Raw genomic sequence first — 144,179 nt, forward strand, 5'->3', positions numbered from 1 at the left:
GATCGCTTTGCTCTGCTCCCCGAAACTTATGCCTTCTTCGATTTGGTCCTGGGGGGCCTCCTGGAGCGGCCTTCGCTGATCTGGGCCTGCTGGTGCCTTCTTTGGGCCGCCCTCTTCCTCTACCATCTTCTTTTCTATGCTCTGGATAGGCGAGCTGGTTCAGGGTTGGCCGGGAACTTTGGATGCCTTGCAACCTTCCATCGTTCTCCATCTGTCTTAGGAACAACCATCCTTGGCCTGTGATCCTCCCGGTACTGTGTGGCCTCCCATCCTGAGTATTCAGAGCGTGAGTAGCCTAGCCCTCACTGTTCATATGTCAAGCGCCTCCTTACTAAAACCCTCCCAAGCCAGTCTTTGGCAGACGGCCTAGAAGTGTGTGTTGCCTGATGAGGAACCAGCCTTCTGTCTGCTGGATTAATCCCCTCTCGAACCCCAAGGGAGAGTTGTGTGCCCTGATCAAATGGCGCTCGGCCTGACCAAGCTGTGATTCTATTTCATCGTCCTTCCATTAGATGACTACAACTGGGACAGACTTCCTGATGGAGCCTTGTTGCTTCACTCAACCTAGGTGTGCCAGTCCCAAGTTCTTCCCCCCCCCCCCCCGCTTCTCCTCGTGGACTGAACTCATAGCGGAGATTCACCGTGGGCCGTCTACCCCTCCTTCGTCGCTTCTGGACCTTGACTTGTTCTTCAGACTGGGCTGGTACATTACTGGATTGGCCCATGACAGGCGCCCTAGGTCGCTCAGGTGGGGCCAGTCACGCCTACGTCGTTTCGCCCATTACATCCTCCAGATTGCTAGCTGCCCGACCACTGTTGGCTTGGGTGCAGAAGGGAGTGGCCCATGGGTTCAAACAGGATCTTGTCGACCGCGCCGTTGGATTTTACCTATGTGGATGGCTTTCCTGCCCGATCCTCACAGTCGGCACTACACCCTCTCTCGGTCGGACCATCCTTGAAAAGTCGGGGCTGACCATATTGACTGGGAAAGGGTCTTCATCGACCATCATGACCCCTTTTTCCTTTTCAGGGAACTCCAATTGTCCAATCGTAATCGCTTTCTGCAAGGCATTATGTAAAAACACAAAGTTAGTAGTAGCATGTGTGCATGTGTTATGCCATTTACAGTATTTCTGGTCTTTTAGCTCGTGACTGGGCGGTATCTGGTGCTCTGATGGTAACTTAATCTGCTTATCCTTGAGCAGCTGGTCAAAGATCAGTTCAGCCTTTGAAATGTCGAAGGAGTATGTCACCTTTGAATTAAAGGTCCTCTGAGGAGCGGCCTTGGACGGTTCGGCCTGCTTGGCCTGATCACTCGACCTGGCTAGAGCCTTACATACATAGGGCTTTCCCTCTGCGATTTCTGCAGCGTCTACATCAAAGTCCACATAGTCGACATATTTCTGCTCACTGTTTCCTAGCAACGCGAAGGCGTGACTAGCTGCATCCTTGTAATATGTTCCAATAGAAGCCGTTTTCCGCTGGCCCTCCTCCTTTAGGAGCTGTTCGTAGGGCACAGCCTGTAGCACCAACTGACCGAGGTCAGCAAAGTACTCACCAGCAAACCTTTTTCGGAGCTCAAAACTGAGTCCCCCCAAGGCCATCCTTGCGTATTCGGTCTCGGGCAAAGTGGTTGGGCATTTATACTTGGCCATCTTGAATTGGGTAATGAACCCCTCGACGGCCTCACCCGACTCCTAGGTCATTTTGGCCAGGTCCCCTATGGTAATCTTAGGCTCAGTCTAGTAGAACTAAGTGTGAAAGAGCTCCTCCATCTCCTGCCAGCTCTGGATCGAGTTGGAGGGTAGATTGAAGTACAAAGTGAAGGCCGATCCCATAAGGGAGTTGGGGAACAACCTGAGCTTGGTCGCTTCCAGTCCGCCCAAATTACCACACTGGACCGTAAAGCGGGCTAAGTGTTTGATAGTGGACACCTTATCCTCGCCCGTGAACTTGGTGAATTCCAAAATCTTAGGGTTCCTTCCGAGGTCCACTGCGTCAAAGTACTCAGGGTAAGGCTTCATGTCTGTAGGACATGGAGTCATCCTGTAAAAAGGGTTAATGCTGTCCTGAATGATCTTGGTCAGCTCGCCTCGGTCAATCACCAACGGTGCCCCTGGAGTAGCAGGATACCCCACCACGTCCGGTGGCCCTGGGTTGCCGTGGTAGGCCAAGTCGGACTGAGCGTTTGGGAATGCCTCCGGCCTTGGTTTGACTCCAGGCGCACTTTCCCTGATGTACACCCCTACGGGCCTATATCCAGACACTCCGGTGGTCGCATAACCGCGTCCCGAAGGGGGGTACCCTCCTAAGGGAACAACGTTTGCCCCGGTGGCAGTCGTGTTACTGGCCCCTGGGCTGGGCCTAACGCCCCCTGCCTGGGCAGTATGTATGGCAGCTGACCACTATAGTGCCACTGGGGTAGCTGCTACAGGTACATGGCCTGCCCTTAAGGTTGTTGCCTGATTAACGCCCCCTGGGACACCTATGGGAGGGTTGTTGACCACATAGCTCCCAACAGGGTTAGGGACGTTGGGTGAGGCGGCCTGATATAAGGGATTGGTAGAAATCGTCACTGGGAGACTAACCCTAGGTTGGTCCCCAACAACGGGATTTTGGCTCGAACTGTCGCCATACGTGGGCGGAGCCGGCAAGCCTACTAGGCCTACCTCAAGTCCTCTACCTTCGGCCCCCATAGTAGCCCCATCAGGTGGTGTAACCGCTGCGTTAGGTCTTGCCCCTGACGTGGCATGTTGCCTTAAGGCAACAAGGGTTTCACGAAACTCTTCAAATTGACTTTGCTGACTGGCCACAGACTTATCAACCGTAGCCATCATGTTGCATAAGTCATCGAAACTAGGTCTAAAGACGTCCACAAGCTATTGTATACTGCCCGCGAGGGGGTCTATAGCACCATGCACCATAACCGCCAGCTGATGTGCTGAGTCATGGCTGGCATTACTGCCATGTGAACCACATGGTTCGTCCTCGGCTTGGTCTGCAAATTCAGCCGCCATGGGATTCTCCATTTCTTCATCCACCATATTTTCCTTTTGAATACGAGGGCGTCCTGGTCCTTTCTTTTGCTTGACCATAGCAGTCGTTGGTTTATGAGGGTCCCATCGGGCTAGCCAAAAATGTGTTGGTGATAAAACTCCCAAACACTTACACATGGGGTACGCACGTGGTGCGAATAGTACGGGTGTGCCAGAACCTTTGTGCAGGTTCAAACGAGGCCAAGAGCAGCCTGATCTGACTCCTTACCAGGCTAGTAGGTTTCCTTCCTGCCTGACTAGCTCTAAGGTCTTTTGGGTTAAGCCAACAACTACGGGCTACAACCTAAATCGCTATCGCCCAATGAAAACAAGAAAAGGAATTGACACACAAACGATAATAAGCTGAAACTGTAAATGCATTAATCAATCATACCAGATACAAGTGTGAACACCCTGCGTGCACCACTGTCGCCTTTAGCATGTGACCCTGCATCTCTTTCAGCCTCAAACGAAAATAATAAATAGCAATAAAGAATGCAGAACAAGACAAAGAAAACGTAGATGAAAAGTAAATAACACGAAATGCCAATTGTCCATTGTGTTTGTGTGTGTCCTCTCACGGATACGCCCTCCCCCTTATATAAGATAAGCCTTGGCAGTTATCAGTCTGTGCAACTGCTCCCTCCAAGGACATCCTCTTCGGTCCATATCTCCCAAGCTCTAATCAGGTGCTGCCACGCAAGTCACCATCCCTGCTCTCACTCCAACTGCTGCAGCAGTGGAGGGCCCCACCAACGTATTTACCATCCTCGTTCCTTACGAGACGTAGACCTATGCCTGGTACTGCCTGTGTCTTTGACACGTGGGCCACCCCCCAACCGTCAGGAGCGCAGCCCCATTCCAGCGTCTTCCCTATTCCCGGTCCAATGATGATGGCCGAGCCTTGGTTCACGCCTGGCCCACCCTAACTAGAACTAGGTGGTTAGGGCCACAAACAGATACATCTTTTATTCAGCCAACCCACAATCTAGCAATTCTAACTAGAATTGCTAACATCAGGTATAACAATCGAGGGTTAATGTAAAGTTTTTTTTGTTAGTTTTCCAATAAAGTTTTTTATTTCACAAAAAAAAAAATCTATTAGAGTTGAAACATTACATGGGGATCTTTATCGCCCCTAGTACTGGGGGGTCTTGTGGGCATCGTGTGGCTGGGCACCACCCATGTGTGCACAGTGGGGCCCACTGTGCACACATGGGTAGTGCCCAGCCGCACGATGCGCACAGGACTGCCCCCAGTACTGGGGGCGATAATTTTCCGTGAGCATAGACTGTGAAACTTTGCTGTTTGACCTAAAGGTTCTTTCAAAAAGAGGGTCATAGACTTGAAACAACATTGTTTCTTTGTTATCAGACCTTAAAAAAATGAGCAAATTACTTAGAACACCTTTGACCTTTCTGACAACTACTCAGACCTCCCTTACCTTTCAAACTTGGTTTCACCTAGCCCAAGTCTGTTAACGGTGTTAGTAAAATACCTGTTGTGACCAAAATGCCCTTACACATTTTCCATTTTTCTTCTTCTTCTTCCTGCCACTGCCACTGCCAGTATTGCCGCCATAGCCACCACCCCACCATCTTCTCCCTGTCCCAACTCACCCCCTCCATTTGCAAACTCCATCCCACACGTTCTCTAGCCACTCCACCAGTATTTTTAATGCCGGCACTGCCATGAAAGAGATACTAGAACAGAGCAAGAGAGAGCGAAAGAACAGACTCTCACTAGAAAACCAAAATTTTCAGATGCTCTTGTTTTTCAATCTTGTATCTTTATGAGGATATCATAGAAGTGGGCAATATGCTGGAATCCTTCTCTGCCTCAAAGTTGAATACATAATTGTTATCTTATTGTCACTAGTTTTTGGAAATTAAGGGACATAATATGAATAAATTGATGATAACTCCAGGTGGGTTTTGTCTTCCTTTTGATCTGCATTTCAATTTTTCTCCTTAAAAAACAAATTACTTTCAAGTTTTACAATTTGGTTGAAGATCTTTGGTCATTACATTTTAGTCAAAGACTCAAAGTTCCTGAGTTTCAATGAGTTTAACTTTTCCTTGAATCTCATTCTATTAAATGTATAGGTAATGGGAAGAATCTAAAGATGAGATTCCAAGATGAATATTTGATTGCCATTATTTAAACTGTAGGTTTACTGTTGTGAGTACTTACTGTAAGTCTGTAACCCTGATGCTATGATTAATCAAGAATTTTCTTTGTTTCTATTGTGAAACTTTCTCCATACACCATAACCGAACCCATCCCTCCAGTGAACTTCAAAACCCATCTCCCTTTCTCTTCCATTAACCAAAATTCCATCATCATCCTAATCCACTCCCTTTCCAAAACCCCCCCAAAACAAAACCCATCTTCCTCACTTCATTCTTTTCCCCAACTCAAAACCCCTCCCACCACTTCTTTCCATTTCCCTTCTCTGTGACTACACAAGTTTATCCTTCAAAAAAGATCACAGCCGCAAATTTTCTCTGATGCTGTGATTAATCAAGATTTTTCTTTGTTTCTATTGTGAAACTTTCTCCATACACCATAACCGAACCCATCCCTCCAGTGAACTTCAAAACCCATCTCCCTTTCTCTTCCATTAACCAAAATTCCATCATCATCCTGATCCACTCCCTTTCCAAAACCCCCAAAAACAAAACCCATCTTCCTCACTTCATTCTTTTCCCCAACTCAAAACCCCTCCCACCACTTCTTTCCATTTCCCTTCTCTGTGACTGCACAAGTTGATCCTTCGAAAAAGATCACAGCCGCAGATTTTCGATGACAGGATGAGGTGGGAGATCGATTATATTTGCAGGTAAGGGCTTAGACTTGCAGCTTACAAATTTTTAGAAACGAAGAAGAAAAAGAAGAAAAGGGGGGAAAGAGAGGGTGGTTGGATGGCGGCTGTGAGTGAAGGCATCGCAAGTGCGATCACAATGGAAGCATAAACAAGATCACAGTATCGATGGAGAAGTCATTCAAATAACAGAATGAATCAAGGATCTATTATTACCCTAAGCCTCACAAGTGCAAGACCTCCAATCAATGATATCCCTTTCTCGCTCGTTCCACGCACCACGCAAGCTTTGCATTCCCACGGTCAAGCTGTGTATCTCCTCCACACCACCAAGGATCACACCACCAAGTGATCTTCTTCTAGGATCAAACACCAAAGAAGAGAGAGAGGGGATAACAGTTGTGGGAGAGGAGGGAGAGCTCAATGTTTTTGGGTTTTTGGTGTCCCTTATTTTGTGATTTTGCAATCCCACTAATTATATATTAGCATCTCACAAAATCCCAAAAACTAGCTCACATGGTTATGATATATTGAGTTTCCAAATATGGCTCAATTATCTACCCATGCAATCTTCCTCAATGAAGAAAGATTTACATTGCTAGAAGAATCCAATCTTGGGTGGAATATCCAATATTCTCCCATTGGCTTTCCTTTTCTAACAATCTCCTCCATCCTTCTGTAAGATCCAATCTTACAAGAGGATCATGAAAAGGAAACCATGATCAACCGTTACAGCGTAGATGAATGGAACAGAAAGGAAAGGGGTAGGATCGCAATGGGATTCCACTCAGCTTCTAAAATGTGCAACATCGAAGATGCTAAGCAGATGTTATAACCTACGTCCAAGGTAAGTAGTTAAAACACGCATCAATCCCCCACAAAAAAATGTTGCATGGTTCAATATAAGGCATGTGTACGAGACTGTCAATCCTCAATGAACCGATACACCGATCGAGAGATTCAATTACCTTGATTGGACAGAGAGAAAATATTTCAAACAAAATGTTCAAGAAAATAGATAATGTTTTATATGTATAGCTAAAAACATTTCCAAAAACATTTTGAAGATGCTACCGAATCCCGATTTGGGTCCAATCCTGTATAGAATACTCTCCTCAATATACTCCCAACGTATGGGTTGTGGGTTCCATGTTGGGCATCTCTTTCAAATACAGTCAGACATTGAGAATCCAGCTCACTAATATATAGTCAGAGAAAGACATCAACTATTGGTACACCAAAAATCTCAACATATGAATGCGTCGATAAGGACCTCTCAGGTCAGGGGATCAATCGTGAACTACTTAAGAGAATCTCATTTTCTTTATAAACTGACAGTACACCACATGTGAAATTTTCAAGTGATCCAGTCCAATGTACACACCAAATGTACACTCACATTTGTGTCTTGGAAAAATAACCATCCTAAGCACACACAATGTGACCACCATGCCGGATGGGATGTCCAATCCCATCCCCAGTGGTGAATAGTTTTAGGTATAAATACCTAAGGACAATAACTGAACTCAACAACTGATCATGCTAATAAAAAACAAAGTTTATTAATTCAAATAGAAGGAGTTTTGTACATCAGTGCCAGTCACCCATGGACCTCACCCCCATATTCCCAACATGTTTCTCAAAAACACTAGTAGGCAATGCCTTAGTCATGGGGTCAGATAGGTTATCTGCAGTGTCAACCTTAGCTTTAGCTATATCACCACGCTGAATAATCTCACAAATCAAGTGATATTTTCACTCCATATACTTGTTCCTCTGATGAGCTCTTGGTTCCTTCACTTGTTCTATAGCTCCCCTATTGTCACATAACAGTTGTATGGGTCGCTCCACTAGCTCAGGGACCACCCCCAAATCTGTCAAGAATTTCTTAAGCCAGACACCTTCCTTGGCTACCTCACTAGCTGCCAAGTACTCAGCTTCTGTTGTGGAATCAGCTGTTGAATTCTGTTTGGCACTCCTCCAAATCATTGCACCCCCACCAATCACAAAAATCATCCCAGAGGTAGACTTTCTGTCATCCTTGTCAGTTTGGAAATCTGAATCCGTATATCCAACCACTGACAACTGATCATAACCATATATAAGGAAGTAATCTTTGGTCCTCCTTAGATACTTTAGGATCCCCTTGACAGCTGTCCAGTGTTCCTGTCCTGGATTGGATTGATATCGATCACAATTCCTACAGTATAACAAATATCTGGCCTGGTACACAACATGGCATACATCAAACTTCCTACTGCCGAAGCATAAGGAACTCTCTTCATAGTCTCAATTTCCTCAGGAGTTTGAGGACATTGTGACTTGGATAAACCGATTCCATATCTGAGAGGCACATTACCTCTCTTCGAATCCTGCATGTTGAACCTCTCAAGAATTTTGTCAATGTAGGTGGATTATGACAATCCCAACATCCTCTTCTTGCGATTTCTCACAAGCTTAATTCCTAGGATGTATCTGGCTTCACCCAGATCTTTCATTGAGAATGTTTTGGATAACCACATCTTTACAGATGAAAGTAACTCCACATCATTCCCAATGAACAGTATATCATCCACATATAGGACAAGGAAACAGATGGCACCCCCACAGATTTTCTTATACACACACGGTTCATCAATGTTTTATTCAAACTCAAAATCCTTGATAGTCTGATCAAAACAGATTTTTCATGATCTAGAAGCTTGTTTTAGTCCATAAATGGACCTCAACAACCTGCATACCTTATTTTCCTCCCCTGGGGAGACAAAACCCTCTGGCTGATTCATGTATAGGACTCATCACGATAACCATTGAGGAAAGCGGTCTGTACATCCATCTACCAGATTTCATAGTTATAGTATGCAGCAATCGACAATAGAATCCGAATGGATTTAATCATCGCTACAAGTGAGAAGGTTTCATTATAGTCAACACCCTCTTTCTGAGTGTATACCTTTGCCACCAGTCTTGCCTTAAAACATTCCACCTTTCCATCCACACCTCTCTTCCTCTTGTAGATCCACTTACAGTCAATGGGTTTTACCCCTTCTGGCAGATCTTCAAGAGTCCAAACATGGTTAGAATCCATGGAATCTATTTCACTGCGCATAGCTTCCTGCCATTTCACCAAGTCAACATCCTTAAGAGCCTCGGCATAAGTATAAGGATCCGTGTCTGAACAATCAGACACCATATGGAATTCTTCCACCTTTTGATCCTCCTCTGTGAGAAGGTTCAAACGAGTTGGTGGCCTGATAGACCTCCCACTCCTCTTAGGCTCTTGAGGCTGTTACTCAACAGTAGGTACGTCAACTGGAACCTCTGTCGATGCAGAGGGTACTTGGTCATCAGTCATTTCTTTAATGACCACCGGATCTGATCTTGGTGAGATCATGTCATCCTTAAGAAATGTCGCATGCTTACGAACTATGACTTTCTGATTAACAAGGTCATAGAAGTAATAATCTATTGTGGTCTTAGGGTATCCCAAGAAATAGCATCTATCTGTTCGGGATTCCAACTTATCCATCTGTTGTTTCCTTACATGTGCTATGCAACCCCACACCTTAAGATGTTGAAGACTAGGCTTATGCCGATACCACAACTCAAAAGGTGTTCTGGTCACAGACTTTATTGGTACCCTATTTAGTATATAGATGGCAGTTTTCAGCGCGAAACCCCAAAAACTCAATGGCAGTTCTGAGTAACTCAACATGGACCGAACCATGTCCAACAAGGTTTGGTTTCTCCTTTCTGAAACTCCGTTCTATTGAGGTGTTCCTGGGGCATTCAACTGGGTTATGATCCAAGCTTCTTTCAGATAGTCCCTGAACTCATCTGATAAGTACTCTCCTCCTCGATCAGATCGAAGGCACTTGATGCAATTACCCAACTGTTTTTCAACTTCCGCTCAAAATTCCTTGAACTTGTCAAAGGTTTTCAACTTGCGGTGCATCAAGTAAATATAACCATAATGAGAGTAGTCATCAGTGAAGGTCATGAAGTATTCGTAACCATACCTCGCCTAAAACATTAATGGGTCCACATACATCTGAGTGTATCAATTCTAACACAGTTTCGGCTCTTCTTCCGTTGTTAGAGAAGGGTTTCTTGGTCATCTTTCCTTGTAGACATGACTCATAGGTTGGATAAGGTTCTACCTTCAATGATTCCACATGCCCATCCTTCACCAACCTGTTTATCCTTTCTACTCCAATATGACTTAACCTCAAGTGCCATAGATATGTTGAATTATCTTGGGCTGATTTTCTTTTTAAAGAATTATTGGAGATCTCATTAACCTCTAGTACCAGTTTTAAGAGATATAATCCGTTATCCAGTAGGCCAGAAGCAATAAATGAATTATTAAGCCGAATAGTTAACTTATTACCAAAAAGGAAAGTGTAACCATCCAAAACAAATCTACTAACAGAAACAATGTTCCTCCTGAAATGAGGAACATAAAAACAATCTCTCAAAACTAAAGTACTATTATCAAAACTAAAGAAAAATCTCCAACGGCCTCAGCACCCGTACCCATTCGTAAACGAACTTCATCCTTACTCAGTCTTCTTGTCAGCTTGAACCCCTGCAATAAGTTGAAAATATGGGCGGTAGACCCCGAGTCCACGAACCATGTGTTAGTAGGTTCCTCTGACAAATTAGACTCATAAAGGACCAAGGTTTCAGAAATATCTTCTTCCTATTTCTCTTGCTTCTTTTTCTGAGCAGCCAAGAAAACACGACATTCCTTCTTCCAATGTCCGTCCTTCCTACAATAGAAACAAGTCCCCTTGCCCTTGTTCTTCTGAATTTCCTTGTTGCCAACCTTAGGGTTTTTGCCCTTGTCAGCCTTCTTCTTCTTTTTCTTGCCCTTGGGTTTTGAGGAAGAAGACTTGTCCTCTGTCAAGACCTCCACTTTCTGCTTCTTAGATGCAACATCCACTTCTTACAACATGTTGCCCAGCTCAGGGTGTTCCACAGAAAGTTTATTCATGTTATAATTAATTATGAGCATATTTATGTGTGAAATCTTAGGGCATAAAGAATACATTTTACCACATTGGACAGAGTTACTCGGTGCTTTCTTGTGCTTTTCAGGTTTTAGGTGAATTCTTGTGAAAATGGAGAAGATGATGCTAAGAAAATGTTTTTAAGTTATTTAGAGGTGTTAATGGCTTGGATGCGTAGCCCATCGAGTCAGTTTTGCAACGGTTCAAATGGCACTTGATTCCGAGTTGAAACGAAGAAGTTATGGCCGTTTCCGTAATAAAGCACGAAAATGGTCTATAGGGGTTTATTTATAATTATTAACAGTCGACCGGGGACAAAGTGAAGCAAAAGTTTGGATTCTAGGGGTCTTAGCACAATAACCAGAAGTTATATTTCCTGTACCCGAAAGATTCCATTTGGAGGGCTCTGGACAGTCCAACTTCAACTTGAGATATCTTGGGCTCCAGAACTCCAAATTGGGCGAAATTTGGATCTATTTTGGGTGATTTTTCGCAAGGAACACAATGGTGAGGCCTATATAAGCACCCCATACTCCACATTTTCTGAAGGACAGAATGGATATTTTATTTATTCTTGAAGGAATCCTAGTCATCACCCTTACTCTCTCTCTCTCCTCCAACTTCTCAAGGGCACTCCTGAAATTCTACTTGGGATAGATTTATTTTGAAAGATATTCTCTCACCTATGGAAAGTTGAAAAGTCAAAGATGCTTTGATTTTATTGCTTGGAGAAGATATCTACAAAGAAAAGGAAGCACAAGTTAGAATTAGGAACTTACTTTTCTAGAAATAGAAGGTCTATGTAAACAATCTTCTCTTCTTCTTCTTTCTATTTTTTTCTTTTTTCTTAGGATTCAAGGCATTGTAAAAGAGGAAGGAGAAGAGAATATTCTCTTTTCTTAGGGAATTTTTCTCCTACACTTCCCTCTTCTATCTTCTCCTCTCTTCCTCCTATAAATACCCCTTGCCCTTTGGGTTGTAAGAAGTTAGTTTTTAGTTCAATTTTTAGTTAGTTTCTATTCAATTTTAATTCAGTTTTTAGTATAGTTTTTAGTTCATTCACTTAGTGAAATTTTCTCTTGTTCTCCTATTTTTGGCTTTAGCTCTTAGTTTGATTTCATAAGATTAGCTCTTTCAAGTTCTTAATTTTGCTTTCATAAGATTAGTTAATGGTTGTAATAGGATTAGTTTATGCTTTAATGCCTTCAATATGGTTGTAATAGTTTTAGTTTAAAACTTCCTAGTCTAAGCTCCTATGTTGATGACAAGACTTGGAGATTTAGAAGAGCCTGCCATGGTAAGTTCATGCAAGTATTCATTCAAGCTTCTTCAATTAATCTGGTTCAAGCACATCTAGGTTCGCATTCTCTAAACTCTCAATCTCATTCTCTTCTTCTCCTTCTTCTTCTTCTCCCTCTATTTCTTTTATTTTTCTTATGAGTTACTTTGTTTATGTGGTTATTTTGTTTCTGTGGATGTAGATGTGTGGCTGCATTTTTATTACTTTCAACTTGGTAGTATAGAATTTTATTTTTAATTACTCCCAATTTGCGTTAGTTTGATAGGTTAGATGTTCATGTGTTAGGACGTCAACTTAATCCCGTAGATGCGTAATTTGTTAGATGCTTGTGAGTTAGGATCTGTTAGTTTAATTACCATTAATTTAGTAATTTAAGTAATGTGGTTCACTTTGCATTACTTTTAAGATTAGTTAAATAGAGTGACGTATATCTCCTCGTGTTCGACCCGTAGCTACTATTGACCCGTACACTTGCGATAATTTTTAACTCAAACAAGTTTTTGGCGCTGTTGCCGGGGAGATTATTGACCACTTTATTTTTTTGATTTTTAAGTAATTCAAAGTGCTTTAGTTTCTTCTCTTTCTCCTCTTCCTAAAAATAAAAATAAAAATAAAAATAAAAATAAAAAAAAACAGTTTTTGAAAACCTCTTCTTGTTTCTCTTCTGTTTCAAATAGTGTGCGCCCAATCTAAAGTCCTTCATATGCTCAAACCTAGCCAATCTTGGTCCCCCTTGATTCGTTGGGTGGTTTGGATTGACATGTGACTTATCTTTGGAGGTGACCACGCTTGATAATAGGAAAGCGACATAGTCAGAGCGTTGGAAACATAAACGTATAGTAGTCCTCCACTTTACATCAGAATCCACTAGGAGTCGTCCGAAGGTGGCTCGTGAAGACTATACGGATTCTCTTGCTGTCAAGCTATATGGCAACCTTACAGCTTTAGAACCATTGTTTTGATTTTTTGAGGGATAGATGTACCATCTACCTTGGGCTCCCTCATGTATTTAGTGAATTTTTTATCTTTTATTTTTCTTTAATTTTTTCTAAGGGAGACCTCAATTTGGGATAGGTGGTTAATTTATAATAATGGGAGATACGCTTCCATATAAGACTTTGGGGGGAAAGATGGACTTATGCTAAGGCAACCATGATTTTGGAGAAAATGTTTAAACAGGTTAGGGAAGCCAAAAGTAGTGAGATAGAGAACAATTTTGCACCACCCCAGTACAATTTTGCTCCCCAACCCAACTATGGGTTTTCGAAAAATTTTGATTGGTCACATCCTCAGACAATCCATGTTATGGAAAGATGCCCTAATCTTTATGGGGGTAGCTATGGTGAAGAGAATGTGAGTCCTCAATTTCAATACAATTCTTTTGGCACTTACAATCAGGGGTGGGGTGATCATCCCTATTTCTCGTGGGATCAATGGAATAACCAAACTGGACCACCCAATTTCCAATATCATGGTCAGTTTGGTCCTCCAATGCCCAACCCTCCATTGAATTTCAATGGGCCACCTCTCCTTGAACCATACCACCAACCTCCTGAATTTCAAAACATGGACGAGGAGGCCAGACTGAGTGAGCTTGAGAGGAGCATAGCCCTTCTCATAACAAACCACAATACCATGGAGAAGCAACTCTCTCAACTGATCACCATGTTACAGGAGGAGAAAATGGGTACATTACCTAGTGAGCCTGAATCTAGTCTATGTTACCAGATTTCTGTTCAGAATGAACCACCCCATCCCCAATTTAATGATATTGAAAGTCCAACACCCCGGCTTGAGGTTAATGAGAGTCATTCCCAACAAGTTGCTTTTCATGATGATTTATTTGTTGAGATTGAGTCTCCTCAGGATATTAGTGAAGCGAGATTTGATGAGCTACCTGGGGAAGTCCAACTTTTTCCTGAAATTTCTGATTTTAGTGAGCCTAGTGTTTTTATTGATTTAGAATCAGATTTTTATGATTGCATAGAAGCCCAAGAAATTCGATCTCCCGCTCTCTCGTTGGAAAGCTTAGATAATTGTCATTTTGAGGATTCCATGGTCTCACATGTTGATTTGTCCAAACCTCCTAGGTTTGATGATTTTATTGAGGAGGACAATGTTAGTCATAATGCTTTTCAAGCATATTACCGTGATCCTTATTTGACAAACCAAGTTATGCAAAGGGCGGATAATTGTATTGCTAGGATTGATTTGAGTAAACCTCCAATTTTTTATGATTATTTAGATGAGGTTATTCATAATCCTTTTTATGCTTATTATGATCCGTTTTTGGTTGGTTTTTCAAAGAATGATAGGTGTTCTACATTGCAAATGGGAGAGAAGGGAAGGATTTATGGCCTAAGTTTTACTGCCTTCATTTTTCACTGTCCCATGAGGACAGATTTTCTATTGGATATTTCTCAGTTGTGCTTAACTTCCATATTATTTCTTGCTTTACTAAAATTCATGGTCAAGTGTTTTCTGGTTCTGAAGCTATTTCTCCATTTACTGGCCATGGATTGAGATTTCTATTGCTGCTCCTAGCACTTTTTGTAGAGCTCATGATTCTTCATGATCCTTTTTGTTGATTATATCTAGTAAGCCCCTTCATCTCCTCCCTTGTCCTTATTTTTTTTCTTTTATGCATGCATTGAGGACACTGCATGAATTAAGTGTGGGGGGGGATGTTGGGCTTAATTGGTGAATTTTGATTGTGGCAATAGTTTGATTTTGTGCATGTCTCTTTGATTGCGAAGCAAGAGAAAAAGAGAATTAGGTACCCTAGCATGCGGAATAATAAAGAAATTCATTTTCAAGGACGGTAATTGGTATGTATCCGGTGAGAGGGATTGAATTGAAAAATATGAGCATTATTTCATTTGATGGCTAGATTTTTCTATGTGTTTATGGATCCTTTGATCTTTTGGCTAGTAGTTGAGACCAATTTGTTTGTGGCAAGGCAAGGCAAGACATAAAAGTGAAAGTGAAAAAAAAGAAAAAAAAGAAAGGAAAGTGAAATTCCTTGGGACTAGACAGGGCACTGTGCCTCATAAAGTAGGGTGACTTGATCGAAATTCCTTGGAAGGAAACTCAAAAAACAAAAAAAAAAAAAAAAAACTCTTGCATTAATGTCTCAATGTCTCAATGTCTTATGGATATATGCAAAAAGCGAAGCTACTAAGTATTTGGGTATTGGTGTATGTTCCACCATGTCATTCAGAGAACAATAGTGGAGTACAAATAGAGTTTGTGGTTGAGAAAGAAAGGAAAAAAAAAAAAAAAAAGCTTTTGTCTTAATGCCTGAAAAAAAAAGTATGGTAAAAAATACTCAATGCCTAAGTCTTTGGTTCCATCGATGCTATGAGTGGTTTACTTGAAGGTGAGTAGTGTTTAGAAAATATGAGGAGATCCCTTGACCTTGATGTACGCTTGTTACTTGAATTGATGTGGGGTGATAAAATTCAAGTGTGGGGGAACCTTTGGCTCCTTGATCTTTAGTTGAGTATTTCTTTGAGATTATGTGCACTATCCTACTTACGCCATGATTAAAATTTGCAGCATTCATTTACAATTGAATTTTGGGTGTATATTCACTGCAAACACCCACGAGACACAACTCGTCCACTAGGGGTAACCTAGAGGTTTAAAGGCTTGTTGAACATGCTAAGTGCAATCGTGATTCCTACGAAAGTGAGTTAGGATTTTCTGCATTCTAGGTTAGTTTTTGTTTTTGTTTTACTTGAGGACAAGTAACGTTCAAGTGTGGGGGGATCTGATGAGCACATTTATGTGTGAAATCTTAGGGCATAAAGCATACATTTTACTGCATTGGACAGAGTTACTCAGTGTTTTCTTGTGCTTTTCAAGTTTTAGGTGAATTCTTATGAAAATGGAGGAGATGATGCTAAGAAAATGTTTTTAAGATGTTTAGAGGTGTTAATGGCTTGGATGGGTAGCCCATCGAGTCAGCTTCGCAACGGTTCAAACGGCACTTGATTCCGAGTTGAAACGAAGAGTTACAACTGTTTCCGTAACGAAGCACGAAAATGGTCTTTAAGGGTTTATTTATAATTATTGACAGTCGGCCAGGGACAAAGTGAAGCGAAAGTTTGGATTCTAGGGGCCTTAACACAATAACCAGAAGTTATAATTACTGTACCCGAAAGATTCCATTTGGAGGGCTCTGAACAGTCCAACTTCAACTTGAGATATCTTGGGCTCCCGAACTCCAAATTGGACGAAATTTGGGTCTATTTTGGGTGATTTTTCGCAAGGAACACAATGGTGAGGCCTATATAAGCACCCCATGCTCCACATTTTCTGAAGGACAGAATGAGTATTTTATTTATTCTTGAAGGAATCCTAGTCATCACCCTTACTCTCTCTCTCTCCTCCAACTTCTCAAGGGCACTCCTAGAATTCTACTTGAGATAGATTTATTTTAAAAGATATTCTCTCACCTATAGAAAGTTGAAAAGTCAAAGATGCTTTGATTTTATTGTTTGGAGAAGATATCTACAAAGAAAAGGAAGCTCAAGTTAGAATTAGGAACTTACTTTTCTAGAAATAGAAGGTCTATGTAAACAATCTTCTCTTCTTCTTCTTTCTATTTTTTTCTTTTTTCTTAGGATTCAAGGCATTGTACAAGAGGAAGGAGAAGAGAATATTCTCTTTTCTTAGGAAATATTTTTCCTAGATTTCCCTCTTCTCTCTTCTCCTCTCTTCCTCCTATAAATACCCCTTGCCCTTTGGGTTGTAAGAAGTTAGTTTTTAGTTCAGTTTTTAGTTAGTTTCTAGTTCAATTTTAATTCAATTTTTAGTGTAGTTTTTAGTTAATTCACTTAGTGAAATTTTCTCTTCTTCTCCTATTTTTGGCTTTAGTTCTTAGTTTGATTTCATAAGATTAGCTCTTTCAAGTTCTTAATTTTGCTTTCATAAGATTAGTTAATGGTTGTAATAGGATTAGTTTATGCTTTAATGTCTTCAATATGGTTGTAATAGTTTTAGTTTAAAGCTTTCTAGTCTAAGCTCCTATGTTAATGACAAGACTTGGAGATTTAGAAGAGGAGGCCATGGTAAGTTCATGCAAGTATTCATTCAAGCTTCTTTAATTAATCCGGTTCAAGCACGTCTAGGTTCGCATTCTCTAAACTCTCAATCTCATTCTCTTCTTCTCCTTCTTCTTCTTCTCCCTCTATTTCTTTTATTTTTGCTATGGGTTACTTTGTTTATGTGGTTATTTTGTTTATGTGGATGTGGATGTGTGGCTGCATTTTTATTACTTCCAATTTGGTAGTATAGGATTTTATTTTTAATTACTCCCAATTTGTGTTAGTTTGATAAGTTAGATGTTCATGTATTAGGACGCCAACTTAATCTCGTAGATGCGTAATTTGTTAGATGCTTGTGAGTTAGGATCCGTTAGTTTAATTATCATTAATTTAATAATTTAAGTAATTTGGTTTACTTTGCATTACTTTTAAGATTAGTTAAATAGAGTGACGTATATCTCCTCATGTTCGACCCGTAGCTACGATTGACCCGTACGCTTGCGGTAATTTTTAACTTAAACAATTAATAATAAACGATCCGTAGATCTCTTGAGGTAGAGAGTAGAAAATGACATCCGTTTTATAATTCAGCTTGAAGGATGTCCCTAGGTTTTCCAGATCTAGGAACAAGTTCCGCATTTTCATGACATGGTCAATAACCGGAGTACCTTGAACCATCTTCGTGCCATGGAGGAGTGTCATCAGTTGATGATGGACATGTCTTTCTTCTCTCCCATACATCTCCTTCAACTCCTCCATCATGTCCTTGGTCAAGTAAAGATCCTTGACTGAATCAGCAATGGTCTTTTCCAGAGAACTCAACACGAGGAGTTTTGCCTTAGAGTTCTTCTGTCGAAACAACTCATAGGCAGGCTTAGAATCGGGGTTCTCCTCATTAAGGAATTCAGGCTCATCTTCGTCCAGGACAGACATTAGACCTTCTGCAGACAGGAGTAACTTGATGCTCCTCCTCCAGTCAACATAGTTTGGGTTGGTCAAAATATGGTCTTTGATAAGGGCGGCATAGTTTATTTGGGTTGACATTTTTAAAATCTACATCATGTATAAAAATAATAATTAGCATGATTGACAACCATTGAAATAACCGGGGTAAAAACAATCAATGGTCAATCACACCCTAGGCTTCCCTCTAGTTTATAGGGCATAAATTGGAAACCACCAACCCTCATGCTCCTGACTTAGCCTATCGAAGTTCATCATTCACATCTTGGTTGGGTGGACCATTCTGTCTGTCACTTAGACTTCCAATATGATTTGGCCACCTGAGTGTCGTGCCCATTCCTTTCGGTTGACACACACTCAAGTCAAGTGTTTACCCTTAATTTCGGAGGGAACTATGGTGTTTGTGGGTTAATGTCTATTATCATAGTGCACATATCACTGACCACATTCTCTACCTATCACATGTGAGATGAGTGCAGACAATTTCACCAATTCACCCAAATATTATCCTATCGACATCTACAAGGGTGAATCAATGATATTTCTACACTCACCAACTAATGGAGGCCATGAGAATCCCACCAACCAGGGTTTCTCATATCACACTTGTATTAAACTGAGGAAAAACGGGAATGCATATAAACCACAAACATACATCCAATGTATAACCACAATAGCACATCCATCTAAGGAAAACTATAAACATATAAACACTAATGGTTATGGGATAGCATCTAAAAATCAACATGAGTTCATATCCAAGACAAACTCACTTTGATTAAAAGATGGGTGGGAGCAATCATAGCCTCATATGTTACTCCCACACATGATAAAATTAGTGTGATAATGCATATGCGGCTAACCATTACAAGAAATTTTCAAAACTATAATAAATTTGGACACTCCAAGTGAGCAAGTCTATCCTTCAATTTTTTTTCCAACGAACCGACAAGATCCCTAATCCACGATCCACAATGGCCTCCAAGTGGTTACAATGAATATTTTTAAACTAATTCAAAAATTATTACAATCCTTTCCAAATAAATAAAATTACATAACAGGAAACCAGTCCACCAAAATTGGATTGCCTAGAGGAAAGAAGAAAATTACATATAAAATCACATCCATGCTATGCCTAGCACACACATACATCTAATGCATGTAACTTTTTTAAATCCCATAATCATGGCCCTCATTACATATATGATGCTCAAAAATAATATTCTAATATTTTATGTGAAAATTGTCCAAAAACACATAAAATCATTATTACCATGACAATTCAAGTCATTATGATTATGTGCATCCAATGCATCCATCATGCAACTATTCCCATGACAACTTATGTCATAATGGTTATGTGCATTACCATGATGACCATTACCATGACAATCCAATGTCACTATGATCATTTACATCACATAACTATTACCATGACAACTTATGCCATAATGGTCATGATATTTACCCCCACATAAGCTACCACATACATGCTTAAAATAAAATTAATAAGCCTAAAATTATAATAAGCCATTATGCTAATTGGGGAAGGTGGGTGAAGGGAAGAATCTCTCCACCCATCTTCTCCAATGAAATTCCCTTTCAACAAGCAAAACAGAATTTTTTTTTTTTTTTAAATAAACAAAGTTGAATAAAATTTTTATGAGCATCACATAATAATGAACAAATTAAAATTGAAAACAACCCCATCGATAAAGAGACTCTGATGCCACTGAAGGCATCGCAAGGGCGATTGCAACGGAAGGGTAAACAAGATCACAGTATCGATGGAGAAGTCATTCAAATAATAGAACGAATCAGGGATCGATTATTACCTAAGCCTCACAAGTGCAAGACCTCCAATCGATGATAGCCCTTTCTCGATCGTTCCACGCACCACGCAAGTTTTGCGTTCCCACGGTCAAGCTGTGTATCTCCTCCACACCACCAAGTGATCTTCTTCTAGGATCAAACACCAAAGAAGAGAGAGAGGGGATAACGGTTTTTGGAGAAGAGGGAGAGCTCAACGTTTTTGGGTTTTTGGTGTCCCTTATTCTGTGATTTTGCAATCCCACTAATTATATATTAGCATCTCACAAAATCCCAAAAACTAGCTCACATGGTTATGATATATTGAGTTTCCAAATATGGCTCAATTATCTACCCATGCAGTCTTCCTCAATGAAGAAAGATTTACATTGCTAGAAGAATCCAATCTTGGGTGGAATATCCAATATTCCCCCATTGGCTTTCCTTTTCTAACAGTCAGCAGGTAACCAAAAAAACAAAATGGTCTTCAATATTGCTTCCTTCTTATCTCTAATAATAAGTTTGACTTCAGATCTAAACTTGAAGAAATTCAAAAGCAACAAATAAAATCGCACATTATGGGTACCTTTGGTTGTGGAGGGAGTAGATTTGGTCAAGATGAACATTAGCAAGCATGACAACATTGTTGAGTGACATGGAAAAGGCATTACCGGGATGGGAAGAGAGGAAATCCTTAATTCTTGAGAATCTCCTCTGGAACAGAAAGAGAGGTTTCGGATGGTTACAGAGAATCTCCTCTGGAACAGAAAGAGAGGTTTCGAGCCTACATGTGTTTTATGCGGTTCTTGTGATGAATCCATTTGACATCTTTTCTATCACGTGATTGGACTAAGCGTATCATCTAGTCAACAGATCCTTTCAGATTGAGAACAAAGCTTTTCTCTAGCCCTACAATGGCACATCTGTGTGCTTCTCTTCTTCATTCAGGAGTCTTGGATAAACAATCTTTTAATTGGTTTTATTCAATTTCTATTATTACTTTTTATTTTGTATAGCATGTAAAGTACAAGATAATTAAAGGACAAACTAGAGCTCATGCTCATTTGGTAATCTGAGCTGTAAATGGTTATCTTATTCTTTAATCTGGCAATACCTGGCAATGCTGCCTTTAGAGAGTGACACATGGCATTTTTGGATCATGCGGCTGATGTTAAAGAAACCCATTAACTGCAAGTGAAAGTGTGAAACCCAGAGTACATTCGGATCTTCTTAGATGACCCACCCGCTTTGAATCCCAAAACGATGATGACGAACACTCTATGCTGTTATCTTTTTCCTCTCCAAGAAATCTCCATGGCTGTCCCACCCTCTTCTCCTTCCTTTATTCTACTTTCTTCTAAAACCCCATCAAACCGAAACCGACACCATGCCTATTCCCATTTCTCATCTAACCCCTAACCTGCAAACCATCTCGATCTTCTCCGTCTTTCCATATTCTAGCATTTGGGTTTTCAGACAAAGGCAGGCGGCAGCTTCCACTGGAAGAAGAGAAGTAGGGATGATCACCTGGGAGAAGATGACCGGATGGTCACTTCAGATGGACAGATTTCTGGCGAAGGTTGGTCATAACGAGTACGATGCGATGAATAAAACAAAAATAAAAATGGGGGAAGGGAACATGTTACAGGGGGGAAGATTACTTGAAGTTATGGCTGGATTTTCGATTACCGGCGAGAGCTCGCGATTCAGAGCGATGAGTCAGAGAGCAAAGCCGAGATGAACCGAATCAAGGGATGGGGAAGTTACATTATAGGCCCAAATAAAGGAAAACAGAATAAAAGAAGACAAAGAAACGTAAAAAAAAATGTATAAAAAAAAAAAAAGGAAAAAAAGAAGAAACAGAGGGCAAGTTTGCCGTTGGATTTGTAACAACGCCGGTGACTTGACCGTCGAACGAGATCACCGTTCTACTGGTTCTTCTCCGTTCTTCTCTGCTGATTAGGGATTTGGTGCATTTTTGGGTTTCAAAGCGGGTGGGTCATCTGAGAAGATCCGGATATAATATGGATTTCACTGGCACTTAATGGGTCTCTTTAACATCAACCGCACGATCCAAAAATGCCATGTGTCACTGTCTAAAGGCAACATTTCCAGCTATTGTCAGATTAAAGAATTGGAGAGGATTTTTATCCGGACGTAATATCCATCTATAATCCTACAATGTAATTTCCTCACTTTATATATAATATTTTGTTTTATTTTCATAAAAAAAAATTTTTTACTACTCACAAAATTTAGACCTCATCAACCGAACTCCTCTCAGGTTCCTGCTCGGTCAAGTTCGTAGGTTACTCTCATAGGGGGTTGGAAATGACGACCTCACCCCCTGCCTGAACACACTGCCCGGGTGGGGTGAGGTCGTTATTTTTGCCCTCCCTATGAGAGGAACCTACGAGCCTGACCGGGCAGAGAACCTAAAAGTAAAGATTACCATAATAAAAAAAACAAATCTAAAAGTAAAGATTAACTTACTGATATGCTTACCATCAAGGTTTAGAAAATAGAATCGGAGATCGAATGGGCTTGTGCCAATTTCGATCCGAATCAGTCAGGATTGGCCTGAATCAACTAGAAATGGAATAGAATCGGTGAAATCAGTCGAAATTGGCTGCAACCATCGTGGCTGATTCTGATCCAAATTGGCCGATTCACCAACCTGATTCCCAATTTTTTAAATGACGTTTACCATGGTGTACACTGGTTTTGCCATTGGATATCTTGTAGGGCTGCAACGGGGTTGGGTTGGACCGGACTTCATAGAACCCTAGCCCAATCCTAAGTCCCCTTAGTTGGGCCCATGCCCAACCCGACGCTGACTCAAGGCTGAAAAAATCCAACCCTGACCCGCCCTCAGGGTCGGGGGCTGACCCTAATTGGCCCTGATCATGAGGAGGGGGAAGGAAATGCATGGGCTGGAATAGGCCGGGGAGAAAATTATCAATTTTACGTCAAATAATACTATAATAAAATATATTATATCACTTATTGTCTTCATATATAATATATTATACAACAAAATATGGGTGACATTTAAAGTTTATAATATATATATTATATCAATATATATTTTATAGTATATCTTAAAACAGGGTCGGGCCGGGCCAGGCTTAGCCCGAGACCTCAACCCTAGCCTAACCCAACCTTGACTCAAGGCCAGAAATTTTCAACCCTAATCCGGCCTCAAGGCCAAATATCTCAGCCCAGGCCCTATTCGGGCTCAGGGCGGGTTCGGCCGACATGGCCAAACTTGCACCCCTAATATCTTGCATCTACCATCTAGAAAGATGCACAACACAACTTAAACAGCACCTGATTCATGTCAACTTTAAGCTAGTTCACCGTTGGATCTAGTATTTCAAAAGATGTGGGAGTGTAGGATCCACATCTAATGGTAATTAAACACCATTTAATCGTGTATAGTTCCTCCAAAGAAGGGAGAAGATTCCATGGATAATTAAGAAGAGAGTGGGATTAATTGCTTATTGGCTGAAACAAAAGGGAAAGTCCCTCCAAATATAAAGTGGGAAATGTGAATGAGTAGGATCATCAAAATTGACCTGGCCCAGCCAGTGTTTCAGATTTTTCCTAATCATCCCTCCATGCAGCCTAAAATCAGCCACACTTTTGCCCCCTCTCAGGAATTCAAAGAACGGAATCAAGTTCCAGATCAGTCCCGGCCGATCTGAATGGACTAGGCTTGGATCAACCTGGATCGATCTTGGAATTGATATATTTTTGGCATATAGGGTTTTTTTGTACAAGGATCAAACGAGTCAGATCGATCGGAATTGTGATCAGTTGGATTCTCGGTTCTTGAAATCGTGCTCCTTCCACCTTCCAAGAAAAAAAATAAAATCTTGCGTATAATTAATTGAATTCCTTATATTATCTTCTTGGGCAAGCGATCTTGTCTGATCATGTAATTCTTGCATCAGTGTGGGGGTCAATGGAAGTGTACGTAGGGACATCAACATAGATGTAATTTTTTATTTTATGGATGTAGTATGATCATTGTTTATAATTTCAGATCGGACCGGCCGATATCGGCTAGATCGGATTGGTATCGGTTGAGGCCAATCCCAAGATTTAACCGATACGGAAAGGTTTTACTGGATCGTTCCTTGGATCGGTCAACTAGGTTGGATTGGCAGATCCGATCCGATCCTTGACTGATCTGATTGAATATTTTTTTATTTTTTCAAAAATTTTAAGTTTTTTTTTTTTTAAATATTATCTAGACCGATATTGACCGATACTGATCGATTCAATCCGGATAATATCGGTTGATTCGATCCCGAGATCAAAACATCCACTAACTTTGGCCGATACATGACTCAATCCATAAAAATGATTTTGGGGGTTTTTTGACCGATCCTGACCAATTTGTACCGATCTGATCCCGATCCGAAAAGGTTTTGACAATGACCGATATCGAGTCCGATACCTGGATTTTGAACCTTGAGTATGATACTTTCTTGCATTCCCATGTCTGGGTGTAAGAGCCACATGACCAGGTAACGTTCTTTTTTCCAACCTTTTTTAAACTAAAATCTAGAAACCTTCTTTTTTTTAAGGGGCACTGTTCTCTGCCGCAGCGCAGGCTGCACCCAGGCACATGGGGGTGGGGGCAATGACCACCCTACCCCCTTGAGTGGCAGGCCCATGTGCCTGGGCGCAGCCTACGTTGCGGCACAGAGAACATTCTCCCTTTTTTTAATTAACTGAAAACCACAAACATTTTGTTTAAGGCAAAGGATGTTGTGCAACCTTACAAAAATTCCTTTTGGAAGAAGAGCGGCTCGGGCGTGAAATCCAAGGAGAGACAGAGGTGTTTGGAGCGCATATCAAGAATGCTACCTCACGTTTAGGCCTCGTTTCCTTTCCCTGAAATCCACAGCAACGTCGAAGATAGGTAATTCTCTGTCTTCATCGTAGTTTCTCCAAGCATAGGATGGTTTTTTAGAAAACCCTAAAATCGTACGTCTCCTGGTTTCTTGCACGAAACCCCTTTGAATCGCTGTCATCAGCTGAGTTCCTGGTTTCTCGTACAAAACCCCTTCGTGGGTTTACAAAGTTTGCATCATCCGGTTTCTCGACAGAAACCCTTCTCTGCCGTTTGTGTGTGTTTTTCTCCGCTGTTTGTGCATGCCATTTATCCACCGTTTGGGCTTGTCTTTTCTCCACCTTTTGTGCTTGTAATACTTCTTTTCTCCTTCTCTGCTCCGTCCACCATGATCCTTGGAACCGTCAGTGAGGATGCCGACGATGACGATGAACCCACCCCTCTTTTCATGGTTTATCACTGTCCCGCCTTTTTTGTTTTCTTTGTTTGTCTGTTTGCAAGTGCTGGTGGCACTGAGATTATCGTCAACTCAGAAGCTCTAGCCGCCGTTCAACCTTCACCATACCTCTCTTATCGTCGGACAAATCTCCACTCGCCGATCCAACAGATCCTTGCAGATTTGTTTGAAAGTAGGGTGTGGCAATGTTTTAGATGATTTTTTTGCTGTCTATCGAAGCTCCACTCGTCGATCCAGCAAACTTTTGTCGATCTAGCAAGTCTGTTTGAAAGTAGACTGTGGCAGTATGTCGGCACGTATGAGAAGTTTGGCGTTGGTCTATTCGGCACGTATGGGCCCCCTCTGTTGGCACGTATGTGCATGCGCTTATCTTTAGCTGTGTCTACAGCTTTTTCTCTAGGGATATGGTTGTAATCCATCCAGAGTAGTTGTAATCCATCCCCTACTCTGGATGACCTAATCAATGGCATGTGAAACCGAGTCAATTTCCACTTCTTGGTTTTGGATACCGTATATCCATACTTTGTGTTTGTCATGTTCTCTATCTATCTTATGTATTTTGTTTTCTTTTGTTTGGCGTTGAGCGCGCATGAATGAATAGCCTTCTTTTCTTACCAAAAAAGAAAAAAAAGAGGGATTTTGTGCAACGCTGGTATTTTCAACCACTGGATGGATGGTACGATTTTTTATCCCCATCCAAAGGTTTGATACATGATCGTGCATCATACACGGCCATACATAGGACCTCTACCAAATTGTGACTTTTGGACCCAAAAAAATCTTGACATCTCCCAGGGTGTCTTTTCCTTGGAATCAAATCTAACGGCTGACCCTACTTGCCAGCAACTTAATTTTGTAGTATCAAGTAGATGTTTTCAGTCTTTGCTAGAGAGGATAAAGGGATAAGGTTAGAACCTACATCCATCCAATAAGAAAGCCTAACAACCACGAGTGTGAGATGTGGAGATAAGATACTTTCTTCCCCTCACTGAATCAAAATCTCCCACACAAACACTTCCTTTTATCATTCCTTTTCTACACTATCAACACATTTCTACTTGTTCTGAGGAAACCCAGTTAACAAACAATGGCTGCTGCTTCCCCCATGGCCAGCCAACTGAAGAGCAACTTTACCACCCCCCTTACAAGAGGACTTCTCTCTCCCAAGGGTATCTCTGGAACTCCTTTGAGGGTATTGCCTTCCAAGAGAAAGCCTTGCTTCAGCATCAAAGCTGTCCAGGCAGAAAAGGTGCAAATGAATTTTTGTTTTTCATTCTTTAAATTTGATTTTGAATCTTGTTCAGATCCACTTGAAGTCATCAAAAAAATTGTTAAATTAGTTATAATTCTAGTGATTAAGCAACATAAGTTGGTGTTAATCTTATGCTTCTTCTGCAGCCAACATACCAAGTGATTCAACCAATTAATGGAGATCCATTCATTGGAAGCTTGGAGACTCCAGTAACATCAAGTCCTTTGATTGCTTGGTACCTTTCCAACCTGCCAGCTTATCGGACGGCAGTGAACCCACTTCTAAGAGGTGTTGAAGTGGGCTTGGCCCATGGGTTTCTCTTGGTTGGGCCTTTTGTTAAGACTGGACCTTTGAGGAACACTGAATATGCAGGAGCAGCTGGGTCTCTTGCAGCAGCAGGACTTGTTATTATATTAAGCATGTGCTTGACAATCTATGGAGTTGCTTCATTCAACGAAGGAGAGCCTTCAATTGCTCCCTCATTAACCTTGACAGGAAGGAAGAAGGAACCTGATCAGTTACAAACTGCTGATGGGTGGGCCAAGTTCACTGGAGGGTTCTTCTTTGGTGGAATTTCTGGTGTCACCTGGGCTTACTTCCTTCTCTACGTTCTAAACCTGCCTTACTACGTTAAGTAGATTTTTTTTAATTTTATTATTAATATGTTGATTTGGTGATTCGACTCTCTCTTTGTTGTATGTTTTTATTTGGAGAGTAAGGAAATGGAAAATTGTATATTTGATGATTGCATAATTAGATGACAATTAAGTATTGGGATAAAGTCCCCAAATGACGCATACCTCGCCCTTATTCTGCTCCATGTGTTTGGGTGCAGCCTGTGCATCCAGATGCACTCCCGGACAGGGAACGTGCACCCTCAAGTATTTAAGCATTGTTAAATAGCACAAACAGGTTAGTGAAATATCCATTAAATAAAAGGGTTGATCATACTGAACCTTCCCAAATAAGGAAAAGGTTCTCTGAGCCCCTGGGATAGGGTATACTAGCACGTCTGTGTTATTCCTTTTTATATAAAATGACTTCGCTGCCATCCAATGTACGATACTGTTTTATTGTTTCTCGTTGGATTTTAACCCAATTTTTATTTCTACCTTTTGCTCATTTTGACATTAAAATTTCAATGGTCATTTTATTTCCATGATCGAAATCGAAATATTTTGCAAAATTTTGGTCACAACAAAAATCTTTCACAAAATTTCGATCAAAATATAGATACATGCAATCAGTCTAGATCGACTACCCACATGGGCAGAGAATTTTACACCCCACACGTGTCCAATGGAAAACAGAATTAGACGGAAGGAATTACGTTTCCTTATGGCTTTTTTTCAAAAAAAATTCTTTTTGAAATTTCTTCCTGCTAAATTTGGAAACGTGTCTAAGAAGCTTTGACGCCACTTCCATTCCATTTCTCTCTCTATCTCTCTTTTTCTCTCTCCATTCACCTCTCCCTCGTCGGTGTCTCTACAAATCGGAAATTGCAAATCGCATCCTCCGTCCCTGCAAATCGGAGTTCAAAACCAAAAATAAAAGTCGCCATTCCAAATAGCAAAGAAGCAAGGGGAAAAAATTTGGTACAGTAGAGGATGCCTACACTTTGCGTTGTGATTCATTACTCTACAAACCATGAAAGTCCTGTAAATTTTTTTTTTAATTTTGATTTTAAACCCCATCCTTGCTTCTTCTTCTTTTTTTTTTTTTTTTTTTTTTTTTTTGTCTCCAACCCTCCATATCGAAAGAGGCCGTTAGATTTCGTTTGTTGTAAACAGATATGCCGCACATTTCCTACGAGTCAACTTTTGTAGATAGCATATTTTTGAAAAGTTTCACCCAGGGATAGCTGTGCGTTTTGCATAAATTTTGCCGTCAGAGTTTTCTTTTGATTGTTGTCTTCTTTCCCACTTAGAATGAGTTTTTGTATCATGAAATTCTTACAGGTTCAACTCTTGGGTTTTTTTGTTTTTATTTTTATTTTTAAGAGAACCTGTAATGAGCATATTATTTATCAATTGAATTCTTTGTTAGTGATGTGGCCATGTGGCCTCATCCATACCCATAGTATAACGAAGATAAGAGGTATGGGCAATTCCGTGTCTACAGTAGGAACATTTAATCTCCAACGGCTCTTTTGTCTCCAAAACCAACTATCTAGAAGGGGTTGCGAGATGGAAAACCATAAGAAAAAGTGAGTCTTCACAGAGGAGCCCTACTCTCTAGCCGGTGATTTACAAATTCTCAGTCACTGAAACCCAATACTGGTATCAGAGCTTTGCTTTGGGATCTATTGCCCGTTGTTCTCTGTTTTCTTTTCCTATCCTAGTGTAAAACTCCTATCCGGCTAAAGTCGAAACGGAAAGAAAAACTCATGCCTATTTTTTTTTTATATCCAATTTTCTACTGAGTTGAAACACCAAACCGTGGTTTTCTGGTGTTAGATTGTTTCCACAAAAGCTTCACGTCAAGCATGCTAAAGTATTTTTTTTTTCCTGATTCTCATCATCCAACCTTTCTTCACGAGATCAGACTTAGAAGACGATAAGATGCTACTTTCAACTCATTCGTCTATTTGTGGTTTGAACGGCTTTAATCTGGAGATTCAGGTTACTAAGCTTCCCAGATCTATTTTTCTATCACCTTTGTCCGCAATCTTGAGCATCAAATCTCTTCCTCAAGCAATCGGAGAACTTACGAATCCAAGCTCCAGCTTCGAACTTCTTGTCGCGATCCAGTGACTGAATTTATTTTGAGTTGGTGATATCTTGGCTTCACCCACTCGAGCTCAGACCTCATAGCGTGCCAAGGTTTCTTCATTCTTCAACTTTGACGGTTCACATATTCTCATAGAGAGAGAGAGAGAGAGAGAAATCATCTATTTGCTCTCTCTTGTCGAAGACCAGATCTGTTGTTGAAGCCGTTGTGCATTTTTTTTTTTGCTGGTGTCCATCTCCTCACACCGACAGCAGATCAGATCTGTTGTCAAAGTCGCTGTCCATCTACTCACACCGACGGCAGACTAGACCTTTTGTTGAAAGCCGTTGCGCATCTGCTCAAGCGCTACATTACTTACAGATCGTTGCGGACACTTTCGTAACTCAAAACTCTCCTCTTTAATATTTCTGCCTATCGAGTCATCAACAGAGAGGTACGTACGACATTTGTTTCCTTTCTTTAACCTTTCCTTTTATATTATATATATATATTCGATGGTATGTGGGGTTATATATATTTTTCTAATATAATAAGAAGTGACATATGCAATAGCGAATAGATGCAAATCAAATTTTATCTAACTACTATGAATGTCATCAGCTAATATTTAATGTTTTTATTTTATGTCCTTTTCCAATTTAATGCTTGGCATATATGTATTTAAAGACTTTAATGCTTAGTCTCTCTTTACAACATATCTGACAGAGATTGTTTTGATTTATAATACATAAAGATATCATTAATTGCATAGAATGTTTAGCAATGATTAACTTGTTGCATATCAGATCTTCATGCCATTTTGACCTATTATACTTTGAGTGCTTACTAAAATCTATGTTTTTCTTTAGTATACAGTAGCATTTATATAGTTTCGTAATTTTTTTAATGTTCTACTATTTATATAATTGAACCGAATCAATTGACAGTTAATTATTATAATAAAGCTATTCTTGAGACTCATTTAATGTTATTATCAAATCGGAATCCAACGTGAAAAGTAGCTTTGTATTCATTGTTGAACTTATTGTATGGGAACATCTCTTACATAGAAAGTTAAATTATTTAATTTATATTTTGGCAGAATTTCATCGTCATGGCCGAAAAATCCTTAGCATCTGAAACAAACAACCTTGATAAGCTAAATGGATTGAATTATGAGACATGGAACATGAAAATCACGCATATAAATAAGATTCTAACCACAACTATACTACATGTAAATCCAATCATCTCGAGAGGTATTCCGGGTGCATCAACGTCCCATTCCATCTAGCACCCTGGTACCAGCACGACACGGCACATACAGGCCAATGTAACAAACAATAAGAGTTCATAAACATTTTTGGGATTCTTGTATCGGTATACCAGGTACCATAACCCGATACAATAATGAAGCAATTCACATATCCACATTCGAATCAGTTCACAATCAAGATAAATAATGCAAATATGCAATATGCTTATTAATCATACAAGTAGCATGGTAAATGAATATTTAATAATAAGTAAACCCAAACAATCACTCAAAACCCACTCACCTGTTGTTCCATCACAGCTTGAGGTATTTAATATGGTTTACCTCGGTACACGCTCTCTCTCATACTAGTTAAGTAACCTAGGCACATGTGAGAATAGTGTTAGAAGAGTATAGGTGGGATCCCATGAGGATTCCCCAAGTGTTACTATTGTTAAATTTGACAAAATACAACACAAACTCCTTAAGTCATTCACTTCCAATCTTCATCTCTATAGGTGTTATGGTTTTAGGACCCTAAGAGGATCACCTCAAGGCCCAACAAGACCATCAACGCCTACCCTAAGCATTAGTCTTGGGATTCACGGGTTTGGAATCAATTTAGGATTTTCAAATTCTGGGATGAGGTCACAAGTCCCTTAGGACAACAAGAGGGATTTTGAAGGTATCAAAGGTAAACCTTGGCACCACAATAGGTCATTTAATTGGTATATTTAAGGGGAAATTTAGGTGTTAATTAACCCCTAATAAGATTTATCAAGTCTTACACAAGCAGCCACGACGTGGGTGATGTCACCGAATTACAGTTATGATCTAAAGTTGCTATCAAAACATATTGTCTAGGTTTGGATCCATTTTTTAGGGTCTTTTATTTAGATTGGGTCTACGGTTCCTTCATAAGAAATGTATCCCTTTGAGTCTATTTTATAACGCAACTTGAATTGCATCGATACAATATGTACAGACAAAGTTATGGTCAAAATATTGAGCAGCAGTCAAGTTGTCAACTGCGGACGGATTCACGAACGGAGGCACTCATGTGAATCCGTCCGTGCTTCCATTCGAACCCTGAGATACACCCGAGAGGGGACAGAACCACGAACGGAGGCAATATGGTGAGTCCATCGCTAAGTCCGTTTGCAGCAGAAATGAGTTTTTCAACTCCGAACTTGATCCAAATTGATCCCTAAGGCCATTAATGGCTTCAAGGGCTTGTAGGGATGGTTCCTAATGTTCATTAGGGTCTTAGTGACCCAACCTAATCATTGGTCCTAAGGATTAAAGGGTTGGAATCCCTTTCTAGTTCATTTACATGGGGTTAGGTCATGAGGACCTTAGGACAGCAACTTGATTGCAAATGAGGCCTTTCAAGGTCGAAATTAGTATACAAAACTCCATTGATGGAGTCCTTTACAAGGCCATGGTCTCAACTTGGGTCCCAAATGGAACCTTAGGTCGACCCATCTCTTGGAGAGTTTCCCCCAAAACTAAAAATAGAATAGAGAGGGAGAGAGAGAGAGCTTACCTCTAGATGAGCTCCACTTCAACCCTCCATCGATCCCTCATTCCTCTTCTTCTTCCTCTCCTTCCTTCTTCCTTTCTTTTTCTCCTCTCCTTCCCACGTTTTTGTTCTTTGGAGAAATGAGGAAAAGCTTAAGAGCTTCCTCCTTTATAAAATAAAATGGCCCTTAGGGGCAGTTTGCCTAGGTCCTTAAACCCCAAAACCCATTTTAACTCAAGTTGGGCCTTAGGGCCAGTTTGGCTAAGGTTCTAAGCCCTTAGGTCCAATTAGTTAGGGTATGTTTGACTTAACTTTAGGCCCAAAAATGTGTTTTAGTCTAGGGCTTGTTTGGCTTGGTCCAATTAAAAGGAAACCATTATTTGTTTTAGTTAAGCCTTATGGTCCCCACTACATAGCACAATCAACATTCAAAGGTCAAGGGTGGGGTCCACCATGTCCGAGGGCATAGCTCCGAGGTCCGGGATATAGGAACGTGGGCCCACACAGAAAAACAATTAAAAAGGAAGGAACAACACCAATGGATCCACAGACGGAACCAGTCTCGTGAATCCGTTCGTGACTCCATCACTGTTGTAAGGGCTAAAAATACGAAGTTGTCGGGCTTTGACCCGCACTTCAAGGACTTCAAAGGGAGTATGTATACCAAACATTTAGAGTTCAAAGCTTACCCATTGTGTGGTCCACTCTCCCATCAAGGTGTGAATATAATCCTTGTGTTTGAGCTTTCCCTTTGATTGTTATAGGCCAAGGTCACAGGTGTAGACCATTGGCATTGTGGCGATACCCGTCAGCAAAAATTCAATTTGGCCTGGGATATTAGGGTGTATTTTGGGCAAAGGTGTAACATACAGGGGGTTGCAGATTATGTCCTAGACCTCGGGAGGGATAGTTTTCGTCTTAAAAATGTACTCTTTGCTCCCGACATACGTCGAAAACTAATATTAGTGACAGCCCTTGTAAAGAAGGGCCTTGATGTGTGCTTTATTGGCACCAAGGTCACTATTGGATGACACGGTCGTATCTTTGCTTCTGAAAGTTGTCCCTGAACAAGATTTGCTTTTAACTTTCACTGTTAATAGTGTTCACAATGTAACCATCATTGTTGAAGGAAATGCATCTGATTTTTTATTTACATTAATTGTGTAAATGTGGTTGATTCATACATTTGGCATATGAGACTTGGACACCCTGGGATTAAGAAAATGATCAAATCATTAAATTGGGGTTAGTTCCTAAGTTAATAAAAGTTGAATACGATGCATGTGAACATTGTTGATCTGGCAAGATGACCAGGAAATCCTTCTCAATGGGAGTGAAAGCAAAGCAACTCCTCGGAGTAGTACACTCTGACATTTGTGGGCCGCTCAATATGAGCACTCATAATGATAACACATACTTCATAACTTTTACTGATGATTTCTCTAAATATGGGTATATTTATTTACTCAGTAGAAAATCAGAAGCTTTTGAGCATTTCAAACTATATAGAACTGAAGTACAAAATCAGTTGAGAAGGAACATTAAGGTTTTAAGAACTGATCGTGGTGGAGAGTATAACTCCATTGAGTTTGAGAAATTCTGTGAAGAACATGAAATTATCAAATAAAGGACAATGTCTTTCACACCGCAACAAAATGGTGTAGCTGAAAGATGAAATAGAACGCTACTCAATGTAGTACGTTGTATGTTATCACATTCTTCTCTCTCCAAAAAATTCTGGGGAGAAGCCATTCTCACAGCAAATTATACTCTGAATAGAATTCCCACTAAGTCTGTTGAGTCTACACCCTATGAATTATGGACAGGTAGGAAACCTAACTTAGAAAATCTAAAGAAGTGGGGATCAGTAGCCCACGTACTAATACCTGAACCATATAGAACAAAGTTGGATTCTAGAACTATCAAATGCAAGTTCATAGGATATCCAGAGGGATCGAAGGGATATAGATTCTATCACCCTAAAAAATGGGTTATTGAGAGTCGTAACGTGAAATTTCTAGAGCAACTAGAAGAGGAACCACCAAGGGAGGATCCTGAACCCCATACATATCATTGAAGATGACTATGATGTTGACTCTCAAGATGAATCAGGAAATTTTGTTTTAGGAACTCAAGATCCTTGAGATCAAGTTGATCCTCAAGGACAAAATCGAGAACTTAGGGTAAGTGGGAGAACCAGAGTACCTCCAGCTTATTTAGATGACAACTATCTTTATTTATGTAAATCGTTTTGTCATGCAATTGATACAGATATTAAAGAAGTAGTTGATCCTGTAACCTATAGCGAAGCAATAAAATCGCGAGAATCAAATGAATGGCTAAATACCATGCAGGAGAAAATTGACTCCATCACAAAGAATCAAGTATGGGAACTATGTGACCTACCAAAAGATAGAAATGCCATAAGTTGCAAATGGGTGCTTAAGAAAAAGTATAAAGTAGATGGTTCTATTGATAAATTCAAGGCCCGGTTAGTTGCAAAAGGATTTGCCCAAAAGGGTGAAATAGACTACTAAGAAACTTACTCACCGGTAGCAAAATTTGCTTCTATAAGGTTAATATTGGCACTTGTCGCATATCTAGACTTTGAATTATTCCAAATGGATGTGAAAACTATTTTTCTAAATGGCGAGTTAGAATAAATCATTTACATGTGACAACCTGAAGATTTTCAGTTAATGAGATAAGAAGATAAAGTATATAGACTTAAAAAGTCTTTGTATAGATTAAAACAGTCCTCACAGCAGGGTATTTAGTATTCCATAAAACGATTCTTAATTTCGGTTTCGTGGCTAACAAATTGGATAATTGTGTATATATCTTGAAGAATGGGAGTAGTTTTAATATTCTCTCCTTGTATGTCGACGATATACTGTTAGCTGGAAATGACTTGGACATGCTGAACAGAACCAAGTATGAACTTAGTAACAGATTTGAAATGAAGGATATGGGGGAAGCATCATATATCTTGGGAATTCAGATCTTGAGGGATAGAACACAATGAAGGTTGTGTTTGAGTCAAGAAAAATAGTTGAACTCTGTGTTAAAAAGATTCTGGATGCAAAATTTCAATCCCTCATCAACACTAATTGTGTTAGGAAAGACTTTGTCAAAAAGTCAAAGCCTTTAAGAAGGGTAGAAAAAGTTAAATGTACTTTATGCTCAGGCAATAGGTAGTTTGATGTACGCTATGTTATGTACACAACCGGATTTGGCCTATCCAGTCGGTTTGGTAAGTAGATACCAAAGTAATCTTGGTTTTGCCCATTGGGAAGCAGTGAAAAGAATTATAAAGTACATCAAAGGAACTAAACACTTGAAATTGTGTTTCCAAGCGAAAAAGCTTGAGATCATTGGATACTCCGATGCTGACTTTGGAGGTGATAGAGATGATTGTAAATCCACCTCTGGTCATGTGTTTATATTTGGAGGTACAGCTATTTCTTAGGGAAGCAAGAAATAAGGGTGTGTTGCGAGACACACACAGGAAGTTGAGTATATTGCTTGTAGTATGGTGACTACTCATACAGTTTGGATGAGAAGGTTTTTAATGGAATTTAAGTTAGATCTTGTAAACGGTCACTGAAATTTTTTTGTGATAATCAGATGGTAAAAAGCCTGATACACAGTGGAGCAAACAACTCAAAGGAAAAACATGTAAAAATACAGTATTACAATAAACGAGATATAGTAGAAAATGGTAAAATTAAAGTAACCTATATACCTACGAGCAATATGATAGTCGATCCCCTTATAAAGGGAGTTCGTGCGGAAGCCTATGTTAAACATGTAAATTTAATAGGACTTAGAGCAATCTGAGTCCGAAATAGAAATTTAACATTACTTGTCATGACAATGAAAATCTTATGAAGATTGTTCCTGAAAATGGGAACGGAAATGAAGATTTCATGACTGATGTTTCTGGAAATGGAAACATGTAAAATGGATTCGGCCAACATGGCCAAGTGGGAGATGTTAGTGATGTGGCCATGTGGTCTCATCCATATCCACTGTATAACGGAGATAAGAGGTATGGGCAATTCCGTGTTTACAGTAAGAGCATTTAATCTCCAACGACTCTTTTGTCTCCTAAACCAGCTATATGTAGAAGGGGTTGGGAGATGAAAAACCACAAGAAAAAGTGAGAGTATTCACAGAGGAGCCCTACTCTCTAGCCGGTGATTTACAAATTCTCAATCACTGAAACCCAATATTCTTATCCTTCTTAGTTGTTTGTGATTGATAATAATGGTGTATTGATTTCCAAATTTTGGTAAACACAAAGAAAGAAGAGGTTTCAAGATGTTGATTCACGTTTCTATAGCCTCACTTTCTTGTTCATCTGAATAAAGATTCGGCCTTGTTACGACAATTTTTTTCACTTCAACATCTATTGCCTTCCTTAAGATGGTTGAAAGAAAAAATTTTGTACTGATATAATTGAAATTGATTAACGTATTGTAGTAGTAAATCAATGGAAAGAAGGAAATGAACATCTATTAATCAAATGATCAAATCGAAGAAAAATAGGTCAGTTAAGCCGGACAATAATCCTAATATGGTCAGTGGTAACATGCACTCTTTTTTTTCATTTTATGGAAGAGGAGAAATAACTTCTAATCCCATCCTTCAAAGATATCAGATTTTAAATTGTTCAGTGCTTCAAGGCAGTTTGAGTAAACCATTGTTTATTTGAGATAAAGATCTTTAACAAGATCAAGTCCTGCTTGGATTCCTTTCAGTTTTGCTGCACATTTACATGTTTTCCCAACTACTCAGAGTTTGAGTTGAACTTGGTAAGATCAGAAGAGCAGACCATCCAACAGATCTAGACGATGTGTATATAGCATCAGAAACATCCATAGGAGTAACATTGTCTGTCAGTATTCATAATCCTTTCAAACCATTAAATTGAATCTAACCACACTACATCTTTACCACCAAAGGATGTTTCACTAGTAGATGTTGAATCAGATCTGGTTTTCGTTCAGAGGGGATGCAGTCTTTGAAGTGAAAGTTGGTGGGAAACATTCTCTATGTAGAAGAAGGAAAAGGAGAAGGCAAACTTTGGCTTACTTCTCGAGTTCTCAACAACACACAAGTTCGGGGATGGAAAACCATAAGTTCAGTTGAAGATAAGGTGCAAAAAAGCCTAATCGTTTTACAGGCAAGTAGCAGAAAACGAGCATGGATCTCCAATGGCCGATGTTCTCTCCCTGGCCTTGCTTTTTTGCTTTTTGTCTGCGAAATCACAATTGGTATAGGGGACAAGAAAGAGACATGGAATAGTAGCAAAAAATGAGCATGGACTTCTTTTTTATTCTGAATTCCTATTTGCAGGGATGGAAGAGGCAATTTGTAGAGATACAGATGAGGGAGAGGGGAAGAGAGACGTCTTAGACATGTTTCTAAGTTTAGCGGGAAAATTTTCAAACAGTGGAAAAAAAAAGAAGGTAAATTACACTGCCAACCCCTAAGGTTTATATTAAATACAGAGTGATCCCCTGTGTTTCTAAATTATACAGCCACACCCCCTGAGTTTCCATTCCATTAGTTAAGTATTAGGATGTCAGTTAAGTTTTCTCTCAAATGATTAATATACCCTTCAGAGTGTGAGTTTACCATTTTGCCCATAGGGCGTCCTAAGACCTGAATGAAGGTGTTTGACCCACCCCATCACGGTCTTCTTCTTCTTCTTCTTCTTCCTACTCTGCAACCCCACTGGCTCCACCACTTGCTGCAACCCAACCCCATCCGCCGCTACCCCCTTCTGCAATCCGACCCCACTACGTCCCACCCTCCCTCTGTTCCAGAATCCATGGATAGGGGTTGCAGCCTGTCTGAACACACATTTTCTTGAGCAGAAGATTCTTGTGACAGGCTTAGTACTGAATCGAGGGTTGCGACTGCGGGGTGATCAACTGGAAGGAGCAAAACGAGCTTCACTTCGACGAGATCCTCTGTCGCATTGAAATCGACGGTGGAGCAAGGATCAACCAAAACCTTAGGAAGGGGAACACAAAGTGACAAATCGACATTACCACTCAGAACTTGGACTTGTTCAGTCCAGCTCACAACGACAATAGACTCCTCGAGAGTCAGAATGACATTCAAATTCTTGCAATGATAGACAGGCTGGATGATTGATTGAAGAGTAACAACCAAAGCGTTGGGACGTCAACCACTGCTTCCCAGGTGAATCACCATTTTCTAGCGGAAGAGTGACGGCTTCCGTTTCTGTTCAACCCAATGAGAAAATTTTCCTTTCTTTTTTCTGAAACCGAAAAAAGAAAGAGATACTGCAAATCCTCATCCACTCCTATCCTTCATATCCCCGAGGAGAGAGAGAGAGAATGCGATCAAGAAGAGTGAAGAAGATGAGTGAAAATGAAGCGGAGACGATATGACGAGAATGAACGTGTCTGAATCTTATAAGCATGCTTCCTTATCTCGATTTTCTGTTTAGAGGCTTTAGAAAACTTGCCTAGATACCTACCGAAGAAAGGAAATGCTTGGAATCTTACATTTTTAGGAAGATGAAGTTTGGAAATAAAAAGAGGTATGATTATTCGAAGGTTGTCGTTGCCATAAGAGGAGCTTCTTAATTGAGTAGTTTACACTATCCAATTTTAAATTACCAGGGGAAAAAAGTCAAATTTCAAAGTTCTGTTGTTGGAATCTGCTTTTGCACCTTTGATTGTTGAAAGAGAAGCAGATTCTGAGGAAATGAGATGCCAAGCTTCGGCAGCTGTTGAATCAGAAATAAAAAGTTTGAAGCGATGACAAGCTCTTCCGGCGGTGAAAACTAGGGAAACAAAGGCGGTAGGGGGGTGGGAGTTAGCCGGAATGCTCCATTATCGTGAAGGGGGAGACGGGAAGGTGGGATGTGGTGGGGTTGGATTGCAGAAGGAGGTAGCGGCGGGTGGGGTTGGGTTGCAGCAGGTGGTGGGGCCAGTGGAGTTTCAGAGTAGGAAGAAGAAGAAGCCAGTGGGATTGCACAGTTGGAAGAAGAAGAAGAAGAAGAAGGGACGGTGATGGGTGGGTCCCATTAAGTTTATTTTAAGTGTAAAATTAAAAAAATATATTTAGTTTTTAAAACAAATGGGGGTAATTATGGGAAAACACCTTCATTAAGGTCTTAGGGATGCCCTATGGGCAAAATAATAAACTCACACTCTGAAGGGTATATTAGTCATTTGACAGAAAACTTAACTGACATCTAACACTTAACTAACGGAATGGAAACTCAGGGGGTGTGGCTGTATAATTTAAAAACACAGGGGGTCACTCTGTATTTAGTACAAACCTCAGGGGGTGGCAATATAATTTTCCCAAAAAAAAAAGCATAACGAAAACGTAACTCCTCTGTCGGATTCTGTTTGCCACTGGACATGTGTCACAAAGAGAAGTGTGTGGGGGTGTAAAATTCTCTACACATGTGGGTAGTTGATCCAGACTCGCATGCGATGGTGATTATTGCACTTCACTACTGTAAAAACCCTTCAACACGCAAGGTCACTGAATCCACTGCACTACTGAGTGTAGGGAATGTTCACGTACGTGAGCATATGTGAACAACTTACAGCCGTTTAGATGGAATCTATTCTGTGGAAATGTTCCATCTGAACGGTTGTGAGTTGTTCACATATGCTCACATACGTGAACATTCACCCCCCTCAATCTCCAATGGATGCAATAGAGAACTAATGCACTGGAAATTGAACTATCTGATTCACACCACGTGTGAGAACTGGCCATGGGTGTTTTTCAGTGTCTTTCTTAATAGGGAAAGATAACGCACGCTACATGGTCGCACCCTTGTACCCAAACACAGGTCATGTGAAATGACCGTCATGCCTTTAAGGATTTCCATATTTTTATGGGGGTGTGATAGTCATTTCGTGCGTCGCTTTGTCAGAACACAGGGGCTGCGTGTCGACCAGGTAGCATTTTTTCTCCCTTCTTACCTCATCTCTGCTTTTTGTTTGTGTTGTACATTGGGTTCGATGTTCTATCGTGTGGGAGGCTGATTTGGTGGCCAATCATTCTGCATAGATCTTGGGTTTCTTCCTAAACCAAAACCAATGTCTACTAGCTTTTTTTTTTCCGGTGAAAATGTTTCTCTTGCACTATTGCAGACTTGCAGTTGCAGTAGAAGCTGTCATTGTATTCACATCAATCTTGTATTTGGTCTATATTTTTGAATAAATTTTAGGTGTAACATATTTTAAAACGAGAAAATAGAGAAGAATCGGGGGTTTCAAAATATATCCAGACCGAGAATCTATTCCGAAAATGCATACCAAAAACTGCTCTAAAATGTATATGAAAATTCTAATGTTCCAAATTACAACTTTTGTGTTTCTGTTATTTTGGAATACTTTTGTACCAACAAATATCGTATGATAAAACCAAACAAAAATAAATACTTCTACTGGATTGCCTACTAACAGAAATATATCCTGTTAAGTAATGGTGCTGGTGCAACAATGGTGGTGGTGGTCGTGACGGCAGTGAAGAATGAGTTGGTGTAGGTGGCTATGGTGGTAGAGGTGGATGTGGTGGTGGTAGAGGTGGAGGTGGAGGGGGTGGCCACTGTGTTGGTAGCAATGGTGGTGGTAGTGGCATTGGTGGCAGTAAAGGTGGTGATCCATGAATATTAAATCTGTCATCATGCACATTTTTAGTTGGATGTGGCTGTGGCCATTGTGTTGGTAGCACATTTAGTTGTTTCTCCAAACAGTTCCAAATGTGTGTATTTGTTTTTTGGGAAAAAGTTGTGTCCGGGAGTGTGGCCTACGCCAGCACTCCCATGAGTCTATCTCTCTCCTCCCCCTTGTTTTATGGAAGAGAGAGATAGACACATGGGAGTGCTGGCATAGGCCACACTCCCGTACAGAAAACTGCTTCCCTTGTTTTTTTAACCGGATTTCATTAAAAAAAAAAACAAAACAAAACAAAACACAAAGATCAAAAGTCACATACATGTTCTGTTCCAAACGTGTTCCAAAAAACAAACAAAAACAACAGAAGTAATTAATCTAACCAATTGAAAAAGAATAAATCCACTAATTCAGGCTTAGTCAGCTACAGCAGTCCTTCTAACCCCTGCATTGACACCTAGAATACGATGCACTGGTACAGCAGCCATTCTAAATATCGAGAAAGGAATGGGGAGAGAGAGGAACATTAAATCTCTGTAGCAATAATAAAACGGACATAGATTATGGCATTTCACTACTAGATTGTTGAAAACACTCGTATCTCTTTAACATCTCCAAAATTGCTTGAAAGGTCATAGGTAGAACAACCTGCCTGTATTTTTGGAATACATTATCGAGGAAGGCTCAATGTGTCTCCTAGTTCCAGAGAACTAAAGCATAAATGCAGTCATGGACTTTTCTCATGTAAAGCCTTCATTAGGTATAATCTGTTGAAGCTCTGCCCAGCAACCCTGTAAAGTAGAATCACCCATTTCATATTCCATCAATAAGTGAGGAAGCAGAAAAAAAAAATCAATCTCTAGTATTCATTATAAATAATATAACAGCTATGAATTAAATGGGAAGAAGACCAAAAAAAAAAAAAAAAATTTGCAATCCTTGTTAACACAAGTAATACCAATCCTAACTAAATGGGTCAGCTTCACAAATCCTTGTTTTTCCGTTAAACCCCATTCAAAGTCATACTCTACTAGTCAAAATCCCAAGTCATGCATGACTAGTATCCTCGTGAATGTCATGAGCTAACGTAAAGAAACCAGGCAGATTACCAAGTTGCATGAGCTAGGTATAACCTACATCAAACCCTTTGAAGATCAAAACAATAAATCCATTGAATATGAGTAGCTCAAGAGGATGCTGTATAGCAATCACAAATTTAATATGATGTCCAGATCAGGCTAATTACCAAGTAGCAACAAATAAAGATACTTCCCTGGCCTCAATCCTATCAAAACATGAAACATGACGGCACAGCAGATGTGACGGCACAGCAGATGTCTGACCAATTTACACCCCCCCCCCCAACAAAAAAACGCTGGCCAGTTCTAAGTTATCTTTAAGGCTTAATTATTTTTCATGCTTGGGTTGTGTAGCAAAAGAAGGCAGATAACAAGATATCATCATAAACACCCATTTTTAACATATCAATCATACCCATTGATTTGGTTGCAGTAGTTCGCAATTTGATTTGTTATCAGGAAGCTATCCAATCGTGATGGCTCAGGAACTGGCTTAAAGATAGGGTTTGAAGGATCCTCCTCAGGCAATAGTTCCTCTCCTGCAGCTTTCCGTGCCATGTTCTCAGCCCTATAGAAAGGAAAACCAAAAATGGCATTATAAAAAAAATGTGCAAGGCTTTAACCACATCACCTCTACATGCTTTTATCAAGGTTAACAAAGGAAGAAATAACAAACAGTTTTTCATCAGTCATAAATCATTGAATTGGAGGATAAATGAAAAGAACCCTAACTACTAATCACGTGTATAAATAGGTATGAAGTCCCATACAATGGCAGCAACAATACAAAAATGCCAGAATAGATAACCTAAAAAATGTAAAGAATACTATCCCCAAGTTTCACATTTCAACCAATGCCTTCTTTTATTGGAAAATTTACTCTTGAAAGCTAAATACTAACACAAGTCATTATATATCCTGTAAAATCTGTTTGTTAACACCGGTTCATTTTTTTGTTCCTGGAAATGAACCTGGACAAAAAAGTAGCTGAGATTCTGAAACAGAAGCTCCAATTTGGAACTTCTCTATTCCAGAAATAAAACGGAGTAATAAGAGGGTGGGGGTGTTTGACCTATCTCCATGACTCATCTCCACGAGACAACATCTCCACCCCAGCCACCACCTCCAAATTTTTGGGTATTCAATGGCATTTTTTAAAATTTATCGAAGTTTTAGAAACAGAAATTACTGCGCATAACGTGTTTTTGTTTCTTTTCTGGTCCAGAAATAGAATTTACTGTGTTACCAAACACATTTTTTTTTTCTCAAGAAGTTTGGCCCAGTAATAGAAATACAAGAAGTTATTTCTGGAATAGAAACATGGCCCAGAAACAGAAGTGTTATCATGCAGGACGCTTGTCTCCTTGGTGACTAGGTGGGGGGCCTAGGCGGCACCTAGGCGACTAAGGCATGCATATACCAAGGAGGTTTTAGATTAAATATTCCTTTCCTTTAAGATGTAATTTTGAGCGGGTATAGATGCAAAATGAAAATTTTATTTCTTTTATTTGTGAATATCTAGAGGCAATGAATAAAATTAAAGACTCTTCTTTGGAGTTATATTTTTAACCTGTTTTGCTTCCACTTTGATGTTGACAGCAGAAGAGGTGGTGGTTGCAGCATGAGTTCTAGGTACGTACCTCCTCGTCCTATGATGGCGGTGGACAGTGGTGGCAGTGGCTGCCACTGCAACCTTCTCCCCATTTTTCTTCTTATTTTTCCATTCTCTTTGTTTTTTCTCCCCATTTCCCATCTTTTCCTTCCTGTTCCCCCCATTTCCTCTACATTTTCCCCATATTTTGGCTGGCCACCTTGTACAATATGGCCACTGGTTGCCCAGGCATTCAAGAAACATCTTGCCTAGACGACTCCTTGACAACTATGCTCTGATGAGATTGATTTCCAAAAAATGGAAAATTCTGCTTCACTAGGCAGATACATCTGAGAACTCACTTGCAGATGAACTTGCTAGAGGAGTGGACAAACAACAATAATACAGACTCCTACCCTATGATGTAGTGCTCTCTAGTTCTCGACTGTGTCCTCACTCTTATTGTTGTTGTACATTATCTTATAGTTCTACTGTACCATCAGTTAGTTTCCTTACCTAATAAAGTTTTTTTGGGTTATTTATCAAGTATTAATTACCTTATTTATTTGCCATACCTTAAAACGGAGCGCTTCAAATGATGCTAGAGGCAGCTGAAACTTGCAACTCCCAACATCAACTTAAGGCCCTCCAAGCAAAGGACACTAAATATCACTGACAATTCCAAGCTTCCAAGCAAATGATTCACCCTTAGATAAATAAAGCAAAAGGGTTCTTGCACCCTTTAAAAACAAGAGTCCCCCTTTAACCCACATTACTTTCTAGATCACAATTTATAGTGCACAACTAAAGGTTGTTACAATCAGCACGAAAGTGCTTCATATTTTGCAACCGCCAACCTGTATTCATTCAGCAGGGCCAGTAGCACATTCATACCCCTCAAATAGGAATCTTTCGGCTAGATGAATGTGAAACAGCAACTAATGATGTACCACTTAAAACCCCAATAGAAAAGCTCTGATGGATTGACTTATGTGCCAATTAGTTACCTCCTCTTTTGGAGCCATGTCTGCTGCTGCGCTTGCTGACGTGAAAGGTTTCGATAGTAGAATTGAAACTGCAGGGACAAAAACATTTGTCATTGTTCCAAACACCTGACCATAAGCTCACCACTGGGGGGGGGGGGGGGGGAGGGGGGAGGAGAATAAGCATAACAAAGTTTTGTAAGAGTAAGCAAACAGAGTACTAGCCTTCTGCTGCTCTACTGACAAATCTTCCATGCACTCAATCAGAAATTCCATGTTCCTCTCCATAAATGGAGTAGTTGATAATTGTAGACGATCATAGTCACACTGCCTCAGGAATCAGATGACATAAAGTTAAATGGAAAGAACAAAAAGGTAATCAAAAAAATCAAGAGGATGAATACTCATGAAGCTCTCAAAATTTTATAAAATTTATAAAACCTGAGAGACAGGTGAATCAGCTTCCAGCTCGGTCATGAAGGCACTGATAAGAGCAGAATTCGAAACTTCTGTGGAGAATTACAAGAAGCATAAAAACCCATACAAAGACTAATAATTAAGGGAAAAAAGGGTACTTCATCAACAACCAATTTGGGGCAAAAAGAAATTTTCTTCTGAACATAGTTGTCACAGCATTCCCAAGGCGTCCACACGCCTTGGTTGCCTAGGCGAGCACCTTGTTGGTGTCGCCTTGCATCCAAGACCCCTCCAATGCCTTGAGTCGCCTAGAAGCCGTGATAACTATGCTTCTGAAAAGTTGCAACTTCCAACAGCATCAGAGAAATGCTATCGATCGACATAATGATGAGTAACTGCTGACTCTTTTATAACATGAAGCTTTGTATCCCATCACAATTTCATGTACTTCACAATGGTAGATGGTGTACTTAATCAAACCAGACTGCCAAAAAGGTTGATGACAAATAGTTCTGAAGCCATACAGAGTTGACAACAGTAGATTCCAATTGTAAGGTATATTGTTCTTTGGAACTTGCATTTTGTTTTCGAATACCAACTGAAATTTCATTTAATTCTATGTCGAACTGAGGATAAGGATTACTGAGCACTAAGAGTCAGGGTAATCAATCCAAGAGTCGGCCTACAAATAGGTCTCTGGCTTTTTTATGCATGACAACCAAAACATGACACAGAACCATGTGCACAATTCAATACCCAAAAAACAGAGTCAGTGAGTACACAAATAAATAGTCCAAGAAGCAATGAAGAAGTGTCATGAACGTACAGGAATCTCCTCAAAGATATCCACCCACGTCAAATTTTTTTCCCTCAACCTATTTGAGCAAAGGACAACAACATGAGATTCAAAACGGACAGTTTTCTTCCATAGATTAACATCGTAACAGAACCAGCACCACATACTTCTCTCCACTAAAATTGTTATTGCGGTGAAGGTCCATGAAAGAATCAGAGAGCTTCAAGGCCTTGAGAGCTAAAACCCCTTGATTGGAGCGTGAAGGATCATATATAATGCACACACACCTCCTTATGTTCTCCTGCAACATATCAAGCAGAAGTCAGTAGCTCTTCAATAAATGGAACAAGACCTGTACCAGAAAGTAAAGCATCAAACTCAGACCATACGAGCATTACAGCAGAAAAGATGTCTAGGGTAAAAACAAAAAAACTTACCAATCAAAAGTAGGGATGTTTCTCAGCTGCAAGTAAATGTGGCAGATGCTAACACAACTGCGTGAGACACTCAGATAACCCAAATAACAGGATTTAATGTATTCAATTAATAACATGGGCACTTTGAAAAAATTTACCCTATGAGACAGAGAGGTAGCAATGCTGTAGTTGCAGTAGTTGAGGATAATGATGATAAAGAGTTTTTCAGAGCCACATCCACCTGATGAGGATGAAGATGAGCTCTATGATGATGAACCTATACGCAATGATTGCTGAAACTATACGCAATGATTGGTGCAGACACTATATTTTCTACACAAGTATGTTGAGTGGTCCGAAGGTGGCACAGGTAATTGTGGACAGTGGTAGTTGGGTCAATGTAGCTTCACAAGCTTTCATTGACGATAAGCTACAAACAGAAAAACATCCTCAACTCCACAAAATTTCCCTACTATGGTAACACTCAAGAGGTAAACCAAAGATGATTAGTTCCACTCAAACTCCAGGAATATGAGAAGGTGTGGTGTTGTGTGATGTAATCCCAATGAAGCTTACAGGTGTTTAATTAGGCCAACCACTGTATGAAAATAATGTGTTGTTTGGTGGAATGAAGAATTAATGAATTTTCATATCTAATGGAAAGCAGCTTGTCTTCATGATGGATGAACCCCAGGTTCAGATTACACACCCCTTTAACAAGATCCCAAGTAAAACCCAAAACAAAAATGGGTCAACAATAAGGTCAAAAATCAACCTTCTCAGATGGGGTTCAGGTCAAAGGTAGGATGATATTAGGTTAACAAAACTTCAAAAGACTGCGATAATTCAACATCCAAATTTAATCCAATTGGAAAAATAGTGAAATCTGAAAATTAAATCAGAATATACGAGAACTCTAATTAATATCAATAAGAAACTCAAATGGATACTAGATTCTGGTGGATTGTAATAGTCCAATAGGGAACAAATTCCCAAAAGATATTGATGATCAAATGGTCAGATTAAGATTAATTAACAAAAGAACAAATCTGGACAAATATAAGTGCAGAATTGGGAGACTCTAAATTATTCCAGATCAGCAGACCCGATGGTTGTACCAGGTCTTGGTCGAAGGATGAATCCTCCTAATGGATGACATTCTACAAATCTTGTTACTAACCAATGGTAAAATTAGATTTACTTTCAAATCTTAGGTTGTAGAAAATTAGACAGAAACAGGGCATCCACCAGTAACAGAACTCTGCAATAAATTACACTTTAAACTCAATTTATCAAGTCGTCTAATCAGCATTGAACCCTCTTCTCAGCCACAGTTTAACAGTAGAAATAAAACCAGAATAGAGTGATTCGATCTTACCAGTACAGCAAGCTTATGGAGGAAAATAAAGAGCTGGAAGATAGGATAACAAACTGAGCTACACTAGGAAAAAAATAAATAAATAAAATAAAGACCAGAATCCTACTGATCTTTTGACCACTCGCCCCTACTGAATCTGAAAGCAATGCTCCATCAAAAAAGACAACCAAATTCTTTATTCTCAAAATCGTATCTGCCCTTTGGCCTTACAATGTCCTTAAATAAAAGCCAAGTAAACTCAATTTTCCTAATAGGAAACTGAAGGACAGTTGTACAGCAAATAGGAAAAAGGAAATAAAAACTAAAAGAAGACTCTCCAACGTGGGGAGTCTTTTTACAACTTAAATATAAAACAAAAGAACTTAAAAGAAATTAAAATAAATAGCTATAAGCTAGCTCACAACTCGGACAACCAACAGGCCCACTAATTGGCTTTAAAGGCCTATGTCGTGCAGGACTTAAAAAGGCTCATATCTTTATAAGCTGCTGGCCACTAAGGCCTGTTTGGTTTTCTTCTTTCTTCGGAAGTAAGTTAAAAACTCCCCTACACCACTTCAATCCTATATACATCCCACCAGCTGAAAAGGCCAGGCGACATGATTAAAGACCAGCAGAAAGCAATCGGGTAAGTACATGGTTTAAAGTATTGCACCGTATCGTTTTATCTCGGCCGATACGTATCGGTATTACAGGGAATCGATATGATACATAGTTGTCAAGGCGGCAAGGCGGCAAGGCGAGCCAAGGCATTGGAGGGGTGTCTAAGCGCTTAGGCGACCAAGGTGCTCCCAAGTGTTATTTTTTATTTCCCCCTTTTCTAACATTATTTAGTATGCCAAAATATATACCTTAAATCATCAAAAAATAAATATTAAGCCTCCTCAAGTCATAAAAAATCAACATTAAGCCACATCAAGTCATCAAAAATCAACATTAAGTCACGTTAAGTCATCAAAAATCAATATTAAGCCACATCAAGTCATCAAAAATCAACATAGAACTAAAAGACAACAGAACTGAAGAAGCAAGCTATTGGAAGTTTGAAACAATCAAACATACATTTGGTTTATACTAGTCTCACGTTTGGCTTATAATGTTCTTAAAAAATATAATCTTATCTATAAGTAATTAAATTGCTCTCGATTTAGAGAAATGTTCTTGTTTTTTAAGAAGTTTGCCTAGTCAGATGATTTTATTTTTACATGAGACTTTTAGTATTAGGTAGAGCACAAAACCAGCTTTCCAACAAATCCAAAATTGCTTAAATCTGATTTATATTGAAGAAGTAATGTTCCGGTTAAACCTTATTTGGTATGCACGAATGCCGTCAAAATTGCTTTGAATGAAAATATTTTTTTAGATATCAAAACAAATGAATATTTTACCGCACTTTTGGTTTTTAGCAATGCTTTACCATATTAAGATTTATAGAAATTTTATATTTGAGAAAAACTATAGCATTAGAAAGTTGAAAATTTCACCTACAGTCGAAAATCCAGTTTTTGTTCTTGTTCTAGAAACCAGAAAGCACCAACAACACCTGGAAGGACAAGTTTTCACCCAAAACTTCAATTTTGTGGCATCTTTCAAATTTCATGCTTGGGACTTTGATTCATTGCTGAAAAACGAATCAAATCAAGGAAAAAAATTGCACTTTGGTTGAATCAAGAAAACAAACTTCAATATTGCTTATTTATATTGTTCTTGCGCCATAAGTGTATTTCTATATGTATCTATAGCGTGCGATACATATCTCCGATACGATATGATACATCTCTTAAAATCACCCCACCGATACGATACGCAATACTTTAAACCTTGGGTAAGCAAGTAGATAGAAAGAAGCAAGATAATAAGAAGTTGTTAGCTCTACCACAGAAGGGGCTTTTAGAGTCCAGCAAAGATACAACACTCGTTTTGACAAGGATAAGCTACAAACAGAAAAACATCATCAACCCTACAAGGTTTCCCACCTCAATGGTAACACTCAAGAGGTAAACCAAAGATGCCCCGTTCCATTCAAACTCCAGGATTACAAGGAGGTGTGGTGTGGTGTGATCCCAATGAAGCTTATGGATGAATTATTAGGCCAACCACGGAAGTATGAAAATGATGTGTTTGTTGGTGGCATGAAGAATCAGTGAATCTTCACATCAAATGGAAAGCAGATTGTCTGCAATCCTATAAACATCCCAGCTGAGAAGATCAGGCAACATGCATTAAAGACCAGCAGAAAGCAAATGGGTAAGCAAGTAGATAGAGAGAGGCAGGATAACAAGAAGTTGTTAGCTCTACCACGGAAGGAGCTTTTAAAGTCCAGCAAAGATACAAGACTCATATTGGCTCTAATCACAAGGGAAGTAGCCCTTCAGCCTGAGGTCAAGCTTCCTAAAAGCTAATATGAGACTTAATCTCGGACTTTTCAGAGCTAGTACCAGCAGAGTTAGCCGATGAATTGCCTCCTATCATATGTATGAGATACAGCGTGCCATCGATTGTACTGCAAAACCTGCCCAATTATAGATTAAGTCCTACAAAGCATGCAAAGTTGAAGAGTCAGGTAGACTTGTTAAAAAAGGTTTTTATATAGGAGAGCAAGAACCCTTACGAAGTACCAGCACTATTCATACGGAAAAAAAAATGGTTCTCAACATATGTGCATTGATAGCATCAACAAGATCACAGTGAGATATAGATTTCCCATCCCACGGCTAGAGGATATGCTCAATATGCCGTCCAGAGCTAAGGTCTACTTTAAAATAGACCTTAAAAGCAAATACCATCATTCACATCCGCCCAGGTGATGAATGGAAGACTACCTTTAAGATGAAGGAATGACTTTATGAGTGAAAAGTTATGCCCTTTGGTCTTACCAATGAGACCGGCACTTTCATGCACATTATGACTCAAGTACATTGTCCTTCTATTGGAAAATTTCTAGTTGTCTATTTTGAAGACATACTATTTGTAACAAGAACACTTATTAGAGAACCAGAACCGAGAAAGAGGAGAAGAAGAAAATGGTGAAGAGAAGAGAGTTGTCGAATATAACAGTCTCCCTCACCTTGTATCTATTTATACTAAACTGTTACATTAAAGGGGAACTCTTAATCATATTAGGACTAACTCCTAATCAGATTAGGACTCCAAATTACAATAGGAATAGAAAAGAACTTAGAACTAAAGTAGGAAACTAGAACTAGAGACTCCAACTAGGACTAGGAAAATATAACTCAAACATAAACACAAAATAGGAGAGACTCCTAAGGAGGAAGGGAATCTCGATTCTAATCGAGATTCCTCCTTCTCCTAGGAGCTCGATACACTTCAACACTCCCCCTCAAGCTGGAGCGTACAAATCACCTAGACCCAGCTTGGAACAACTCCGATGATACGTAGGTCCAACCAACGGCATAAAACCAAGTTGGTTGGTAGTAGAGACAAATGGAGTAGCAATTAACTTCTTCATAATAGCATCCCGAATAAAGTGACAATCAACCTCAATGTGCTTGGTCCTCTCATGAAATACAGGATTACTAGCAATATAGATAGCGGCTTGGTTATCACAAAACATCTGGAGCTGTTGAGTAATGGGAAATCCCAACTCCTGGAGCAAAGACTTTACCCACATCAACTCAGTTGTAGTATGTACCATCGCTCGGTATTCAGCTTCAGCACTTGACCGAGCAACGGTGGTTTGTTTCTTGCTTTTCCAAGTGACCAAATTACCACCCACAAAAGTACAATAACCAGTAGTTGAACGCCGATCACCATCAGCACCAATCCAATCAACATCAGAAAACCCAACCAGATTAGCATTATGATTAGGTCGATAAATAAGACCCTTACCAAGAGCACTTTTTAGATATCGCAACTCTGCTCTTTGATCACTTCCACAAACGCAATACCACGTTCGATGAGTTTGGTAAAAGTAGTAATCCCGACCGGAATGTCTGAATGGTTCCGTAGTCGCCCTCACAACCCCTATTTATTTAAGCTAACCACTAATTATCATTTAAGGGTCTTCTCGTTCAACAAAACTGAGAGGTGGGCGGGGGTATGGTGGTTTACCACATTGGAGCTTCATAAAAGCTACAGAGATCAGGAAGAAATGGGCAAGCAGTATCCCAACAAATTTTCTTTGGACATTACATTAATTGACTAATAACTCCAATGGCAAAGGATATATCTAGGCGAGTGACAGTAAGATAAATAAGTTTTCCAACTAATCTTCAATAACGATTAACATATGAAAAATCCTCTCTCAATCAATGTTCAAAATCTTGCAAAATCTCGATCGAGATTTCGGAAATTTCGGAAATTTCGAGCTGCTCGAAACGAAATGCAAGTTTAAATAAAAAAAATACAATATCTCGAGCGAAATACTCGAAATTTCGTAATATCTCGAGATTTTTCCAATATCTCACGAGATATCGAATTTTTCGTCAAACCACTTTATATAAAAGACACCATTTCGTTAGTCTCGGTCGAAATTTCGACCAAGACTTCAAAACAACTCTGGTTTTTGGTTTTTGCTCATTTCTTCTTCATTCTTTCACTTCTCATTTGAATCCTTGCCGCATCTACGCCGGAACCACTTGGAGAACACAAGATTCAAACTTCTTAGCACATCTGTGAAGCCTTTCCACTATTCCAGGTAAAACCATATTCTCAAAATTGGTTTTTTTAGGGAAATGCATGATCAATATGTTTGTTTGTGATGAAATAAATATATGTTAGACACCGGAAGCTGATCTACAACTTCACAGTGACGAAATTTTTTTTTGGTATATATATTACTTTTTTATTTTTCTGCTTCAAAATTTTGATTTATTTACAACAAAAATTAAAAAATAATAGGGGTTATGTATATTGTATGGTGATGAATTAAATATATGTTAGACACCATTGGCCGATCTACGGCCTCACGGTGTCGAAATTATTTTTCTGCCAATAATTAATTATTTTAATTTTTTGAAATTATAAAAAATATTTCAAAATTTCAAAAAAATAGCAAAAAATAAGAAAAAATATGAGGTTTTTGTTTTAAAATTACTGAAAAATATAAAAGTAAATTGTACATACTTCTTAATTGCTGCCCATTTACATATCTTTTCGATTTTGTTGTGCTAGGCCAATAATTATTTGAAAAATGTTTAAAAAAATTATTTTTAAATATGAGAAAAATATGAGAGTTAGGGGAAAAATACAAAATAGCTATAAGTAAATTCTACATGTTTTATTGCTGCCCATTTGCATATAATTTCGGTTTTGTTGTGCTAGGCCAATATTTATTTGAAAAATATTTTAAAAAATTGTTTTTAAATATGAGAAAAATATGAGGGTTGGGAAAAATACTAAATAGTTATATACTTGTGTTAGTGCTCTTAAACAGTTAAACTAAAAGAATTGATGTGCTTCAGTAGTTCAGTGATTAATGAATTGTCTTTTATTCATGCAACAGTAAACTAGTCCGATTATGGCGGACCGTGGTAAACGACAGAGCCAGAGGCAAGAGGGGCAGAGGCAGCCGGCCCGGACCCAGGGGGAGGAGAGCACACCCGGGTGCACTAGGGGTGACATCGCATGGTTGCATGGCACTCCAATTGATGGGGATAAAAGAAAATCCTAATGCAACTATTGTCACATGCAGTTTTTGGGAGGTGGTGCCACTAGACTCAAACAACATCTAGCTGGGAATTCTCCTGAAGTGGTCGCATGTCATATGGTCCCTGTGGAAGTATCTAGGGCTGTCATTGATTACATGAAGGGAGGGAGTAAGAGGAAGGCTCAGAGGGAGAAGGCAAGAGTAGAACTTGAGGAAGCAGTGAGGTGTACAGCGGGAGGCCATCGTGATGATGATGATGATGACAGTGATGATGTCTATGTTCCTGATGATGTAGAGACTGAGCGAGAGGCTAAGGATTAGAGACGAGTACAGATGATGAGCACAGTCAGTTATCATGAGGATCAGGAGAGACAGAGAGTTGGTGGTAGTGGAGGAGTTGGTACCTCTAGAGCTGGTGCTAGTGGTAGTGGAGGAGCAGGTGGGTTGCCTAATCCCTTTAGGAGATCACAGAGTACGAGGGTAGCTCCGCCTCCACCTCCACCACCACGAGATGACCTAGCACTTCAAGCACCTGGTGTTTATAGAAAGAAAGGCAATAAACAACCAAAAATCAAGGGAGCATGGAAAAATCTGAAGGGGATGGTGAAGGAATCTATAGCTAAGTGGATGTTATACCATACCATCCCAGCAAATACAACACAAGGCTCCTTTTATCAGACTATGATAGATTCCATTGCTGAGGCTGGCCCAGGGTATAAGGGGCCCACCCCATATGAAATTATAAATGTGTATTTGCCCCAGTAGAAGAGAAAGCTTGAAGACTACATCAATGAAATGAGGGCCATGTGGGAGAGCTATGGGGTGACCATAATGTGTGATGGTTGGACTGGTCCTACAAGAAAGTCCATCATCAACTTTATGGTGTATTGTAATGGGAGGACAGTCTTTCTGAAGTCTATTGATGCATCCAAGGAGAAAAAGGATGCAAAGTATATCTACAAATTGTTAAAGGAAGTGGTAGAAGATGTAGGAGTGGGGAACGTTGTCCAAATTGTAACGGACAACGGAAGCAACTACAAGAGTGCCGGTGAGAAGTTGATGCAAAACAGTAAGTACCGGTTGTTTTGGACTCCATGTGCTGCCCATTGTATAGACCTCATGTTGAAGGACATGGAAAAGATCAAATTGGTACAACATGTTGTGGAAAAGGAAAGGCAAATGACCAACTTTGTCTACAACCATAGGTTTGCATTAAACCTCTTGAGGGAGAAGGGTGGGGGTGACTTAGTGAGGCCAAGCATAACTAGATTCGCCACCAACTACATTGCACTCAAGAGTATAGAGACCAAGAAGTCTGGACTTAGATCAATGTTTGCTTCTGAAGACTGGTTCAACTGGAATGGGTCCAATACCCATGGTGGGAGGGAAGCACAAGCTACCATTTCATCAGATGACTTTTGGTCAAAGTTGCATAAAGTGGTACAACTTTTGGACCCAGTGGTCAAGGTTTTGCATATAGTTGATTCTGCTCTCAAGGGACCAACCATGCCACATCTATATGCTGCCATAGACTTGATGAATGAAGGTGTTTACAATACAAATCCGCGAGGTAGCAAACACTTTCTCAAAATTATCAAGGGAGCGCTGGGAAAATCAACTTATGCATCCACTGCATAAGGCTAGTGAGTGTAGTTTGTTTTTTATGCAATTACATCTTTTAAAGTTAATTTGAAAGATATATTACTAACTAGTCAATATGCAATGTCAATTTCAGCAAATTATTTGAACCCCAAGTACCAATACAGTCATAAGCTTGGGTAGAATAGTAGTCTTATTGACGCAGTAAAAGAAGTAGTTGCCAAGTTGGAGCCGAATAGTAAATTACAGGCGATATGCAATAATGAGGTGAGTCTTAGAAGTTATATTCATTTGGAATTACTCAATTCAATACTAAATAGTAATGAGTCATTACTAATTTTAAATATTTTCCAAATGATTATAGTTGAAGACTTTTAGGCATGCATTGAGATGTTTTGGAACCGATGCTACAGAGCAAGGCTAGACACGCGGTGATGCCGGTACTCATTAGTCATTACTCAATTCAATATCTTATTCTTTAAATTATGTATGTATTGAAACTTTTGAAATGAAGGTGACATGTCTCTTTTGTTGTAATGCAGCTGAATGGTGGGTGTTGTATGGGGGTTCGGCAGACAATTTAAGAAAAATAGCAATCAAGGTTCTCTCCCAGACATGTTCAACATCTGGCTGTGAACGGAATTGGAGTACATTTTCTCTCATCCACTCCAAGAGGAGAAATAGATTGGGTTCTGAACGTCTATCTTACTTGGTGTATGTGCATTATAATTTGAGGTTGAAGATGCAACACATACGCATGGGACAAGAAGGTATCAGGAGAAAATATCGATCTCGCCGACATTTTCCAGGTAGAGTCGGATGATGAAGATTCTATTGTTGATTGGGTGAGGGATAGAGGTGAGCCAGTGTTAGATCAACCTGGAAGGAGGCCTTACCCCATGATAGCTGAACATATAGAAGCTGATGTGGATGACTTCATGGCTACAAAGGGTGAGGTACATGCACGGGACGTGTCACCCATACCGTTCCAGCCTACTGGTGGCAATGTTGATGAGGAGGAAGAAGATTGGTCTATGTCCTCTGGTGGCAGTGGTGGTGGTGGTCCTGGTGGAGATGGTGATGGTGGAGATGGTGATGATGGAGGTGATGGTGAAGGTGATGGTGGACGTGATGATGATGGTGATGGTGGTCAAGCATATGAGGGAACTCGAGTCCCGTTTGTGGTAGAAGAGCAGCAAGAGGCAATCCGTGCCCCCACACCGGCCACACGGCCCACATTGTCCACCTCGACCTACTCGAGAAAGCATCGTGGCCAGTCCCATCCTGGTGGCCGTGGTAGTGGTACTAGTAGGCAGGCTGAGCTTATGGACATTGATACCCTATCTGGCTCTGTTGGTGGACTGAGTATTGGCAATAGAGACAGTAGATCGAGTGGGCATTTCCGTGCCCCATCTTTTCATATAGAAAGCAGTCCATCTCCAGCATAATCAGAGCATAATTCATCTCATTCACATCCATATGGCGAAGGGCAGGCTGGGCAGTACCCTTAGGGGCAGTAGCCTATATCTTCTCCATCCATTCCCAATTTTGAGTATGACTCCCACTCACAGGGATATAGTGGATCGTCTTTTGTGGATGACTTCTTTTCCTACCCAACCCACCAGCCGCAGCCGTACAGCCAGTACCTGTACATGCTCCCAAAGCCGTCATATGACTCATATCATAGTGGATCAGTGGATAGTAATTCTTCACAGTTCGGTGACCTATATCCTAGGATAGGTTACCTTCAACATGTTGATGATGCAGTTTACATGGCCACTGTGGATGACTACACTCGCTTCTTCTCCCAGACTATGACGTGGCATTCATTTGTCCTACAGTCGGAGAACAATACACGTCAGCTCCAGCGGACCATGAGTAGGGTTGATCCTGGACGGCGGAGTAGTTATTATTAGCAAATTTGTAAACATTTGAGTCACTTGATGAATGATGACTACTTGACTTGTAGGGGACAATTGGGGATATTGTAATTTTGAATTTTTGATATCATCTTCTTAACTCTTAAGTTGTTATTTGTTAACTTGTTATTGACTTAATGTCATATGTACTTAACATTATGATTTATGACTTAACTTATGAGTCATTATGTTTCCAACTTAGTTCCAAATCAATTTACTTGTTTAATGTACAATGTGTAAGTGTAATTAACTAAGTTATACATTAGGGTTCGACCGTACATTGCCAATCAATGGTGCAAATCCAAAACACCATTTTGGGTGACTATTTTTGCAATTTGAACATTTAAATGTGTTTATATAGCCTAAAATAGGGTTTCCATGAAGTTTCAGGCCTTAACTTAGCCTAAAACCCACCGAAATGACCTACCAAAACATACCAGAAAAAATACAATATTTCGGTCAGCCCGAAATACCGAAATGAAACGAGTTCTCGAATATTGCTCTCAATGGACCCAAGTTTATTATGGGGGTCCATGGAAGTATCGACTAGTTTGGAAGCAAGCATTCTAGTGTCAGTCAAAAGATCAAGGACATATTTTCTTTGAGATAAACTAACACCTTTCTTGCTTCATAAAACTTCAATACCAAGGAAATATTTGAGAACACACAAATCTTTCATTTAAAAATGTTGATAAAGATATGATTTAACTTGGGCAATACCAGAGCATCATTTCTAAAACTAATAATGTCATCCACATAGACTATCATTACCACCACCTTTGAACTCTGACGGCGATCAAACACCAAATGGTTAAAATAACACTGTGAAAATCCAACTTGAGTGACAACGGAGCTGAACTTATCAAACCATGCTCTTGGAGATTGTTTCAACCCATAGATTTCCTTACGAGGCTTGCAAACCTTTGTAGAACTCTTCCCCTGAGCAACATACCCTGGAGGTTGCTCCATATAAACTTCCTCTTGAAGATCCCTATTGAGAAAGACATTTTTTATATCCATTTGATATAAGGGCCAATCAAAATTAACAGCCAGAGAAATAAGTATACGAACGGAATTCGGACGAGCAACCGGAGAGAAAGTCCCAAAGTAATCTACACCATCTGTTTGAGTATAGCCTTTAGCAACCAAGCAGGCTTTGAGCTGCTCAACAAAACCATCCGAAGTGTATTTGATAGTATGAACCTACCGACAATTAACAAGATCCTTCCCGAGAGGTAATGAAACCAAAGTCCAAGTATTTCAAGATAATAATAATAAAGCACCCATCTCGGTATCCATGACAGCTTTCCAACCAAGGTGAGAGAACGCCACATGGTGGGTTTTAGGTATAAGATTAGTAGATAAAACAGAAGCAAGAGGGTGATAGTTGGAAGGAAGATGAAAAGTAGAGACATACTGCTTAATAGGATAAATAGTTAAGGATTTGTGGGGGTTTGTGAGTAAAAGAACGAGTACCTTTACGGATAGCAATGGGTAAGTCGATGGAGCCTTCAGCATCAAAGTCAGATTGAGTGTCGAGATGATCAGCGTCCGCTGTAGTAGATGGCAGGTCCAGAACAGCAAGAGCAAGGTGAGATGGACCAGGTTCAGTGGTCGGGACAATGGAAGCTGGTATAGGAGTAATGGTGGATGGTAAGGTCGGTGGTCAACGGCGGCAACGGTGATAGACTTGAACCGGTGAGGGGATGGGAATGGTGACCAATATTGGTGAACCTAGAAGATCGTCATTGTTAACTGTGGATGGTATAGAAGTACGAGAAAAATAATAAGTATTTTCAAAAAATGTGACATCAACACCGATAAACTGTTTATTAGAAATGGGATCAAAACATTTATATCCTTTTTGAGTACGATAGCAACCAAGAAAGATACATTTAATAGACCGAGGGGACAGTTTATCAATGGTAGGGTAAAGAATGTGAACAAAACATATGCAACCAAAAACACGTGGTGGAATTTACAAGCAACTGGTTTGGTGAATAATACCATGGGTGAGGCAGAAATAAAAAATCTCAACTTGAGTGGTACTCGAGCATTATCAAAATGAAACATTTTTATGGATGTGCCAAATTGAGTTTATGTTTCTTGATAAATAAAAAAAAAAAATTTAAATACAATAGGAAATTGAGTCTGGTCCTTCAACAAATAAACCCAAATGGAACGGGAATAATCGTCCACAAAACTAGCAAAATAAGAAAATCTTAATCTATTACGAACTCGACACGGACCCCAAATGTCAGAATGAACTAAAGAAAACAATGAAGAACTTCTAGATATCATACGGGCAGGAAAAGAGGCACGATGATGTTTGCCCAATTCACAAGCCTTACATTTAAGATGAGATGTGGACTTGCAACTAGGAACCATTAATTGGAGTTTAGGTAGAGAAGGGTGTCCAAGGCGTAGATGCCATTGCATGGCAGATGGTATGGTAGTAGATGTAGCAATAGTGGAAGGTCTGGTGCCATCCAGGTAATACAACCCATCGCGCTCAAGCCCTCCACCAATCATCTTCCTTGTCTGAAGGTTCTGAAAAACACGATAAGGATAGAAAGTCACCGAACAATGAAGAGACTTAGTAAGTTGACTGACAGATAAAGACTTAAAGGTAATTTAGGAACATGAAGAACATAAGAGAAAATCATGGAGGATGTAAGAGAGACAGTTCCATGACCAGCTACCTGAGTAGAGGATCCTTCAGCAAGGATAACATAGGAAGAGGTTTGAACATGATTTATGGAAGAAAATAAATTTGACTTACCAGTCATGTGACATGAAGCATCCGAATCAATAAACCATAAAGCAAAAGAAGGATAAAAAGCATAGTTACTTTTATAGGCTAAAGCGGCGGTAGAGGTGAAGCTAATGCAGCTTCAAGTTGTTGGAGGCATTTGACTAGCTGGTTGTAATCATCACTAGTAGCCTAGTAGGTACTCTAAGTCATTTCACTAGTAGGTTTCTCTTAGTAGTGTCAGTCATGGCAGCATTGGTTAGTTCATTCGCCCACTCAGGTTTTCCATGCTTGGCCCAATAGGTATCTACTGTATAATTTGGTTTGCCACAATAAGAGCACTGGAGGGAAGATTTGTCAACATTTTGATGGCCTGGACCTAATCCACTAGTGCCATAGCCACGACCACGTCCTCATCCACGACTTGCAACAAAGGTTGAGGAGTCCTTGGGTGTATTGTTAGACTTGGATGGATTAGCCAGACGGTTAATATGAGAAAAAACTTCATTAGGAGAAGGAACCTACTCCCCTATGAGCAACTGACTCATCATAGATTGGTAATCAGGATGTAGTCCAACAAGGAATTTTGCAACATGAAACCCAACTCTTTGTTGTTTTAACTGATCCAAATTGGTAATCAAAGGCTGATGTATACCCAATTCTTCAACCATGCCCTTATAACTGGCAAAATACTTTCAAGGTTTTACCTCCTTGTTGGAAGGTAAATAGCCTCTCATAGAGATCATACATACGGGAGATATTCCTTTCTTGAGAGAAGCTTTCACACAAGTCATTCCAGACGTCCTTAGCAAGGGTGTGAAACATCACATTGGAGGCAATAGCAGGTTCCACATTGGTTCCATAACAATAACTTGATAATAGAATTTTCACGCATCCACTCATCATAAGCTGTGATTGCGGTAGGGTCCTTAGGATCACGATCAAGAGGATCATCTATAATGTATTTCAGTTTGCCCATGGCATGTATGTAAGCTTGCACTGCCTGGGCCCACAATAAATAATTTGAAACTCCGGAGAGTTTAATAGTAGTTATCTGAACTTGGACATTGTCCATTGGTGGTTTGGGATAGGCCATCAAACCAGATTAGGGTAACAGCAACAGCAATGTAGATCGGCACTAAGATAGAACCAGATTAGGGTTGAAATAACCCAAAATCAGCAGCAGTATGTTCAGGAGTAACAAGATTAGGTTTTGATAACCTAAGTCAGCAGTAGTGCCATTGGAAGATCCAATAGCCAGAACAGCAGTATAGTAGGGCTTAAAAATACCCAAAGAAAGGCAGCAGTAATAACCAAAACAGCAGTGGTACACTTGGCAGTACCGATAATAGCAGAAGTCATAATCAGTGCAGTAGCAGCACACTCGGCAGAAGCAGAATGAGGGTTTATGAACCCAAATATGCAGAAAACAACAAAACCAGCAGTAGGGGATATTAATCCCAAGAGTATACCAACCCAGAGCAGCAGGGTTAGACTGCCGAGTGGTGTTCTGGGAGAAGAACAAAATCCAACAAACTCACCAGAAAATTGGATCAATTGAAGAAGAAAAGAACCCTGACGATGTTGCTGTAGAGCTAAGAAAAGAAATTCCATATCAAAACTTCAATCTTCAATAATAATCCATTGAATGGATATGAAATATAAAATATTCAAGAAAAAATCCCAAAGGTAGTGGGGTCTTCAAGAAAAAGTTGCAGATGTGGTCTTCAAAAAGTACTGCAGCCTGAGAAGAGAATTCTCCAATCGATCTTGCATCTAGATATGTAAGAGAACCCTAGTTTTTAATTGAAAACTCCATCTAGGGTTTAAACTGTAGTAATATGCAGCATAGGGTGCTGCACCCCTTTAAGAGAAGCTGAATGAAGAAACCTTCAAACCAGAACTGCAGAGGGACAACCAATTTAAAGGTTGTGCTCTGATACCATGTAACAAGAACACTTAATAGAGAACCAGAACCGAGGAAGAGGAGAAGAGAAGAGAACTATCGAATATGACAGTCTCCCTCACCTTGTATCTATATATACTCAATTGTTACATTAAAGGGGAACTCCTAATCATATTAGGACCAACTCCAAATCCGATTAGGACTCCAAATTACAATAGGCATAGAAAAGAACTTAGAACTATACTAGGAAACTAGAACTAGAGACTCCAACTAGGACTAGGAAAATATAACTCAAACATAAACACAAAAGGAAGGGAATAATCGAGATTCCTCCTCCTCCTAGGAGCTTGATACACATCAACACTATTTAACAACAAGAGAGAGAATGATCACTTTGATCATTTGAGGCATGTTATGAGGGTACTTCAAGTTGAAAAGCTCAAAGTGCTCTTTCATGTTACCTAAGGTTATATTCACTGGGTTCATTGTATCTTCGAGAGGCGTCGAGGCTGATCCAGAGAAAGTTAAGAGTATCCTAGACAAGCCGGTAACAAAGACCCTCACGGCCTCACCGAAGTTCAGAGCTACCATTGTCTTGCTTCATGGCAAGAGCAACCAATAGGATAGTCTTTTTCTTTCGATAGAGTTGTTGTAGACGAGAGCTTCAACTAATGGCATAAATAAAGGTGTCTAGTAATGGCATATAGAAAGGCGTTTTCTTTGTCACTCTTGAGTGAGAGATCAAATTAATTTAGTCTCCCCGGGCCGAAAATCACTCACTAGTCCATTTTCTTACGGGAATAGATATATTTCATTGAAAATTTTAGGAAACCCGGGCCACAAGCCAGTTGAATTACTTTGAAGCAAGCAATCTCATGTCCGTCAGGGTCTTAACCATCTATGTATGTATTTATTATCCCATTCGATCTGGCGGTTTCGCCAAGTATGAAGTACATAGATAGCTAAGTACTGAGGTAACGAGACTTTAGGGAGCGCAAAGCAAGTAGAGTCCCCTTTTTTAAGGGCAACCTTCCTTCCCCAACCCTCTCAACTGATTATCCGGTAAAACACTTATAGCAGGTTCATCAGAAATTTCAGATTGATCACAACACTAATCACTTGAGTGTATGAAGCAGAGCAAGGGGAAGTTTGAGTGGACACCCGCAGTGGTAGATTCATCACTGAAATAAGCTTGTTTTATTAGGAATAAGTCTAGGGTTGGGTTCTATACATGTTGGGCCTGTGATCCCATGGGTTTTCAATGTAATAGGTCACTTTTATGGACCTAAAGTATGGGTAATAAGGTTGCATACAAGATTAGATGTTTTAGTTACTAAGTTTTATTTTGGTGCTTTTGTTCTTAAATTGATCCAGTTCAACCAGTGGTTCAATTTAAGTGATTTTAGTAGTTTTTCTTTGAAGTGTTTAACTGAGCAGGATTAAAACTGTTTTGAGTCTACTTCAGTTTCCTAGTCAGTTTAGGTTACCTAATAGGTTAAGGATTGAGTTAGACCTTTCTTTTTTAGTGTAGGAGTCTATTTTTTAGCCTTTTATACAATATTGTAAGGGGGCAAGTATTGGACACGAATTTTGATATTAATGAAAAGCTTTTTGCTGCTCTTCTTCTCCATTGAAGATTTTTGTCTTGTGTTTGATTAAAGCTGGTGGGATCGGTGTTTGATCCAATCGACACCTTGCGGTGGGAAGCCCGGGTGGTTCATTTGAAGGAATCAGTGTTCAATCCGATTGACACCTTGCGGTGGGAAGCCCAGGTGGTTTGTTTGAAGGAATCAGTGTTCGATCTGATTGACACTGTGCGGTGGGAAGCCCGGGTGGTTTTTTTGGTTCTCTTTGCATCTCCATTTAATGTAAGAAGAGATTCACAAAGAACCATTCTACAGTAAGATCGATGATAGGTTGCAGTAGAACATCCAATTAGAAACAAAATCAGAATTAGTAACTTAGTGAATAAGAACCAAACCAGCCAGCAGAATGTCACCAAACGTAGGTCGAGTGGAGGAGATGTTGAATAGGTTCTATGCTCCAAAATTCAGCCAGTTTTGATGGCTGAAGGCTGAGATATAAAGGGAACTTGAAATTCGAAAATAGAAACTTAGCCCTGAAAATAAAAGGTTGTACAGTATCTCACAAACCAACAGCAATCTGGGCTCCAAACAGGGATCGAGTATAGGCCCCGGTAGCAGTGACACACCCTCAAAATCTCAGCCAATTCTGACCAAGGATTGCTGAGATATGTCCTACACAAGTTACAGCAGCAAAATCCGATCGCAGGGAGCAGCAGCAGCCTTCAATCGATGGTTTGCAGCAACAGCAGCCTTCGGAGTTGATTGGGAATGGATTCTGACCTTCAAGGTGTGTTCTCACAAAGATTTGTTGCAGTCACAAGCAGCAGCAGCAATGGAAATCGAGCAGAGGTAGGAGAAGAGGATAGAAAGGAGATAAGAAGGTAAAGGGGGATAAGGAGATTCGGCTCAGCCCTAGGGGTTTTGGCTCTCACCAGCCAGGCCTCTCAGCCGTTCATCCACACAATAAGAAAATAGAATTTTGCACAAAAAGCATATTCTCATTCATCATAATCGTTGGTGGGAAGCCTCTAACGGCATTACATATTTATGGGCAGCTATGCTTGCCTTACAAGTAAGAAAAAATTAATAACTTGCAAGAAAAGGAAACAAACTAAAAATAGAAACTTCTAAATAAAAGCTAAGCCTACTTTCTAAATCTGGAATTAGAAACTAAAGAGTTATGGTTGCTCAATAGACAACCACAAATATATAAGAGAATAATTCTAATAATAGAAACTAAACTGAACTCCTGAATTCCCCCACAGAAATAAAATTGAGCCTTATAATAAAGTCTTCACATGATCTGGTCTTGGGCCCCACAAGATCTTCTAGTTGCAGTCACACCAAGGAAAGATAAGGGTTGGGACACTGTTCATGTGAACAGTACCATGAACAGTGTTTTGGCTTCTTTTTCTTCATATTTCGATCTACATCACCAATACTGTTCTACAGTCAAGCAATCTGATCTCAAGGTTCTCTTCAACTATCGGAACACATATTTAAAAGGTTTTGTCTGTGACATTCGATGAGTGGACTGATGATGAAATTGACTCTATGGTTGCGGCTGGTGGTAATTCTTCTGATAACAAAGTCTATGATATATTACTCCCATCCCTAACCTAATATATTTGGGTTCCCATTGTTTTTTTGGTTTCCTCATATGATTTATTTCCCATTGTTCTCTTGGTTTCCTCATATGATTTATTCCCATTGTTCTCTTGGTTTCCTCGTACGATTTCTCGCCCCCATTGTTCTCCTGGTTTTACCCTAAAACTGATTCACTTTTTGATAAAAGATCCTGGTTTGGTTCCTAGTTTGACTATTAAAACCTAGGACTACATTACCAAGGCTTTCAAGCTTATTGAACAAAAGATAACTGAAGCTTCTGTTTTACAGCTGTCAGCCTTTGACAGGGTGTTTAAGGTAGCAACAAACGCCTCACAATATCCTCCATGCTAACGGTCTTTGCTGAAAGTCAGGTATTTAGTAACTAACCCTTTGAGCCACAATCACAGTGGTTTCCATTGTATAATTTGATTATTCAGAGTTCTTGGAAATTCTCAACTAAAAGGAACCTCAACAAAAATTAAAAAAAGAGTGATTCAGGAACCAAAGCATGCATTACAACAGCAACAAAAGAAAAGTCACCTGGTAATTCATAAAGGTCTCAATCAATTCCACGGTCTGAAAAGATCCTAATAAGGTTGATTGATACCTGAAAAGCATTTAAGAGGAATCATGATCACCCAAAAGCAACAATTACACCATCATGATAAAAAAGATTTAAAAACAGAAAAGGGGGCCTGAAGATATAAACTTTTTTCATAAAACCTCATAATTACATTAAGAACACCATAAAACTTCTAACCCACGCATGTAGGGATGTGATCAGATGAGCTAGAAACAGAACACACCAAACTATCAATCAAAAATGAAAATGGAACAACAGTCACTGACAATAAATCCATATAAAGAATCATCTTTTAATTTATTATTGAAAGAGGTAAAAGAAAGTAACGTTCTAGTTAGACGACATTGTTTTGAGATGTGTATATTTTGATCCTTAAAGACTTGTGTTTATATTAGTAAATAAAATATGTGAAGATAACTTAGATTCTAGTAAAGCAATATGAGACCATATGCAGACAATGACCAATCCAACACCATTTTAAACAAATGAAAACTGCCATCAAATCCTGTAAAGGGTATGGTGGAAGGAGATGTAAAGAAATAACACCAATCCCAGATCACTGGGCAACATTATCAACCAGTCTCTATTTAAAATACTCCACACCACTCACCCAGTATAACATATTCAAAGTGCAACCCCTCAAAGGGGGATAGCTCAGTTGGAAGCACCAACATCTCACAATTAAGAGGTCATGAGTTCAACAACGACATATATCCACTAATTTACTTATGCTGATCCCAAGGTTTAAAGTATCGGTATCGAGTATCGTATCGGTTGGGTGATTTTAGAGAGTATCGTATCGTATCGTATCGTTTCGAAGATATATATCGAACAATACAGATATGCATAAAAATGATCAAAATACACATGGAAATACACTTTTGGAACAAAAATTAATATAAATAAACAATATATAATAAGTGTCATGCATAAAACCTAAAATGGTGAATAATGTATAACCAAACAAGTGCATTAAATTGAAATTGTTATTAAAGATGAGGTTTCTTACATGTTGTAATCGTCTATAACCATGAAGAGTATTGGATGATGCAATGGATGATGTTGTATCACTCTTTGATTCGTTTTTTTTAGTTTAAAAGTGTGAGAAACCAAGATTAAATGCAAGGTTTTAGACTCTTGGTTGAGAGTTTTCCTTCATTTTTTCGTTAGATTAAGAGTTGTATCGAGTCTGTGAGTGAAAATGACTTTTTTATAGAATGTATCGATGGTATCGGTACGTATCGGTATGTATCGAGCCGTATAGGCCGATACGTATCGATTAAACCACCCATAGAACCTTTTACTAGGCGTATCGATATGTATCGATACGTATCGGTCGTACCGTATTGTATCGGCCCGTATCGGTCGATACAATTCGAGACAGCTCATTTAAAAAAAAGGAGACGTATCGGTATGTATCGTATCAGTAACGACCGACACTGATACGTACCGGCCCGTATCGTATCGTATCGTATCGGTTTATACTTTAAACCATGGCTGATCCTACTAATCATACATGATATCAATCCAAGAAAATAATAAATTGACTACGGTTAAACATGTGTCATCTTTTTTTATTGGCAGTCAATGGTTAAAGGCTAATCAGAGGGGGAGAGAGTGAGAGAGAGCTGTGAGAAGAATATCAATACTAAGGAAGTGGAGGGTACTAAGGCGTATTTTTTAAAAAAAATGGAGGGTAAGGAGGTCAAGTGAAAAAATTGTCACAAAAAGGGAGTTCTCACTTTTATGTAATAATATATATATATTTCCATTGTCTTTTAAGGATTTTTCCGTGATGTCCAAAGAAGCTAATTTTGACACAAGAATCTACCAATTCTTTATGTTCTTTTAATGGTGTCGTCAATTTAAATTTTTTATTGTCCATCACAGGGGGTGGTTTAAAGAATACTGGTTTTACTACTTCTGCTGAAGTCGATAGAGAATCCTGTTTCTCGAGAATTTAACAGATTTTCAATGTTAGTTGTCTGATTGCTAATTGTTTGCAGACACAGATTTGTATAATTATTCTGTTCTATCACATGATTTATGTGTTCTTCTCTACAAGTAGTATTTGTAGAACTTATGTTCTTATAAGGAACTGCTTTAGTCCCATTAAGTTCCACACTAGTTTGTGGAGGATGAATGACTATAATTTCTTTACCGTCTTTAAGGTAAAAATCCTGAATGTAGATTCTATCATATTTAATTCTAATTCAGTATTAATCTCTGGATTTATTTTCAGATATTTGAGAAGCCATGAAAAGAATTTCATATTAACTTAATGTTGTAACATAAAATCACACCATACTTTATGAATCCTCTTCATTACTTGTTCTGTGGTATTTGTAAAATACCATTCACTGTACTCTTTATTGGTGTCGGAGGAAAATTCTACCACTAATTGGTTCTTATTTATTTCTAAAAACCTTCTCTAAGACATTTAGATGAAAGTTCATATCAGATAAAGTTGGATTCATCTCAGTTCCATCTTGAGATTCTGAGGGAGATACACTATCAGCTTCGTATTGAGGATGTTCTCTTTTAGTAGCTGAAGTAGACTCTTGTAAATTTTGACGTTTTCTTACTAGATTTTTCTAATTCAAATTGAGGATTTAATGAACATGAGGCCCTTGTGCTTTTAAAGGATTCATTGTTTAGGACCTCTTTGGTATCACTTTTCATTTTCATTTTGGCCTATTAAAAAAAAATCATTACTAAAATCCATTTTGATCAAAAATGAAAAACTGTTTGGTAACTATTAAACACAATATACTGCAGAATGAAAAATAAGTTTGGTAACTATCTCTGTGTAAATAATTTTTATTACATTTTTTAACAAATGGGTGAAGAAATTCTCTCATCACCTATCTTCTTTCCCAGAAATTTAAGTCCCTGCTTATGTAGCGAAACTGAACTGATGAGAACATTGTGCGGATATGCTGCAATTAGAGGGAGGCAGTCCGAGTAGATAATAATTTTCTGAATATTGAGACTTCGAGAAAGCAGTATACCATCCCGGATCGCTTCCATCTCCATTGAAAATGGAGAAACTAAACAAATAGAAAACACATATGTCTACTGGTGGTTAAGTCAATAAAGTGAACATAGGCTCAAGACAAAACTAGTGGATGAAGAGTTGATAAAACAGAGAAAATAACCCAGATACAGAGAAATAAAGAGGGATTGATTAGAATGGGAATGGGAATGGGGAAGACGGTGAAATCAGATAAAGAGAAATAAAGAGAGATTGGTTAGAATGGGGATGAGGAAGATGGTGTATACCGTGGTTCTACACACGGCTAGCAATTCCCGAATAAATCGGCCCCTCACGGGAAGGGATTTATGCCTCACCAAAGTTAATCAGAAAAAGAAACTACCGATTGAGGAAACCGGGAAGAGCTTAGAGAAACAGGTAGAAGAAAATAACCCTAGCCGATAGGGAAACGCAGAATCCTCATTGCAAGGGAATAATTGCAGACATGCTACCATGGCAAAGCTTTTGCTTCGAACTGGCAATGGAATTTCCATTTTTGCAGCGACTCTTCTGCATTTTTTTATTCTTCTCTTAATCTTTCACTTATTTGCTTTAAAAGGTTTTTCTTGTAGAAGGAGGAAGAAGAAGAAAGGACTCGGCTTTCTATTTTAACGACCAAATGTCTATTTTACCCCTCATATTTGGGTCATATGAGCACATGCTCATTAAAGAGCGAAAAAATGAATGAAAAATAGATTTTGGCCATAATCCATAATTTTGGGTATGTTTTCAATTATTTTGATGTTTTGTAAATAAAAAAAAGGGTCATAAATTGTACCAAACACTTGTAAAAACGTTTGTGTCAGAAAATGAAAATGAAAAGTGATACCAAAGAGACCATTAGATACCTTCTTGAGGAGAACTGGATTTCTACTTCTCCTGTTGAATGCTCTATTATTTGATCTATTATCTGATTAGATAATGGTTTAGGTTTAGATACTACCTCAAGCTTACAAGTTGTGCGTGGAGAGATTTCACCCCATCTTATTACTCTTGGAATTATGGTTTAGGTTTAGGTTGTTTGACCTTTTGTATCTATTCTCTTAGCATTGGGTGCTAGAGTAGTCATAATCAAGGTTCGAAAACTCGGGTCTCGGTGCCAACTCGGACCCTTGAAAAACCGAGTCGAGTCGAGATCTCGCCGAGTTGGTGCACTTTTTTTTTTCTCGACTCGAAGCCTCATCTCGGTGGGTTTTGGACCTAGTTTGGCTCTAAAACTTGGTATTCAGCCTATTTTAGGCCATTTAAACACAATGGCACTATCAGATTTTGCAAAAACAAAGTCCAAATAGGAGTTTCAATTAGTGGGAAAGCAGGACAGACACTTACTTATGCTAGAAACCAGGACAGACACAGGACAAACACACTTTTTTATGCCTAATATCATTTAAGTAAATGCTTTTGTATTTGTATTTCATTTACTTAAGATATTATTCATAAATAAGCAAATACCCCCCTATTTGAATCCAATAAAAATAGTTAAAAAATCAAATTTCAAAAAGAAAAAAAGTCAACCCCCCAGTTCAAGAACAAAAATTGGATTTTCAGCGGTAGGTGCAATTTTCAACTTTCTAATGCTGGGGTTTTTCTCAAATCTAAAAATTCCATAAATCTTAATATGGTAAAACATTGTTAAAAACCAAAAGTGCTGTAAATTATTCATTTGTTTTGATGTCCAAAAATATATTTTCATTCAGAGCGATTTTGACAGCATTCGCGCACACCAAATTAAGTTTGACCGGTACATAACTCCTTCAATATAATAAAATTTATGGAATTTTTAGATTTGAGAAAAACCCCAACATTACAAAGTTGAAAATTGCACCTACCGCCGAAAATCCAGTTTTTGTTCTTGAACTGGGGGGTTGACTTTTTCTCCTTTTGGAATTTGATTTTTTAACTATTTTTATTGGATTCAAATAGGGTGTATTTGCTTATTTATGAATAATATCTTAAGTAAATGAAATACAAATACAAAAACATTTACTTTATCTTATATAAATATAATCTAAAAAGATGGTGCAAGACACATGGCAGTATCTAAAAAGATGCCTCAGATTCCCATTTAGGTGAACTTTATCTTATATAAATACAATCTAATGGCTCAGTTATGTACCTAAAATTTTTTAACTTTTAAACTGATGTGAAATTGATGGTGTTGTTGGATTCCAATTTATGCTCGGGTCTATATGTTTGTGTAATGTTGATGCTGTTGGATTCCAATTTATAGTCGAGTCTATATTTTTGTGTAATGTTTAAATATCTTCCATATCCATTATCATATCTCTTTGTCTTTGACCAAATGGCTTCTAGTCAGTATACGTTTACACATGCTAGATGTGAAGTTTGCAATACCATTTGTAGTAGAGATACAACAAAGAAAGGTCCAAATAAACGTAGACATTTTTTCAAATATTTACAACATAAAGAATTTTTCATGTGGCTGGAAGATTTAAGATTATGTGAATGTAAAGAAGGGTATTGTAAGGTACGCTCATCAAAAACCGAAACAAACCCCGACCGAAGATTCTGGTGTTGCTCAAAATCAATAGGGATAAGCCCAACATTCACCAAATTTTGCATTCTACTGCCATTCATAAAAATTAATGAATGATTGTTTAAATGGTGACATGGATTTTAATAAGTAGATTTATTTTTAATACAGATTGAAAGTCCAGGTTGTAGATATTTTCAAACGGATAGATGAGGAAATCAGTTGTGCTTATACCAAACCTAACCCGATGTCAAGTGATTGTGTGAGCACCTCCACGTCAGTCACCTCTTCATCAACGCCTACATCTGTACGCGTTAAGGAATATTTGCAGAAAGTTATTCAAGAGGAGGAAAGAAAAAAAAAAATTTAATAAAAACAATTCAAACTTCAAAGGAAAAGTCAAAAATATATAATGATATCCTTAAATACCTTATAAAGATGAATATTAACAAAAGATAAAATTAGAAACTTTTTGTACATCTCTGTGTCTTTTTTTGTAATATACACTTTATATGGATTTGTAATAACTTTTAATGTCGTAACATCGTTGACTTTATATGGATTATAGTGTTAATGGCATTTCTTTAATTTATAGTAACTTATTAATGCATCTCTGTCTCTTTTTTTTAATATACACTTTATATGGATTTTTAATAATTTTTAATGTCCTAACAACATTGACTTTATATGGATTATAGTATTAATGGCATTTCCGTAATTTATAGTAACCATTACAAAACTGTTGCAAAAACAGGTTTTATCAAACACCTTTACAGTACTAAAAGTGTTCTGGATACGTTCCTGGAACAAGTTTATCAAACACCATGTTACAACTTAGAAATATGTTTTTGCAACCAAAAACACCAAAAAGCATTTTTGGTGAGAAACGGAACAAAAACACACGTAAGGTTATCAAACGGAACCTCAATTGGTACAAAAATCGTAAAAACAAGTAAAACTTGTTTCTACAAATCTGTTACACAATGCATAAATGACCATAAATTTTGATTTATGGTACCAAAAACACATGAAACAAAACAGGTTTATCAAACGGTTTTTTGGGTGTTTTTGTGTGCTAGGAACACAAATAGCACAGAAACACCAGAAACGTAAGGCCGTCAAACGGTACCTAACTCTGTCTGATTATTTACAGACAAAGGAATATCCTCTGAATTGACAAGCGTCTAAAGATCGAGCAAAACAGATTAACCATTTGCACCCTACCTTCCTTCCTTCTGGTATCTGTCAATACACGAAACAATCCCCAACAAAAGCCCTTTCTTCCCCTCTAGACACGGGCTCCCTGGGGTCAGCATACGACACATGTGATACTCAGATTTTGGCAATAGGACTTCTCTGGTTAACTCGGCTCTGATACCATTCTAACCCATAAATAATGTTAGAGCACAGTGTTATCTGTTTGAAGGGACACTTTATATATATATAAATAAAGTATCACTTCAAACAAATAGCACTGTGCTCTTACATTATTTCAAATTTTACTTTATGGATTTTTGTCCCCAATTAATTGTGAACTTGGGATAAGGCTTAGTTAAATTGAGACTCAACTACAATTTTCATATAAAGTATAAGAACTTATTAGTCAAACTCAATCAATGATTTGTCAATGATCAGCTAAACATAAACTAGTTCCTGGCTAATGCTCAATAACCTAACTAATTAAATGATCCCTTGCCTATTACACTACTGCCAAAGGCTAAAATTCAACTCTCATTGTATATCTGATGCAGATTCATCATCAAATAGGGCTTGTTTCATTGGGAATAAGTGTAGGGTTGGGATATATATATGTTGGGCCTTTGTTCCCAAAGGTTTTCTATGTATTAGGCCACTTTAGTGGGCCTGAAATAGGGGTATATAGGTTGCATACGGGATTAGCCCAATACTTAGTTTTTATTTTGTATTTTTAATTGAACCGGTTTAAATTGGTTGCATCCAATTGGTTCAATTGGTCTAATTTAAGTGAAGTGATCCTATTGGCTAAGAGGTTCTTATATCCTATTGGTTACTAGGGAATCTTCTTTATTTTAAGTAGTTTAAGTTGTTTTAAGTCATTAGGACTCTATTTTGAGTCTATTTGAGTTTCCTAGTCAGTTTAAGTTGCCTAATAGGTTAGGGATAAGGTTAGGCCATTCCTTTTTAGTGTCTAAGTCTATTTTTGAGTCTTCTATATAAGTTTGTAAGGGAGGCCAGCATTGTACACGAATTTGATTAATGAAAAAACTTTTGTTTGCTACCATAGCTGCTGCTCTACTCTGTTGAGTGAACCTTGTGAGTAATATCAAGGCTACCTTATGGGTAATATCAAGGTGAAGGGATTGGTGGACTCCGATCGACTCCTTGCATCTTGTAGATCGGGAGGTCCTTCTTCTAGTTCTTCAAAGCTGCTACCATTGAAGATTTAATCTTTCAAGTAAGTAGTTTATTAATTCAGCATTTAACCTTCTTCTTCTAATCCTCTAACCTAAGCTCCATCTACTCCTATTATCACCCCTTCCATTAATCCATAGATCCATTAGAACCCTAAAACCCTAAATCCAATTCTGCCCTAAATTACAGAATTTTGTAACTCATCCAAATCCTAACTTCTTTATATCAAAATAACCCCCTAGACCTGCCCATTAATACCCTATAAACCTCTTTCCTAAAATCTGCCCCTAAACCCTAGATCTTACAAACAGTCCATTTTCATAAGGCATCCTACCCAAAACCCTAGAATTCCAACCTCAACCAAATTTGATCCAACTTATACCATTAGACTCATAAAATTCTGCACATCATTACCAAATAAAACCCTAAGTCGAAACCCTAACCATAACCCTAATTCTGCCCTAATTAGCCTAAGCTGTCCCAATCGGCCAGCCTTGTTAAGAGATCCTATTACCCTGGTTCTTAGTGGGATTACTCCTACCTAGGACTACATTAATATCATAACTCCTTCACCCATCGTTGGTCAACTACTGGTGATACTGATTTATGATTGCTTGTCATAAATAAAAACTCAAAATTTAACCCTGTATACTTTAAAACCAAACTGCGTTGAACACACTAAACTACAACCCATTGAACAATTCTCATAAAGATTAATGTATATGTTTAAGCCCTTACCGACACAAGAGATTAGAGCATGCTGATAAATTTTGAAACTGTTTGAAATAAAAGATTTGATCCGCAAAATGCAAAATATATCCTTTAAAGTGAATGCAACAATACATAAAACTTAACATACCATCCAACAGTGTTATTGTCAACATTAACCTCTCTCAAGCATCTCATCATTTCAAGTTGGTAATTAGCACCATCAGCTTCAATTTCCTCGTCTTCCTCACGCATCTAAAGTTGTTATGTGCCAAGTTAATACGAAAGAGAGATCAAAAGAGAAATGGAAAGAATAAAAATACACTAACATTTTAACAATTGAAACTTATGCTAACATATGAACAAAGGACAATTTTTCACCTACCGGGAAGGGAAAACAGTTTGTAACTTCAAGAACACTACCAACATCTAATCCAAGAAGCTGCCCCGTCACTAGAGCTGGTGAAAACTCCTTGCAGTGCTTAATTATCTTTAGTATAACCTGTTTATTACATATTTTCAGAGTAGTAATGTTAGGACTTTCAAATTACAGCCATGACTCATGATTCTATAACATAAGAAACTACTAGCACATGTACCGCAATTGTGACAAGAAACTATAATCTCTTGAATCTCATTGGGATGCTCTATGTAAAACTTAACAATGCATCTATAGGAATTGTCTTCGTTTTTATCTTTCTTTCTGGTAAATGACAACCATATCAAACACTAAATCTAATGAAAAACTTCAAAAAAATGAAAATATGCCAACCTTGTCTACCCAATGAGTTCATAAGCCAAGTACAACTGAAAAAATATATTCAATTCCTTCACCATGTCAGGAATACAGTGCAAGGCATTCACTAACTCCACAGCCCTACAGCAGCACTAGAAATTTAAGAGATAAACCAAAAAAGGAATAACCTTCAGCATCAAGCTAGACACCTATCAATGAAACAGAAATCCTAAACGATTTCAACACCCTTTGCCCCAATCTCATCAAAATCAACAATAATCCCAGACAAGGCCCTTAAAATATTTTAAGGTTGATTTTACACACCCTTATAAACATTTTAATGCAACAATAGGACTTGCAATAGCAAAAGATAAGCAGAAGTGCTAGCCACTGGTTCTAAGAGTTGCTTAGAATTTCCATTTAGGTAACATAAATATGGTGAGCTTAAGTGGATCATTCAGCTCTAATTTCCAAAGAAGTTAAAAATAAAAATTACCAATGAATAAGAAGTACTGGCACTATCACCAAATCAGAAGTTCTAATCTTAAGTCATTACCAAAATTAACTTATTAACATATGCATTGAGTAGTTAAACACTCAACCAGAAAGTTGCCTGGTTCATTTCTAGAACTGCAGCGGTGCCCCTCTCTTTATCTTTTGTTTTCGGATAATACTGTATCAGTTTCTTTTATGAAGATAATAGACGGGATGATAAAAGGTGGACCATCTTCTTGTTTCCTGGTCATCAATTACTGACCTTTTTGTGATCTATTGGCTCTTCCAAGGGAAGCTAGTAAACCTATTTAACACATAGATAAACACCCATTAAGCAATCATGGGAAGATTGAGACTGCTGGCTTTTGCATCTGCCAGAGTCTGTGGAAAACACAAAGTCAAAGATAATCAACTAGAAATTGTCTCTATATCTGTCATTACTCGGAAACTGTTTGATCATTCATACACTTGGGCTTCAATATTAGCTGAATTTAAGAGCATTGGATTCTCTGACTTCAAATCTAGTCAAAGCCATGTTGTTCTTAGATACTAAATATCCTCAGTTGATAGGGTATGGCCACATTGAAGTGTACTCTCTCTCTCTCGTTGTTCTTAGAGAATAAATATCCTCAGTTGATGGGGTATCGCCACATTGAGGTGTACAGTGTCCTCTCTCTCTCTTAGAGAATAAATATCCTCAGTTGATGGGGTATCGCCACATTGAGGTGCTTATTGTTCTTAGAGAAAAAATATCCTCAGTTGATGGGGTATCGCCACAATGAGGTGTTCTCCAACTAACATGCATATATCATCCAACTGTTTTCACCAATTGGTCACCTAGGAAGAGCAAACCAGACACAGAAAACCTTCCTAAACAACCTACCAACCGAAACTTCTGCATATATAGCTTTATAGCCCATCGCCTAGCCTGATAAAAAAGCTAAAAACAAGCTACAGGATACAGCATAAGAAATATCCGGCTTCCAAGCAGACACAAAATCACAGTACCAAAAACAAAGCAAAAGCAAAAATCTACTGCGGCCACTTTTCTGACATTCTACAACCCAAAAAATCCCCCCCTAAAAACATTTTTTGTTTCAATTCGTGAGCAACTACACTAAACCAACAGAAAAGGTGCGAGAAGATTACCAGACCCTCGATTTGCACTACTCTGAGCGGCGAAGCAACCTCCTCTGAAGCCGCAACCTGAAGGAAAGACCGAGCCATGGCTGCACAAAACAATCAAAAGATATATTCAATAAAAAAATATACAAAGGATTAAGGAGTTAGTCACAGAGATAAAAGGGTCAGGGTACGGACGATTAGCCATATCGACGAAGGGTTCTTTGAGAGAAGCAAATCCGAAATTGAAGTTTGATAAAAAAAAAAAAATCGAAATTGCAAGGATTGGATTTGGAGATTTATAGGGTTTGAGGCACTGAGAGCCTCTGCCAGAGTTGTCCGTAGATTTATCTTCGCAGGCCCTGTCTCTCCGTTGTTGAACAGGCAACTCTTTTACCACACACAAATCCCTACGGAAAAAAAAAAAAACCTGACACAAATCCTGCTACAATAATAATAGGGAAAATTTCATGGACACCCCTTAAGTATATCAAATATCATGGATATCCTAACCATTGTCAAAATATTAGACACCCCCTACTTTATTACTTTATTTCAATTTAATCCATTCTGTTAGGTCTCCGCAGTTAAGTGACTGTTAACTCTTTTTAAATGGCAAAATTACCCTTATTATAGTGTGAACTCCCCATAATACCCTTAAGCTCTGTTTGTTTCAACGTACAATTTATTTAAAAAAATTTTCACGATAAATTTTATTTTACATGTTGAAAAGTTTTTCAATGTTTGTTTTCATCAGAAAACAAGCATTGGAAAAACTTTTATAAAAGTAAAATTTTCAAAGTCAAATTTTTTGAAGTGAAAATTTTAAAGTAAACTGAAACAAACAGAGCCTTAAGCTAAAATCCCAAATTCAAACACCAGTCTATCTTCATCATCTCCGTTCCTGTCTGAGAACTTCATGAAGTTTTGCCGATGCAGGAGCTTGACGAATGAGGTATGGATTGACTATTGGTTTTGGACTCCAATCACTCACTAGTCTGGTTTTCTCCTCTTTTGAAACCAGTGGCTCATAATCTGCATCAATAAGAACTGCAAAAGCAAAGAGAACAAGAAGCTTTAAATGGAAACCCGTATAACAAAACTTATATTTTGAACAAGGAAAACCAGTAATCTGTGAAAAATCAGGTAATTTTGATGCTTACATTCACCACGAGAGTTAACTAGAGCCGCCTGTTGCTTTTCGAATTCCTTTTGCAATTTTTTGTGTTTAATAATCAAAACACAGTACAAGAAATACTTGACAAAGTTTCCACGACAGAGTACAGAATGATAATAATAATTATTCCAACCAAACCTTCATAATAGTCTCCTCCTTCCACATGCTAATAGCCTTGCAGAATGACCTCGATGATGTCCCTGATTCAGAATTAAAAATATAAACAAAAGGGTTAGAGAGATGATCTACAATAGACACGATTAGTGGGGTAGTTTAGAAGTACCCAATATTATAGTACTGAGGAAGAAGGGGAAAATTAAAGAATCAGACCCACCCAGGAAAAGAATAATGATGAGGACGGTGATGAGCCAGTAAGGGAAGACAAGGCTTAGAGCAACTCCAATGGTGATGCCAAGCATGAGCATGGGCTGGAAAAGAAGGGCAAGATTGTAGTCGATTATGGGCACATTCTTCGTTGGATGGGGTACCCTCAAGTTATACCAAACAGACGATGCTAATGTGGTAACGAACGGAGAACAAGGAAGGAAAGAAATTAAGTTGCGGAAGGAGAAGGGGAAGGGAAAATACCACTGCGAGGGTGGTGACCTCTTAGAACGATAGACGAAGAAGAGAAATTGGTTATATCTTTCATACCCATGAATACAATGAAACTCCCTTTTATAGGGCAATACACCCCAACCCTAGTTAACTAATTAACAACCCACTTGATTAAATCTAGCTAATCTAATCCCAATATAACATTTATAGACTAAGTACTACTCTTACCCTATCATAACCCTGACTGTTTCTAAGGGACATATTCTTCTAATTATACTAATCGTAACATTGCCAACCCCTTCAGAGAACCTTGTCCTCAAGGTTCAGCTGCATACAACCAACACCCCACAAATATAGTTTTCCACGATCAAACATCAAACGAACCCAACGGCAACCGAACGAAGGGTCGGAGGTGGGCCTTGTTGAACTGGAGCTGTGGTTCATCTTTGGTTCAAATCGCTGAACACGGATAGGCATGAATGCATGGGGGTCGTACTGGTAGCCGAAGCCCATGTCGACCTGGAGACCAATAGTCCTAAGCCCATCAAAGTTGTTTTGGGACATTCTCTGAGCCCAGTTAAAACCATGTAATATTGGTGTAGACCCATCTAACATTGGGCTCTCCTTGAACATTGAAGATGATGGGAGAATATAGAAATTCTCAACAAAATTCAGCTGCCCATCACACCATACCCCACGCTCATCATTACTCAGCTGCTCATCACATTGTACACCACAATCCTCATTAACATAAGCTAACATTTCTAAGAGAAATTGGAAATGCCAAGGCGAGGGAGCTTCAGCCACGTTGAGACCTGCTTTTAAAGATGGTGTGAATGCATGAGGGATGACAAAATGCCAAGGTGCAAGAGCTTCGGCCACGATGGTGCCAGAAGTCTCTTGAAGCTGACTTAAAAAAACCCTTGAAGACTCCAGAAGACATTGACGGAAGACCCATAAAAAATAACAGAAGACCCATCTTCGGCATTGAAGGCTTCTTTGTTCCTGTTTTGGGCTTGCTTTGTGTTTACCCTGATCCCCAAGCTCACCCTTAGACCGCTCATCCAATGAACACAAGAGCTCTCCACGCTCGAGCAACTCCCACCACCAATCGATCAAAATTGGCTTCCCTTCCTCGACAGGTCTTCGACCGCACATCACTTCAAAAATCAAAATTCCAAAATACAATTGGATTCGCAACACCGGAATCGTCTTCTTCCAACAGTCCCTAAATTCGAAAATTTTCTACATATAAATTAGGAGAAACCCATGATTTTTGTAATGCGGTGAGACAGAGAGAGAGATTACATTTGGAAAGTGCAGCAGCGGATTTAGTATCAAAACCAACAACCAAATTGAGCATTGGAACAAAGATGCCTCTGCCTCCGCCTCCAACACTACCTACCGTTCCAAAAGCGGAACCCAGAAACCCAATCACCGTTGCCAATACGGTTCTCCAGCTAAATTGCAGTTCCTGCAAAATACAAGTAAAACCCAAAAAGAAAATCACTACTCAAACAGTAATAAACAAGGGAAGGGGGGTTGGGACAAAACGTAAAAAACATGGTTAGAGAATGATTTACCGGCCAAATGTTTCTATTGTGCTTAACGTTAGGGGGAAGAACAAGGAAGAAGATGGAATGAGAGGTTAACTAATATGGGGTTAAAATGGACATTTCAACTTTGGGTCCTAAATGTGCTTTACATCAGGGGGAAGGTTGATAATTTGATAAAGTTTGGGGTGTCCGTGATATTTGATATACTTGTAGGGATGTCCATGAAATTTTCTCATAATAATATAATATATGATTTTTGTTTCTATTTTCGATATATTTATAGGAAAGTATAATTTAAGAAAAATTTATGGATCTTGGATAATTTGGACATGATTTGTATTTATGTTTAGCGAGAGTGCTCTGGAGATCAACCTTGGAAACCAAAGGTTTTAAAATTAGTAGAATGAAGATGGAGTATATGATGTGTAATTTTAATCATACTATGATGGATACTGACATGGTGCGAATTGAGGAAAGAGAGATACCGCAAAGTGACTATTTTAGATATTTGGGGTTAATCATTAATAAAGAATGAGATATAGAAGATGATGTTTCACACATAATTAAAATGGGATGGATGAAGTGGAGAGGTGCATCCGGATTGATGTGTGACCGACGTATTTAAACCAACTATGATGTACAAGGCAGAATGTTGGGTAGTTAAGAAGTGTCATATTGCGAAGCTATGTGTGGTAGAGATGAGGATGTTAAGATGGATGTGTGGCAAAACAAGGAATAATGAAATAAAGAATGATCATATTAGAGCTGACTTGGGAGTTACTCCGATCAATGACAAGCTCCAAGAGAGTCGTTTGATGTGGTATGGTCATGTTCAATGGAGGCCTAGGGATGCCACAGTTAAGAGTAGTGATTTGATTCTGATTAAAGGAGCTAAAAGAGTGAGGGGCAGGCCTAAATTGACCATCAGAGAAATTGTAAGGAAGGAAATGCATAGTCTAGGTCTTGTACTAGGTATGACCTTGGATAGAACCTTTTGGAGGGCAAAGATCCATGTAGCAGACCCTATTTAGCTGAGATTCTCCTGACTTGCTGAGTTGTGCCTCTTTCCTCTTACTTTTATCTTTCATTTTTTTTTGGTTTTTACATCATGCATTTGTCATTTCACTTCTCATCTCATTTCCCTTCCCCTCTTTTTCTATCTCTTCATTCCCTTATTTTGTCTAATTAATCCTCAGTTTATCAACTTTGTTTGTTTGGATCCATGTAGTGACCCCATTAAGTTGGGATAAAGTTGACCTTGTTGTTGTTGTTTTAGCGAGAGAGCTTTATGTGGGGAGTGTGGGCCCCGTATGCACAAGGGCCAATGGGAGCATGCACAGAAGCATCGACAAGGTGGGCATTTCTGCCTTTCATGGGGGCAGGGCAGTTATTTTGCCCCACATAATTCTTTTTCCTTTATATTTATATCCTATTTATAAAAAAAAAATCATTTATTATAACAATTTATTGATTATAAACAAATGAGTGTCTGAATGATACTTTTATAGTTTTATAGTATTTTTACACCTTATTTCAATGAAATAGAAATCAAATGGAATAAAAAAATTCTAAGCACATGGTTAATTAGACAGGCAAAGCAGTAATTTATGTTAAAAATAGAACACCTCCCTTCTTCTCTTGATGGTCTCACCACCACATGCCAGTGTCGCTACCACCACGCCACCAACACCTTCCGGGCCCGCCCCCCCTCCCCCACCCTCTCCCAAAGAAATATAGAGAATCTATTCTTAGAATTGAAATACCAAATGGATTTATAATTCTTAAAATATTTTAGACTGATGCAACAACAAAAAACAATTTCAATTTTTTACCAAAAATCTATTTGTTGAGTATTTCATGATATTAATCCAAAATTGTCATAGAAATCATACCGAATTTGGCCTTAGAAAGTGTCACTTTCTTCTATTTGTCTCTTGTCTTATACTCTTATTCCAAAAGGTTTTTCTTTTTTACGCAAAAACTCCATGGAGGGGGGGAAATTTATTACAATAGACGTGAGAGACTCCAAACAAGAGTTCTCCCACCAACCGGACTTAGGAAAAGAAACGGAACATTTAGTAATGTTATGGCCACAAACATTAAAATTCCTAGAAATATACAAGACTTGCAACTATGGAAGCCTTGTTAGAGATACTAGATGTCTTGAACAACAGATGTGATTGACAATGAGGGTGGGTGATCCTAATGCTTTAAGTCTTCAATCAACACTTGGCAATCTAAGAACAATGCGATCATGTGATAGCCTTTCAACTTTGCTTTTTGAAGACCAAGACGCAAGGCGAGGGACTCTCCCACTAACGCAGAAGTTGGGGCCAAATGATCCGTAGCAATCCGTTGGATATTTTTTTGTATTGTCCATACCAATGCACCCTAAGCCCATTGCCTTAGGGTTATTTGAAAAACCTACATCTAAAAAAATAGAAATACAATGTCTAGGCAACGAAAATGCTGGAACCTAAGAGTTACCTGTTGGAGATGGATTTTCTGTGATTTTCAAATTTAGTACCTCATGAATATAGTGCATAAGATTTCGACTCCAGATCTTCACTTGAGAGTACGTTTCTTGGAAAATATGTGTTTCTATTTTTCCAAATGGACCAATAGGTAAGTGCATGAGTTATAAAGCTATTCTTCTTTTCTATAGCAATTAATCCTTCAACTGGATCACCCCAAGCCATAATTCATTCAAGCATATGTTTATTCGGTTGCATAGATCGATGTTCTGAGAGAAGCACGGCTAATCAATCAATGTTGTCTTGCCTTATGGCAATACATTATTGAGTGTCCCGCTGTCTCCGTATTCTCCTCACATAAACTACATATATCTGATTGACATAATTTCCTTCTCATCCTATTATATTTCACTGTCAATACATTGTTAACAGTTTTCCATAAAATAGACTTTGATTTTTGGAGGCACCCAAGAGTTACAAATTTCTTTCCAGACATTTTTTGGAATATTTTGCCACGTTAATAGTCGACTGTGTTTGCGGCTACATGTTTTTGGGATTTAGTCATTTGTACGTAAGCTGATTTGACTGTGAAAATGCCCATTGGGTGAGCTTTCCAACAAAATTTATCATCCACACCTATAAGTGAAATAAGAATCTGCAAGATACTACAAACTTCAAGGTGAGAAAAAACATTACGCAGCGTAGAAATATTTCAATTACCTTGTGGATTTATCAAATCGGAAACTCTGTAGAGATTAGTATTTGAGGGACGGGTACTATTTATTATATACCTATCAAGGGAAGGGATCCAAGGATCTTCCCAAATATGGGGGTATTCCTGCCATTTCCAATTACTTTAAGGTAACTTTGTTTAAGCAGATTTATTCCTTTGCTGATGGTTTGCCAAATAAGAAAGAGGAGTTTGGTTTGGTAGACACATTTAAAAGGGTTCTTTGAATCAAGGTAAAATAGGATTTTAAATTAATTAGATAATACACTGATTTGCTACTAATAAAGGGTACTAGTGTAAAATTGTAGACATATTAAAACTTTGGTTATTGTATTCCAAAAATATTCTAGTCCTCTTTCACCATTTTTCTGAGCACTACATGCAAATATGCAATGTCTTCTCTCTCTCTCTCTCTCTTTTATATATATATATTAATATATATTCCACCGCGTGGTGAATGGGAATATTTTCAGCCAATTTATGAATTGACCGACAGATTCGAACAATGAAATCCACGCATAAGAACACCAAAACCCACTGAGAGAGGCAATAACTCGACCCAGAGGAAGAACGCATAAGCTAGTGAATAGAAGGTTTTTGATGACAAAAATGGGAGATTGATGAATACATTATGAAAAATCGTAATAAGGTTTTATTCTCGGGGGCTGAACAAATCAAAACCCACTGATAGAGGCAGTAACTTGATCGAGAAGAAGAACCCAAAAGCTGGTGGATAGAGTGTTTTTGTTGACAAAGATTGGAGATTAATGAGGCACAAGTTTTGGAAATGGATTAAGAGACTCTTTGATTGGTGGATAAATGACTTAATCCAACAACCCTATTTTAATCATAGAATCTAGAAGATGATCCAACGATTGTGGTTGACGTCATTTCTGTGTAAAGCGGAAGACGATGTTTGAATTATCTATTTAATCTTGGCCATCTGTACGAGTTGATCTAAGAGCCGAGATTGTCTCATGTTTTGTCTTGAAGTTTGAGCTACTTAGGAGTCGAATTTGGGGATTTGTGAAGACCCTATCCCCCAATTTTTTACGTCCCTCTACACACTGGTGTAGTCAGATTTAGGGTTTAACACCTCCACGATTGGATTTTTCATATTTTCTCAAGGAAGCTGGTGTTCTGAGTGAATTGATGCATTGGGATACGTGTTAGAGACTTTTAGCACATGCTACACATTGCTACTGATGTTCAGAAGGCATGCATTGACAGTGATTCTTGTTCTACTTCATATTTGAAATAGTTCTTCTTTCTAGTTCCTAGTTTTGTTATTAAGTCTTATTGGGGAGAGATTCATGTATTTTTTAGTGTTGGGAATTTGGTTTGACCACTTCATTTAATTGTTTATTATTTGAAACCTACTTTGCGGATATAGTTATGTGTGGGATTGTTTCCTGTGATTCATATGTCATATGGAACGTACTAAACCTATGTAATAAGGTTTTTGATAGTAGAGTGTTGAGCAAAGCATAAAACCTGTGAAGGGTATTGCTCTGTGGATGTAGGCCATCGTACTGAATCATGTACATGCTTGTGTTATGATTTGATATTGTTTTGAAGTGCTTGCTTGCAGAGTGGGTGTGGTTTATTGGTAGATCAAGCTACTTTGTTGTGATTGGTGGGTAACCATGCGACTATATGTTTGATTGTGCAAAACTAAAATTTTGAAAAATCTTAATAAGCACAGATTTTTTCAGCCCGACTCTTGTGCCACTCTTTCCTCACCTCTTATTCTGTTGTTTGGCGATTGCATGAACTCTAGTGACCAAGGTATACATGCGGCAAGACTTCCCCGGGGACAGGTAGGCTGAATCCATCGAGTTCTGCAGTGGTAAGATTTTTCCCGCATCATTTTGTTTGGGAACCCCGGTAACTCTCTTCCTTATCTGCTAGATATATTATCTATTTGCCCATCTTGCTAGATTTTGTTGTATCTTTATTTGCTATTGTAAGTAGAGTTGGATATTTTCATTGATTGTTATCTGTTGATTGTGTCGCTATTTCGTGTACCTGGATACTTGTTGTTGTAGTTTTCTGTCTCTGCACTAGCTCTGCATTGTATGCATGTTTCATACCTCTGATGCTTGCTATTGGTTTGGGTGCAGCTCCTTATGTTTTTGCTACTGTTCAGCCTAGTAAACTTAATACCCTTTGTGGTTGATTTGGCTTAGATCTTTGCTGGATGTTATCTATGTAGAACTGATTTGGGTTGGGGAATGTGGGGTCCATTGAGAAGTGGGTCTCTGCCCAAGGGAGAAGGCTTTCAACGAATTTTTCTATGGATCATGAAAGAGTGGCAAGTAGATGTTTGGTTACTAAAGATGATCTTTGCGTGTCTAAAGAACTGTAGAGAATGGATTGGAAATCTGCAGTGGAGGAGCTTCGACTCTCGGGTATCGCCATTGACAAAGGGTTCAAAGCTTTTTTTGTGCGTGCGGCGAAGGGAACTGGTGGGGAAAGCTTGGAGGAAGCCCCATGCTGATTGACAGATGTGAATCCTAAAGTGGCTGTTGGTATGGTTGCTGCAATGGATCGTAGAATTACTAAGTCCATGGGACCGGCTCTTCCCCTTTCTCAGATTTTTTAATGATTGTGCCTTTTTCGGAATGCTAGGGGATTGGGAAACAAGCCTACTGTGAGGCGATTGAAATCAATTATTTTAACTGATAATATGGATATGGTTGCTATTGCAGAACCTAAACTACAATTTTCGAAGGCCCAACGGCTGATGAGGAAAATTGGGATGGACGAAGTGCGCTCCAATGGTGTTGAGAACGGCGACAGAATCTGGTTTTTCTGGAAAAGCGGAATACAAGTTAATATTGTTAAAAGCCGCCTGCACTATGTTACATTGGAATGCGTTCTGCGGCCCTCTAAAAGAATTTATTTTCTTTTGTGCATGCCTTTTGTACGGTGAGAGAAAGGAGGCGAGCCTAGGAGAGGACATGAGCTCTGCTAGGAGCCTACGACCCCTTTGGTTGGTTGGGGGGGGGGGGGGGGTGTTGGGGGAGGATTTTAATGCTATATTGGATCCTTCAGAAAAAGCTAGAGGGAGAACCCCTTGTTCGAGCTCTTTGGAGGATTTTGGTAACTTGGTGAGTTTTGTAAGTCTGATTGACGGAGGTTTTCATGGTAATTCTTTCACTTGGTCTAATAACCAAAAGGGCCATGGTAAAATATTAGCTAGACTGTATTGCTTTCTTTTTAATGCTCTTTGGATTAATACTTTTATGGTCAATAAGGTGACTCATCTTAGTAGGGTATGTTCGGATCATGCTCCTATTCTCTTGAATTTTGATATCCATCGAAGTGATAAAATTTCACCTTTCAAATTTCAGCAGATGTGGCTATCTCATCCTAATTTTATGGATTGTGTGAAGGAATGTTGGGTTATGCCTTGCTTTGGATCCCCTCTTTACATTCTTTTTGTGAAGTTGAAAGCCTTGCGTTCTTACCTTCGCACTTGGAACAGAAGTGTGTTAGGTAACATCCACCAAAATTCCAGGAATGCCGAAGACAAAGTTTGCAGAGCAGAAATTAAATTTGAGCATGATCCATCAGAGACGTCAAGGAGGGAATTGGAGGAGGTTAGAAAGGAGCTTAATGAGACTCTTCTTCAAGAGGAAATTTTCTGGCGGCAAAAATCTAGAATTAATTGATTGAAAGAGGGTGATAGGAACACGGAGTTTTTTCACACGATGTATAATGTGAGGTGATAGAAGAGGGGTGAATAAAATCATGGATGACAATGGGGTTTGGGTTTCCAATGGTTCAGACATAGCGGCGGAAGCGGTTAGCTTTTTCTCGGGAATGTTCTCTTCTCAAGGTTGCTAGCAGGATGATGATTTACTGGATCTTATCCCAATGTTGGTCACTGGTGAAAATAATTCCTTTCTTTTGGTTAATCCTTCGTTGGAAGAGGTTAAAAAGGCTGTTTTTGGTTTATCTGCGGACAACGCTCCAGGGCCGGATGGCTTCAATGGGCATTGTTTTACTGCCTGTTGGGAGATTGTGAGTAGTGATGTTTGGAAGGCGGTAAAGGATTTTTTTGCGGGGGGATTTCTTCCACGATATTACACTTTGGCAAATCTGGTTTTAATTCCAAAGAAGGAAAATCCTAAGGTAATGTCCGACTTTCGTCCATTAGCTTGTGTAATTTTTCTTATAAAATTATTACGAAAATTATTTCTATTAGATTGGCGTCCATTCTTCCTGAAATAATTTTGGAAGAGCAAGGAGCTTTTATTCAGGGGCGTAACATCCATGATAATATTAACAGGAACACTAGGGGTGGTAATGTGGTTCTCAAGTTGGATATGGCCAAGGCATATGACCGTCTGGAATGGGACTTTTTGTACAAAGTATTAATGAAGTTTGGCTTTGCATTGGAGTGAGTTGTACTTGATCAAAAAACTATGGAGAATTGTTAGGTTTTCTGTGGTTCTTGATGGTTCCCCTTCAGGTTTTTTCAAATCTTCAAGGAGGGTGCGGCAAGGAGACCCCTTATCGCCATCTCTATTCATTATTGCTGAGGAGGTTCTTAGCAGAGGTCTAAGGTCTTTATTTGAGAAAGGACGAGCGAGATTTTTTCATCTTCTGAGGGGTTGCCTAGGAATCTTGCATAGCTTATTTGTTGAGGACACCATTTTCTCAAGGGGTCTGAAGAACTTGCTAAAACAAATTATGGGCTTTATACCCAGATATGAAAACTCTTCGGGGCAACTTGTGAATAAGAATAAAAGCTGTTATGTTACGAGTAGCAAAGCAATTGAACAAAGGTGTCATTTGGTAGAGTCGGTTACTAGGTTTTTCAAGAAGAAACTGCCAATCACTTACCTTGGGGCTCCTCTTTATGCAGGCCAGCTTCGTGTTAGTTTCTTTGAGATTTTTTTTGGCAAAAATGCACTTGAAAATTGTAGGCTGGAAAGGAAGGTTGTTGCCTGCAGGTGGGAGATTGGTTCTTCTTAAACATGTTAGCCAGATTAGCTAATTCATATCGGTATCGATGGAGACCAATACCGATTCCTATCCGGTCCCGTATCGGTGGATCAGTACAGACAAGGCTAAACTTGACCGATCTGGATCGGCATCGACCGATACCAATTACTATAACCCTGAGTACCCTGGGTATACCACATAGTGTATATCCACTCTATAGAAGACATTCCAATATCCAAATAACAGACAAACCACAGAGACACAAAAAAACATTGTTCGACAATGTGCCTACATCCACGGAGAAATGCCCTAATGGGACTTCGTGTTTCGCTCAATACACTCCACCATTTTGAGATACAATAACCAAGGAGCCTCTACCCCTATTACATACCTTTGCTCCAACAAAGATATCTAGGGCCACAACCCTAACTCTAGCAAGCCCCAACTTTTTTTTATGTGAATGATAAATACATTAAAGAGACGAAGAATAAAGAAGCAAACCCTAGAAGGGCTAACAAAGGGGAAATTACCCCCAAAACAAAATTATAGCAATAGTAGAAGAGCTACAAGAGACAAATCTATAGACCCCAAGAAGAAACTATATGTCGATTTAGCTCATTGTTAGGGTAGGAGGCACGTGGGTGATTGACCGTGAATTTGATCTCTAAGTCAATGGATCTCCATATTGGATTCCAAGAGCAGAGAGAGGAAGACCAACAATGTTTATTTCTTTCCCACCATAAATGATAGATAGTGGCAAAGAAGGCCATCTTAACGACAAGATAGCAAATCAAATTTCCTTTGCACTTCTTGACAATCCATCTCCACTCCCCTTCGAAAGGGAGCAATGGTCTAGGATGAGGCCAACAAAGAGGAGATCTTGGGAGGTAGGAGGGGGTGGGTTCTATAATCCATCAGAGATAATAGAAGAAACAAGGGCCAAACTATAAGAGCTTGCATCATACCTTACCCGATCACCAAAAGTAAGAAGGAGAACTCCATTAGGATGCCCATTATCTAACCAAAGAAGAGTGTGGGCTCTATCATCAATGCAACTTTTGATGACTGTAATGGCAAGAGGCCTAATCTAAAGAAGCTTCCTGCATGTCCAAGAAGCATCAAAGGGGGACAAAACTGTCCAAATAAAATATGCTTTAAGATATCTAGAATAAATCCAATGAACCCACTGACTATTATATTTGCTAGCAATCTTCCATATATGCTTCAAGAGTCCAAATTGATTTACCTCTTTCAACCCCAACTTTATAGATAATGATAAACAAAATCAAATTCCAACCTTTACCTACATGATAATGGTTTACTCAATAAGAATCAAAACCTAGAATCATAAATACAAGGATGTTCTCAATGAGTTACCTCAACCTTAGTGTTGTGATAATAGGTTGTGTTTGTATTCATGAAATCCAATCAGTTACAAGAGTAGTATATATAGATACAAGGTGACCCATTAGGGTTAGAATCCTATATGAGATGTACATATGATAAGGATGGAAGTTGTTATATTCTACATGTGATAATGATAGAAGGTTTCTATTATCACATGTGGTGGATAATGGTAAGAGGTTTATACAAATAAGGTAACTGAGGATAGCCAATATAGCGCGTTACTAGAATGGTAACGGCTATATTGGTCAATACACCCCCTCAAGATGAAGATTCTGAGCATCAGATCTTTAGCTTGTCTCGCATGAACTGGAAGCGCGCCTTTGGCAGAGCCTTGGGCAAAATGTCAGCTATTTGGTCCGTGGTTGAGATGAACTGAACTTGAAGTTGTTTGTGGGCAACACGTTCACAGACAAAGTGAAAATTGATTTCCACATGCTTTGTGCGTGCATGGAAGACCAGGTTTGCTGACAAATATGTAGCACCTATATTGTCACACCACAGTATGGGTGCTGCAGTCTGAGGGAGGCCAAGTTCCTTGAATAGAGATTGAAGCCAGATAAGTTCAGCTGTAGCATTGGCTAGGGCTTTGTATTCTGATTCGGTTGATGGGTGAGATACCATCTTCTGCTTTCTAGAGTGCCATGAAATGAGGTTTGGGCCCAAGAAAATTGCTTAGCCCCCTATGGACCGTCTATCATTAGGGCTGCCTACCCAGTCTGCATCAGAGAATGCCTAGAGAGTGAAAGAGGACGATTAGTCACACAAAAGACCAGATGTAGCAGTGCCTTTGAGGTAATGTAAGATCCATTTCACTAAACTCCAATCATCATTAGTGGGAGCATGCATGGTCTGACTGGAGGCTCGATTTACTACAAACGAGACATCAAGACGGTTCAATGTAACATACTATAAGGCTCCCACAATGGAGCGATAGTGGCTGGGATTATTGAAGGCCACACCCCCTGTATGCGAAGGCTTGATACTTGTAGCAATCAAAGTCAATATGGGCTTACAATCAGACATAATAGCCCGCTGCAGCAAATCATTAATGTAACGTGTTTGAGTAAGAAGCAACCCATTGCGCTGAGGAATGGCCTCAACGCCTAAGAAGAAGTGCAAGGGCCCAAGGTCCTTGATTGAGAATTCAGTGGCCAAGCTAGATAGCAGTGCCTGTATCTGTGAAGAAGAGTTTCCAGTCACTAAAATATCGTCCACATAGATTAAGACATGCATAATGGATCGGCCTCTGCGAAAAATGAACAGAGATGTGTCCGTCTTTGAAGTAGTGAATCTAAAACCAACTAAAAATATGGTCAATCTCTGAAACCAAGCCCTGGGAGCCTGTTTAAGACCATACAAAGAGCGGTGAAGCCGACACACATGATTGGGCTTGGATTTATCTTCAAACTAGGTGGTTGCACCATGTATACCTCCTCATTCAATTCTCCATGGAGGAATGCATTTTGTACATCCAACTGCCGTATGGGCCACCCATTAGATACAACAAAAGCAATGACAGTCCGAATGGTAGGTTGTTTGACGACAGGGCTGAATGTCTCACTGTAGTCAACACCCTCCTGTTGATGGAACCCCTTTGCCACCAAACGCGCTTTGTAGCGCTCAAGAGACCCGTCTACCTTGCGTTTCACACGATACACCCACTTGTAGCCTACAAGATTCATGGAGGGGGAGTGGGGAACCAAGGACCAAGTACCATTGCGGAGAAATGCATTAAATTCATCGGCCTTCACTATCCACCATTCCTGGAATTTACCGCTTGAGAAAAACAAGTAGGATCAGTGGGGGGTTGGGGTGATACGGTCAATGCAATGGTGTGCAGGAGGTTGGCGATAGGTTGGGTGACCCTATAGAGATCAACAAGGGTTCTTGTGCGTGTGGGTTTGGAGGATGGGGACCCAGATGGAGCTGTTCGTATTGGTGGTGGGGATGGGGACAGTGGGGATGAAGTGGGAGGAGACGGTGTTGGTAACGCTGTAGGTGGCGGTGTGGTGGGTTGGGGGATGATGCGGGTTTGGTAAGGCACCCTAGCAAGTTGGGAAATCAATATTGGAGCACTAGCCCATGGGTGGGACAATGGTGGAAGAGACGATGGCGATGGGTTTGAAGGGGAAGACGTCCTTAGAGAAACGAACATGACGAACATATCGAATTTGATTTGTTGAACGGTCGGGGTAGCGATAAGCAAGTAGCTTTGGGTTGTAACCGAGGAACACGCAAGGAGCAGAGCGAAAGTCAATTTTGTGAGCATTATATGGCCGTAGATAGGGAAAACATAGGCATCTAAACATTCGTAAGAATGAATAATCCGATGGACGATGAAATAAGAGCTGATAGGGGGACACATCATTGGAAACACGAGATGGTAACCTATTAATTAAAAACACAGCAGACTCAAAGGCATAGTGCCAGTAAGTGCGCGGAACAGAGCTATGGGCAAGTAGGGAGAGTCTTGTTTCCATAATATGACAGTGGCGACGTTCCACCGCGCCCTGTTGCTCATGAGTGTGAGGCACAGAGACACGATGGGAAATCCCAATGTTCTTAAAATAAGAAGAAAGTGAGCAAAATTCCCCTCCCTAAGTTGTTTGGACTGACTTTATTTTGCGTGAAAACTGCCTTTCAACCAATTGTTGGAAATCCTTAAACAAAGGAAAAACATCAGATTTACGAATCATAGGATAGAACCAAATAAACTTTGACTAGTCATCCACAAAAATTATAAACTCACGGTGTCCAGTGGGGGAAGGGGTGGGGGATGGACCCCAAACATCACTATGAATTAAATCAAGAGGAAATAAACTACGAGAGAAAGTTTCTGCTAAAGACTGAAGACAGGACTTGTTAAGCTGACATGCGGAATATAACGAACTCAGCTTGGTGGTGTGACACGATAAATTAAAATCACGAGCGAGACGATGAATTAGTTGAGAGTGAGGATGCCTGAGATGACAATGCCAGCCATCAAGTGAAGTGCGGGTGGCAAGGAACGTAGCAAGAGATGAAGTCAGAGATGAAGGCATTGTGTAGTGACCCCCATCACTCGGACCGGACAGAATTGTGGATTTGGTTCTCTGATCCTTGACAATGAAACAAGAGGAGTGAAACTCAAAATAAACATCATTATCCTTAGCAAAACAATTAATAGAAAGTAAAGGTTTTGAAATTGATGGAACATGGAGGACATCAGATAATAGCAAGATACGATTAGAAGAGGGTGAAGAGAGAGAACCATAACCAATGTGCCAAATAGGGATTCCCTTACCATTCCCAACCTGTAAGGTGTCCGAACCTGTATATGGATCGTAGGCTGATAGTGATTGAATGTTCAGTGTCACATGGTGTGTTGCTCCAGTATCCAGGTACCAAGTGAGATGAGAGGTAGGTGGGTAAGGTGGAGTGGGTAGTAACGGAGGTTGGGAAGATGGTGGGTAATGGGTATAGTTGGCGGAAGGGTTGGAAGGAGGTTGATAATGGTAGGCAGGTTGGGGACGGTAGGACTGCAGGTTAGGGTTCCTAGGCTTAGCAAAACACTAGGATGTGTCATGGGTGTCACGGTTGCACCAGTGACACCATAGGCGGTTGCCATAGGAATGGGTACTTCCATGGTTGGAACGGTCACGGCCCCGACTCCCACGGTAAGGGAGCCCACCTCCACGGCTAGATCGTGATTCCTGGTTGGGTGGAGTGCGTTGCACAACGTTTGCTGATGGAGAGACAGTAGTCTTCGAAGAATCAGTGATAGAGAGCTTTGCGAGCCTGGTGCCTTGAAGAAATTCATGGCTCAACAGCATGGAGTGTAAATCATCATATGTAATGGGTGTGATGCGTGTGAGAAGAGAAGACACAATATCAGAGAGCTTAGGCTTGAGACCCCTAAAAACATGCATGTTAAAGGCACTGGGGCGAAGAGGCTGCCCAACGGCGCTCAATTCTTCAGAGATGGACTTGGCACGATTGAGGATGACAGATACAGACTCATCTGGTTGCTAGTGTAGATCTTGCATAGCCATAGTGAGGGACATAAGTCGACTCTCAGAGGGAGAGGAGTAGGCAGTGTGTAGGGAATCCCAGATGTCTTTGCTTGTAAGCTTGCCAAGAATCTGTGGGAACACTTCTTCAGAAAGGGAGGCGATTAGCAGGCTGCGAATAAGAGAGTCCTGGTGGCACCATTGGGTAGCACCATCTGAATTGGTTGGGCAAGGGTGAGTTCCATCAAAGTAGCCAAACAATCCTTGACCATCAAGGAATGGTTCAAGTTGAATGCGCCAGAAGAGATAGTTCTTGGAGGTAAGCTTTACTGAGATGTAATGGTGCGCATGATGCAGAGAGGGGGGTCCGATGGATGTAGGAGAGGTGACAGGAAAAATACTGCCTGAGGATGCATCTTCAAGGGCGCCATCATCCGGCATGGCTGGAGAAAGATAGACGAAGAGGAAGGAGGAACAAGAGAAAAAAAAGGTTGGGCACTCGTTTGAGCTTATGCGGCTCTGATTACCATGTTGTGATAATAGGTTGTGTTTATATTCATGAAATCTAATCAGTTACAAGAGTAGTATATATAGATACAAGGTGACCCATTAGGGTTAGAATCCTATATGAGATGTACATGTGATAAGGATATGGAAGTTGCTATATTCTACATGTGATAATGATAGAAGGTGTCTATTATCACATGTGGTGGATAATGGTAAGAGGCTTATACAAATAAGGTAACTAAGGATAGCCAATATAGCACATTACTGGAATGGTAACTGCTATATTGGTCAATACTTAGTAACTCCAACTGGAAGAACTGTAGACGATGTTCTCCCCTTCACTTTCACCTTATCTCATTTACCCAATCTTTATAGAGAACCATAGGCATGGATGATTCAAAGTCTTGGATTGGAATGGTCTCTCCCTCTCTTTTCTATCTCTTCTCCTCTTTAGGATTTTTCTCTCTTTTTCGCACATAGGAAAAAATTAAGAATTCAAGCCCTAATGACTCATTAAATAGTAATAAGCTTGAGTCAAAATTTGTCTTCGGTTGAACCACACAGTTCGACCATCTTTTGTGTCGTTAGGAAAATAGTCATATCTCCCTAATATGATGTTGGAATGACCTAATACTTGACCCAAATGAAAGAGGATTCAGAGCTCCACATTTTCCAAGTAGAGTTTAGCTCAAAATTCTCATAAAGTGACCTTTTGAGAAGAAAAAAAAACTAGGATTTTGGGCACTATACACAGCAACGACATTCAAGGTCATAGCGTCCTTGTCTGAATTCGGATTGAGCTAATTCTTGAGGCATTGTGAAGCTAACTAATAGAGCTAGAATCTTTTTTTTTTTTTCGTTTTAATTGATTATCTATCAAAGATAACTCAAAACTCTATAAACTTTCTACTCGCTGCCAATGAGAGTCTAGCCCATGTGCAAACTCCCAACAAAACACAATGTACTTCACCTTGTCTCCACTCCAAGCTCTCCAACACCGCCAAACACACATCATCATTATGTGTTGGCTCTATTATGACCAAGAAGGTTGTCAACAATGACAACTCACCAAATGAAACCTTACTGCTTGCCACTTGGTCTGAATGTTTTCTAACTCAACATGCCCAACAATCTCCCCCTTTGAAATTGTTGGCAACTTCTCAACTCATCAACATCACCACGAAGAAGACAATAGTATCACTCCCCATAAATCTGATATCTCTCTCCCCTTTGAGAACTACTGATGATGTGGCTCTTCTCCCCCATTTGATAACAATCACAAAGGGCCTCAAAATGTAGCTCAAGTTTGCCATTATACAAGAAAGTACACAGTGCTCCCCCTGTCCACATGCCATCTATTGCTTTGTTTTTAGAGTGACTTCCCAAGCTTGCATTTGAGCTACTCAAAATTTTCTCTGGGTAGTTAGTGAAAATATCAGCTACCTGTTCGAAAGTGGGAAGAAAATCCAACTTCACTTCATTTGATGCTACTTTCTCCTTCAAGAAGTGCTATCTGATATCGATGTGTTTTGTCCTGGATTCCATGACAAAATTCTTTAAAATGTTGATTGTGCTCATACTGGCACACAATATTGAAACACTCCATTTACCAAAATCTTCTATCTGGTGTTTCATCCATAGCATTTGAGTATAATTTGCCGTTGCTGCAATATATTCTGCCTCTTCTGTAGACAATGATATTGACTCTTGCTTCTTGCTATACCAAACTACAAGACTTTTTCCTAAATAAAAATCTCCACCGCTTATACTCTTTATATCATCAACACTACCAGCTCAATTAGCATCTGAGAATGTTGTCATAGTGAACTGACACGTGGCTATGGTTGCCAAAATGACAACCCATATACAACAGCCCCTTACCTCTGCTCATGTTTTTTTGGTAAATTCTTACCTCTACTCATTTTGCAGCTGTGAAGCTCATTTTAATTTACGTCACTTGAAAGGAACTCTTACTTTGGGCTTTTAGTTTCGTCCTTCCACAACATTCCAACTTTGAGCTTTCTCAAATGCAGATTGGGCTGGTGATCGTGATGATTGCCGCTCCAATTCTAGTATGTGTGTTTTTTGGCAATAATTTTACCTCTTGGGATTCTAAGAAGCAACCTCTGGTATCCAAGAGCAGCACTAAAGCAGAATACCAAATTTTTTCTTTCACTGTTGCTGATTTGACTTAGGTGCAATATCTTTATGAGATTTTGGTCTTTTTATTCGATCCCCACCTACTTTGTTCTATGATAATTTGTCTCTGGCTACAAATCCTGTTTTTCACACTCATACCCATCACATAGAAACTGATTATCATTTTATTTGTGAATGGGTTGTTCGTGGTCAGCTAAGCTTGTTGTTCGTTTTGTTTTAAGTCAAGACTAACACGCAAAAATTTTAACCAAGGGCTTGTGCACCCCTTGGTTTTCAGTTTCTTCGATACAAATTGAATGTTGCTTTCTCCCCCAATAACTGATTCCTGTCCCTCTAATTTCAGACCTGACTCTCCAGCAGTCGTGGCGGGAGCTGGAGGATCCAGCCCAGCAAAAAAAAGAGGGAGGGAGGGAGGGAGGGAGGGAGGGGGCACCTGTAAAATAACCCAAACACCCCTGTATTTGCTGGGCTGGATCCTCCAGCTCCCGCCACGGCTGGAGGAGAGCCGAATACCACATTAAAGTGTGGAGAAGACTCAAGGTTGTGAAGTCTTTGTCATTTAGTGGAAGTTTATAAAAGTTAAGGTGGAGAAGGTTCCAATTTACCAAAATGATCCCGCAATATACATTTCCTGGTCCACCCCATCACCAAAAACATTATCACCACTATAATTAATAATCACCACCAAATATCATTCATCCTCATAAACAATCGTTTTAAGAAACTACAGAAGAACGAACAGCAAAAGATGCATCAGCCTGTGCAGCCATGGCTAACTCAAACTGCTTTAGAGAGATATTAGGGAGGGAGATCATTTCAGGAGCTTTGAGGGTATCCCAGACCTTCAAGGGGTTGGTGGTGACAGAACCATCCCATCCTATGTGTGTCACATGCTTCACATCCGTCGGAAACCCTATTTCCATATCCATCTCTTCAACCTCATCTTTGTACACTGATATAAAGAAGACAGAAAATTAAAGAACAAGAAGAAATAAGAATAAATAAATAAATAGAAGGTTGATTTGCTGGACAAATCACATATATAAGTCCATGCAATCATAATTCTTGCTTGGGCCTTCACAGCATCAATCTTGGAGAATTAATTATCCCTTTGTAACCTACTATGGAGGTTGGGGTGTCAGTGGGTCGGTTTGGTCTGGTTTCGGTTCGGGTTTTTCGGTTTCGGTGTGGCTTTTAGAGAAACCGAGACCAATCCAATACGAACTTTTCGGTTTCGGCTCGGTTTTGGTTTCGGTGCAGTGTGGTTTCGTGTCGGTTTCGATTTATGATAACGAGTTGATATCGGTTTGGATTCGGTTTGGTACCGGATTTTTTTAAACATAAGTTGGGTTCGGTTTGTGCCTATTTTCTTCTCTTTGTCTTTTCAACTACATAAAATATTTCATTAGCCCCACACTTAAAAAGGAGATCAATGGAACAAGCATTGATACAAATCAATTTCCCTATTTTCATAACCTCATACCCATTGTTTTGTAACAATTTATCTTACAACCATAAATTTGCTCATTAATATTGAAATCAATTCAATGATTCATAACCTTATACTCATTATTTTCTTATCGGTTTCATTCGGTTCGATTTTCGGTTTGTTATCGGTCAGTCCGGTGCGGTCCGATTTTCAACCGGTCCCGTCATACCCCAATCCAAAATCGAACCAATAAGGTTCGGTTCGGTCTCGGGTTTTTCGGTCGGTTTTGGTTGATCTCAAATGTTCGGGCTAGGTTTTGACACCCCTATATGGAGGTAATCCCACATCGGCTGTGGGTGATTCGACTATCAAGTACAAGAGCCACAAGAGGCCACCCCACTTTGAACCAATTGTTTTTAACATGGAAGCTTAATATGATATCAGAGCAGGTACGTTGGGTTTCCGTCAATGATGGGCCTTGCTCCACCCACGAAGACAGAGCCCACAAGAAGACCTGCAAGTAAGGGGGAGTATTGAGGTAATCCCACATCGACTGTGGGTGCTCCGACTATCAAGTACAAGAGCCACCAGAGGCCACCCCACTTTGAACCAATTGGTTTTAAGATGGAAGCTTAATACACCACTTACCTAATATATGAGAGAAGCTCTTGAAGCTCTTTATCAACCTCTGTAACCCGGATGAGATGTTACGCTTTGGAAGAGCCAGCAAGTTCTTTATTTTATCACCAGATATGCTCTCCCCTTCTTGTTCTCCTTCACAATAATGCATGTACAAGACTTAATAAGCCCACATTACAGGAACTAGTAAACAGAGAGAGAGAGAGTACATACTTGATATAGATGGAGTTGCTTCTAGTTTCCTAGGGTGGTTAGCGCTCACACGGACACTTGATTTGGAGAAACAGCCGATGGAGAAGGGAAGAACAGCGATTCCCTTCATCCGATCTCTCATCTCTTCATGAACAGAACAGGGAACAAGAAATAGAAAAGAGGAGGAACAAAGAAAGAGGAAGGGATGTGGTGGTGGGTTCAGGTTCGGGAATATGTGAACTCAAAATGGTTTATAATATTGGATGATAATTGTTGCCTTTGTTGCCAAGTTAGAATGATTTTAAGTATGAAAAAGTAGGATTCAGACAAGTTTGGTGTGAGAGAGAGAGAGAGAGAGACTGTGTTGTGATGGAGTGGGTTAATGGAGCTGTTAGTAGGTTAAACTGTGCAATTCAAACTCCTTTTTGCTGATTACACGTCCATTTAATAGGTCAGATTGAGCTAGCAAACACTTTCTCTATTTAAACTCCTCTTCTCAATTAACAAATGAGTTGTGGGCTCCTCAGTTTACTTGCCTCTCTTGTTGACCAAGCCACCTTTATGTCATTTTCCTTTGTCTCTTGGTTTTTACTTAAGTTAAGACTTCTTCCAAAAGAGAAACTCAATATGGACCGTAGAGTAATTCACAAGGGATTTCACTTATTAAGACTCAAATTCTCTCTAATGGAGATGGGATATAGTATTTCTTGGTTTACAAGAAGTGGGTAAAATAAGATAGTTAAGCATGGATGGGGACTTAGAAGGTTGTTTTGATCTTCTGATGCAAACTAAGTAACTGATTTATTAATTTGAGGGGGTTGTTTTCTAATATTCTCTCGTAGTTATTTTATTTTTCAATTTTTCACATTTCTTACTAGTTAGATATGATTGTGAGGAGCCATAGAAAGCATGTTTCTAAGTATTGGTATCGTATCGCCCGTATCAGGCAATATGTATTGCTTTTGCTAGTCATTAATACCAATATTGTGCCGATACCGTATCGTTAGCACGATACGAATAAGGGATAAAATTATCAAAAAACTTATTTTTAAGAAGATTTAGGGTAATTTTGTCTGACACAGCCGATCCAAGCCGATACCGTATCGATATACTGTGCACTAGAACCATGGTAGAAAGTTTGTAATTAAGGGTTCTCTTTTGTGCTTTGTCATTGTTTTGATGGCACAGGTACACACATCCTCATGAGGCTCATACGACTCGTTTCTCTTATCACTCGATTTGACCTCAATTGGAATCCAAATTACCAAATTACTCTCATTTCAATAGTTACTGTTGGTCAACCGGGTCAGTTGAGGTTTTCTGGAGTGGTGTTGTCATTGTTGGCAACCTTATTATCTATATTGATGATGCGGCAGTGGTATTTGATGAGTTGGAAGAGCTGAAATGGTCAAATAGTCATCTACACGGCTATAAGGGTATTTTGGTCATTTGACAAGATTACAGGGGTACCCACACTTGAAGAACACCATTTCACAGCTTATTAAGTCCTTATATAGTGTTTGGAAAAGGGGCGAAGCAGCAGGTGAAGGTTTCATATTGTTAAAGTTGTGATTTCATAGGTTCATACAATGGCAGTAAGTTTAAGATCATTTTTGGAAGGTTTAATGGTATTTATGGGTGAAGTGGTCTTCATAATAAATTAAGTTCGTCAAGTCATGGTTCCAACGCAACTAGTCTCGCATCATTTCAGTGTTGGACGAGAAAGTTACAGTTGTTTCCGTGTTGACGCGCAAAAATGTAGCAAATCTGGCATAGGCAAAAAGTTTTATACTTAGCCAATTTTTTGGTCGTTTTTCTTTAAAGTGCTACTGTCGACAGATGTTTCCCATTGTTTTATAAAATTACAGAATCATGGTGGCCATTGGATGTTCATCACGAGCTCTCTGATTGGCTTGCCTTTGATGGTGCACGGTGCTACGCGATACACCATAACATTGTTCTTCAAGAGAGTAGTACGGTTGTTGAAGTTTGAATTTTGTTTTGGGTAAGTGCTGTACAGCTGTCATAATTTTGGGAAAGTAATTTCTCGACAAATCTTGAAACCCAAGTCGTGCCTTGCCGATTGTCACAAATACTTTTGAATATTACATTTCCACCCTCCACTTGCCATTTTGGATCATCTAACTTTGGAAGGCAATATCTCTCTCATTCGGAGTCCAAATCAGTCGTTCTTTTTTTTTAAATTGCATAATTTTTCAAGGAGAACACATTGGAAACGTGAGAAAGAGAAGAAATATGTCAGAAACGTCAAAAACTGTGAAAAACCTTGATTGAATGATCGGAGATGCTGCTTTAAACGTTGGAGAACGTGCACGACATCAGGAAGGCTTCAAGCAGTGGGTTAGTCACGGGATTACTCACGAAGAGGTAATCTTTTGTTTCACAAGTCCTATTTGATATTTAGGGTTTGATTCATGTTGAAAGAATCCTAATTTTTTGTTCATGTTATTGGGAGGGACTTGTAATTGAATTTTTATATTCATATTGTATTTCCATTCAAGTTGGGGCTTGATTGGATTGGGGTTGTAGCCCTAGATTTCGTTGTTGCGGAGTCAGAAGTAGGTGTTGTAGCACCTGGGCTATTGTAGTAGTCGAATTCGAGTTGAGTATTTGTGAAAATACGAAATCCTTACGGGTATTCCTCCGTGGATGTAGGCAGCTTGGCCGAACCACGTATATTTGGTGTACTGTGTGCTTGTTATTTTGTTTTCGTATTCTTGGAGTGTGTTTGTTGTAGAGTGGTGGTGCATTGTCTGGTAGACCTGACCACACAGTGGTTGCGAGGTAGATGTGCATGTGTGATTGGTAATTACGGGACTGCCCTGGCCAATCTGTGTGTGTGATTGTTATTGCTACGGGATTATTTTTTAAGGCATTGATTCACCCCCCCTCTCAGTGCACCTGGGATTATCAAGTGGCATCAGAGCTAAGTTACCTTGTTAATTGAAGCTTAACAACTTGAGATAGTGAGCTGAGAGAAAGAAGGATGGATAGCAACAATAGTTACAGTCATAACAAGGTACCATAGTTTGATGGAACGGGTTATGATTTTTGGCGCATCAGGTTGGAGACATATCTGAAATCATTGGGCTACGGTGTTTGGATGTTTGTGAAGAATGGATATAAAATTCCTACGGGTGATAGAACTGATACAGTTGAACTCAAGAAGTATGAAAACAATTTTAAGGCTAAGAATGTACTTCTGAGTGCATTGGTCAACACTGAGTTTGCCAAAGTTGTTGGATGTGAGACTGCTAAAGAAGTGTGGGACAAATTACAGAATGTCCATGAAGGTGATGAGAAGATCAAAGAGGCAAAATTACAATACTATAGGTCATTGTTTGATAATTTGAAGATGTCTAATGAAGATATAGTGGAGAGCTTCATGAGTAAAGTGAATGAAATTATAAACGCCATCAGAAGTCTTGGTGAGAAAATCAAGGATGCAATGGTAGTAAAGAAGATTCTCAGGTCCTTGCCGGATCTCTATAACCCAAAGGTGTCTGCTATAGAAGAGTCAAAGAACTTGAATGAGTTGAGTTTAGATGAATTGCATGGTATATTGACTACATATGAAATGAGAATGGTGAAGCCTAAATCCACAGAGAAGGAGGTTGCATTTAAAGCCATGAAGAAGTTGAAAATTAAACAAGAAAATGATAATGAAGATTCTGATGATGAGCTTATTGCCTACCTTGCCAGGAAGTTCAAGAATGGTAAAGGTAAATATAAGGGAAAACTTCCCTTGAAATGCTTTAATCATGGAGGTATAGGACATTTTGCCTCTAAGTGTCCAAAGAAGGGCAAAACAGTTGAGTCAGATGATGAAGACAGTCAAGCCTCCAAGAACAACTTTAAAAAGAAAAAGTTCATTTCAAAGAAGAATGACACTTTCAAGAAAAAGAGTTTGATGACAAAAGAAGATGACACCTCTTCAAAAGAATTAACAGAAGTTGAAGACTCTGATGATGAACTAATGTTCATGGTCTTAGCAAGCAATGACCATCAAGAAGAGGAAGAAAAATCTAATGAGGATGAAGAATCAGAAGCTGAAGATCTGAAAACTATTTTTTATACTACCTTAAATGAGTTCAAGATAGAAAGAAAGAGAAGCAAGATGTTGGAGAGAAAATCAGTCAACTAAAGCTCACCATTGAAGATACACAGAAGATGACTGAAGATATTAGCATTAACTTATCTTTGAAAGTTGATGAATGTGCCAAGCTTGAAGAAGAAATAATAAAATTAAAGGCAGAACTTGAAAATTTGAAAAATAAGGACTACCTTACAGGTGCAAATACATCTCCAATAGTTACAACTATGAATGACAAGGGCAAGGAGGTTTGTGTTCAAGAAACTGAAGAAGAACATGATCAAGCATCACATAGAGCTAGCATGTTAGATGACCTACTTAGTAGACAAAGACCTATCAATGATAAATCTGGTCTTGGCTATGAGAATGGGAGTTCTTCAAAGAGAGTGAAGATAAATGGGAATGGCACTAAACATAATCCGGTCAGGTTTGTTAGTGAGAAGAGAATAGGTTCAAGACCTAAAAATTCTACTAGCAAGAAGGTTGACGAGGATGGGCTTACTACAGTATACTATCAGAGATCCAAAGACTACATGAAGAATATTTGGCAGACTCAAAGGTTCAATGGGTATTGTTATGGCTGCAACATGTATGGACATAGAGTAACAGAATGTAAAAGGAATGTCAAGCCTGCAGTTGTCAAAATGAAGAACAGGTTTGCACCACTGGTTGATCAGAATGTGGAATGTTTTAGATGCTACAAGCTTGGTCACATTGTAAGAAACTGCAAGACCTTGCTTCTCTCTCAAAGGCAGTCTATGAAGAAGGAGAAGAAATATCACAAAAAGAACAAGAAGGTGTGTACAAAGAAGGAATCCAGAAAATCCATCACTATATCTAAAAAAGCAGTTTGGGTTGAGAAGAAGAAGATAGGAGAAAGCAACAAATCATTGATTGTTCAGATGGATTTTAAGGCTCAAAGAAGATCATCTCCATGGATTCTTGACAGTGGGTGTTCTACTCATATGACAGGTGAAAGAGATAGATTTTTAAATCTTGATAAAGTTGAAAGTGGCTCAGTTAGATTTGGGAACAATGATGGGGCCAAGATTGAAGGCAAGGAGACAGTCAACTTGGATTAAGGAAGAATAAAATCTAGCAGGGTGTTATATGTGAGCGGGTTGAAACATAACCATCTGAGTGTGAGTCAGATATATGACCAAGGAAATGAGGTCTTATTTATGAAGGAAGGTTTTGAGATAAGGAAGATGAAAAATGGAAAGATAGCGGCTCATGGTTCCAGGACAGATGAAAATTTGTATGTTCTTACAGAGAGGAATGATGACAGTTGCATGATTAGTTAGGAGAATGAAACCACACTTTGGCACCGAAGACTTGGGCATATAAATTTCAAGAACTTAGCCAGGTTGAGCAAGAATGAGGGTGTTAGGGATCTTCCAAAAATCAAGAACCTCACAAATCATGTTTGTGGACCATGTCAGAAGGGTAAGCAAACAAGGGCTATATATAAGTCAAAGGAACACTATGCTAGTAAGCCTTTAGACTTAATTCATACAGATTTGTGTGGACCAATGAGGACTCAAGCAATTGAAGGAGAGAGATATTTTATGTTACTTATTGATGTGTACTCAAGGATGACATGGGTCTTTTTTCTCAAGGACAAAACTGAAGCCTTACACTGCCTCAAGGTGTTCAAGAAAAGGGTTGAGAATGAGACTGGCAAAATAATCAAATGCATCAGATTTGACCAAGGAAACGAGTTCACATGGAGTGCTTTCACAGAATTTTGTAATGAACATGGCATACGAATTCAGCATTCGACAGCAAGAACCCCTCAACAAAATGGGGTAGTTGAAGGGAAGAATAGGATAGTTCAAGGAATGGCTAGGGCAATGCTTACAGATAATAATATTACAAAACATTTATGGAGAGAAGCCATCTCTACAACTGTCTACATTGGCAACAGGTGCTTGTTGAGACCACAAGAATCCAAGACTCTATATGAATTATGGTTTAATAGAAGAGCCATAGTGAAACACTTTAGGGTGTTTGGTAGTCGTTGCTTCATCAAAAGAAAGGAAGACAACCTTGGAAAATTTGACGATAGAGCAGATGAAGGGATTTTCTTAGGGTATTCCTCAAAGAGCAAGGCTTACAAATGCTTCAATAAGAGATTGGGGAAAGTTGTGGAGAGTTCAGATGTGAAGATTGATGAAACATTACCCCACTCTAAACCAGTAATTTTAGAAAAACAAATTTTTGAAGAGGTTGATGATGATGCTACTGTAAATGATGAAGTTGTGGAAGTTCAAAAGCATAAGGATGCAAACACAAATGCTCATGAGATTGACACAGTGACAGAGAAAGATGGAAGACCTAGTTTTGAAAAGTGGCAAAAAGTGCATCCCCCAAATCAAGTCATCAGAGATCCTAAAGCGGGTATGCAGACAAAAAAGATGAAGGCCATTACATATTCTCTATTGTCACAGGTGGAACCTAAATCCGTTTATGAAGTAAGCAAAGATGAACATTGGGTTAAAGCCATGAACAAAGAGCTAGATCAGATTGAGAAGAACAACACATGGGAATTAGTTCCCAGACCAGTAGACAAGAACATTATTGGCACCAAGTGGGTCTTCAGGGACAAGTTAAATGAAGATGGTCAGGTGATAAGAAACAAAGCCAGACTTGTGTGCAAGGGCTACGCTTAGGTGGAAGGAATAGATTTTGATGAGACTTTTGCACCGGTAGAAAGGATGGAATCCATTCGGATGTTCCTGGCTTTGGCGGCATACAAGGGCTTCAAGGTATATCAGATGGACGTGAAGTCAGCTTTCTTGAATGGTAATCTTGAAGAGGAAGTATATATAGAGCAACCAGATGGTTTTCAGCTTGGGGAGGATCCAGATATGGTTTGTAGACTAAGGAAAGCTCTATATGGATTGAAGCAAGCTCCAAGAGCTTGGTACTCCAGACTTGATACTTATTTGCATCATTTGGGACTGCGAAAGGGTATGGTTGATAGCAACCTGTATGTGATGACAGAAAGCAGTAGTCAATTGATTGTGGTAGTATATGTAGATGACATCATTTTTGGAGGGCACAATGATGAAGTGTGTAAACAGTTTGCAGAGTGCATGAAGAAAGAGTTCGAGATGTCCATGCTCAGAGAACTCTCATACTTTCTGGGATTACAGGTGAGCCAATGGCAAAATGGCATTTTCATATGCCAGATGAAGTATACCAAAGAGATGTTGAAAAAATTCCAGATGGAGGATAGTAAACCAATGGGTACGCCCATGGTTGTGGGATGTAAACTGAGTACAAATGATGATTCCCCCTTAGTTGATCAGACAATGTACAGGTTTATGATTGGCAGTTTGTTGTATTTGACAGCGTCAAGGCCTGATATTATGCAAGCAGTTTGTCTGGTAGCTAGATTTCAAGCCAGCCCAAAGGAGACACATCTATTGGCAGCTAAACGAATTTTCAGATATCTTTGGGGTACAGTTGAGTATGGTTTATGGTATTCCAAGACCTCTAGATTCATTCTCACAGCATTTTTAGATGCGGATTGGGTAGGTAGTGTGGATGACAGGAAGAGCACTAGTGGCGGTGCATTCTATCTTGGCAAAAGCCTTGTTGCACGGCACAATAAGAAGCAAGAGTCTGTTTCATTGTTTACGGCAGAGGCAGAGTATATTGCAGCGGCAGCTTGTTGTACTCAAGTCATTTGGATGAAGAGGTAAGTTACAGATTATGGCATTGATAGTTCTAAATCGATTCCTATCATGTGTGATAATATGAGCACAATAAATATTTTAAAGAATCTGGTACAGCACTCGAGGACAAAGCACATCGATATCTGATATCACTTCTTGAAGGAGAAAGTCACAACTAATGAGGTGAGATTGGATTTTGTCTCTACATCAGAATAGGTCGCCGATATTTTCATAAAACCTCTTCCTAAGGAGAGTTTTGAACGGCTCCGAGATAAAATTGGAGTTGTCACTCCAGTTGCACAATAGGAGGCATGTATACAGGGGGAGCTTCTGGATAGGGGGAGTTTCCATGACCCTTTGTACTTGTTGTCAAAGGGGGAGAAGTTGGTGTGTGTGTAAAGGGTTGCCAACAATTCCAAAGGGGGAGATTGTTGGTCAACCGGGTCAATTGAGGTTTTCTGGAGTGCTGTTGTCATTGTTGGCAACCTTAATATCCATATTAGTGATGCGGTAGTGGTATTTGATGAGTTGGAAGAGCTGAAATGGTCAAATAGTCATCTACACGGCTGTAAGGGTATTTTGGTCATTTGGTAGGGTTACAGGGGTACCCGTACTTTAAGACCACCATTTCACAGCTTATTAAGTCCTTATATAGTGTTTGGAAAAGGGGCGAAGCAGCAGGTGAAGGTTTCATATTGTTAAAGTTATGATTTCATAGGTTCATGAAATGACAGTAACTTTAAAGTCATTTTTGGAAGGTTTATTGGCATTTCTGGGTAAAGTGGTTTTATAAGAAATGAAGTTCGTCGAGTTACGGTTCCAACGCAACTGGTCTTGCATTATTTCAGTTTCGGACGAGAAAGTTACAGTTGTTTCTGTGTTGACGAGCAAAAATGGAGCAAATCTGGCATAGGCAGAAAGTTTTATACTTAGCCAATTTTTTGGTCATTTTTTTTAAAGTGCTACTGTCGACAGATGTTTCCCATTGTTTTATAAAATTACAGAATCATGGTGGCCGTTGGATGTTGTTCATCACGAGCTCTCTAATTGGCTTGCCCTTGATGGTGCACGGTGCTACGCGATACACCATAACATTGTTCTTTAAGAGAGTAGTACGGTTGTTGAAGTTTGTATTTTGTTTTGGGTAAGTGCTGTACAGCTGTCACAATTTTTGGAAAGTAATTTCTCGGCAAATCTTGAAACCCAAGTCGTGCCTTGCCGATTGTCACAAATACTTTTAAATATTACATTTTCACCCTCCCTTGCCATTTTGGATCATCTAACTTTGGAAGGCAATATCTCTCTCATTCGAAGTCCAAATCAGTCACCATTTTTTTTTTTAAATTACAGAATTTTTCAAGGAGAACACAGTGGAAACGTGAGAAAGAGAAGATATATGTCAGAAACGTTAAAAACTATGAAAAACCTTGATTGAACGATCGAAGATGCTGCTTTGAACGTCGGAGAACGTGCACGACATCGGGAAGGCTTTAAGCAGTGGGTTAGTCAGGGGATTACTCAGGGAGAGGTAATCTTTTATTTCACAAGTCCTATTTGATATTTAGGGTTTGATTCATATTGAAAGAATCCTAATTTTTTGTTCATGTTATTGGGAGGGACTTGTAATTGAATTTTTATATTCATATTGTATTTCCATTCAAGTTGGGGCTTGATTGGATTGGGGTTGTAGCGCTAGATTTCATTGTTGCGGAATCAGAAGCAGGTGTTGTAGTACCTGGGCTATTGTAGTAGTCGAATTTGAGTGGAGTATTTGAGGAAATACGGAACCCTTACGGGTATTCCTCTGAGGATGTAGGCAGCTTGGCCGAACCATGTATATTTGGTGTACTGTGTGCTTGTTATTTTGTTTTCGTATTCTTGGAGTGTGTTTACTGCAGAGTGGTGGTGCATTGTCTAGTAGACCTGGCCACACAGTGGTTGCGAGGTGGACGTGCATATGAGATTTGTAATTATGGGACTGCCCTGGCCAATCTGTGTGTATGATTGTTATTGCTACGGGATTATTTTTGAAGAATTTTTGAAGGCACTGATTCACTCCCCCTCTCAGTGCACCTGGGATTATCAGTTACTTTAGAGAAGCCACCCGCTTTTGGATGGCTCACTCCTCTCATGGCGTTTCCATCTCCATGTCCCCGTCAGCCACCATTCCCTCTCCTCTCCCCCCCGGCTTCCCCTCCGGCTGCCACTCAACTGCCCTCTATCATCAGCCTTTCCTCCCCTGGCCCTCATTTCTAGTAACCATACCTCCACGGCTCCACCCCTCCTCCTTCCCCCGGGCCATATCATTTCATAGGCCTTTCATTCTCTGTCTGGTCCGGCTTCCCGCTTTCAGCAAATACCTCCCCCTATCAGGACCTGAGCTGAAAAAGCCTCTTCCTCTGTTCTTCCCCATGATGGTTTCAAGCTCAAGCATGTTACACTGGATTTGTTGAAGGAGCTCCGATTACCTTCTGCCTGGAGAATGTTGTGTCGGTTGCTGATGGTCTTTGGACTGTGATAGCTATAGGTTATTTTTGCAGCATTTGCCAGTAGACATATTCATCAGCAATTATCGATTAAATTTGTCGGCGCTGGTGCATTTTAGCACATTTCATCGAGTTTTTTGGTAAACTTCCAAGGTTGATATCTGGATATCTGGGATTTGACAATCTATACATCATTGGAAAGGTCTTCACGAGTATTATTCAATGATATGGGAATCGACCATTGATTTTGCCAAGAACACATTCAAAACTGCATTCAAAGATGGGGTTTTGTGATATTGGAATGAAATATTATTATTGCCTTAGAGAAGAGATTACACCTTTGAGTATATATAGGAGAGATGATTCATACTCAACCATATACATTAGTACTCTATTCCGCTCCGTGCATTTTTCCCCCTCTCCGGTTCTTATCCGTGACTCTAGCTTAACTTTCCATCCCCTACCATCACCATGAATGCTCAACCAAGCACTTCCCATTCCCCTCCTATTGCTGGTAATGATGGCCACCCCAATAATCACACTCCTCCTCACAACCCCCCTGATCCAAATGTTAACTCTGACGATGAAGACGACATCTCTTTTGAAGTGGATGACGCCCTAGAAGCATAACTTAATTACAAATGGGATCTCAGCCTAGTGGGCCAGATAATAGCTTGTAAGCCCTATCGGAAACAAGCTGTGACCGAAGGACTTCCCTTGGCCTGGAACCTGAAGTTTGCCCCTGTTGTGGTACCCCTACATGGGGATCGATTTCTCTTTCAGTTCAGGCATCCTACGGACATTACTAATGTCATGTGTGAAGGGCCTTGGTCTGTAGGTGGAAACCTTATTGCCTTGGAAAAGTGGAATCCATCTGAAGAGTGGGAGTTTAGGCATGTCAATTTCTGGGTCCAGCTTCAAGACGTCCCATGTGAAATGTTCACCATGGAGTTAGCTCCCCAGTTGGTGGCAAAATGGCCCCCCCTCGTAAGTCATGTTATTCCAAGGAATCCAATTTGGTGCTCGGGTTCAGTTTATTCGTTGTAGAATTCTGGTTGATATACTTAAGCGACTGCGGGATGTTATTAACGTGTGGAGGAAGTTTGGCATGGAATCCACCATTTTAGTGAAGTACGAATGCCTGTCTACGTTCTGCTAATACTATATACACTTGACCCACGAGGTCAAACAATGCGAGAAGCTTTTTGAAGCAGAGGCTCAGCATAGGGCGCTGCATGGTTGCTACGACGCCTCAACTTGCTTTGAATTTCCTGCACACCGCTATGGGCCCAGTCTGAGAGGGGTAACGCCTGACCCCAGGAAACTAGAGTGAACAGTGAAGCTGAATCTACCTATTACCGAGCCTACTCCTAGTCGGACTCCGGTGTCCATGACTTCTGCAACTGGGGCCGTCGGCAGCGACATGGTTCTCACTCCAACAGTCTCCCCCGGAAGGGTAACTACCACTCCATGTGGCCAGCCCATGTCCCACTTATCTCTCCCACTCCCCCCAACTCCTCTGGACCTACCACCCACCTTAACCCACCTACATCGTTATCCCTGACTACTCCACACACTCCCATAACTGATTCCATGTTTCCCGCTCCCACCTCCTCACCACTACCCCCTCATGGCCAACAACAGCGGATTAACCTCCCAACACTCCTACAGAACCCAGACATCTCCTCTCTACTTGCCACGTTGCTCCCCCACCTCTCCAGAATCAACCTAGCCCACCAACTTCATTGTCCTCCTACTTCTTCGCCTCTCCCAGGATCCATCACCACTGCAAACCCCAGTAACTGCCCTACTGTGCCGGGAACCACTACCCAGTTAAACCACTCCCCCCAATCCCAACCCACCTACACCCACCTACACCCACCTACCTTAGATCCATTTATCCCTACCGACCTGCCACAATAGAAATGGGTACCCAATATGGATCCGGATCATTCCAACCCAAAAATTACCCCTCCCAAACCCATCTACCTCACCCACGAACTACCTCCATCCAAGGAAAAATCCAAACGTCAATGGGTAGAGGTTACTGAGAAGCCATATTCTAATGTGTCCATGACTGCTGCCGATCTCTTGGGGTCCTCTTTGGACTTCGACCCCATGGAAGCTGGGGAGAACCAGCTCCACGGGTACCAATAAAGCTCCTCTCGTGGAATTATCGGGGTATAGGGAGGGCTCCAACAATTCGTACACTATGAACCTCTCTTGGAGGGAGAAACCAGATCTTATTTTCATTATCGAGACTAAGTGTGCTGCTTGTAAGATGGAACGGATGTGTAGACAGCTGGGTATGGCTTCTTGTTTTGTAGTCAATTCCCAGGGAGCCTCAGGTGGACTCGTGCTCTTTTGGAAACAGCACTTGACTGTGGAGATCCTCAGCTCAAACCGTCACTTTATTGATTCAATGGTGACATTAGAGGGTGGGGTTTCTTTCTTCTATACATCAGTCTATGGTGACCCGGTGAAGGAACACCGACAACAAGTGTGGGATGCTCTAACCCAACTCAGCAATGGCTGACATGCTGGTTGGATTTGTCATGGCGACTTTAACTCATATCTTACATGGCAGGAGAAGGTGGGGGGAATTAGGCCATCTCCAGCAGACCTCGATCCCTTCTAGAATATGATTAATACCTGTAACTTGATGGTTCTCCCTTCTCATGGCCCTCTATTTACATGGAGTAACAGAAGGAAGGGTGCCTCTAATATTAAGATTAAGTTGGATAGGGCACTATCAAATCAAGCCTAGCGATCTATTTTTCTAGATGCAACAATCAGAATCCTTGGGGCTCTTAATTCAGATCACTGCCCGTTAGTGATTGATTCAGAAGGAAGAAAGTTTAGAGGTTGTCAACCATTTCGCTTTGAATCAATGTGGTTCCGCCACCCAACCTATAAAGAAACGGCAATACAGGCTTGGTCACCTAAGCAGATGAATGAAGATGCCACTATTCTCTACCAGAAGATGGATAACTGCAAACCAATTTTTCTACGATGGAACAAGGAGGTCTTTGGTAGTGTGTAGACCAAGATTGCTGAGATGCAACGACAGTTGGTGGAGATTTAAGGCCAGCAAGCTACTGAGATGAACCACATGAAGGAAACTGAGCTCTCCTTGTAGCTGAATGAGGAATTGGAGAGGGAGAATGAGTTATGGCGCCAGAAATCAAGGATCTCGTGGCATCAAGAGGTTGATAGGAATACTCAATTCTACCACATGACTACCATTCACAGGCGAGGGCGCAACCGGATTCTTAAACTAAAGAAGCCTTGTGGCCAGTGTACGCAGATGGATGATGAGATTTATGCCATGATGGAAGAATACTATGCTGACATTTTCCAATTTGAAGGTATTGATCAGGGTGCTCTATAATAGACTCTTGCCACCATTCAACCTCTGGTAACCACTGCGATGAACACAAGATTGTGTGCTGCACCTTAGTTAGAAGAAACTCATGCTGCACTGAAACCAATGGCGCCTCTCAAGGCACCTAGATCGGATGGCCTTCTGCCTGCTTTCTTCCAGCGCTTCTGGGAACTTACTCAGGATGATGTTTATTCATTTGTTTACTCTTTCTTTACATCTGGGGTGCTTCCACCTTCTTGTAATGAGATGTATTTGTTTTTGATCCCTAAGTGCTCTAACTTAGAACTTGCAGAACAATATAGACCTATAAGTCTTTGTGCTCTAGTAGTTAAAATCATCACCAAAATTATGGCCAACAGGTTGAAGGAGGTTTTGGAGCTGATTATCTCACCAATGCAAGCTACTTTTGTCCCTGGGAGGTCGATCTCAGACAACATATTCACTGCTCATGAAATCTACCACTACATCAATCGGAAGAAGAAGGGGAGATAGAAATTTCTAGCTCTAAAGTTGGATATGCACAAGGATATGGCAGGATTGAGTGGGAGTTTATGGAGCAGATCTTGCAGCGATACGTCTTCTCTCTGCATTGGGTGTCTATGGTGATGTCCTCATTAAAATCTGTTTCCTACTGGCTTATTATTAATGGTGGTATCCATGGGCATATCATACCTACCCGGGGAATTAGGCAAGGGGACCCTCTATCTCCTACTCTCTTTATCCTATGTTCGTAGGCACTAAGCAATATCATTGCACAATCTAAGGAGGTAAAGCTTATTAGAGGTATCCGGGTGTGCAACAAATCAACACCGGTAACACACCATCTTTTTGCAGATGACTGCTTGCTCTTCTCGGAAATGAAAGTTGAGGAAACCTACCTACTGAAGGGCTGCCTTGAACTGTATTGTAAAGCCAGCGGCCAGGCCATCAACTTGAAGAAATCCTCACTCACCTTTAGCCCAAATGCACATACCAAATTTCACAGGTGGTTCTCCAAAGTGTTAAAGGTGCCATGTGCTGCTACTTCTTCCAAATACATCGGTTTGCCAACAACCTTTGGAGTTACAAAGGCGGAGCTCTTTCATGAAATTACCAACAAATCAGGGCAAAAATTCAGTGGCTGGAAGCAAAGGCTGCTATCCTATGCAAGAAAGGAGGTGATGTTGCAATCTGTTGTTTTCTCACTATCAAATTATGTAGGGTCCCATTTTAAGCTCCCCATGGCACACCATAACCACTTGCGCAATGAGGTGACAAAGTTCTTCTGGGGAGATAGTTCTGATAAAAACAAAATTCATTGGGTTTCTTGGCTCCGCTTGTGCCAGTCAAAGGAGATGGGCGGATTGGGATTTCACGATCCCGCTCTATATAACAAGGGACTCCTCGCTAAGGTGGCCTATAAAGTCTGGAGCATTCCTCAAGCACCATGGGTGCGGTTCTTACAGTCCATCTACTTTCCTAATAAACCATTCATGGAGGCTCGTATTGGTGCAAACCCTTCATGGGTGTGGCGGAGCTTATTGGAGGGGCGCAAGGTGCTTGAACAAGGTTTAATCTAGCGAGCTGGGATGGGAGAGAAGATCCTTTTTTGGAGTGATAAGTGGGTACCTGCCTTACCTAAGTCCAGACTTCAATGCCCGCCACTTATGGACTGCCCTCTCATGATGGTCGCTGACTTCATTGATCAACCGAATAGGTGCTGGAATAGAGCTCTCCTTGATCAATATGTTAGCCCCTCTGACCGTAATGCCATTTTACAGATTCAACTCAGTCTCTTTTCATCAGAGGATAAGCAGGTCTGGGGGGCAACAAGGAATGGACACTTCAGTGTCAAGACTGCTTATCACCTACTGAGCAATCGGTGGTTGGCATAAGAGAGAGCTAAACCTTCAACCTCTAGCTGTCGACAATGGATGGGAGCCCCTCTAGGGTATGGAAATCTATTTAGGGTTGTTGTACTCTCCCAAAAATTAAGAGTTTTCTTAGGAGATGTTGTGTTGGGGGCCTCGCTATAGGAGTAGGACTTGCTCAGAGATAGATTCCCCTTGTTTGAAGTGCCAGCATTACGGGAAGCAAGTGAGCATCTTCTTCTGAAATGCGAGTTCTCCAGATCTGTATGGTTTGGGTCTGGGCTCTCATTTACTATCTCGTTAACTGATGGCATTGAAATTTAGAAGTGGATCACGAGCTGGTCCTCCTTTGGCGCTTTGGGGAAGAGGATGGCAAAGGAGTTGGCTGCTAAATGCTCTTTTATTGGATGGTACTTATGGGTGGCATGGAATGACCTTATTTTTGGTAGGAAGAATTGGACCCCTGCAGAGGTGATCAAAGCTGCACAGTGAGCTTGACTGGAGTTCCTCTCTACTACACTACCACCTCCGGCATTATCCCCTGGATATTCCCCTTCCTCTACCGATGCATGCCGGTCCCCCTTCCCCTGGAGTACATTAAATTGAACTATGACACATCTCTCAACCCCTCTATTGGCCATAGTGGAGTAGGCTTTGCACTTCGGGAGGCATCGGGGCGGACTCTCTATGCAGCATCTAATCCCCTTATTTTCACATCGATGTTGACTAGAGAAGTCGTGGCCATTAGAGAAGGGGTTCTGGCGGTGCTAGCTGAGGATATGAGGAACATTTTGGTAGAAAGTGATAATACAGAGGTGATTCTATGCCTGCAGGATCCTCCCAAACTCTCTCCATTATCCATTTGGTCAATCATTGAAGATATACATCACATTATCTCCTATTTTAATACTTGTCAGTTTACTTATATTCCTAGGGCTGCAAATTGATTAGCAGATACCCTAGCTAGGAGGGCCCAGTCTATTGCGGATAGCACTGTTTGGCCTACATCCGGTCCCTATTTCTCTGAAGTTCCTACTATAGAGGATAGTTTGTAATCCGTTCTCTTTCTAATATGTGATTCCATTTACCAAAAAAAAAAAGGAGAGAGGATTCCACATTTTGGACACTCAATCTCCTAATTCCAGAATATAGCTATTACTATATGGAGAGAGATCATATACTACACTAAGAGAGATTAAGAGAGATTGCATGCTTGGTGCTCAAGATAGAGAAAATATGGAAAGATTGGATATGGTCTGATACACCCCCTCAAGGTAAAGATTCAAGGGATCTAATCTTTAGCTTGTCCCGAAGGAAAGAAAATCGGGTCATACCGAGTCCCTTGGTCATAATATCCTGGATTTGATCTTTTATGGAAATAAAGCGGACTTGAAGATCGTGTTTGGCAACCTTATCTCGCACCAAGTGGAAATCAATTTCCACATGCTTGATAGGTGCGTGAAAGACAGGATTGGCCGAGAGATACGGAGCGCCGATATTGTCACACCATAACACAGGGGCTTGAGATGTAGAGAGACCAAGCTCACCAAATAGAGGCTGAAGCCAGATCAACTCAACACAGGCATCAACAAGGGCCTTATATTCTAATTTAGTGGAGGACCGTACAATGGTATGTTGCTTCTTGGATGCCCAAGAGATTAAATTGCATCCCATGTAGTGGTATATCCATCGGTCGACTTTCAATCATCACCATCACCAGCCCAATTGGCATCCGAGAAAGCTTGTAGGTCCTGAGAGGGGGACTTAGTGATGTGTAGCCCATATGTAGTTGTATATTTGAGGTAGCATAGAATACGCTTCACCATCGACCAATGGTCTCTAGTAGGGACATGCATGTAATGACAAACACGATTCACAGAAAAGGCCACATCTAGATGGGTGAGGGTAATATACTGTAATGCACCCACTATAGACAGATACTTTGTAGGATCAGAAAAGGGCACACCCCCTATAGAAGATGCTTTGAATATGGTTGCCATGGGGGTAAGAGCCGGCTTGCAATCAGACATGCCAGCCTATTTTAGGGGATTAGTAATGTGGCGTGACTGAGGTAGAGTGAGACCATCAAACTTATATGTTGCCTCGATCCCCAAGAAGAAACTTAATCGACCAAGATCCTTTATAGAAAACTCAGATGCAAGCTGTTGAAGGAGAGTAACAATATGCATGGGCTGATTCCCTGTAATGAGGATGTCATCCACATAAACAAGGATATACGAGGCCGTGGGGCCTTGAGTGTAGATAAATAATGACGGATCAGTTTGGGATGACCAAAAACCAGACTGAATCAAGAATTGTGACAAGTGGCTAAACCAGGCACGAGGGGCTTGTTTGAGGCCATATAAGGACTTGTGCAACCGACAAACCTGATTCGGACGATTGGAATCTTCGAACCCCTGAGGTTGAGTCATATATACCTCCTCATTAAGTACGCCATGTAAGAAGGCATTTTATACATCGAGTTGCCGAACTTCCCATCCATTAGAAACAGCCATCGTTAGCATCGTACGGATGGGTAGTAGGCTTGACAATAGGACTAAAAGTTTCATCATAATTAAGGTCCTGCTACTAATGAAACCCTTTTGCAACAAGCCTAGCCTTGTAAGGCTCGATAGTTCCATCGACCTTGCGCTTGATCCTGTACACCCATTTACAACCAACCAAATTTACATTAGTAGGAGGAGGCACTAAAGACTAGGTGCCATTGCGTGGTAAGGTGGCAAATTCATCAGATATGACCAACTGTCATTGGGGATCCTTCACGGCTTGTGAATAACATGTAGGTTCGGAGGGGATAGATGGGTTAGGTGGGGGTGGGTTATAGTGGTATGGAGAGCTGTGGAAGGGTCATCAGAGAGATCACTGAGGAGGTGCATGCGAAGTGGGGGGTGGTTTGAGGGGTTAAAGAAGGAGGGGGGGACGGACTAGGAGAGGGGGAGAGGGGATCGACACTTGAAATTGGGGATTGGGTGAGTGGTGTTTGGGGTGAGTTTGGGATTGGTAGAGGGGAGGTGGGTAATGGGGAATCAGGTAAAGTAGTTAAGGGTAGGAAAACCCAAGGAGGGGAGGTAAGGTGTGAGGGCTGTCGGAGAGGGGGATTCTTAAAATGGAAAGCGTAGTTCATCGAACCGGATATGGTGAGCAATATAAATGCATTGGGACTTAAGATGCATGCAACTGTAACCATGGTGATGGTGACTATACCTAAGGAAGACACAAGGAGCGGATCGTGGATCCATTTTATGGTTGTTATATGGCTGAAGAAAAGGAAAACAAAGACACCCAAAAACTTTAAGAAAGCTGTAATCAGGTGTTTGGGAGCTGAGAAGTTGGTAGGGAGAGATGTAGCCAATAATGGGGGTGGGCATTCAATTTATTAAGTAAACTACCATTTCAAATGCATAATCTCAGTAAGCATGAGGGACAAAGCTTTGAGCCAAGAGAGTGAGCCTTGTCTCAGTAATATGGTGATTACGCCTTTCAACGGTGCCCTGTTGCTCATGGGTATGAGGGCATGAAATACAGTGGTGAATGCCAAGAGAGGCAAAATAAGAGTGAAGAGAGCGGTACTCTCCTCCTCAATTAGTTTGCACATTCTTTATTTAGGTAGAAAATTGATCTCAACAAGGGCTTGAAATTGCTTGAAAACATAGAAAGGGGATAAAACCAAACATATTTAGTGAAATCATCCATAAAAATAATAAAATAACGATGTCCAAGAGAAGAAACAGTGGGAGATGGTCCCCAAATGTCGCTAAAAATTAAAAACAAAGGAGAACTATTACGACTAGTTGAGTCACGAAGGGCCAAACGACATGATTTGCCTATTTGACAAGTAGAACACAAGTGAGGAGATGAAGGGAGCTTGACATCATGGAGCATGAGGCGAAGTGAATGGTCATGAGGGTGACCAAGCCTTTGGTGCCATCGATCATAGAAGGAGAGCTGCGTAAGATTGGTTGAAGGAGCATGTAATGTTTGCGATGTCAGATAGTAGAGACCACCGTGGTTAGGTCCCGTAAGCAGAATGCGATTGGACGCCGGATCCTTTATATGGAAATGAGAGGCATGAAATTCAAAAAATACATTGTTGTCAAAAGAAAACTTATTGACAGAAAACAAAGAATTAGAAAGAGAAGGTACATGTAACACATTAGAAAGGGATAAAGAACGAGAGGGAGAATGAACAGAAGATGAACCAATATGGGAGATCGGGATAGAATTACCATCACCAACTAATAAACCGTGCTTACTATTGTATGGTGCATATGAAGAGAGGGACTACAGATTAGGTATCGCATGATGTGTGGCCCCAGTGTCAGGGATCCAATGGGAAAGGCTGTGGGTGGTACTAGGGGGTAGTGTGGGTGGGGTGGAGGGTAATACGGTTGGGGTTGGGGATGATGCGGTTGGGGCCGTGGTATGGGAAATAAGGGAGGTTGGGTGTGGTAAGGTATGCAGATGGAGAAGGAGTGGGGGGTAGGCAGGGGTGGGTGAAGCCAATTGAGAGGGGTGACGAATGGATCTATTGCGATAAAAGCAAGATGGTGCCTAATGATTAGTTCTACCGCATATGGTGCAAGGACTATGGGCGAAGGCATTAGAGCGTCCAAAATCGCTAGGACAAGTTGGAGGACCACGACCACCACCACCTCGACCACGACCCCGGCTACCAGGTGAACCACGACCATAGGACTGTTAGATGGGAGGGCCACGGTTATGTTGACCAACATTAGCAATGGCATTGGCAGCAGGATCAAACACGTCCTATCGAGAAGAAAGTAAGTACTCACGGCTGAAAAGAAGCCCTTGGAGATCAGTGTAACTGATCGGCTCAATTCGATCCATCATGGTGGGAACAAGTGGCTGAAACTCATCCCGTAGTGCGCAAAAAATGTGTATATTAAGATCCTCCGTTGGCAGGGGCTTGCCAACAGCACCGAGTTCATCAAAGAGGGCTTTAGCCCGATGTAAAAATTGTGTGACAGATTCGTTGGGCTTGTGAACAAGATTTTGGAGAGCGACATTGAGGGATAGAATCTGCGTTGTAGAGACAGAGCTTAATGCTGCATGAAGGGCATCCCAAATTTCTTTACTGGTGTCATGTCTGACAGCAAGACGCATGGCCTCGTCAGGTAGAGAAGATATTAGTATGCTCATGATTAAAGCATCTTTTTCATACCAGTCTTCAGCCTGTGTTGCATCCTAAGGGTAGGGATTGGAGCCATTAACATGGTTGTAGAATCTTTAGCCTTTGAGATATGGGACGATTTGATTTTTCCAATAAAAGTAGTTCTTGGATGATAGCTTGATGGAGAGGATTTGACTAAGGCTAGGTGTAGCAGATGGGAGGATGGAGAGAGGACTAACCATGGTGGGAATAGGAGAGAGAACAAAAGTTGGAGATGGGAGGGAGGGAGGATCGTTTCTTGCTCTTTGGAGCTAGAAGCTCATGATACCATATTAGAATGAAATATTATTATTGCCTTAGAGAAGAGATTACACCTTTGGGTATATATAGGAGAGAGGATTCCATATTTTGGAAACTCAATCTCCTAATTCCAGAATATAGCTATTACTATATGGAGAGAGATCATATACTATACTAAGAGAGATTGAGAGAGATTGCATGCTTGGTGCTCAAGATAGAGCAAATATGGAAAGATCGGATATGGTCTGATACGTGAAACCCTAATTTAGATAGCATGGTGGAAAAATGGTGTTGTCTTTGTACCAGAGCCTAGACATGGTTGTTTAAATGGTGAAATGGACCTATCCTAAGATTTGTAGCCAATTCTAGAAAGGTTAAATTGTTTGAAATATTCCCAAGACATATCGATCATTTCTTGCCATACGATCATCAGAAGCTCCACCACTCCTGTCAGATAAAATTTTTCATTGTCTGGAGAATCCTCTAGGATGAAAAAATTCAGTGTCTACATAATTCCCCTCTTTGATTGAGGGGCACACAGTAGATGGAAGCCAAAGAAATGATTCTAAATTTTTTCATATCCAAGCAAAAATATACTGCTTACACCTTGCTTAAGGGTGCAAGAGTTGCAATGTAAAATCGACATATGATCGATAAAACATTCTTCAATATGTAAAGGGACGCATACAATCCTATGCAAATTGGGTGGTAAAAGCGTGAATTTCCCTATGCAAAGGACATTCATGAGATGAAGTGCAAAGGGAAAACATACAATCTTAAGGAAATCAATAGGAGGTTGGGTCATTCGTAACTCTGACCGTGACGAAAAATTTCCAAACGAAGGATAACCTATCATGCATTTTGTATGAAGTCACTGCTTATGGACCCGAACCTGGGTGATCTATCCATGACTAGGATGAAGCTTGGATGAAACTAAGTGGAGGTCCGAACCGACTGATGTTGAGCGTGTTTCATTCGACAAAAAGTTCCCTGAGGCATGTAAGCTATATGCATGAATAGTGTCATTATGTTAAGAAATTCTTTAAAGCTATGCATGAAGTCTTTGAGAGCATGTTACATTTGACACGAAGGTCCCTAAGGGATGCTAGCATAAGGATGATAATGTAGGGAATGAAGTTCTCTAGGCATGTCATTTTTTACACTAAATTCCTAGAGCATGACCTACATGGAATATGTAGGATAAAGGAAGTTCCTGAGGCATGCTTCATTTGACATGAAGTAACTTAGGCATGTAATATTACGAAAGGGTGGTGCACGAAATTCCCGCAGATGTGACATGTTTGTTGAGGTATGGCTAACACTGTGAATGGGTAAATTAATGATCCAGATTTTTTCCTTTTAATCGCCCACTATACTTTGCAACTAACTGGAGGCACTGATTATTGGGAAAACACTTCCCTCCTTCCATGATTATTTTGATGATAACAAACACATTGATACAAGCTAATGTGTACTAGAAGATCTTAAGTTGACAGCATTGCTAAAAGAATAAAGAAGATTAAACCAAGACTTGAAGAAATAAGACTTGAAAGACATCATAAAACTCAAGCAAAGAATAGAGAAGTTTAACATAGAGCTTAAAGGAACAAGACTTGGAAAACATACCATTAAACTCAAGACAAGGATCCATGATGCAAAGGCAACTTGAAGTCCTCTACGAAGATGTTCGTGTGCATATAGAAATACCATGCATAATTGTAATTGTATATTCACATAATGAAGAATCATATGCATCATGTAGAGACCTTAGGAGGCTTCTTATATAACCTCTCTTGACCTTAGTATAGGTTGGTAAACAGTTGGAACGAAATCCAAATGGTTAGACTGTCAAAAAATTGGTAGGACAGTCTGTCGATTGATCATCCAGTCAACCGGATCATAGGGCCATTTTCGATTGGGACTGGCAGAAGTCTGTCAGTACATACTAGTAGGTTTGCCCGATTAACTGGATTATGCCAGACAATCCGCCGGTCGATCGAACATCAACCGGATGGTCCAGCTCATGTCATAACGTCTAGTTTTCCCTCAACAACTATATTTACTGGTTGACTGGATGGACAAAAATAGATCCGTTAGAGCTATTCTTGCACATGTTTTTAGAGCATTAATTGAGCTCTATAAATAGTGAATGTGTCAGAACTTTTCACAATTCATTACTGTTGAGCACATTTATGTGTGAAATCTTAGGGCATAAAGCATGTATTTTACCACATTGGACAGAGTTACTTTGGTGCTTTCTTGTGCTTTTCAGTTTTCTGCCTATTTTATGATATTCTGGGTTATCGGGAGCTGCATGTCCGAATCTACACGTAAAGTCATCATTTTTCTTTCCATGGCTCTAAAGAGGACTAAATATTGAGCAAAATGGACGTGACGGAAGGCAATTACGTAGTCGTTTAGGCCACCATGCAAGCGATTATTCTTTTCAGACTAAGAAAGAATAATGGGCCAAAAATCAGCTGGAATGCAAACCCAAGCCTGCCTGCCACTTCCTAAGGATATTTTTGACATTAAAGAAGGTGTTTCTAATCAAGGACTGAGATTTACAGCAAGTACAAGACCCATTCTGCGATTTCCAAATCTTGAAGAGAGAGAAGAGCTGCCATCCACACATGGGGGCCCACAAGATTCCAAAATTTTTAAAGGCCCATAAGCTGTCCATGATTTTTAGAGGGAGCACACAACCCTCCACGATTTTTCTAAGAGGACATAATGGGTATTTTATTTGTTCTTGAGTGGAATCCTAATCATCACTCTCTCTCCTCCAACTTTCCAAAGATATTTTTAGAATTTGACTATGGATAGATATCTTTTGGGAGAATATTCTCTCATCCTTAGAAGGTTGAAAAGTCAAAGATTGGAGATGCCTTGATCACTTTACTTGGAGAAAACACCTGCAAAGAAAAGGAAGCACAAGAATTAAATTAGAAACTCTACTTTTTAGAAAATAGCAGGTTTATATAGCTAAGCTTTGTATTTCTCCCACTTTTTATTTTTTTCTTTTTTTTTCTTGGGATTCAATTTTTTTGTAAGGAAAGAGAAGGGAATCTTCTCCTTTGGGAGATCCTCTCCTCCACACCTCCACAGTTTTAGAAGGAGAAGACCTCCCAAAACCGTGGAGGTCTATCTCCCTCTTCCCTCTTCCCTCTTCCCTCTTCTCCCTTCTCCTCTCCTCCCCCCTATAAATACCCCATTGGCTTTGGGTTGTAACTAGTTCAACTTTAGTGCAATTTTTAGTTCAGTTTTCTTATGAGTTTTCTTCTTCTTCTCCTTCTAATTTGTGATTTCTCTAGTTCTAGTTTGATTTTCATGAGCTTAGTTCAATGGTTGTAATGAGTTTATGCAAGCTTTAATTTCAATTAATGTCTTTAATATGGTTGTAATCTTTTAATTCTAGTTTAGTTTTAAAGCTTTTTAGTCTAAGTTCCTAAGTTTGTAAGAAGACTTGGAGATTTAGAAGAGGATGCCATGCAAGGATTATTCAAGTTTTTTAAGCTTCATCAACTACTTTTATTCAAAGCCTAAGCAATTCATGCACTTTTAACTTTGGTAGAAGGGAGTATTGGTTCAATTTCTTGTTTTTATTTTTATTTTTTTCTTCTTCTTAATCTCTTACTTCTTCCATTATTTTTATTTTAATCTCACTCTCATCCCCTCCATTCCATCCATTCTAGTAGGACTCTAATTCTCCACTATTTATTTTTATTCTCATTCTCTACCTCTCTAATTCTTCCATGCTTATGCAATTTTATTTTTTATTCACTACCATTATCATGCACTATGTTAAACATCTTAATTTAATTATTTTTGTTTAAATTTTAGATTTGGTAGGAGCATTTCAAGTGTGTAGAGAAGCAAGCAATTTCAGTCCGGTTCAAGCACCTTCGGGTTTTAGCTCTTTAATCTCTTAGCTTTATTTTTTTTTCTTTGTTTTTTTGTGTGGTTGTGGTGTGTGGCTGTGGTTATTCAATCCTTCAATCTGCGTTAGTATTGATAGGTTAGATGGATGTGTTTTAGGACGCCAATTCAATTCGTTTGATGCGTAATTTTGTTAGATGGATGTGTGTTAGGATTCGATTCGGTAGATGCTTGTGAGTTAGGATACGTTAGTTTAATTATCGTTAGTTTAATTCAACATTGTAATTAATTTGGTTCACTTTGCATTGCTTTTAAGTGAGTAAGATAGAGTGGCATACATCTCCTTGAGTTCTACCCGTAGCTACGATTGATCCGTACGCTTACGGTTATTATTTCTTGCAAACAAGTTTTTGGCGCCATTGTCGGGGAGATTATTGTCCACTTTATTTTTCTGATTTTTAAGTAATTCGGAGTGCTGAATTTCTTTTCTTTTTTTTCCTGTTCTTCTAAAAAAAAAAAAGTTTTTGAAAACCTCATCTTATTTCTCTTCCGTTTCAAAGACTGTGCGCCCAATCTAAAGTCTTTCATATGCCCAAACCCAACCTCTTTTGGTGTCCCTCATAGGATTTAGTTACCTATGATGCTGCATCTTGACTTGGTTGGGTGGATTGGCATGTGACTTATCTTAGGAGGTGACCAACTTTGATAACAGAAAAACGACATAGTGAGTGCTTTTCTTTGGAAACAGAAACGTATAGTAGTCCTCCACTCTACATCAGAATCCACTTGGAGTCGCACGTAGGTGGCTCTTGAAGACTATACGGGTTCCCTTGCTGTCAACCTATATGGTAACTTTACAACTTTGGAACCATTGTTTCGATTCTTGAGGGACAGATGAACCATCTACCTTGGGCTCCCTCTTATTTTTTATGATTTTTTCTAGTCTTTTATTTTTCTTTAATTTTTTTAAAGGAGACCTCATATCTGTTTAGGTGGCTACAGTGTGGACCCATGATTCAAGCAACCGTCTTATTAGAATACCACCCTCTCCATCACCTTTGACCCCACCTTTGACCATGGGTGACCAACAACCCAAGACTCTTAAGGATAGGTTTTACCCTACCAGGGCTGCACAGCCTTCCTGCATCAGTCTACCAATTGCTATAGGGAACAATTATGAACTCAAGACCAACTTCATTAGCATGCTACCCCACGTCCATGGGATGGCCAATGAAGATGCATATCTCTTCTTTAGGAAATTTGAGGAGGTTTGTGTTCTAACTAAGGTTCAAAATTTAACTGATGATGCAGTTAGGCTTCGGTTTATAACATTTGCACTGAAGGACCATGCCAAAAAGTGGTTCTATGGACTGCTGACTAATTCCATTACTACATGGGATCAGTTTATCATTGTCTTCTTGAGAAAAATTTTCCCTCTTCACAAGACCAATAAACTCAAAAGTGACATACTCCAATTCAGGCAGAAACCACATGAGTCCTTCTCTAGATTCATGGAGAGATTCAAAGACCTCCTGTTAGAATGCCCTCACTATGGTATTGACTTGTGGCAAATCTGCCAAATTATTTATGAGGGCATAGACTTTCAGACCAAGCAGCTTTTAGAATCTATGTGTCCTACCGGCTTCACCTCTTTTACTGATGAGAATGAGGCCTGAACATTCTTGACCAACTTGGCTGATAAGACTAGGGAGTGGGAATCCACCCAAGAGGCTGAAAGGACCACTAAGGGTTACATCATTGAGGGTGTGCCAGCAAAGGAAGCCAAACTGGATAGCCTCATTAAAAGGTTAGAGTCTATAGTTCCTAAAGAGCCTATACCGGTTAACCAGGTCAATATGCAGTTGGTGCCATACACCTGGACATCTTTTGGAGGAATGCCCCAACACCTTTGTGGGTAATTCCAACACTGAGAATGTAAGCACTCTCTACCAAATTAATCCATATAGCAATACTTACAATCCAGGATGGAGAAATCGCCCTAATTTCTCTTAGAATCAAGGGAACCAAGCAGGCCCATCCAACTTTCACCATCAAGGCCAGCTTGGTTTCCAAAGGCCCAACTTTGCACCACAAAACCAAGGTATGTCTCTTCACCCCTTCCCCCCTCATCCTCATTTAGGATCCCCTATGAATTCTACTAGGCTACCTCTCCTTGCACCTTATCAGCAACCCCCAGGGTTTACCAATACAGGAGAGGCAACAAGAATAAGTGAGCTGGAGAAAAGCATGACTCTTCTCATGACAAGCCACAATAATATGAAGAAATAACTCATCCAGCTTGTCACCATCATGCATGAGAGGAAAAAAGGGAAATTGTCTAGCCAACCTGAGCTAAATCCTAGACATCAGGCTCTAAATCAGCAAGGTACCTAAGCTCCTCCACTCAATGTTGTACAAGGCCAACAACATCAAGGGCCCTCCAATCAGATTAATGCAATATATGCTCTACGGAGTTGCCATGAGTATCGATAGGTTAGTACACCTCAGTCTCTACCATCTTATACTCCTGTTGACTCTCCCCCTTTTAAAGAGGCCGTTGTAGTGCCTTCTGTTCCAGGTTCGTCTGATGAACCTAAAATAATTCAAGATGATTTGGTTGAGGAAACCAAAGATGATTCTGTTGAGAAAATAAAAAGGACCACCCCTGAAAGAGTTTATACCCCACCTGTCCCTTTCCCAAATAGGTTGGCTAACAAGAAATCTCCTTCTGTGGAGAAAATATTGGATGTTTTTAAGCAGGTTCTGGTGAATATTCCTTTACTGGATGCTATTCCCCAGGTCCCCGCTTATGCTAAAGTCCTCAAAGACTTATGCACCCAAAAGTGGACCACCAATGTGCCCAAAAAGGCATTCTTGGCTGCTAATATCAGTTCTCTCATCCTACAGCCAATAGCAGCCAAGCATAAGGACCCTGGAAGCCCCACCATCTCTTGTACTATAGGCAACACCACTATTGATCATGCCTTACTGGACCTTGGTGCAAGTGTGAACCTGTTACCTTTCCATGTCTACCAACAACTGGGATTGGGAGAGCTGAAACCCACCAGAATTACTCTTCAACTTACAGATAGGTCGGTTAAAGTTTCCAAGGGGATGGTTGAGGATGTCCTGCTAAAGGTTGGGGAATTTATCTTCCTTGTGGATTTTATTGTCTTAGATACCCAACCTACTATAAATTTTAAGGACCAAATCCCAATTATCTTGGGTAGACCCTTCCTTGCTACTAGTAATGCTTTAATCAATTGCAGGAATGGTCTCATGAAACTATCTTTTGGCAATATTTTTATGGACTTTAATGTGTTTAGGTTGGGCAAGCAGCCTGATATAGACGAAGAGGTACATATACTTCAAGGATTCCCCGATGATATTAAGACTTTCTATGAGATTGATTTTGATTCAGGATTTCAGGAATGTATACAGGAATTAGAAGGTACTGATGATACCACCTTATCTGAGGTCTGGAGCATCCAACCACCATTGGAGCCCCTTGGACCCCTTATCCACCTCCATTCCTAAACCCTCTATTATTGAGCCCCTCACATTAGAGTTGAAAGTGTTGCCCTCCAATCTCAAGTATGCCTTCCTAGGGCAAGATCACACTCTCCTTGTAATTATTGCTTATGATTTGACTTTTATTCAGGAAGAAGAGGTGATCAAGCTTCTAAAAGAACATAAGGAAGTCATAGGTTGGACCATGTCAAACCTCAAAGGTATTAGTCCCTCCATTGTTCAACATTATATTCATCTGATAGAGAGTTCCAAATCTTCTAGGGAACCGTAAAGCAGGGCTAATCCTATGATGCAAGAGGCAATAAAGAAAGAGATCCTAAAGTGCTTAGATCATGACATAATTTATCCTATTTTTGATTTCCAATGGGTGAGTTCTGTGCAGGTTGTGCCTAAAAAAGGAGAAGTAACTGTAGTTGAGAATGCAAATAATGAACTAATTCCAACCCGTATCTAAATGGGATGGAGAGTGTGCATTGACTATAGAAAGCTGAATGCGGCAACATGGAAGGACCACTTCCCCTTGCCTTTTATTGATCAAATGTTAGAGAGACTACCTGGCCATGAATATTATTATTTTCTTGATGGATATGCAGGATACAACCAAATTCCTATTGCTTTGGAGGACCAACATAAGACCACATTCACATGCCCTTATGGAACCTTTGCTTACCGACGTATGCCTTTTGGGCTTTGCAATGCCCCTATTACTTTCCAAAGGTGCATGATGAGTATCTTTTCTGATATGGTAGAGCACTTCCTAGAGGTATTTATGGATGATTTTTTTATTCACGGTTCTACCTTTTCTAATTGCATACACCATCTTTCCTTAGTTCTTAAGAGATGCATAGAAACGAATTTGGTCTTGAATTGGGAGAAGTGTCACTTCATGGTGAAACAAGGCATAGTTCTTGGTCACATTGTGTCCAAAGATGGGATTCAGGTTGATAGATCTAAGGTGGACCTTATTGTCAATTTATCACCACCCAAGAGTGTGAAGGACATTAGATCTTTTCTGGGTCATGCAGGTTTTTATAGAAGATTCATCAAGGACTTTAACCAGATAGCTAGACCTCTAACTACCCTTTTGGCAAAGGACCGCACTTTTGAGTTCTCCCCTGAGTGTCATAAGAGTTTTGAGCAATTAAAAAGAGAGTTGACTTCAACACCCATTATTCAAGCTCCAAAATGGACAGTGTCATTTGAGCTTATGTGTGATGCCTCTGATTTTGCTATAGGGGCTATTCTTGGGCAAAGAATCAACAAATTGCCCCTTGTGATTTATTATGCAAGTAGGACTATTGATGATGCACAGCTTAATTCTACCACCACTGAGAAAGAATTTTTAACTGTTGTATTTGCATTAAAGAAGTTTAGACCCTACTTGATAGGCTCACATGTGATTGTGTATACTGACTATGCAGCTATCAAATATCTTGTGCAGAAGAAAAATGCTAAGGCTCGCCTCATTAGGTTGGTCCTCTTATTGTAGGAATTTGATCTTGAAATTAGGGATAAGAAAGGTAGTAAAAATTTGGTTGCAGACCATCTATCCCAGCTGCCTAATTCCTTGATTGTTGATTCTCCAGTCAACGAGAACTTTCCTGATGAGTATCTGATGGCAGTGTCTAGTGAACCTTGATTTACTGACATTATTAATTATCTGATTACGGGTGTGACACCTGCACATTGGTCCACCTAAGATAAGTATCATTTCTCTTTTCAAGTCAAATATTTCTTTTGGGATGATCCTTATCTTTTTAAGACCTGTCCGGATCAAGTCATCCGGAGGTGTGTTCCTAATCATGAGCAACAATCTATCTTATCTTTTTTCCATGATCAGGCTTGTGGAGGTATTTTGGGCCTAATAAGATAGCGGCCAAAGTTTTACAGTGTGGATTTTATTGGCCAAGTCTTTTTAAAAATGATTTTACTTATTGCAAGGCTTATTCTTCATGTCAATCTTTAGGGCGTCTCACCAGGAGGAATATGATACCCCTCAACCCAATTCTGGTGGTTGAGGTATTTAATGTATGGGGTATAGATTTCATGGGGCCTTTCCCTAATTCTTTTGGTAACCTGTACATATTACTTGCTGTGGGCTATGTGTCCAAATGGATTGAGGCAGTTGCTTGTAAGACCAATGACCACAAGGTGATTGTGCAATTTCTAAATGAGAACATTTTCTCTCATTTTGGTACTCCTCGTGCTATCATTAGTGATCGGGGCAAGCATTTTTATAACTGTCCCTTTGAGGCCCTAATGAGAAAATATAGTGTCATTCACAAGTTGGCCATACCCTACCATCCCCAAACCAGTGGCCAGGTTGAGGTTTCCAATCGGCAAATTAAGAAGATACTAGAGAAAACCATCAACCTGAACCCCAAGGATTGGTCTAACCAGTTGGTAGATGCTTTGTGGGCTCATTGGACCGCCTTTAAGACCGACCTTGGTCGATCTTTGTACCGTCTGGTATATGGAAAGGTGTGTCACTTACTTGTTGAGCTAGAGCACAAAGCCTTTTAGGCTATTAAAAAGCTTAACTTTGATCTACCTACTATGGGTGCCCATAGGAAACTCCAACTATCTGAGTTGGAAGAACTTAGAAATGAGGCATATGAGAATGCCTGGATTTACAAGGTAAAAATCAAAGCTTTCCATGATAGGCATATTTTGAGAAAATCTTTTGAGGTAGGTCAGAAAGTTTTGTTGTATAATTCTCATTTGCACATATTTTCAGGTAAGTTGCGCTCTAGATGGGATGACCCTTATATTGTTAAAACTGTTTATCCTCATGGGGCTGTTGAGGTTGTCAATCCAAGTACAGGTGCTACATTTAAGATAAATGGCCAATGTTTGAAGCCATACATTGAGATGCCCATTCCAGTAGGGGAAGAGGTCATGGATCTCCATGAGCCTCTTTACCTTGAAGACTGATTTCCTGGTATGTTTGCCCTCCCGTGTCCTTGTTCTTTATTTTCTGCATGCAATGAGAACATTGCATGAATTAAGTATGGGGGGTGTGTTGGACTTAATTGGTGAATTTTATGAATTTTGGTTGTGGCGGTAGTTTGGTTTTGTACATACGTTTCTTTGATTGTGAAGTGAGAGAAAGAGGGAATTAGGTGCCCTAGCATGCAAAATAATAAGAAATCTCTTTTCAAGGACGGTAATTGGTATGTATCCGGTGAGAGGGACTGAGTTGGAAAATATGAATACTATTTCATTAGATGGCTAGATTCCTCTATGTGTTTTATGGACCCTTTGATCTTTTGGCTAGTAGTTGAGAGTTGAAACCAATTTATTTGTGGCAAGGCAAGGCATGAAAGTGAATGAAAGAAAAAAAAAAGAAAGAAACAAGAAAGGAAAGTGGAATTCCTTGGGACTAGACAGGGCACTGTTGCCTCAGGAAGTAGGGTGACTTGTTCGAAATTCCTTGGAAGAAAACTCACCAAAAAAAAAAAAAAAAAAAACTCTTGTATCAATGTCTCAAAGTCTTTACAGATGTATGCAAAAAGCGAAGCTACCAAGTATTTGGGTGTTTGGTGTATGCTCCACCATGTCATTCAGGGAACAGTAGTGGAGTAGAAATAGAGTTTACTGTTGAGAAAGAAAAGTTTCTGCCTTAATGCCTGAAAAGAAAGTATGGTAAAAAATGCTCAAAGCCCAAGTCTTTGGTTCCATCGATGCTATGAGTGGTTCACCTGAAGGTGAGTAGTGTTCAGAAGATATGAGGAGATCCCTTAATCTTGATACATGCTTGTCGCTTGAATTAATGTGGGGTGATAAAATTCAAGTGTGGGGGAATCTTTGGCTCCTTGATCTTTAGTTGAGAATTCTTAGAGCTTGTGTGCACTATCCTACTTATGCCATGATTAAAATTTGCAGCATTCTTTCTTATTGAATTTTGGGTGTAGATTCACTGCAAACACCCACGAGACTAAACTCGTCCACTAGGGGTAACCTAGGGGTTCAAAAGCTTGTTGCACATGCTAAGTGCAACCGTGATTCCTACGAAAGTGAGTTAGGATTTCTGCATTCTAGATTAGTTTTTTGTTTTTGTTTACTTGAGGATAAGTAATGTTCAAGTGTGGAGGAATCTGATGAGCACATTAATGTGTGAAATCTTAGGGCATAAAGCATGCATTTTACCACATTGGACAGAGTTACTTCGGTGCTTTCTTGTGCTTTACAGGTTTCTGGCTATTTTATACTATTCTGGGCTATCAGGAGCTGCTTGTCCGAATCTATACGTAAAGTCATCATTTTTTTTTCCATGGCTGTAAAGAGGACTAAATTTTGAGCAAGATGGACATGACGAAATGCAATTACGCATTTGTTTAGGCCACTATGCAAGTGATTATTCTTTTCAAGCTAAGAAAGAATAATGGGCCAGAAATGAGCTGGAATGCAAGCCCAAGCCTGCCTGCCACTTCCCAAGGGTACTTTTGACATTAAAGAAGGTGTTTCTAATCAAGGATTGAGATTTAAGGCAAGTACAGAACCCATTCTGTGATTTTCAAATCTTGAAGAGAGAGAAGAGCTGCCATCCACACATGGGGGGGCCCATAAGATTCCATAAATTTTGAAGGCCCACAAGCTGTCCACGATTTTTAGAGGGAGCACACAACCCTCCACGATTTTTCTAAGAGGACATAATGGGTATTTTATTTGTTCTTGAGTGGAATCCTAGTCATCACTCTCTCTCCTCCAACTTTCCAAGGGTATTTTTGGAATTTGACTATGGATAAATATCTTTTGGGAGAATATTCTCTCATCCTTGGAAGGTTGAAAAGTCAAAGATTGGAGATGCCTTGATCAGTTTACTTGGAGAAGATACCTGCAAAGAAAAAGAAGCACAAGAATTAAATTAGAAAATCTACTTTTTAGAAAATAACATGTTTATGTAGCTAAGCTTTGTATTTCTCCCACTTTCTATTTTTTTCTTTTTTTCCTTAGGATTCAATTTTTTTGTAAGGAAGGAGAAGGGAATCTTCTCCTTTGGGAGATCTTCTCCTCCACACCTCCACGGTTTTAGAAGGAGAAGACCTCCCAAAACCGTGGAAGTCTCTCTCCCTCTTCCCTCTTCTCCCTTCTCCTCTCCTCGCCCCTATAAATACCCCATTGGATTTGGGTTGTAACTAGTTCAACTTTAGTGCAATTTTTAGTTCAGGTTTTTATAAGTTTTCTTCTTCTTCTCCTTCTAATTTGTGATTTATCTAGTTCTAGTTTGATTTTCATGAGCTTAGTTCAATGGTTGTAATGAGTTTATGCAAGCTTTAATTTCAATTAATGTCGTCAATATGGTTGTAATCTCTTAATTCTAGTTTGGCTTTAAAGCTTTCTAGTCTAAATTCCTAAGTTTGTGAGAAGACTCGGAGATTTAGAAGAGGAAGCCATGCAAGGATTATTCAAGCTTTTCAAGCTTCATCAACTACTTTCATTCAAAGCCTAAGCAATCCATGTACTTTCAACTTTGGTAGAAGGGAATATTGGTTGAATTTTTTATTTTTATTTTTATTTTCTTCTTCTTCTTAATCTCTTACTTCTTCCATTGTTTTTAATTTAATCTCACTCTCATCCCCTCCATTCCATCCATTCTAGTAGGACTCTAATTCTCCGCCATTTATTTTATTCTCATTCTCTTCCTCTCTAATTCTTCCATGCTTATGCAATTTTATTTTTTATTCACTACGATTATTATGCACTATGTTAAACATCTTAATTTAATTATTTTTGTTCAAATTTTAGATTTGATAGGAGCATTTCAAGTGTGGTAGAGAAGCAAGCAATTTCATTACGGTTCAAGCACCTTCGGATTTTACCTCTTTAATCTCTTAGCTTTAGTTTTTTTTCTTTGTTTTTTTGTGTGGTTGTGATGTGTGGCTGTGGTTATTCAATCCATTAGATGCGTAATTTTGTTAGATGGATGTGTGTTAGGATTCGATTCGGTAGATGCTTGTGAGTTAGGATACGTTAGTTTAATTATCGTTAGTTTAATTCAACACTTTAATTAATTTGGTTCACTTTGCATTACTTTTAAGTGAGTAAGATAGAGTGGCATACATCTCCTTGAGTTCGACCCATAGCTACAATTGATCCATACGCTTGCGGTTATTATTTCTTGCAAACAACTACAGTCCAAAAGATCACTTTATTGAGAGGTGAAAAGTCATTCAAAGCTTTATTGTGTTGAAGTCTAATAGTCTCCATCAAGATCATTCAAGGTTGACTTCAATACTCAAGATCTTCACAAGCATTCATTCTAAAGAAGTTCTAAAGAAGGTCAAGTATTTGTGCACTCATTCTCATATCATTCAATACTTGTAAGGAGTTCATGTCACACTCCTTGCTTAGGTAATTCTTTTCTTTTGCTTTGACATTTGTATTTATGTTCTTGTTCTTGAGTTGGGTAACTCTAGATGAGTATGGTGTTCTTGCATTAACCTAGACTAGACTTAGGTGTGCAAGGGATTTTCTTATCCTCAAAAGATTAAGATTCTCTTATCCTGGTAAAAAGATTGTAAATATGTTCTTCCTACCTATTGTATTGAAAGGAAGAAACTAGTGAAATTCTCTCAAGGTTGAGAGGAGTATATGTAGGTCGGGTTAGTTAAACCATTATAAAATCTAGTGTCATCTTATTTCAAGCATTTATCTTTATTTACTTTGCTTAAATGAAGATCAAATCGAAAGAAATTTAAAAAGGCTTATATTTCACAAGTGATAACTTATTCACCCCCCTCTAGGTTATCCCACACTGATGATTTCAAACAAAAATTCATGTGACATACATCACCTCTCAGCCATAAGCAAGCATATAATCTTGTGGCAAGGTCTACCCGATGTACAGACCCATCCTACAGATAATACACTCCATACACATGCAATATATCCACAAGACAAGATATACGTTGTTCCACAAGTTGCCTACATCCACGGCGTAAGCTTCATATTTTCTCAACACACTACTTTTAGTTGCACCTATAGTTGGGAGCATCTACACCCAGATTTACCCAACATCTGACTAGGAGGGCAATTTAATGCCAATGCAAGTGATAGCACCCACTCTCAGTGTCTAGCACCCACTGAAAATAGATACAAGATTGTATCTAACCAAGGCTAAGTGGTAGAAACCCTTACAACCCTTGTCTTCTTATCGAATCTTAATATTCGAAGGAGTGTCTTGTCACCAATAGTGCATTGACATATACTGAACTCTTCAATTAACCCAATAAAATGAGAAACTTGAATCTTCTAGTGTGCACATGCTTGTGGGACCCTTCTTTCTTTCTTCTCTTTCTTGCAATGAATCTTCACCAAGTCTTCAATAATGGCTTAACTACCATTCAAACCCTTCTATGATGTTTCAATTCCATAGATGGTGGTAGGTGGGTGGATTTAATATGCTCAATCACTCCTCCTCTCTCTCTCTTTTTCTCTTCTTTTCTCCTCTTAAGGTTTCTCTTTTTTTGTCTCTTAAGGTAATAGCCCAAATGGACCCTAAATGACCCTCAAATAACTTCACTTAATCCCTATTAAATGTTTGACTTTTATTGCATCCAGTCAACCACCACGATAAACCGGTTGATCGATTGATATCTTCATTGTATAGACTGACATTCGGAGGTATGTCAGATGATCCAAACTTTGCCCCAATTGATCCGGTCAACCTCCTAAGGATCTGGTCGAATCTAGTAACTCTCAGGAAGTTTTTCCTACATGTATCAATCGACTACTTGAGCATCCGATTGACTGGTTACACTCTCGGGAACCTTAATTGAAACATCCGCTCAACCACTTGGCTTCTAAACACTTGGACCATACCCACTCCACTCTCCATAACTTCCTCAATCATACTCTATTTTCTCTGATTCTTATTTGGCTGGAAAGCTGACTCAAAGATCTTTATTTCTTATGTTTGAGCTCTTACATGTCATAACCAAAAGATGACTCAAAAACTCCATGAAGCAGCTGCACCAAAATAAAGTTGCCAAGATTCCACATCATTGCTCATTGCCATTGTACACTATATGTTGATAATAATGACAATCATGCACCAATAATCTCCCCCTATGGAGTTATTGGCAACACTGACCATGACATCACTGATCTATGGGAGTGCTCACCACATCTTCCAATCCCATAAAGACTTCAACCTTATAGGCTCTCAATACTCACCATGTATTCAATACCACCTTGAGATCTTCTTTTCCACACTCAGTATAAGGCTCTCTCTCCCCCCTTTGACAACAAGTCCAAATGGTGCATTGGACTCCTCCTGAGTCCAATTTGGGAGCAATATCAACTGTGAATTGGCTCCCTCTCTCCATATGCCTAGTGGTTGGGAGGAGTAACCACTCCTAACTTTTGTTGGAGGTATTCAAAGACCTCCTTAGACAATGGTTTGGTGAAGATGTTTGCCACCTGCTTAATTGAGAGAACAGACTCCAAGCTAACCTCTCATCCTGTGACTTTCTCCCTCAAGAAGTGATATTGGATGGCAATATGCTTTTTCCTTGAATGTATAACCAAATTCTTGGAGATATTTATAGCACTGGTGTTGTCACAGTATAATAGAACTTACTCATCCACATGGATATTCAGATCTTTTAACATTTTCTTCATCCAAAAAAACTCTGTACAACAGGATGTTGTTGCAATGTACTCTGCCTCTACTGTCGAATGAGAAACTGAGTCCCGCTTCTTTTTGTGCCAAGCCACCGAACTACTCCCAAATAAAATGCCCCCCAATTGTGCTCTTTCGCTCATCAACATATGATGCCTAGTCTACATCATAAAAGGCTGAAAAAGTGAAGTCTTCAGTCTTCGGATAGCACAACACATAACCACTGGTTCCCTTTAAATATCTGAAACTCCTCTTCATTGTTGCCACATGTGTTTCCTTGGGCCCTTCCTAGAATCTTTCCACATGCGCACTGCTAGCAATATGTCTAGCATACTGGTTGTTAGATACAAAAGACTTCCAATCATTGAACTATACGAAGTGTGTTCAACTAAGGGAGAGTCAACATTTTTGCTCAACTTACACCCAGTAATCATAGGTAGTGACAGGCTTACAATCCTCTATGGTGAACCTCTTCAACATTTCTTTCACATACTTGGTCTATGATACGAAGATACCTTCCTTCAATTAATTGATCTGTAAACCCAAAAATTAAGACATTTCACTCAATATGGACATCTCAAACTCATCTTGCATCCTTTATGCAAAGTCCTTGTACAACTCATCTTTGTGGCCTCCAAAAAAAATGTCATCAACGTGTACAACCACCACAATCGACTGCCATCAACTGACCTTACATAAAGATTTTTAACCACTAGACATTTCTTGAACCCCAATTTGCATAGGTAGGTGTCCAGTCTTGAGTACCATGCCCTAGGAGTTTCCTTAAGGCCATACAATTCCTTCTTCGGTCTATACACCAAAGTGTGATCCTCACTTAGTTGGTAGCCATCTACCTACTCAATGTAGACTTCTTCCTCAAGATTCCCATTCAAGAAAGCTGACTTGACATCCATCTAAAATACTTTGAATCCTTTGTGCACTACAAATGCAAGAAAGATCCGGATTGCTTCCAATATAGATACTGGATAAAAAGTCTCCTCAAAGTCAATGCCTTCCACCTGAGTATATCCCTTGCAGACAAGCCTTGCCTTGTTCCTTATATCTTAGCCATCTTCATTAATCTTGTTCCAAAAATCCTACTTGCTGCCAATCACATTCTTGGCAACTAGCCTAAGAACTAACATCCAAGTGTGGTTCCTCTCTATCTGGTAAGTTCTTCACCCATATAAGTTATCCAATCATCATCTCTGCTTTCTTCTTCAACAGATTTTAGCTCAGCTTGTGACAGAAGTGAATATGTCTTGGTCTTCATCCTTCTAGTCTGAACCCCTGCCTTAGGATCACCAATAATCTACTTGCCTAGATGATGTCTACTCAATTTGCTTGATCTTTGACCCCTCTGGTCATCCGTCTCTAAGTCAGTCTTGTCCTAAGTTTGCTCATCTCTCTTGTTATATTTATTCTCACCTTCATCATTAGCATCGGTGAGACCTTCAAGAATGGGGGATTCAACATGTGAGCCTTTGGGTAATTCTCTCTTCTCATCCACTACAAAATCTGACTTTATATTGTACTACCCAACCTCTTATTGTAACATCTATAGGTCTTGCTTGTAGAGAAGTAACCTAAGAAAATGCATTCATCACCCCTATCATCAAACTTCCCCAAATTTTGGTTTAAGTTCTTGATGTAACACTTGATACCAACATCTTGTAGTAGCCATCTTGCCAAACCAAAGCTCATAGGGGGTCTTGCTGTCTTGGTCTATCAACAAACACTTGTTTTGGATGTACACTACTGTGAGAATAGCTTCTCTCCAGAACTTGTTACCCATGCCATTCTCTGTCAACCTAGTCCTAGCCTCTTGTACAGTTTTGTTCTTCCTCTCCACAACACCCTTCTGCTGAGGTGTCTTTACAACTGAGGTTTGTCTTCTAATGCAATTCTCATCATAATATTCCTTGAAGTTCATCCAAGTGTTCTCTCCACCTCTGTTAGATCTCAAACACTTGATCTTCTTTCTTGTCTCATTTTTTACTTGTTTTCTAAAAATTTTGAACCTGCCAAGAGCATTTGACTTGTGTTTCATTAACATCACCCATGCCATTCTTGAGTAGTCATCAATGAATAAGATAAAGTAGCTTTCCCCAGTGATACTTGTTGTCTTCATGATTCCACACAAGCTCCAAGGGTTGACTAGGGTGATACTCCTTGGACTTGAAGGATGTCCTGATCTGCTTACCTTTTTAACATGAGGCACATACATTGTGGGAAGGTTTCTTCAAAATAGGAATATCCCTCATTGCCTTCTTGTAGGAAATCTTGGCTAGGTTTTTGAACCCTATATGCTTAAGTCTTTGGTGCCACAATCATGTCTCTACTTCTTAACTCACCATACATGAGTCCTTAACTATCTCTGTCAGGGTGTAAAAGTTTCTTGAAGTCCTCTTTTCGGTAGCCATCAACTTGGCAGTTTTTGTTTTTCTTATTTCACAACCTTGGTTATTGAAAACCACTTCATTGCCCTTGTTACATGTCTGACTAATGCTAAGTGTAGACACTGAAATTTTGCAACCGCCCTTGGCAATGATGACAATGGAACACGGATGAAAAACATCGAACCCATACCCCTTGAGAAACCAAGAAGGAAGCCCAAAATGAGCCAAAATTAATCTAAAAAAATCTAAAATGCCCGGTGATGTCATGCCCAGAGCATGGCACTGTAGTAACCCACCACAGTGCCGTGGAAAAGGATAGACGTCACTAAAGTGACGTCATCCACGGCGCTGTGGAAAACTCTTCTACGATGCCATGAAGACCTTCCATGGCACCGTGGATGACCATCCCAGCGCCGTGATCTATGGGACACCTCTATAAATAGAAGGGCCCCCCTCCCCCCATTTTCATGGAGAAATAGCCAAGGGAGACCCTCCAAATCGATTTCTTAGCTGTTTTCCCCTCTTTTAAGCCATTTTAGATGATTATGAGCAGTTTCTCTTAAAGGATTGATAGATCCTTCGATTATCCCACTTGAATAATGAGTGCTCCCCTCCTAACCTAGCCGTTACTCCTTCTATATATGGTAATAAGAATCTCCTTACATAGCCATTATTTTATTCGTTTACGGATAACGAGAAACACCCTCAGTGAGCCGTAACTCTATCCAAAGAACCGGTAACGATACAACCATCCCTCTCCACTTGAGCCAGGGGACCACCGATAGTCAAGGAGTTTTTATTTGAAGGTATAATCATTACATCTTTTATCATTACAATGTGGTCCTTTGTGTTTTTCCCGTCCTTTTTTTAGTGTATATAATATAGATAGAATGCATGTTGTATAGTTACTTTAAGCATACTTTATGAAGAGAGAATATTCGACATTCAACATCTAAAATAAAAAGACTGACTCAATAGGATAAGATGGTTGCCTAACACCTTCCCATACTTGTAAGCTAACCCCTTGCCCGATCTCTGACCAGACCATATGGAATCTCGCAGCCCATTTCCACTTATACTGGATAGGGCTACCCCCATTGGGTCCTAGGCCCTAATCCTAGGTGGCGACTCCATTTTTATGAAGCATGATCCCCATCCCCATGATGATGTGCCACAATGACATGTCATCAACATCAGAAGACTAATCCTTGTCGCCATAAGGCCGGGTGGAACCTCATCCCCGAGGACCGTGGTACTTACAGTGGCGACTTCGCTAGGGAAGCACAATGGGTAAATGCCCATCCGTGGTCAAGCTTTCAATAATAGATGCATACGATAAATGCAAGAATATTCTCTCCAATTTTATATGTATAACTTTTGAATTGTACTAACCGCATCATGCATAGTGTTCGAAGTGAAATCAAATGACAAGGGTATTCCCTATCGTACTTCTACCCCCAGGGAGGTGAGTTACGTCATGCTAAATACTCTGAGATCAGATGATAGCCGCTTCCTACACCACTTTCATGCACACACACACAACATGGGAAGACATTTAGCCATGTAGTTAGTCGTTGAACCCCATGTGTAGTCATGGGTAATTCGTGACGAAGCTATAGCTCTTGATACATACTTTACGTGATTAGTAATCACCAGCGAGGATAACCACTAGTGTGCTATGGGGTGCTTCAGCTACTCAAAAAAGGCACTAGCACGGTTATTTTGGGGTCGTGTGACCTATTCCCTAGGTATATTAAAAGAATCACATACCCATAACTCGCATAAGCGACAGGTATATCAATTCTGTCAAGAGTGACCTTTGCTGTCCTATAAGCCTACCTATATCATGCATCATGTAGGAAAATAGACCATATATGATAGGAATGCGACACAAACTAACTTTCATCAGCATGCTCGAGGACTAACTTAAGATTCATCAATGATTTATCTTGTTTTGATACGAGATGCCAACCAAAGTAGGGAATTCCGTGGTCCCACGATAGCCCCTCAAAAAACAAAATGGGTGATGTATCCCCGTGCGTCGGATTCCTACTTGTCCCTTGAAAAATGAGCATCTTGTGTTATCTCAAGAGGTATCAGTTAGAATCTTGGACTGGACCTCCCTTTTTATGTCTACACGATGAATTTGTTCTTGGCTTAGGAAACGTTGAGAGACAATGGTATTCGAGGCATGTTGTCCGATCCCTCTTAAAAAGGGGAGTTTCCTGACCACCAATGTTAGGAACCTCAATCACATCCTCGATTACCTAAGTAAAAGCTAATCAAAAGCCAAGAACGACTTTCTTGTGGAAATTAACTATTTGTTTGTTCCATCGGAAATCGCTTCCTCTCTTCTAGTATCTGAATAGGTTTTTTTTCTTCCTTATGTAGATGCACGATTCCATATCTAAGAAAACTTTTCTTACCTGTGTGGACCAGAAATGATGGAAGACTAAGTCTGATCAACCAGTCATTCCTTTCAAACATCCTGTCACCCTCCCTCTCATCTAATTCTTCAATCGAAGTATTACTTAGAAGCAGCATGGATCCCGCTGATGATCATCACTCTGAGAGTCATTTGGAACATCAAGTAGAGAAATTGCAAGTAGATGTGGCAGAAATGAGGCAGCTTATGACCCAGGTGTTGCAAGCAGACTAGATGTCCTCCAAGGGGGATTCAACACCAGTTTCTATTGAATAAGAAGTGAGGAAGGCTACTCCGACAATTCCTAAGACACCAGTTATAGTAGTAGCATAAGAAGGAGAAGACATTGTGGTAAGCCTGTCCTCCAACCCTCCTGAAACTGAGAGGGAGAAGAAGATGAGACAAAAAGTTGAGAAACTGGAAGTTGCAGTCAAAGACAATAGAAAAGAGAAAGTTGCGAAAGAGCTGGTTCATTTTTCTGAAGGGAGGATACCCAATGACTTTAAATGGAAGCTAGACAAGTTTGATGGTTTAGGAGATCCTAAAGCCCATCTCAAAATCTTTGCTATCGTGGCCAAATCCTAGGATCTCATGGAGGATCAGATGGGACAGGCCTTTCTCTACTCTCTGGCTAGATCAGCTCGGAGATGGTTAACTCATTTAGACCAAACTCAGACTCAAAAATGGTCCTCTGTGATGAAAGCTTTCACTAAATAATATTCTTACAATACTGAGATGGACATTACTAGAAGAGAGCTGGAGACCTTGAGGTAAGAGTCAAGTGAAGAATTCTCGAATTTCATTGCAAGGTTTTGAGAAAAGGCTGCAAAGATGTGGAATCGTCCTATAAAGGAAGAACAGGTGGAAATTCTACTCGAAAATCTATATGGGGAGTAACATGATAAGCTATACTATCAACACATCAAAACTTTTGATGCCCTCATGACCATCGGAAAGAAGATTGAAGACAAGATCTTCAAAGAAAGGCAAGTACACTGGGTAACCAAGGAGATGATTGGGTCTTACTCTAGGAGGAAATTTTCGAAACCAAAACGAGTGAATATAGCAGGGGACAAGTCGCCAAGCTGCAGAGGTACAAATGGTATCCACGATTCCCCCACCACTTGTAATCCAACCAAAACCAGAACCTCCTAAAAGAGTTTTCAATTTTGGGGGGATGACACCGACTGTGCTATTCACCAAGTTTAAGAGGGAAGGAATAATCAACACCATTCTACCTCAACATGTGGAAAGGGCCAATCTACCTACATGGTATAAGCCTAATTTGTACTGTCACTATCATGACTAAAAGGGGCATCAGACAAACAAATTTATACATCTCAAGCATGCCATCCAAGACATGATAGACGCTGGGAAGATCGAGCTTCAGACAAGACAACAGCCAAATATGACTATAAATCCGTTACCAGCTCATGGGGTAAATATGTTACAAGAAGACTCAGGGTCCGAGGATCCCACACTCTTAATCAGGCCTGTTGTAAAGGAGAACGTTGAAGGATGCACGCATTTATAGGGCTTTCCTTGCATCAAAAAAGGGGAAGAAAAAGTGTCAGATAGTGCAAGAAGTTTCTCAGGAGGTGAATCAACCTGATTATCCTTTTTATCACCCAAGGTCTCCAGACAACTGGCAAGAATGGTCTCTTCTTTCATTAAAGGAAATACCACAACCCCTACTGAAAGGATCTTACTCTCTAAAATCATCAATAGGGTCGGTAAGCATGATTCAAAAAGAGGAATTTTCATTGGATACCACCATTTTGATCCAACCCAAGAAAAAGGAGAAGCAATTCCAAGAAGAGGAATGGTACTCGTCAAAGAGCAAGAAGGCTCAAAAGAAAAGGGCCAAGAGGATGCAAGTATGTGCTCATTGTGCCAGAACAAATTGCAATGGTAACATCTGAGAAGGGGGACAACTTTCTGACCAGGGAAGCGGCATGACATCTAATAGGCGACTCCAGAAGTTATACCTCCTAGAAAAGGGTCTGGATGGCCTCGACCCGGGAGTACCTTTGCGAAAGTATGGATTCACAGCTCATGAAGTTGATTATTTAGCACCAAAGCAGGAGTCTTCTGACAACAGTGAGGAAGATGAGAAGGCCATAAAGAATGTGACACCTGAGTTACTTAAAGCCATATTAGTACTTGCCATTGGACATTCCTTATCTAAAAAATTCTCTCTCATTCAAATTGGAGGAGACGCGGAGGATAGTGCCAAGGATAAAGAAGAGATTGAGTACACTGGGGTGTATGATGATTGGATGAATTTCACTAAAAAGGAAGTTTGTTTGGAACCTTTTAAAGATGAGTTCTCTATAGTAGCAGTTGGATGGATAAACAACATTGGGGCTGATGACAACAATACTGATCCCATGGATCTCATCCAACCATTTCCCTTGGGAAGCGACGATGAAGAAGGAAATGATGAAGAAATAGGATCCCCGGAAGACCCTAGAAGGAGTTGGTTCTTATCTGGAAAAGATTTCGATCGATGGAGCATGAGTGTCTATTACCAAGTAGCAGACATAATGGATGTCGCCACCAATACCCAAGAAATCCAATACAAGGCCACTTCCCGGTTCCCGGATCTGATCTGCAACAATTTTGCAGTACAATGTGAACGGTTAGAAATGCCAGATGAAGATGATCTACTCCTTCAAACTTTGTACAAACTAAGGAATATGACTTGGCTCGCCAACGCTTTGGTACAAGATATATTTGGAGCACCTCCTCAAGACCTCATGTTATATTCAGATTCCTAGGCTTACTCGAGGCCTCTGGGAAGGGAAGAATGGGAAATGTGGATCAACAACATCAACACGGGGGATCCCTTTTTTGACCTCACAAATGACATATGGCCCATGGAGGTGGACGATGAGGAAGGTTCAAGTGAAGAAGACTCATTTGAAGAAGATGAGAGTAAAGGAGAATTCGAACCAAGGGAATCCGATGATGAAGAAGCACGATAAGGCGACGGCGATTCATCTGAAGAAGAGGAGGAATCTATGGAAGAAAGCCAAGAGGAAGAAGAAGAATCTGATCGGCCAATAACCACTCTTGACAAATATAAAAATATTTATGGACCAGCACTCGGGGATCTACCATTCTAAATAAGCAAGGTTCACAGGGATATTGATAAGATCCAAGAAATGCTTATGAAGATTGTGGTTTCAGATGACAAGTATCAAGAGGAACTTCAACAATTGGAACTGATTAGGGAACAGTGGGTTCTGTCATAGACTATATGTAACTTGGAAAATTTGGTGAAACTGACACTTGCCTTGACACAAGATTTATGTGGCACTCCCCCTTCGTCCCCCGATCATGGCAGCAAAGAGTACCATGAATGGGCATGTGCACGTAATGATTTCCTCCTCAATAGTGTGAATGAAGAAGACCATTTTGATGATCCCACAAGAAACATCTATCCAATTACCTCCAGTCCAGAGAAAAGTTTAGAATTTAACTCCAAAAGCCTCGGTTCCCAAGGTGAGGAGGTCGGTCACTTCTACAAGTCTTTGGTAGAAGCAAGAGAAATGTATCAAGTAGCCCTAGAAACCTTCCACCAGTTACATCAGATGATCCCTGAGAACCCAAGCGGTCCTGAACAATTTCATCTAATGCAACAAATTACTAAAAAAATAAGAGTCTTTGGCAAAGATCTTGAGTCAGGCTCAGAAGTCCATCTCTGTTATGGAAATCAAGGTCGAGAAGCAAGTTGCATAAAAGAGGGGTCCTATTATAGGAGCCATCATTATCAGGGACAGTGATATAGAAGAAGTAGATATTTGGCCAGTTGAGTTAATCATCAAAAGACAAGAATCAGAGGTAATGGACACCAAAAGTGGAAGGGATTTCAAGAATAAAGGTTTAACGGTGGAAAAACATCAGTCTAATCAGCTGAAGCCAGACAATGAGCCCGAGAATCCAATATTGAATCAGTTAAAGAAGGCCCAGGCAAATATTTCAATTTGGGGATTGTTAATGGCCTCACCAACTCACCAAGAAGCGGTATTGAAAGCTCTTGCCAAAGTTCAAGTGCCCATTGAAATGGGACCAGAGGAACTATCATATATAGTAGGAGCCACTTATGCAATCCATTCACTAATCTTCTTAGACGAGGATTTGCCACCTGGAGGGAAAAGACATAACAAAGCTCTCTACACACTATGGAATACAAACAGAAATCAAGTTCCTTAAGTATTGATTGATAATGGCTCAGCCCTCAATGTCATGCCATTAAAAGCCGCAAAGTGCATGAGTTTGCCTCTTGATAAGATGAAGACTTCAAGCTAAACCATTAGGGCATATGACAACACTAGGCGAGAAGTAATCAGAGTCCTCACCACGGATATCAAGGTTGGGCCAGCCCGGTTCACCATTGATTTTCAAGTCATTGATATTCATGCTTCTTTCAATATGCTACTAGGGAGGCCATGACTACATTCTTCAGGCGTTCTTGCATTAAGCCTTCACTAGAAATTGAAATTTATTCATGAGCAAAAAGTGATCACCATTTTTGGAGACCTAGAAATTGTGTACACACTTGCAAACATAGAAGTGGAAGGTTTTCCTCCATCAGAAGTACAGTTAGGAGGGTTCGAAATTGAAAATATCTG

At 39.9% G+C, this 144,179-nt stretch overlaps 4 protein-coding genes across 5 annotated transcripts; 2 read left to right on the top strand and 2 right to left on the bottom strand.

The window, feature by feature from the left end:
• Positions 1-26,316: 26,316 nt before the first annotated feature.
• LOC122644661 (photosystem I reaction center subunit XI, chloroplastic) lies at positions 26,317-27,340 on the top strand. The gene is made up of 2 exons (XM_043838054.1): positions 26,317-26,564; positions 26,714-27,340. Exons 1-2 carry the CDS (start codon positions 26,403-26,405, stop codon positions 27,203-27,205), a joined length of 654 nt encoding a protein of 217 aa, XP_043693989.1. The 5' UTR covers positions 26,317-26,402; the 3' UTR covers positions 27,206-27,340.
• Positions 27,341-41,400: 14,060 nt separating this feature from the next.
• Positions 41,401-76,205, bottom strand: LOC122649010 (eukaryotic translation initiation factor 3 subunit H-like). 2 transcript variants are annotated; one of them, XM_043842356.1, is made up of 12 exons: positions 76,137-76,205; positions 75,966-76,045; positions 73,971-74,087; positions 73,737-73,840; positions 64,916-64,982; positions 45,771-45,904; positions 45,630-45,682; positions 44,832-44,899; positions 44,616-44,717; positions 44,415-44,482; positions 42,232-42,384; positions 41,401-41,528 (listed from the first exon to the last, which is right to left on the bottom strand). In XM_043842356.1, exons 1-12 carry the CDS (start codon positions 76,144-76,146, stop codon positions 41,465-41,467), a joined length of 1,020 nt encoding a protein of 339 aa, XP_043698291.1. In that variant the 5' UTR covers positions 76,147-76,205; the 3' UTR covers positions 41,401-41,464. The 2 variants fall into 2 exon arrangements, with proteins under 2 accessions (XP_043698291.1, XP_043698290.1); XM_043842355.1 differs by having other exon boundaries at positions 75,971-76,045; positions 76,137-76,172.
• Positions 76,206-96,034: 19,829 nt separating this feature from the next.
• Positions 96,035-97,956, bottom strand: LOC122641658 (CRIB domain-containing protein RIC4-like). Its single transcript, XM_043834949.1, has 3 exons — positions 97,734-97,956; positions 97,530-97,655; positions 96,035-96,404 (listed from the first exon to the last, which is right to left on the bottom strand). The coding sequence occupies exons 1-3, from the start codon at positions 97,852-97,854 to the stop codon at positions 96,169-96,171; spliced, it is 483 nt and encodes a 160-aa protein (XP_043690884.1). The 5' UTR covers positions 97,855-97,956; the 3' UTR covers positions 96,035-96,168.
• A 2,051-nt stretch (positions 97,957-100,007) lies between these two features.
• LOC122649347 lies at positions 100,008-101,877 on the top strand. The gene is made up of 5 exons (XM_043842596.1): positions 100,008-100,100; positions 100,235-100,291; positions 100,471-100,517; positions 100,797-101,455; positions 101,726-101,877. Exons 1-5 carry the CDS (start codon positions 100,008-100,010, stop codon positions 101,875-101,877), a joined length of 1,008 nt encoding a protein of 335 aa, XP_043698531.1.
• Positions 101,878-144,179: the final 42,302 nt, after the last annotated feature.

Source organism: Telopea speciosissima, chromosome 1 (assembly GCF_018873765.1).
Source record: "Telopea speciosissima isolate NSW1024214 ecotype Mountain lineage chromosome 1, Tspe_v1, whole genome shotgun sequence".
NCBI classification, from domain to species: domain Eukaryota; kingdom Viridiplantae; phylum Streptophyta; class Magnoliopsida; order Proteales; family Proteaceae; genus Telopea; species Telopea speciosissima.

Coding starts and splice junctions, on each gene's coding strand:
- LOC122644661 (XM_043838054.1), top strand. CDS start 26,403: ATGGCTGCTGCTTCCCCCATGGCCAGCCAACTGAAGAGCAACTTTACC. Junction 26,565..26,713: donor AAGCTGTCCAGGCAGAAAAG/GTGCAAATGAAT, acceptor CTTCTTCTGCAG/CCAACATACCAAGTGATTCA.
- LOC122649347 (XM_043842596.1), top strand. CDS start 100,008: ATGATCGGAGATGCTGCTTTAAACGTTGGAGAACGTGCACGACATCAG. Junction 100,292..100,470: donor TCGTTGTTGCGGAGTCAGAA/GTAGGTGTTGTA, acceptor TGTTTGTTGTAG/AGTGGTGGTGCATTGTCTGG. Junction 101,456..101,725: donor GAAGTTCAAGAATGGTAAAG/GTAAATATAAGG, acceptor TCATGGTCTTAG/CAAGCAATGACCATCAAGAA.
- LOC122641658 (XM_043834949.1), bottom strand. CDS start 97,854: ATGAGAGATCGGATGAAGGGAATCGCTGTTCTTCCCTTCTCCATCGGC. Junction 97,656..97,733: donor AGCAACTCCATCTATATCAA/GTATGTACTCTC, acceptor ATTATTGTGAAG/GAGAACAAGAAGGGGAGAGC. Junction 96,405..97,529: donor GAGCTTCTCTCATATATTAG/GTAAGTGGTGTA, acceptor TCTTTATATCAG/TGTACAAAGATGAGGTTGAA.
- LOC122649010 (XM_043842356.1), bottom strand. Junction 73,841..73,970: donor CAAACTGTTTTCCCTTCCCG/GTAGGTGAAAAA, acceptor TAACAACTTTAG/ATGCGTGAGGAAGACGAGGA. Junction 45,683..45,770: donor AACAATTTTAGTGGAGAGAA/GTATGTGGTGCT, acceptor TTGCTCAAATAG/GTTGAGGGAAAAAAATTTGA.